Source organism: Coturnix japonica, chromosome 3 (assembly GCF_001577835.2).
Source record: "Coturnix japonica isolate 7356 chromosome 3, Coturnix japonica 2.1, whole genome shotgun sequence".
In the NCBI taxonomy this organism is placed as follows: Eukaryota; Metazoa; Chordata; class Aves; order Galliformes; family Phasianidae; genus Coturnix; species Coturnix japonica.
Genome location: NC_029518.1, coordinates 15,317,171 through 15,452,583, shown reverse-complemented (window position 1 = coordinate 15,452,583; position 135,413 = coordinate 15,317,171). Strand labels below are relative to the sequence as shown.

At 42.8% G+C, this 135,413-nt stretch overlaps 5 protein-coding genes across 6 annotated transcripts; 3 read left to right on the top strand and 2 right to left on the bottom strand.

Annotated features, from left to right (window-relative positions):
* Positions 1 to 20,134: 20,134 nt before the first annotated feature.
* On the bottom strand, positions 20,135 to 46,055 carry LOC107311055 (calpain-8). Of its 2 annotated transcripts, XM_015857281.2 has the most exons (21): positions 45,774 to 46,054; positions 45,202 to 45,271; positions 38,327 to 38,445; positions 37,392 to 37,525; positions 36,634 to 36,802; positions 35,727 to 35,810; positions 35,027 to 35,112; positions 33,644 to 33,718; positions 32,491 to 32,651; positions 31,601 to 31,776; positions 29,702 to 29,713; positions 27,781 to 27,992; positions 27,187 to 27,223; positions 26,643 to 26,708; positions 25,681 to 25,738; positions 25,019 to 25,083; positions 23,831 to 23,899; positions 22,769 to 22,847; positions 21,904 to 22,020; positions 21,259 to 21,317; positions 20,135 to 20,373 (listed from the first exon to the last, which is right to left on the bottom strand). In XM_015857281.2, the coding sequence occupies exons 1-21, from the start codon at positions 46,011 to 46,013 to the stop codon at positions 20,350 to 20,352; spliced, it is 2,112 nt and encodes a 703-aa protein (XP_015712767.1). In that variant the 5' UTR covers positions 46,014 to 46,054; the 3' UTR covers positions 20,135 to 20,349. The 2 variants fall into 2 exon arrangements, with proteins under 2 accessions (XP_015712767.1, XP_015712768.1); XM_015857282.2 differs by lacking the exon at positions 29,702 to 29,713 and having other exon boundaries at positions 45,774 to 46,055.
* Positions 46,056 to 50,082: 4,027 nt separating this feature from the next.
* CAPN2 (calpain 2) lies at positions 50,083 to 66,788 on the top strand. Its single transcript, XM_015857230.2, has 21 exons — positions 50,083 to 50,574; positions 50,692 to 50,761; positions 53,701 to 53,819; positions 54,063 to 54,196; positions 55,016 to 55,184; positions 56,575 to 56,658; positions 57,609 to 57,694; positions 58,337 to 58,411; positions 58,585 to 58,745; positions 59,133 to 59,302; positions 59,786 to 59,797; positions 60,497 to 60,708; positions 61,324 to 61,360; positions 61,659 to 61,724; positions 61,970 to 62,027; positions 63,048 to 63,112; positions 64,189 to 64,257; positions 64,890 to 64,968; positions 65,081 to 65,197; positions 65,537 to 65,595; positions 66,081 to 66,788. The coding sequence occupies exons 1-21, from the start codon at positions 50,179 to 50,181 to the stop codon at positions 66,102 to 66,104; spliced, it is 2,262 nt and encodes a 753-aa protein (XP_015712716.1). The 5' UTR covers positions 50,083 to 50,178; the 3' UTR covers positions 66,105 to 66,788.
* Positions 66,789 to 67,591: 803 nt separating this feature from the next.
* Positions 67,592 to 105,094, bottom strand: TP53BP2 (tumor protein p53 binding protein 2). The gene is made up of 18 exons (XM_015857229.2): positions 104,900 to 105,094; positions 88,641 to 88,788; positions 85,187 to 85,300; positions 84,536 to 84,615; positions 83,478 to 83,579; positions 80,892 to 81,066; positions 79,352 to 79,533; positions 78,776 to 78,940; positions 78,141 to 78,378; positions 77,204 to 77,329; positions 76,700 to 76,836; positions 75,488 to 75,971; positions 74,337 to 75,118; positions 72,408 to 72,545; positions 71,647 to 71,780; positions 70,953 to 71,119; positions 70,250 to 70,449; positions 67,592 to 68,384 (listed from the first exon to the last, which is right to left on the bottom strand). The coding sequence occupies exons 1-18, from the start codon at positions 104,924 to 104,926 to the stop codon at positions 68,343 to 68,345; spliced, it is 3,441 nt and encodes a 1,146-aa protein (XP_015712715.1). The 5' UTR covers positions 104,927 to 105,094; the 3' UTR covers positions 67,592 to 68,342.
* Positions 105,095 to 111,256: 6,162 nt separating this feature from the next.
* On the top strand, positions 111,257 to 123,252 carry FBXO28 (F-box protein 28). Its single transcript, XM_015857165.2, has 5 exons — positions 111,257 to 111,675; positions 115,933 to 116,042; positions 117,053 to 117,191; positions 119,526 to 119,721; positions 121,555 to 123,252. Exons 1-5 carry the CDS (start codon positions 111,463 to 111,465, stop codon positions 121,947 to 121,949), a joined length of 1,053 nt encoding a protein of 350 aa, XP_015712651.1. The 5' UTR covers positions 111,257 to 111,462; the 3' UTR covers positions 121,950 to 123,252.
* Positions 123,253 to 126,927: 3,675 nt separating this feature from the next.
* On the top strand, positions 126,928 to 131,749 carry DEGS1 (delta 4-desaturase, sphingolipid 1). The gene is made up of 3 exons (XM_015857166.2): positions 126,928 to 127,078; positions 127,726 to 128,468; positions 129,947 to 131,749. Exons 1-3 carry the CDS (start codon positions 126,997 to 126,999, stop codon positions 130,091 to 130,093), a joined length of 972 nt encoding a protein of 323 aa, XP_015712652.1. The 5' UTR covers positions 126,928 to 126,996; the 3' UTR covers positions 130,094 to 131,749.
* The last annotated feature ends 3,664 nt before the right edge of the window (positions 131,750 to 135,413 follow it).

Sequence of the window (135,413 nt, the reverse complement as noted above, 5' to 3'; positions counted from 1 at the left end):
CACTCCTTCAGCAGAGTTACACGGCTGAGAGTAATTCTACCACAGCTCAGTGCAATTTAGTACTTCTCACAATGCCTGAATACAGGGAGCCTGTGAATGCAAATAGGAAGAATAATTTCATTAAATTACTTTTACAACTGCATAATTTCAGTAATTAAAACTTTTACTTATACCGATCCAGAAGCCAGCAGAATATTTTACTAATGCACTGGCACTTATTAGATTTGTAAGGTTCACTAGTAAATTCGTGGGCGATGCGAGCTGCTGTTAAAAACCTTCAAGGAGGAAAATCATTGAAGAGCTTTTTGATTAGTATATATATATTTATGTGAATTACCTCCTCAAATTCAGCTTGGTGGGAACAGCTGGGCTTTTTGCACATACTTAATTCTGTGGCTATTTTGCTGCACTTCTGTTGTTTCTGAGACACACGTGTTTCTAGGCAACACTTACTGATTCCCTGAGGAAAAATATCAATATAGGAAAAGCAAAACTGAAAGCTGCCTGAGCCAGGAGGAGAAGAGCTGTGCTGAGGTAAGGCAACAGACTGGATCCTCAGTTATTCAAGGCCCATGAAATATTCTTATCTATTTCTTTGGGATTTGGGTCAAGCTTCTAGGATATGATCTGCAATGCCAGTGAGAAACCCAAACTAAGTGGAGCCCAAGAGAAATGTAAGGGAGTGCTGAAAATAAGTTATGCAGCAAATAACGATGATCACAGTCATTACAACCATGTCCAGAACATGGAAAACAAATGCAACAGAGTATGTCCATCAAACAGAAATCCTGATCATATGTATTGTATCTTACTCAAGAAAAAAAAAAAATCCTATGTATCCAACAAAAGCACGTGTCAGGGAGCAGGGCTCTGTACAGATGTAATCACAGTATCAAGGCATAGATTAGATTGAAGAAAGAAGAAATAAGTCATCTCAAAGTTCATGATTCATTAGAAATGCAGTTAGAAACTGTGGTAGACTCAGAGAAGTACATGATGTTTTTTTCTTCACCTTTCCTCTGTTTCTCTGCCAGAAAGCTCTTATATCTCAGCTTCTTACAAGATTGTTAAATTACTAGTCAAAAGAACAAACCTTTTAAAAGATTTAGAGGTTTTACCTTCTGGATTATATACAATGGTGATTTAATGCTAACTGACTGCCATGCTGACTAGAACAGTTTTAGTCATAACAATTTATGGGCTGCTCAGAGTATGTCCCAAAAAAACAATGGTGATGAATTTATGAGTTGTTCTGCAAGCAGGGGGCCGGTGTTGTGTCCATGTCCCTTAAGCCCCACTGCCAACCCAGGCACCTCTTTTGGCCATCCTGGATGTGCTGGGGCATGTAAACATAGAAAACTGCTATCTTTGACAGCTTCATTTCTTATTTACATTGTATTTTAAATTAGTCAGTATACTCAAAAGTTGCTAGGGAGGGGTAATTAAATAATGTAAGAGCAAAACAATGTTTTAGCCATTCTACATGTAAAAACAGCACACATGGAAGAAAAAATAATGGGTTAATTGTACTGGCATAGAAAGGCTCTCCTGTTCTTCAGAAATTTGGTTATTCTGGAGTATTCTGACTATCTTGGGGTCCCCATAGTGCAAGAAAGACATGGGCTGGTTAGAGCAAGTCCAGAGGAGGGCCACAAGACAGGCTGAGAGAGCTGGGTTTGTTCAGCCTAGTGAAAAGGCTCCAAGGAGACCTTATGGAGTTCTATAGTGGCACTCCAGTACTGAAAGGGAGCCTACAAGAAAGATGGGGAGGGACTCTTCATCAGAGAGCACAGTCACGGGACATGAGGTGTCTGCTTTAAACTGAAAGAAGATTGCCCAGAGAATCCATGGATGCTCCATCACTGGAAGTGTTCAAGACCAGACTGGATGGGGCTTTGTGCAGTCTGGTCTAGTGGGAGGAGCTCCTGCTCAAGGCAGAGGGCTTTGGACTACATGGTTTTTATAGTTTCTTCCAACCCAAATCATTCTAGGATTCCAAGTTTCCATGGTTCTCACTGTTATCCAAGCAAGGGCAGGTTTGCCATGACAGCTTTACTTACCTGCTAGAGACTTAAATCACAGGTCCTTTGAAATTCATGAGGATTTGCGTTTCCTCTCAGTAGTAAAAGGACTGCTACTGAAACCTTTAGGCTTTCCCATTTATACTCACACAAGTCCTGTTGATGATTATACCTGTTATACCTGATCACAGATACTGGTATTTCAAACAGCAAAGTCCTAGCTGAGGTTATACAATAACAGTTTCACCTTATCTGTACTGTGCTGTAACTACCAGGTAAAACTGTAAAGAAGACAACAAACAAGCAAAGAGTCAATGCATCTCTGGTTTGTTTTCTTGCACTGGAATCACTCTCTAGAGTTACATGGCTGAAGTAAGTAGATTTACACTTGAGAAGATTAGAGAAGATTTAGTTCTATGACTGTCACCCAGAAGTGCCTCTTATCACTGTCATCCTTGTACCACACTGTTTGAAACTGCTGAGGAATGTAACACCTAACAGTAACTCTGGGAAAGTTGATCTGTGAGATAATAAAAAGTCAATTTTCCATACCATAATCCTCATTTTATTTTCATTTATGAGGAAATACTTTATTTGAACAGACTAAAACTGAAGTTGTAAATTGTAGAGAAAAATCTTGCTCTGAAAGAAAATAATTATAAAGAACAGTGATGGTTTAGTGATAGTTTTCCATTGAAGTGACTTTATCTCTGTCAAGAGCAGCTCCTGATTTTCTCTTTAGAGAAAAGATCAGAAGGAAGCAACTTTGTATTTCATAGAACTGCTTAGTTTGGAAGGGACCTTAAAGACCAACCAGATCCAACTCCCTACCATGGGCAAGTGTGCCAACCACTAAATCAAGTGCTAGATCAGGCTGCCCAGGGCCTGATCCATCCTGGCCTTGAACACTTCCAGGCACGGGGCATCCACAACCTCCATGGGCAGCCTTCAAAGCTAAATAACAACAACAAAGAATTTCTATATTTAACTGAGAATTTGTTTAAAGCCTTATAAGCTGTCATATCCAGCAGTACTAAAATGCCTAAAGCAGAATACTCATAAAATAGAACTCGTAACTCATACCCAGTTGCAAAAATATGCCATTATGTACATAGTATTCACTAACTTCTACAAATAACTTCTGAAAGCACTTCCCCACATTCTCACGTTCTAATGTGAATCCCAATACAGACAGCAAAAAGATTACTTCATCTACATCTGAGTGGTCTCATTCCAGTTGAGCTTGAAAATAGTCAGATATTTTCTAGGCATCACAGATAGAATGACCAAAATTTAAAGACATGAAGGTTCACTCATGATGTTGGAAAACGTTACCTTTCCCACAATTCATATTTTCTATTTTGTCTGCAGTAACTAATGAAGAACGTATCCTCCCTGGCCATGAGATCCAGGCTTCTGCCCTGTAACTGATCTGCAGCTTTCCTAGGCTTGGAGCTAAGTCTCCAGGTCCTTGTGAAATACCAGATCCCACTGTTATGAAGATACTCAGTGCGTATGTGAACATTTTTCTTTGCTGCAGTAGAAGATTTTAATAGCTCAGTAGTCAGACCATTTATTTCCTTTCAAAAATTGTATGACTGAATTTTATGGCACAGAACAAGACTTTTATGTTTGAATAGAGTAAACAGGCAATTCCACACTGGTATGGTTAAATGAATTTGTTTTTACAACAGGAGTGTTTTTTTGTTGCAACCATTTAAGTACAAAGACAATTGGATGAGCCAGGAATTATTAATTCCTTTTTGTTGTACAAAAGGCTGCTGTATCAATTCATAATGCATTTTACTTTGCATTCATATAATGAGTTTTCTTTAGTTGAATCCCTAAACAGCAGGAGAACTCAGTTCAGCTGAACTGGCCACACTGAGTCATAACAATTCAGAAGTTGTGGGGGTGGAAATCTAATTATCCCCAAGTCCTCACTATAGATCAGTTTCTCTGGGCAAAGGTTGGTGGGTAAGACTAAATGGTTGGTGGGTAAGACTAAGTGGAAACCTTCTCCATTCAGATCCTTCTAGTTAATTACCGGTCTGGAGCTCAAGTAGTGATCCTGACTCTGCCTCCAGCTGTTTTATCAAATAGGCTAGATGTAATTGGTACAGGTGTCCATTATGTAAAGGCATAGAGAGAATGGCAAAATGCTATAAACATCTGCAGAAGAAAAGCTGAAGATGTTGCTTACTAGTAGTAGTTCAAAGTATTCTTATGCTCATAGCCAAGATTCACAGGCTTATGGAAACAGTAATGTTGGCAAGTTCATCGTTAAAACCTAACAATGAAGGTCAGTGAAGAATAACGACTTACATGACTGGACCTTTAGACCACACAATAGAAAGATGTGAGCAAGAAAAGAAAAACATACAATTAAAAATTCCCTTCCAATTAATTATCACCTCACATTTCTATCTGTTTAACCTTAATTAGTTGATTAGCTTCCCATGCATGTCCTGGGACAAGTAAATCTCAAGGACAGATTTAGAGACTATGATCAATCCAGACTTGAAAACCATCCAAGCATTATGGCATGATCTGCAAGAAGGTGCTAGGCTATCTAAGATAAATGCAGATAAACAGCATTTCAAATCTGAGGTAGACAGATGTAGATGCATTAGCAAATGTGCCCTATCTCTCTTTCCAACACTCCAGCCAGTGCCTGCAGTTTCCTGGGACATTTGTGGTATCTGGCACAGAACGTAGACTGATATGCTTAGCTCTTAAAGGTCAGTGACTATTAATTAAAATTACACTACACCCATCTCTTGAAGTACGTCTCCTTAGCTTGCCATCTGGAAGGTTAATAGTGGACAGATTTGCAGGCCATGCCGCAACACTCAGATCCAGAGACAAATTTCAGACTCAGGATTGCAGCAGCTGTTGAGATCTAAGTTTTGGAATGCTTTGCAAAGGGACCCTTTCTAAAAGTTTGGGTTTGGTGTCAGGGATTGAACAGAAACTGATTCCAGACCCAGTGACTCTAATGTTGAGGGCTTTGAGTTATTTATGTGCCTAGCGTAAGTGTAACACAAGGGATTCTCCACAACGAACTGGGCAGAGAGAGAAACTGAATCTCGTGAATGGATACCATCATTCCTTGACAAAGAAAAGACTTAAGAATAGTATTTCCTTGTACCTTCCCTATCATAATGCTGTATATCAGTCTTACAGTTGAAGTAATAACACAGGAGCAACGCAGCCTTTCTTTTAGGATCAGGTAGAGCAAGTCTACACAAGCTTTTCAGGCAGTCAACTTCTTCAGCTTCTCTGTGAGTCTTGAGTGTTTTGGGGAATCAAACACATTCACAACTGACTGGATACATGTAACTCCTGGGGTGCTATTCATAAACATGTTTAACCCAACCTCACTGGCTGGCTTTGGCTCTCTCTTTTGTGAAGAGCAGCCCACTTCGTTGTATCTTTTAGCACTAAATAGCTGATGATAGCTGGTGCCTGACATTTACAAAAGTATTGGAACCAACAGTTCCTGTGTTTTAATATTGTTCTCTGACTTGGATTCCTTCTTACAACCTCAATTACTTCAACCATTCCTTGCATTAGAACCGTTGCCTCAGAGGTTCAGAAAAGCACAATAATGTATAACCCAGTGGTTCTATTGGTGCTTGAAAAATTATGTTGCGTTCTACACCCTATGTAGTGCTGTAGTCTTTTACCACACACAGATCATCAGGAGCTGAAGGTCAAAGAGATTCAATCAAGCTGAGCTGTCCCACATGCATGGAGTCTTGTTTCCTGGTAACATTTTGCAGCCTGTATAATAGAAAAACATCATCCAGAATAGTAGGCAGCATTCCCCAGAGAGCAAAAATTTGCAGCTACAGAAAAGGCTGTTATTTGGTGCAGTGCTCCAGCACTGCTCAGCACTTTGCTCTGGTTCTGTTTTGGAAGACATCTCGTGAAGGAGGATGTCTCACATTATCAGTGATGGACAGCAGCTGCTGTACAGAGACAAGAGGTCTTTAGGTGATCAGCTGCACTGGGAATAATTTGAAAAGATGAGAGTTAATTAGCTCAGTGTAAACCAAGAAGGGATCTGATTAGCTGGAGTACTAAAAGCCAATTACTTCCAGAACACAGCTAAACAGCTTTACAAAGCTAAGAAAAGACAGCATCTGATAGCATTTCCAACACATGAGTTCCAAGCACCAATACAAGGACCTCTTCCAGCTCCCCCTCAGAACATATCATTCAGGTTTAGGAGAGTTTAACATACTTTCAAGAAATAATTTCCGCAAGGGTTTGTAAAATACTCATCTACTCATGAGCAGCTTTCATGTGGAGGAAAACCTCACCACCATGAGAACCACTGTTAGAAGCAAAAGGAGGATGTAAATCCTCCCTTCATCAGATGACTTGCTCTCAGGTCATCCAGCCACCCAGGGATCAGCATTTGTTCAACCTTCCACCAACTGCCCCCTGTTCTCTGATGAGAAGAAATTGTCCTAAAGGTTTTCTTTCCTGTGGTTTGCATGTTAGGGTATCTAAGAGCCCTACTTGTGGTCTTAACCCACATCTGAAATATTGATAAGAGTATTCCTGGACATTTAGGCATACTCTATAACTTACATAAAAATTACATGAAAACAAAAGGATAATTTAAGCAGGCAAAGCCAAGAATATGAGCAAAAAATGGACTATCTGTGGGCTGGTGTGTGGCTGCATCTGTAGCTACTATCACTCAATTCCAGCTGGAGCTGTCTGCTTCTTTCTTATAAGAACACTTTCAATGTAAATTGACAGGAATCCTCAAGATTGGAGCCTCAGAATGAATTCCCTTATGCAACACTAATTGTTCACAACAGGACAGATATCGTAGGAGAGGATGTTTGACTAATTGTATATCAAATTACACCCAAGTCAAAGAACACTCGCAGAAGAGGCAGCATGTAATTCCAGGTGGGGTGAAATGGGATCATATGAACCCATCAGCTCAACTGCTTAGGTTCTCCTTAAATTCTCGCTGTAAATATTCAGTAGAATCTGCAAGGCCAGAAGCCAGCACTCTGCATGGATGTGAACTGCATCCATAGCGTGTATGGGATTGGGTATTGTATAATTCATGAGGATAAGCCACACAGGGTCATAGCAAAGGCTTGTTTAGCTCAGCATCCTGTCTCTGAGTCTGAGTAATAAAAGATTTGTAGGAAAAGAGCATAAGGAACAGAATAAGCATAGCATGCTCCTTCCCTGCTGTCTCCTCACTCTACAGAGAGTCACTAATATAGGGATTTCTGGAGGCTGCTCCTGCTTGCCAGAGCTTAATAGCTCATGGGAGACCTTTCTCCCCTGATTCTGTCTAATTGCTTCTTCAGCCCATTTTTACTTATGATAACCAAAACATCCCGTGGCAAGGAGGTACAAAATTCAATTACATATTGTGTGCAGATGTTCTTCCATTCAATTATTTTCATTAATAATTTCATGTCTTTTCTGCTAATTCCTGTGTTATAAGAAAAAGCAAATCATCTTTCCTTACTTACCTCTGCAATTTTCACTTCCTCTTCTAGATTACTGTATATTATCTAGAGAAGATTAAACCTTGAATTGACTCATCCTGCATATTAAGGGATAAGAGATCACATCTGTCTGTTAACTTCCAAACACAACTTTTAGTAGGTCTGTTCAGAATTCCAGGTACAGGAAATGGTCTCTGTGTAGCATTCAGGTTTTGAATACAAATTGCAGCATGAATATGCCTCCAGCATTATTATCCAGTGGGCCACTGGGATTTAGAATCTCTCTGTATCTTATCTGGTTGCCATGGCCATTCTCATAGCCTGTTATTCCTATGCTTTGTACCAGAGCTGTAAATATAAGGCAGTGCTTAGGGTTTTCTTCAAAGCTATATTATATTTCAATGAAAATCTCCCTATGTTCAGAAGCAGAGCTTCAGCTGACCCCCTGCTGTGAAGACAGAAAACCTTAAACCAAACAGAAAGAGAGAATAAAACCCTGCCCCCCTTTCTCCTTGTCTTCACACTTAACACTTCACAAAACTCTGCTGTGAAGGTCTTTTCCCTTTGCAACAATTCCACCCATCACTGGTTACTCCATATTATTCAATTAACGACTCTCATACCCTTCATTTAATCCCATATACCCATCTTCAAATAATCTACTAGAAGAATAGTTTTGATTGCTTGCCATAAGCGACAGCCATTCCTTCTTCCTCAAGGCCATATTCACACACAAATTCTAAACATTCACAGAAGAAACTTCCATTCTTATTATTTTCAAAGCCTGCCTCTGCACCAGTAGCCAATGTAGCCTGGGCTCTCAAGGTTGCAGGGGCATTCCCTTTGTACTGCTTTTAAAGCAAGGCTTTTACTCAGGCCTTGGTGTCCCCCACCCAGTCCCTTAAATGAGGTCTGGGAAGGAGTGGATCCATTCACTCAGTAGCATTGCGTACACCTGGTGCTTCACTGAGTTGGCCTTGTATTACCACCAGGTGCTCCATCACTGGTTCAAGCCATAACTTAGTACTTCTGCTTCAGCCTTCAGGGGTCCTTTTCAATTCAAATGATTCTATGATTATAAGTGAGGAGTCAAGAGCTGGTCTTATTAGGATGCTATATAATTAATTTAAAATTAGTTATTTGGTGACATTGTAATAAACAGTATTATGTTATCTCTCCAGATGATAGGTTTATTAGCTTCAGGCTGCGCAAAGTTAGGTGGTAGAAAGAACCATGGTTAAATAGTGAGCACGTACATTTGGTAACACAGTAATACCCTCACTCTCTTTTCTCCCTGTGGTGTCTATTGATTATACCTCCATAGTCTTATATGACTCCTGGTATATACTGAAAAACTATCAACAATCAAAGGTCAGTACAATTACTTATTACTGAACTATATTAATCAGAATTTAACTTCAGCTGCCATGACACCAGATGAAATATAAACACTGTCATCAAATACTTCCTGATCTCATCTCCCAGCCTCCCACAGTTCATTAAATTTACCCAACCAAAATGTACCTTGTGCTGCTCAGGTCAGGTACACATGGTAGATGTTTATCAAATAAGCAAAATAAATAAAATGGGACTAAGAAGTGAATACATTATCAGTGTGAAATGTTGGCCTTGGGGCACTGCAAAGGCATAGGATTCAAGCTAGCAATAAAAAAGACTCTGTTTATGCTTCAAAATGTAAATGTTTTTCATTGTGACAGTCGGCTGCTTATAAAACACAGCACTATAATCTTAAAACAGCATAATAATGTTCCTTGATACCATGCCTCTGAATTTCTAGCAGCTTATCTGTCTGTCTTCATGTTCCGTGCTTACCCTGCCCTCAGGACCACAGGTCCTTCTGGAGAGGAGTCTTGCTGTTGGCTCTCCCACTCAGGCTCATTGCCATGGGGGTGCAAATCTGGAAGACTCAGCTGGAGATGCCTGTGTCACCCACACTGCAGGCAAGGAAGTGCCATGCACAGTCGCTGCTTGTTATCAGTGTTATGCTGTCACCTTCTGAAGAGTCTCTGCAAGAAAGCTCCAATGGGCAGCCATGGGTAGAAATCACTGGCAGCATGACTATATTGAACCCAAAGTCAAGGGCACCTCTTCTTCTTAGGTGAAAATAAAAGATACAACCTTCTGGAAAGCCAGGGGGAATTCCTTATTCTAAATGACATTTTAGGTATCTTTAGACTCCCTATCATTTTGCATGGTTTTTTTTTTCTAAAGAGAAAAATATACATATCCCTACTATATTCGAATTTGACTATCATAAGATTTATGCTATTTTATGAAAAGGTCCATACCTATTTGGTATGTTTTGATGGAGTTCTTCTTAAAAACAGATTCACAGAATTATCTACAAGTGCTTAGAAATTAGCTCTGATTTAAAGTTCATCATCAGTAAAATTAATACCGTGTAGCTTTTGCAAACTGCCCATGTCTGTTTAGAGAGAAAAAGCATTGCACTCAGGATAGGAAGGGACATAATACATTCCATATGTATGAAAGAAATTAGATAGTTAGAATATGAACAAACAGAGAACATTTCAGCAAGGATAAATCAGTCTGAGTCAGTCACTCTGGGTTAAGGAAGTTAACCCACATGGTGAGTTGTGATCCTCGTAGTTCAACTGATGTCCAAAGCTGAAAGGCATCGTTCTTATTTTTAGAGTTAGCCAAAGCATCCTAGTCTGAACTGGCAAGAATGAATATTTTATTAGCTGGTCTGACCTTTAGTATCAGACTTGTGACTTCAGTGATAACTCACATTTTATCACCTTTTATTCCTCTCACTCCTATTAACTCTGAAAAGTGTGATCCAGATTTTATTCCCCTCCTACATCACCAGGGGAATCATTTATCGAGTTCACAAACAACTTAATACTTAAATTCACTTAAAGCAAAGATGTCACTCAGGGTCCAGGTTGCAAAAAATTTCAGTGCCTATTTTATTTGGTGTAACCTGAATTCCATCCCTGCCAAAGAAGACTTGGGGGCATTGCTGGATGGCAAAGTGGACATGAGCCAGTAATGCCACCCTCATAGCCCTCTTCAAACTCAAATGATTCTATGATTCTATGATCAATTCATCATGATGATCTGGGTCATGTTACACCATCAGATAGAAGCATGTCAACACATCAACTGAACCTAGAGCAGAAATGCAGACTAAACAGTAGTTCAGATCTCAATTAAGTAGATGGGAGAGACAAGCCATAGAAGAAAGGACAATAGTTGGAAATAGATTATCTTTAATTTCCAACCTAAGCCGTTCTATGATTCTACAAGTCCAGGAAATGGAGACTCCAGGAGAGATGAAATGATTTTTTCCTCAAAATCATGCAAGTCTATTGCAACACAGAGAGCTGAACTTCCCAAGCTATGGCCTAACATCAGCCATCCTTTGCTTTTGCAGGCTGCTTTACTCCATTCACACTCCTAGAAATTACAATGGTTAGAAAGCCACTGGCAGTGCAAGCTGAAGTGCCCTGAGGCTTGGGCAGACCGTGCTGCTGCTCTATAGTAATGCTAATCAAGCAACGCTGAAAGGCAATTTTTGGATTTCATTGTTTGCGCGGTGCTCATGGATGCGGCACCTGGTACACGTCATATCCAATTTGAAAGCAGATCCGTCTCGCAGATCTCGGTCTCTCAAATGGGCAACAGAACAAAACTCAGGCTGAAGCAATGTGCTGCTGTGTTAAAACAGCCAGATGAAAAGGAAGCTGTAGGGCCTGCGTAATTATCCTCACTAAGAAACGTGCTTACAGATAAAAGTATTTGTCCCTTTGGACACCTAGATTCTTCCCTTTTGAGACTGGTCTTTATCAGGACATCTATTTAAAATTCTAAAGGGTTTTTATTCCATTCCCAAAGTAATTTTCTAGAGCCGCTAGGAGAGAGGACTTACAAAGGAGGTATTTTTTTCAGGTGATCTGGGAACCACGGTCACCATTATCACCAGATCTGAGGGTTAGAGCTGTGGGTTGTCTCAGTGCAGTGCTTTTTGAGGGATGGCTGGGGCAGAGCCTGAGATCCAGAGAGGTTTTTCACAATTGCTAAAGATGGAGATTATGCAAAATATTTTTATTGCGTATCTTGGAGTCTTCAAGCTGCCACTTTGTAATTTACTTTTATTTCATAGGAAAGGGCAATTTACCCTTTACAAGTTATCCTCTGCTTTCGGGTTATTTTTACTGGTTAAGCATTTTTTCAGCCAATTCAATAACTGGCCAAAACTGGGCACTGAGGGTGTGGTTCACAGTATTTGATCACTTGTCATGCCTTGCACAGCAACAGGATCTGGCAATAATAAATTCTACTGTTTAGTTGATATTCTGCAGAATATATTAACTTCGATCAGGTTTAAATTTGTTTCTTCGGTGCTATATTGAACACTGCTTCTCCTCAGGTGAAGCAGAGGATTTTAGGAGAGCTCCTAGTAAACCTGTTGGCTCAACAGTCAGGTGTTACAAAATGTGAAAATAAAGGAGGAAAAAATAATAAAATAGAATAGAAAATAATAGAACACTATTATGAAAAGCCGAGATGTTTTCGGTAAATGTGAGAATGGGGAAAAATAGAACCAGACTTCAGCTTCTTCTCAGAGGTGGAAATGTTGGAACACATTGGTACTGTTGAAAAACCTGGAGTTCACTATAAAATATAAAAATATTTATATAAACTATAAAATGTTACCCTCTGTCACATGCATATCTGGATGAAACAAAGCACGCTACTGCCCAGCCAAAATATTTGGCAGCACTGGGACATGCATTCCTACAGAAACAAAAGCAGATTCCTCGCTCCAGGATTTTGGATTGATGTCTTTTTACTGCTTGATTGTAATTACTTTTCTGTGCCTGTCTATACTGCTGTGTACGTCTGCCACAAAGGCTGGAGAGTTGCAGAGGTGTCTGGGGGTGTAGGGCTGTTCATTTCTGTCAGCATCATGTGGAAATGACTACTTTGGGTGCTGACTGCGCACCATGTTTCAGTAGTATGCCATCTGTTGATTAGGACTTACTTATGTCTCCAAATTAGGTAGCACTCAAGAACGCATAGTCTACCTCCTGGGTGTTGTAGGACCAATAAAACTGTGAATGTGCATTGTGAACTGCTTCCTCTGGCTGTTCTTTGTATGAGCTCTTCACAAAACCCTTACATCAAGCAGTAAGTGTCTCTGCAGTCATCCCATCGCTTTCAATGGCACTGCTCAAGTAGTATCTCAGTGTGAATAAGGGTATCCATCTGGTCCTTGGAGATGTAGCTGCATCAGCTGAAGGATCGGTCGAGCATTCCCCAAGCAGTCTGTGCTCACAGACATAAAGGCTGGCACAAAATTAGGCTGGGGAGTACGCTGATAAAGCAACAGCCGGAACAATCCAAGCAATAGATAAAGACCCTGTTACAATCCAAGACCAGTTCCCCAGGTGTAATTAGGAAGTGCACTGTTATGCAATTAAGAAAATTAATTAGAAGTAAATGTTCAGGGAGTGCAGGTTGAAAACGCTGTAGCAAAGTCTTGTCTAGGTTTTGTGGTACTTTAAAAGTCTGATCGTGTTTTAATTGGTTTTACATGACTCCAAATGAACTGTATTCCTAGACTTCTCTACTGACCACTCCAATGGCATGTAACATATTTTACTACACATATTAAAATATTCCAACTCACCAAAACCAATATCAAAAAACATAGTTCACTTTTTGCTCAATGCAGCAAACTTCCATGGTCTGATCAGGTTCTAACTGAACACCCTCAGACAGGCTTCCATTCTGATTTAGTTGTCTCCATCCATCCATGTAACAAACTTGAGTTCAGGGATGGAAAGATTTCCTCTCTAAGCATCCCTAAACCAATTACCATTATACTGCCATCTACTTCTAAATGAAATAAAGGCATCTGGGCAACGCTACCTTACACACACTTTTAAAATTATAGAAATCCCAAAGCTGTAGTGTTTGTTTGGATTAAGACAAAACCGAAATTGAAAAATAATACTCCTGACATCTGTAAAAATTTTGGCTCTTCAGTATATAGGAATTTGGAGAAGCAATGTCCTAATTTGGCAACTGCTTGACTTTTCAAGACATGTCCATGTGTGGCACTTAGAAAATGTATCTTGTCTTTAAACACATACCCCCCACTCCCACCCCCTACAACAGAACATCACCATTATGAAGTGCCATTACATTCCAAAATGGTATAGCCCTTATTTTGGGGTTCAGACCTCGGGCTACACAGCTCTATGGAGAGTCTTTACCACCTGCAGGGTGCCCTCTCGCTTTGGCTTTCTGTTTTTCTGCTACTGAGTATTTGCATTTATTTAGTGCAGTGGTGTAGCTTCTAGAGGAGGAGTGGAGAGGAGCATTCCCTACAAGACCACCACAGGGCAAGGTAGTAGAGCCTGTCCTGGGGAAAGGAGATGCTGATTTGAATCATCTGCAGAAAATAAAGGTTTGAAACAGAGCTTATTGCATCCTACTCAAGGGCTTAAACCACTGCATCACCAAGGGTAAAAAAAGATTGTGAGGTAGGGAAACAAGTTCCCCATAGACACATCTCAGGTGGAAGTGTTGCTATCACTTCATTTCAAAAAGAACAGTATCCTCCTGATGAGCTGCAGACATACTGTGATGTGTATCTGGGACTGAACATCTCAGAGGACTTCTTTCTAGAAACACACCTTGTACTTGGAACTTGGTTGTCCTTGATTCTGAGCTAGATGCCCCAAACTGTCAAATCTATAATATTTCTGCACATGTAAAGGAATGCAGCAGCTCCAGTCTGAGGCATCCCCACAGGCAGATGGCAAAAGGACACAGGCAAGTCTAAGCCCTGAGGTCCTCAGTCAGGTTCTAAACTCAGGTGGTGGCAGTCTGAGTGAGTACAGCAAGGATGCCCTGCCCTGGAAGCCACTAGCGAAAAGGAGAACAGAACATCAGACTACTCAGCCTGAAGGCTGAATCTGTCTGCTTATTGGCAGAACACAAGGAAATCACTAACCATGTTAGTGTTACTAACATGGTAACCCACACCACTATTGAAGTCCCAGTTTCCCCCTTTACTGGTGTTACCATATGAGGCAGGATGTGATCTGCAAAATTTATTGTCTCTCTACAAGAAGTTTGTTTATTGTTTGTGCACTTGTCAGCCTGGGCACTAAAATTCAGGTCAGATAATTCCTCCTTCAAGCTCTCATGCACCAGACCAGCATGTCTGAAATTCAAACATTATCAGTCCCTGTAAAAGCACTGTAAAAGAAAAATTCCAACCCAAAAGCAAGACGACTTACAGTTAAATTAACTTGCAGAAGGCTGGCACTCTGCTGGAATCAACTACATGCTCGTTATTATTAAGTTCACAACTGCTGCTTCAGAGAGTGCCTTCTCTCAGGACTTTCACTGAAGATGTTTTACAAATTAGAGACCAGATTGCTCCTTTGTCATTTCCTCATGTCACTTTAACCTCCTTTCTTCTGTTTCATTAATTCTTTCCTGATTTTTTCTGAAACTGAGCATATTTTCCTGGTTTTTTTTTGCATTTACATTTCCCATTTCCTAGCCAGGGCTTCCCCAGAAGCAGCTACACAACACAATGTCCTTCTACATGAGACAGGAGGTTCCCACCAGGGGCCAGAGAAGGAGAAGACCCAACAATATCTGAGCTGGTCCACTTAGCCTTGCACCACCACTGAAGGAGAACAGCTTTCTGTTGAATCAACGCTGCATTTCTTTATCCTGACTCACTAAATATTAATGAACAAGGATGGGGAACTTCTAAAATACAGTTTACTGTAAACTGCGTCAGACACAAAGCCTCTTAAAATACTGAGGATTCCTATCTGCTTTGGCACATGCACTGGCAAATTACACAGCAGTCCAAAGTTATGATTACAGCCCATGAAAACACACACAGCTTAGCAAATACATGCAAGCTAGTTAGCTTAGTGACTGTGCCAGGTGCCTTGCTGGTACCAAGTCTCAAAGAAAAGATTTTCTTTTCTGGTCAAGTCTACACTGATGGCATTAAAAATGGATCATCATGGAATCAGTAAAGCTGAAAAGACTTCTAAGATCATCACGTCCAACCATCAGCCCATTCCCACCATGCCCAATAAACCACGCCTCTCAGTACCACATCTGGCAATATAAATCAGCTGCTTTGCTTTTAAGTCTAAGTGGAGGCCCTCAGTGGAGCTGAAGCTGATTATTTTCTTTGCATAGTCTGTTGTGCCGTTGCCAAGGGAGGGCCATCCTTGGGGGAAGCTCAGGGGTGTCCCCATGGAGCTACAGGGCTGAGTAAAGAAACACAGAAAATAGGTGTGAATTTAGGTGAATTAGGTATGAATTAGGCAGCACAAGCGAAACTCTAGAAAAGATTACCATGTCCCACTCCACAACCCAACTGATAGCCCAGGCTGTCTGGAGCTCCTCCCCCCCCCCTCCTTGTTTTAATGAAAAGAGAGGAATGGTGGAATATTTTACCACATCAGCCAAACTAAAACATACAGTGGAGATACAAATGTGACCATCTCTGTAATTAGGAGAATAAGGGAGAGGATATAAAAAGCGGTGTGGAAAAGTCAGGACAACTGAAATGCTGTAAGATGAAATAAGAAGTCCCTCACTGTCGCCTTTACAGGAAGATCAAGACCAAGACAGCCCATTTAAACTAGTCTAGGCAACATAGGTTGCTTGAGGGATCATGGTGAGAAGTAGAGCAGCTAGTTTGGATTTCAAGAAAGCATTATTGGTTTTTTTTTCCTCCTTTGTATGAATAGGAACTGAATTAGAAGAAATACATGAATCATCCCTTGAGCGATGGAGTTTTCACACGGTTAGTGCTGAGTGAATAGATTAGAACAGTATTGTCTGCAGAGTTTTCCAAATAAGAGAAGAGCACTTGATTTTCTGAGTCAGCCCAGTGTATGATGAACAAAATGCACGTCTTCTTCCCTGAAAGAAGCAAGAACCAAAGAAGAAACGCTATTCTCCAGTTCCTGGCATCATCCTGCTCCTGTACGCTGAAGGCTGACTCATTCTGCCTCTTCCATCACTTGCTCAGGTGCTTCTTTCGTCCACCTCCAGGGACTGTTCCTACAGGTTATTTTCTGTGCCACCATCTTACCTTGGTATGCCCAGTCCCTGCCAGACACCACACCAGCCAGCCCTCCTGCCCTCAGCCACAGGTGGTTTGTGCCGATGGGATCCTGCATTTCAGGTGGGAGCTACAACAAGGCTTTCCAAGACAGAGGAAGGAGTTAATGAGTGGCCAATTCTAACAACTGGAGTAATTTGCTCTATTAAAGGAGGGGAGGATTTTATGCTGTACGTGCCAGTTATACAGAGAGAGACAGACACCATGGCAACAAGCTTGTCAGGCAGCAGCAGGGCACTACTTTAAGATTAACTATCACTGGGGACATCATTAGTGGTGGAGGAACTTCAAAAGCTTTGGAATGCGGGTTCCTTTTGCACCCACAATCTCACTCGCTTTTATGAACTTCATTTGAATTTTCAGCCCATAAGCTTAAGCTGGGATAACAACAACAGCAGGCTGGGATTTTGGATGCATCCTCAATAAGATGGAGAGGAAAAGCATGCTCACAGTATCTCAGCACTTCCAGGCCTGCCAGGTTGTCTGAGCTGTATGGAAATGAAGAACCACACAGCGTTGAGTCAGGTTCAGTGGGATTGTCTGAAGTGAAGGAATGAAAAGGAGCTTGAAGAGGAGCACACCTTCTGTGCCTACTCATGAGCCATGAATCTGATCATTAGCCTGCAGTGATGTGAAAGTAGAGATCTTTCTGCAAATCTCCCTTTCTGAGAGGATGAGCAGGAGGCAGAAAGCTGCATAGATGAGGTTGATTCTTTCTATACTTCTAGCTCAAAGGCAGAATCCCAAATCGCAGTGATTGCCTTGCACCTCATGCAGATATTTATGCTGGTGCAAAGCTGGTGTCAGAATCAGATGTAGTAGGAGTTATACTCGTGGGAAGTTCTCCTGTAAACAAGCACGAGACGATTAAAATCAGTCGAATGTGAATCACGTTTTAAAGAAACAATGCAGAGAACTCAAGTTTTCAACTCACTACGCTGCAGTGCAGCTGGAAACATTTCTACAGCAAAGTGGAGACAGACAGGAAAGCTTTGAGGAGCCATTGCAGAGTGTTTGTGGGAGTCTCCATTCCCCCACTTCATTTGTAAAGTGCTGATCATGCCATTTAGCAAGGTTTTCGTAGTGACAGGGAATTCATCAGAAATTCATGAGCCTTTGTGACTTGCCTGCATTGTAATTCCCCATGACAGACCCACTCAAATCTAGCAGGAGCCAGCGGTGCTTCACAGCTCTGATAAGGAAGCATGGCCAAGCAGCAAGGTACAAGAGTGCAGGGATTCTGGATGCCCCAGCTCTGACAGCCCACCAAACCCTACTGCTGTCACCAGAGCTGCTGTGGGCATTTCAGCCAGCAGCATTACGGCTCCATCAGGACTAACTTATAGAGCTGATGAGCACAGACATTTGTTCATCTTGCAGCATGAGGGAAATAATGGGACTGCAATCATCTTTCTGCAAATGCATTGGGTGAAAAACAGATGTGTTTGAGCCAAAGAAAAAAGGCTTATTTTTGAGCAGTTGGTGTCCGGGATTCAAGTCCTGTCCTCAAAGAACAAATGAAAGAGGATGTGGCTCTTCTGGAGCTGCCTGCTTTCCAAAGATAAAGGAAGATGGAATGCAGCACTCTGTCCATGCAGCACAGGGTGAGAGTCACTGAGATAACTGTGAGAATTACTGTGGTGAGGGCACCTTGTTTGATGTAAGGGGAGAAGAACTGGGAACATGCTGTGGATTTCTGTGTATGTATGAGTTTTCCCAGTTCCGTTGAGAGAAGCCTCTCTGCGATCGTAATTGGAATGAACTCATGAATAGTGCATGTGAGCAGAAAGCAAATCCAAAGCTGCAAGCTGTTAGCTCACTCTGCTGCATGGCGAGTAAGGAGACGTGTTGCATACTCAAGATATAGGGCAGGGAAAGACATGTTCATCTTACCAAACAGGCAGAACTAGAAAATTCCCAAGTTTTTTGAGACCCCACTTTCCCCAGGTAGCTCAGTCTTTCAGGCAGCTGGAGGTACCTACCTATTCATCGCTGGTTGGGAGGTAAATGTCTGCTGCAAGAAAGTGGTGGTGACCCATGGCAGCTATGTGCATGTCATTGTCAATGATATATGGACAGAGACAGCAGGGGAAAACTTACAGATCTCCACTGGCCTATTTTACTTTGTGTTCTGAACTGAAAGGAACTTATTACTCTTTAGCGAATACCATTTTTTAGGAAGGTAGAGTGATATACCACAAAAGGACATGTGGTTGCAGCCAGTACCAACAAGGGATGCTAGAAGATGTCAAAGTGATGTTCTGGGGCTGTCAAGAGGCATGTATTCCTGCTAGAAGAAGGAGGAACAAGTCAGTGTGAAAAGAGACCTCTCTCAAACACAGCTCTGGAGAGATGGAGGCAGAGCCTCGGTACCATGTCTGCCCTGGGGACACAGCCCTGCATGCCTGCAGCTCCCAGGGAGAGGTGTCAAACAGATGTCATTCTGTCAGATCATTACTGGAACTTACAGAAATATTTTCTATTTGCTATAAAGACTGCTAAGTTAACTTGTCTGCAATACCGTGCTATTACTTGCTCTTTGTAATACACCAAAATTAAACACAGAGGGATTTTTTTAAGGGATAAATGTTTTAGAAGATTTAATGAACTGGTTATCCAGTGACTGTGGGCTTCTTCTGTGAATCATGAGCCACATCAGCACATTCCTCATGCACCCAAGCTCCACAACCCCCTACATACACTTTATATTCTTCCCCTTGTGCTTGCCTTTATGAGCTTCCCTGCTACCATCACTCATCTCCTATAACTCCATACCCAAACTTTGGGCATTTAAATACACCTATGGACAAGAATTGATAGGAGACAACTTTACCTGAAGTAACTGCTCTAGCTCACCCATGACCTTCCACCCCTGCTCCTCTTCCTGTAAGACAGACATCAAGAAGAATCTTCCTCTCAGAAAGAGCAGTGCATTGGCATAGGCTGCTCAGGGAGGTGATGGGATCACCGCCCCTTACAGTGTGTAAGAACCATGGAGATGTGTCAGTTAGGGACATGGGTTAGTTGACATAGGGGCAATGGATCTACAGCTGACCTAGATGACCTTAGAAATCTTTTGCAATCTTAATAATTCCATGGAGACAAGAGTTGTGGAGGTATGTCATATTTGCCCTAATTTCCTGCTCATGCCTGAGGCTGTGTTCATGCCCCATTTTCCTGGTTTACAGCGGCTCATCTTCTGCTTCCAAGCTCTTAACCCCAGGTTCTGCAGGCAGTGGTCATAGTCAAAGTGGACAGTTGGCTGGGAACAGAGTTAGCCAAAGCAGAAACACAAATGTCAGCATGTCTATGAGTGTAGGCTTCTCTCTGTGGGCTCCTAACTCTGCTGAACTTTGATGCACAGCTACAAGTCAGACCTCCCCCAGCCCATCTGCACTAAATCAGAATTTGTGACAGTTCAGTATGACACACAGAAATACTCTTTGGGACGGAGATGTAACGAAAGGTAGGTCTGGCCTTGTTTGTTTTATTTCTTTGGGGTTTTGTTCAAGAATATATTTACCTTTTAACTGACAGGAAATCATTTGTTGTGGACTAAAATAACTTGCCAGTAATAAAAACAAGTTTCTTTCTCTGCTTTCTGTAGCAGGGAGAAGCTGAAGGAGTGATTCTGCATTTGGAGATCTCTGCTGAATTCATCGATCTCAGCTCAAACCAGTGTGCAGCACAGCCACTGTGAGAGAAGCAGAACAAGCAGTCAGACCATCTGTGAGGCTCACGGTGTGCCACCAGGGCACTGCACAACATCTCCAGAAGAGTAGGCTTGGAAAGGCCACAACTGCATCGTAATCTGCTCCATGTGAAGCATCCATCTGCTGTCAAACTTTGGGGAAATTCTTTGCCTGGATTGGCTTCAGACATTGCAAACAGGGCCTCTTTTGAGGCATGACCTATTCTCCAGGGTAAGCTGCATGGTCTTTGAAAAATAGTAGATTTAGCAATGTATGCTTTTAGCTAGATTTAACTATCTGTGACTGAAGGTCACAGGGGCTCCTAGCCATCTTCCTCCCTTTGAGCCAATCTTCAGCAGTAAGGACTAATTGGATGGACCTCCTGGGGCCCCTTCCAGCTCTGTTTCCTGAGATATATTTGTATCCTGTAAGGGGGAAGGCTCAAGCTGATTGCTTTTACTACAGTTTCAACTGGAGAAATTTGCATTAGAAACAATAGGAAAAAAAGAGACCTGGCATCTAGAAAGGTCTCTTCTAATTCTGGCATATTGTTCACTTCATTCTCTGCCAGAAAAAGAACATTTTCCTGCTGTGTGTTTTCTGATGAAATGACCACTGCCCTCCATAAGCAGGCAGTGAAACTCACTGCGTAAGCATCTCTCAAGAAATTATAATAAAATAGCTATTTTGAATCTATCTTTACTTTTTACTCATATTGGATAAATATTCATTCTAATGATTTGGACATGCCTTCTGAGCTGACAATCTTTGCTGCAAGAACGTTCCTTTGAACGTTTACTATTTGTAGGAGCCATTCTGAAGAAATATATTAGTGCAGTCCATTACTGTAGCTTAACCACATAGTACATTAATCTGACCAGCCTCACCTCTGCTAAAGAGAGCTGAACAACTCCACTCTTCTCTTTATCTAGGAGATGAAACACTTCTGAAAAGTAGAAAAGGTTAAAAAGAATAATTATATGTAAAGCAGAGAGATCAGCAAGTCAGACAAAATGTAGAGGACTGGCCTTTTGCCATGATCTACTGGAAATCTAGACTGGTTTTGTGAGAGCATACTACAGCTGTTCTTCTTTTCTCTTACAAGTGATCTGTATGTCACTTCATGGGGCAGAATAGTTACATCTATAGCAGCAAATTGAGAGTTGGCAGCAGGACAGCTACAGCATCCAATGCAATAGTATCTGATCTGATACGGCAACAAAGCTGTAAATCGGGCCTGAGTAAGGACTCTAAGTGATAAATGAAACCATTTAGATGGTACAGGTTGGTGGCCAGAGCACTGAACATAGAGTGAAGATAACTGTGAAGTAGAGGAGTACCCCCTCACTCAGTGGTCATTCAGACAGAAGACATTTGCTATTCCTCTTCTGGTTTCTCAAACAGACACATTTTTAATGACATTCTCCCATTTCCAAGCGAGCTGCTACATTCACAGTTAAAAGACACCGAATATTTAATGACACCCCAACATTTTCAGGAATTCTCCTTGATTCATAAACAAAGACACTTACTGAACAGGGTCTCTAAGCGGATCATGCAGGCCACAAATCCATCAAAGTCAATGGTCATCTTGCTGCAGGCGTAGCGGATGGCAATGCTCTGCTGCACCTGGTTGTTGAGCACAAAACCTGAAGGCATAGGAAGAACACAAATCATTGACGCAGCTGTTACTAAGCCAAGTTCTCCCACAGCATTTTGTCAGGCTGCATATTTCACATTGTTTCACAACATAAGCAATCCTATATTCCCCAGATAAATCCCTAATTAGCGAGTCTCAGTGCTGTAGCTGTAGAAATTGGCAGTAGAGCCAATTTCTCTCATAACATACTGGGCTGTATTCAGGCCTGTATCAGTGCTATTTCTGCCTCTGAATCATTCACATAGACTCCATCAAGAAGAAGAGAGATCAAAAAAACCCACAGTGCTCCTGTAGATAGGCCTGAGCTGGCAAGCACTGCTTCAAAAGTGAATAGCACACAGCAGAGAGGATCTGGCTGGGGAATGTCTGGATCAGTTTTGCTCTTTCTCCACTGTAGAGATCAGTGGTAGAAGGAAATGCAGGAAAAAGAAGGTTTGGACATAACTCTGAAGGGAACAATTAGATTAGGAAATAATGAGGACAGAAATGCAGCAAGTAATAATCGGAAAAATAAGAAATAACCACAACATGGACAAAAGTGTCAGTGGTTTTGAATGCAGAACAGATGAGTTTTGATGTGTATAACAGCATAAAGGACTGCCAGGGCAGGAGAACAGCACTTGCAATGCTCTGATTTAGGAGATGGGAGGGAAGCAAAGCCATGAAAAGTCCCTACTGCACTCCTGGTGCTTTTGAGTGGAGAACTGCACCAGTCCAATGGCAACCCTAAGTCTCACCTGCCTCGCTGAGAGCATTTCGCATCTCATGGGAGTCAATGGTACCCGAGTAGTCTCTGTCCACCTTCCTATAGATTACCTGCAGTAGAGGAAATTAGGAACATGGGAGCTCTTAAGTAACATGCACACAACCTACAACCTCAGGTTTCTGATGGCTGGGATACACTGCCTTTTCCAGCTGAAGCTCTTGAAACATTAATGAGTGAGGAAAGTGTTTCAAGTAGCTACTGGTAAGTAGGGTAAACTGGGATACACATTCCCGTGGGCTGGCAGCTTGCCTGCTTCTGTGTTATGTGATCACAGACAGGCCATTGAGGAAAATATCCTATCACTTGGCAAACACTGCAACAGATAAAGTCCATTTTTCTTAATATTTCAGATAAGATGACAGATGCTTCCTATTGCCAGCGGGTTTGTTATCCAGAATTAGAAATCACCCAGACCTACAGCACAGACTGAAATCGGCTCTCAGGGCTGCTCTGCCAACAGCAGCCCCAGCATGGAGGAGAGCTCTCCTTAAGGACCTCTGGGACAGATCCTCTGAGCTAACCAGCATCAATCAGAGTAGCAGCAGGTTCCAATTTGACCTTCCTTTAGACTGCTTGATTCTGGGTAAACTTCTTGGGATACTGTATCTTCTGTCAGGAAGAAAATAATTCAGCATGCGTATAGAACTTAAAAATACAAAGACAGGTTTTTGATAGGTCCTAAAAATACTTCTTCTGCATGCTGTTGCTCATAGTAAAGTAGCATACCTTAGTGGTGTGGAGACAAGCTCAAATGAGCTTTAATGCAGCAGGCAGCAGAGAGAGGTGCCTTTGCCAACAAGAAGACAGAGTTGATCTGGTTTTCCAGGTTTTGCAAATTATGGAGAATGGTGGGGCTAACGTGAAAGAGGATCTGCTTGTGCCCTTGTAAATCAGAGATATTTCTTTGGCCCCAGAACAAACTCCAACTATATGAGAAGGAAATCTTCCATGTATGTCTTAACCCCACCCATATTTCTGGATCTTTACTTTAGAGCTGTGGGAGAAGGAGAGACAGTCAGAAATATTACATTACCAAATACATCTGAATCTTCATCCAAAGCGTCTTGAATTCTGTAAGTCCCAAGGAGCCGGTCCCATTAGTCTTGGAATGTTAAGTAATGATTCAAAAATCAGGATTCCTCTATCCTCACCAAAACTGGAGAGTAACCAGTGATTAAAAATAGCTCACCCAACACAGTATGATCTTGATGCAATAGAAGTTCTCATTTATAATGCATCTCCATCTCACACAGACATGCCTACAGCTTTATATTTGCTTAGCTAAATGTATGCCAAGAATTTCCAGGATACCTGCATTCTTGAGGAATGGTATATGGGATTGCCAAATACACAAACACAGTTTTGTGCTGCTAAGAACAGGTTGAAGTCTTTTGGGAAACAAACAATTGGCCTCGTGGTGGACAAGTGGAAGGAACTGCAAGTGAACTGTAGCAGTAGGCTACAGAGCACTCATCTGTGCCCTTCAGGGTCCTGAACATCCCTTTCTATGGGAAATTATGGATAATAAGGAGTTGGTCCCTATGATGCTGAACTTACTGAGCTGCTCTTATGGCTTTAGGAGGTTGCAGAGTGTAGGGCAAAGGCATAAGTTCTCCTAAGAGCCAGTGCACCACATTTAATCCCTTCTGACCTCAGTGTGACCATGTCATGAGACCAGCGCTAGTGCAACCCTGTCAACATGGCTCTTGGCCCTACTACTTGGCCCTCGGCCATCAGGGCAGTGCTGGCCAGAAGAGCTGACTACTTTCCCTTGGCTGTGCAAAGCTCATCAGCTCCCACATGTCCTACAAATTATACAGAATTGGGAAGGCCCCCCAGTTTGTTTCTGCTGCTTTGGGCTCTGTGTTCTAGGAGCAGTACCTGATTTAGAGGTGGAAGCTGAGCTGTGCTTAAAATCTGCCTCCTGCCAAGCATGCTGTACATGCATCTGAGACTGCACTGGTGGTGTAACCAGGCAGAACGTTCCTGCTTCTCTTCCCTGCTGTTTTTAGGGAAAGGTTTAAGCAAGGAGAGATACCTAGCAGGTGAGAGAAGCAGCTGACTATGAGATGATTCAGGTTTCTGCCACTCTAAGCTGATAGAGCAGCTTGGCTGAACTTTATGTGCCAGGACAACAGAAACGTAACCTTAGCCTTATCTGATCAAGAAGTTTTGCAAAGGAGTTCCAGAAACTTTAAAGGCGATGACATCCAAAGGATACATCTAAAAGGCTGATCATCTCCCTGCAAGTGTTAATGTTGAATCCATCACTTCTTATATCCTTTCCTGTTGAAAAGAGAAGAAAAAGTCAAAGTCAGGAATACTTCTTAGGCAAAATTCTTTTCTGTAGACCATGCTGGAGTTGCTATTTGCCTTCAAATCTTGATAGCAAAGTGAATGTTCTGCAGTTTCTTCCACCATTTCCTTCCAGCTGATTAACATGACATTTTTAAAAGGGAATGCACTGGATTTTGGGACTGGTGAGCCTCTATCTGTCTACAGAAGATATACAGCAAAATAAAACTATTTTCCTACAGTGAAAGCAGATGAAGAGCTCCTGTGCTCAGGCTGAATACTGGTGGTACTTCTGAAAGGGCAGAAGGAACGTGGTGCCTCTGCAGGACAGTGGCAAGCAGCTCTTGGAAGTAGAGCACCAGGTGATGTTTTGCCCTTTGCTGTAGAGGTTCAACAAGCCAGGAGAAATTCAGCTGGGACGAAACTTCATTTTTCCATCACCCTTAGCTGACAGAGCTGGGTTTTGTCAGCACAGATCCTACTTGTGTGCTGAGAGATTGATGTGCAGGTGTCAGTTTGGACCAAAGGCAAACTTTGCAGCCCATACCTCTGAGCTGCATTCAGTGTGAATCAAATAATGGTACTTACTCTTCGCCAAGACCCTGTTTAGAATAGTTTGAAGTTCAGTTGCAGTCACTTCACAGTCCTGGACAGAAAACATGTTTAAAATGTTAAGATGAAAAGCATTTGAAGCAGACTATATTCATTCACTGTCACCCTACTCTAGGGCAAAATCTTTGATTTTTTCCTAAATCTGCATTTACCTGCTGACATCACATGAAGGAGATCCTCAGAAACCACAAATATTTCCTAGCATTTCAAGTGGGAAACAAGTGGTTTGTTGGGTGCCATGGGGACGTGGCCCAGTAAATGTTAACTTTTTATCAGATTTGACTGAGTGGGATCATTGCTCTTGATCCTTTCTCAGCTAAAAAGATTCTGGAGAGCATTTGATATTTTTTAGGCTTATGGATACTGCAGTCAAACAAGACTAAAATTGCCAACTCAAAACTCACAAATGCTTTTCTAACTAACAAGCTGTTTTCCCCCCCAGCTGCCACTGGCCACCTGTTCATTAAGAGCACATCTGAAGAGGCAGCCACAGGCTGGCACAGCAGGTTTTGTAGATACAAAAATACAATAACAGAGAGAAAGTTCAGCCATCAGCTCTCTGTTTCCTGGGGCTTCTAAACAAAAAGGAGGCAATTGAACAAATAGCCAATTGTTGGATTTATATGCTAACTCCGCAGGCAATTTATTTCACCATGGAATAATATTTTCATAGTCCTCACTCCCATCACCCATATTTTCAGTCATTCCATACCTAGTATTGCTGAGTGAACAAATCACATTTTGCACCAATAAGAGGAAAAAAGGTAGTAGAACTGTTCTATTGTAAAATAAATTGAATTGAAGCTGTGAGTTAATAAAAGGGGAGAACTGCCTGTTTTTTGAAGACCAGGCAGAAAGAGGAATTGGCAGGCCAAATATTTGCATAATCATAACAGCTAAAGGTCCCATTTTTTTTCCTTTCATTTTAATCCACTTACCTCTCCAGAGAGCTTTTGAAAGAGAGTCTTGAACTCATCATCTATATCTTTGTTATCAACGTGAGGCTAGAGGAAAGAGATGACCGAGTTTGTGGTTTACAACATGGTTCTTAAAAGGGAGATGTGGATATTATAAAGGAGCTTTACGATGGATTTGTTAGAGAAAGGGGAAAAGAGAGCTTGCTCTACATAAATATCAAGAGAGAAGCATTCCATAAATCCTTAGATCACTCAGTGCCCTCCCCATCTTCTGCCTGTACTGGATGAAAGATCAGTTTCACGTGTTTCAACCAAGCCTGGATGTATGCAGTTTTTGTGCCACATGAGCCCAGGTACATGAAAATGGATGTGAAGCTAAGCCATAGGGGCAAGTAAAGAATCTCTGTAACCAAACTCCATTTTTCCTGAGCACAAAGTACATAGTAGGTATTTACCTACCATGATCTCAGCTCAGGAGAGAAACAGAAATCTCACATCTGTTTTTCCCCACTACGTGGAAGCAAAGTCTATTACAAAAATAAGTCTGTCCAGTTGGGGTGTTTACCTCATATGGTTTTGCAGCCACCATGTCACCAATCATCCTAAGAAAAACAAACAAATAAATTAAATAACTAGAAATTATGACTCTACTTCTTCAAACTGTTAGCAAAATAGGATTTTTTAATACAAAGAATGTACTAAATGTACAGAACAAGCCTCTAGGTTCCCTGTTTCCTATGTTTGCGATCCCTCCTCTGTCTGTCCAACTTTGTCAATATTTTTCTTGGGAAATCCAGCCTTGTTCTTATCTTGTATCCAGACTCCCGGTTTTTCATTCAGTGGCTGCTGTTGATACCATCACTTTTAAAACCATCATTTTACTTTCAGAACATTAATCTGCAGTCTTTAATTGTGGGAACTTCTGCTACATCTCATGCACCTGGGGGATCTAGTTACTACTTTAGTGCTTGCCAGAGGCCACTTGAAGGGCTGTGTCTTTCTAACATGGATGTGCATGTCACATATGGTAGACTGTAGAAGAAAACAGGTCCTAGAAATCAGCCTATTTTGCTGATAAATTGCTTGTAGATAGAGCACAGAACTTTACCTGTATGGGTCTCACCAGCAGAAGAGAAAGCTTTACATAGAAGATACTCACTGAGTTTTAACCTTTTTCTCAGAAAAAACTCGAAGGCAGAACTCTCCATTTTTGTAAGGCTCAAATGTGGATGGCACAATGAGATACTCTCCTTTGGGCAATTTAATGCGGCTGGAGACTTCACGCAGGTTGATGTAAGTCTCAGATCGGGCTACTGGTTGGTTCCTTGTGAAGAAAGCACGGTTCAGATGAATGTCTCTGTTATTTTCCAGCTGTGGGAAACATGTTTTTGTTAGAAAACTTTTGACAATTCACTGGCAAGCCAGCACTTCTATTTAAATTTCAATGCTTAAAATCCATCTCAAGCTTTTCTTAGCATAAAATAATAAATGTGTGAGTGATGGCGTAAGAGGTAACCACCAGGGTCCTGTGATGTGAGACAGGAAGGCAGGTATTTAGAAGGGGAAAGTACCCTTTTCTATAAATATTTTTCACATGCCTCTTTACAGTGATATAGAATACAAGTTACAGTGGTATGGAATAACTAAAAGGAACATAATGCTCACTCAAATCTGGTCAAACTATTAACTACTTGAGTTGTCCGTGTGATGGGTAATTTTTGGTTTCATAGGCTGCTCTTGGACTAATTTAAATTTCAGAATGCCTTTCAGCATTTGATGGCATGAGATAGACCTCCTAATTACACAGGAGTTACAGTTTCTGATTTCTTTAGACAAGCAGAAAAGAACAGCAAACAGAACAAAGTGGTAGTAGACAGAAGGGTAAGGCTTATGGGGCCAAATTAGATGATTTAACCAATTTCTGTCAGTAATACTAAAGCCGTTCCTTTGGAATATGGCAAAAATTGTACTTAATTTTTCCATCATATCAGTATTTCATTAAATATGAAATGTTGTATAGCTCACAAAACATAATACTGATATAACAAGAAACAGCAGTGTATGAATAACGTCTCTTCTTTAAACCTCCTCTTTGTGACTTTTGCTTCACAGAAATATGTTTCAAAACATATGATTCAGTGATCCACAATAACTGCTAAATAGTTGTCACGAGGTGTGGAACATCAGATGCAGATAAGATTTCTGCCTAAGATCGGAACATAAAATGATGTTATCAAAAGCCTTAAAGTAATTCAGTATTTTTGTCATAAACTGTAGAATAAAATGCTTTTTTCCCCCTACTTTGTTCAAAAGATAAGATTGGATTTGTTATTTATTCAACAACGGTGTTCTTTCTCCCCATCTATCTTAAGCTAGGATTAGACTGCAAAGATTAAGAAGTCAGATCCCATATCTTTTTCAACATATAAAGCGCATTTTCCCTTTGCATCTGCAAGGCTGTTAAAAGAACACAGTTAATTGCTACACGACCACACATTCATTAACTGAGGAGGAAGAAAAGGGCTAAAAAGCCTAGGAAAAATTGGCAGTGCAGAGTGCTGGGCCTCAGTAATGAGTATAGGCTATTCCTGCTGCCAGACACCCCTGGGGTCTCTTTCTTTAAGAATGAAATTCTCTTTAACTTGTTATTGACATCTAGGAGGATTTGGGAAGGCTGAGCTGTGTTGTTGTTGTTGTTGTTTTTCATTACCAGAAGCTGTAGCTCAGAACTATAAAAGGAATGGATCCACAGAGTCTGGCATTTCTTCTAAAAAATATTAGCTACATTTTCTAAGTTTTAGAGTGCAGAGACTCTGCCTCCAGCTGTACTAAGCAGACAAATTCTGACCTCTGTTGTACAAAATAAGTGGGAATCAAATTTCAAGAGGTATAAATAGGATTCAAACATCTGTAGTAAAGCTTTGTGCCCCAGTCCCTTGGAACAGGTTGTTTAGAAGGTGAGATTGTTGTCCAGTGATAAAGAAGAACTGTCATTAGCAAGCAGCAAATCCTCCTGGTAGCTAGACTGGCACAAGAAGTGCCCATCTGGAAGGAAGAAGTCTTCAGCAGCAATTACATACCTCCTGTGGAATCTGAAAGCAAAAGAAAGAGCTGATGTCCAAGGATTGCTATGTAGGCATTTCTATCACTAGATAAAAAGAGTAAGATAACATCTTCTTTGGGCACTTAGTTTTCATTTCCACTTACTACCACACATTGTAGTATCAGTTACCATGAAGATCTAGCTTTTGCCAGAGCAGTACCAAAAGACAAATGGGACCTTCATCCAGAGGAATCAACACAATACAATTGCTTTTCTCCAGATATGGTGCTGTGAATGATACTATCAGTTGGAAACATTTCAGTAAGCTTTGAAATGTTCAGCCAGGAAAGTCAACGGGTTGGCCCTACTTTGCTAAGATGAAAATGAACAGACCTAAATCTACCAGCCTGCTGTTACAGGAATGCTGATGAAAGTGCAAGGCTGCTGTCACCAGCAAGAAGCCTGAGGATGACTAGGCTGTTGTAAGGCATGTAAAATAAGTAGCGAATTTCAGTGTTTGGCCTTTCCTATATAAACTAAACATGTGTACATTTGTACCTCTGAATATAAGGTAGGTTTTTCAAGATCAAATAGCAGTCTCAGGGGTACAGTTCCCAGCAAAAGCCAAAGAAACTGTGCTCGCAAAGCCAGGAAAAGCTGTTTAAAGTACCACCTATACAATGCTTCTGAACTGCCCGAGATGGCCCTTTGGGTCTTGTTTGTTTTATCCAACATACTGGAGGGTCAGAAGCTCAGTGACAAGCTACACAACATAAAAAAGCTTTGCAAGGCAGGTAGGGCTGGGCACACACATTTTTACCCCATATAATACAGACAACGGCTATGTCCTTGGCTGCAGCATCAACTGCAGTGATATAAATCTACAGCAGTTCATGACCTGAGAACTTGGATCATAGCTGTGTGCCTACATGAGATGATTTAGCATCCATTTCTTTTAAAAGAAAAGCCTCATCTTGCTAAAAGTCACCAAGCCTACTCTATGAAAAAGATCACATAGGAGGCAGATGGCATGAAATATATATAAAGCAAAAATGCATTGCTATCTTCTACGGGGCTGTTCTCAGAGATAAGAACAGACAAACACCCTTCATGTGGAAATCCTAGGATGCCAGTAGGCTAGGATACTTGACAATCAACAGCAACTCAAAAGTACAAGGTGAGACCAAATAATATATACAAACACTTCGGCCCTAGAGAATATCCTTCCTAGTTTTGAATCATCCCTTACCAAATATATTAACAAACATCAGTGACTCCCAGTCTGTGATGGCTAATAATCTTTATCCAGAGAAATCTATGGGACACTGAATTTCACCCAAATACAATGTTGGGAAGTATAACACTGGTTGGAAATTCTTGTATTTGCTTCTCTGCCCTTACACCACAAAAGTTAGAGACAGCACTACAGACTTTTTCCCTATGTTATATCTATGGAGACAGAAGCAATCCTGGGAGGAAAAAAAAAGACCAAAAAAAACCCCAAAGTTGAATCAGAACAATAACATTGTAGACAATGGATCAAAACAATTTTCAAATAAGAGGGCGAAAAATAAAGAAAATGATACTGAGAACTGGTGATAAGCTGTAATCAGAACCACTTATCTGGAACTGCCAGGCACCCTGATCCTGTCCCCATTCTGATTTTGAAAGAGAAGGCTCCCATTGAGCCTGTTGCTAAATTAATTGTCTCCGGTTTTACACCTTTTCCCTGTTAAAATAAGACAAATACTGAGCAATTTTTTTTTTCCTGAATCTTCCCATATTATGTTGGTCAGAAAGAGGAGAGAGAAGGTTTTCAGCCATCTTGCAAAATCTAGTTCTTACTGAAATGTAGTGTTGAATGTCAGGATGAGCACATGACTAATTTTTGCCAGGGTAACAGTGAATAAAACCTTCAATGAGGAACAAACTGTACCTGATAGAGTGAATAACCAATACTAAGCAGACCTTCTCCCATTCTCTTCTGTCTCCTGCGGTTCTTCTGCATCAAGCCCACCAATATAGTACAGCACGGCTCATTCAGACTCCCTTCATGATCATCATCCGGCTCATCCAGCTGGATTTTAAATTGGGGATTGATCCAGTATGTTGCTAAAAAGCCCCAAGGCAAAACAAAAAGGAGGAGATTTTGTTGTCATTGAAGCCAGAATGGTTGTCACTACAATTACAGAGAAAATCTCTTTGGATGGACAGTTGTCTGGAGTTTATCCAGACCTTTCCAGTACATTCCATGGTTTTTATGTGTTTCGTGGCAATGCTGTATATCAGTTGGAGCCACAGCAAATCAAAACACTGCGGTATTTCCTAGGGTGTAAGGACAAAGAGGGAGGAGCTGATACCATTCATTCCCGCTAGTCATTTATCTTCAGGAAACGTCCTTGGCTAAGGATAGTTTTGTTTCAAGAGGACCAAATATCAGGCATTCTCTCCAGAGGCCTAACCTGAAAATGAATGTGAGGCAGCGCTACTATTGATCTATGACACTTTCTGGCTTACCCAGCCCTTTGGGGAATTACTCCAGTAAGCAGCAAAAGCCATGTAAGTAGGGAAAGCACACAAAGGGAAAAAATATAAAAAGAATGTGGTCATGAATTAACTGCTCAATGGGCTGATAATCCCTGACAAGGAAATGAGTGTAAATTAGGTCTTGGTTTAGACTGCCAAACTTTGGTTTACTCTCTAAACCACACAGAGAAATCTGTACCTCCAAACCCTTCCCAATTATGGCCACCCCCAGTTAACAGGCAGTTATTTTTGTGGTTTTGTAGTTTATTTCACCAAATGGCCACTTGGCTGGGTCTCCACCTGGGTAGTTCTGGCAACCTCCAGCTGTTGAACCCCGTATCCACTGTCCATTGAACATGGTCAGGTCCCATTTGTTGACCTGGTTGCTTGTCAGTGTGTCAGGAGTCAGGTTGCAGATCTCCAAGCGGGTGAACTGTCTTTGAAAATCAGAAAATGCCATCCTGGAGCACAGAAAGACCATGGTTAGTTCGTCAGTCCATAACAATCAAAGCAACTGCATGTGGATGCCTCTCCCAATGAGGAAGTAAATGTTGGTACTAAAGAGATGCCCAAAGCTCCATTTAATCAAACTCTGAGTCTTAGGACTGGCTTTGGGGAAGCAAAATTTCCTGCTCCCTGAATGAATGCTATTTCATGAAGACAACTGTTCTCAAAAGCTGTTACATATTATGGGATCAGTGGTAACATTTTCTGTCATCTTCAGTTATGTTCAGCCCCTCATGGGTTGTGCTTTCTAAGTAAACTCAATAAAAATGCTGTACCAAAACATGCAGCAAAATGCTATTAAGTGGGAGCAAGAATTGATCCTTAGGAAAGAGTCACTCTGCAGAAAAATCATCTCAGTTTGGTATATTGATTTAAAACTTTTGTATATGTTTATTTTTACCATTTCTAGTAGGTGTGTGTGAGTAACAGACCTCCATCACTTCATGCTGCAAGCAGAGGTCTGTTCTCAGCCCTCATCACTTTATGTCCCACACAGCTGATTGTCCTGAAAGATGGCAGGCATTTTTCTTTCTGCTCTAGGAGAGTGATATGGCTTCAGCACTGATCCACAGAATCATCTGGCTAACACCGTATTTCCATCAGGTTTGGGTAAACAGATTCTTCCCCTGTTGACAATCTAAACCTTTTCATTAGTGAGTAGCATTCAGGCAAAAAACAAGACTCAAAATATAAAGTATATGAGGCTCGTTCCTGCCACATCATTAATTTTATTACCATCTGGTCTCTATATTTTGAGTAAGCACTGAGTTATTCAAGCTCTAATAAAAGGTAATATTTAAATGGGAAGGGAGATAAACAAGAGGCTAACCACCTACACGAGTTAACTCAGTGCTAGCAGTTTCTCTCCATCCAACTGAAAGGACTGCTTAAAAACCACATTTGCACATACAGCATCCAAACGATTGCACTAATTAATGATGCTCACCAAAATTCTCCATCATCTACTTGCTTATCCAGAGCCTGTTTTTGTTTGGGATCAATATAATTCCATTCAGGAGCACTGTAGACAAAGCACAAAAGCAACCTGCTCAGTTGTATTTCATTCTGCAATGAGGTCAGAGAGTGAGTTTCTGTCTTCAGTCACAGTTGGCAAACATCTATGTATTTCTACAACAGTTAGACCTTCTGCCCCTTCCAGCGGAGCTACACACTGCAACATAGCACATAGGGCTGGAATCAGACTGCAACCAAAACTGCAACAAATAAGCTTTGAACTGAGGTGGCAGAAAATGTAAATATTGCAGGCTGGCTGGACTGAGTAACATGCAGCCCAAAAAGCAGGGGAAGAACTTTACAGGTATAAGAACAATAGACATGCCTGATATTCTCGCTAGGGAAATGACATAAGCTCAGCTGCTGGGGTTATCAAAAATAAGAAAGCAATAAGGTGGAATTAGAACAAAATCCTGCAAAAAGCATCATTCCTTCATTCCCACTCCAGTGTCACTGTGCAGCAAGCCAGATTCTGACTTCATCTGCTCCCATGTGGCTGTGCAGTTCAGTACCTGTCTCAGTAGGATTGTCCCATAGTAAAGCAGGTGCAGCAAGACCAGGATATGGTGTGTGGGGACAGAGACACATTATCTTAGGGCTGAGCAAAGCAGCTCTGATAAAGATAGGAATAATTACAACGTTTAACCATATCTTCTATATCAGCACCAGTACTGCGGTCAAGCAAGGAACCTGAGAACTCAAAAAAGTGCTCACAAAAGATACATCGAGGCCCAAATAAAAGTAGAACACATACCATTATGAAAATAAAAATAAGTGATTTGTTGTTTTTGCCATTCCTGTGAGAATCCAAGCACTGACAGCTTCTGACAGCTATTCAAGCTTCTGGTCCTCAGTTGAGTCATCATCTTTTTTATTAGAATTCTCCAGTGTGAATCACATACTGGCCAAATATAGAACTCCAAAACCTCAAAGCTGACTTAGGGGCACAGCAGTGTAGCCTTGCTTTGTTTTCCAGCCATGGAATTGGTTTGCCTGTCCTGCTAAGGTCTTGGTAGCACCAGTGGGATCTTCTGAGAAAAGTCATCTTGAGAAATGGCATGAATAAAGCTTACTTTGGACTACCCATGGTTAAAACATGGCCTGTCCTCTCTTATTAGAAAGCTCCGCCTGAGGCAGGGAAGAATGTCCGCTGGGCAGAACAGATCAATATCTAGCCTTGCTAACGAATTAATAGTGCTTACCGTCTTTCCTAAATGTGCTTTGTGATTTGATTAAACTGCATAATCTCAATTTAATTTTCAAAGGATACTAAAATACATAGAAGAGGGAAAGGCAGGGGCACATAGACACCTACTTATCACTCCACGCTCCAGTCCATTCTACTTCACCCCAGGGATTCCTAAGCCTCACAAGTTTCTCTGGCCGTCCTCGGTAATAGACCTAAAAGATCGACAACAAACAGAACTTCAGCACTCCCATTACTCCAGTCATCATGGAGCAATTACTTTTCAGTTGAGGATAAAACACAATTTGTACTTGAGTGATGCAGTCCATTACAATTTCCAATAGTTAAAAGACATCTAGATGTCTTCCACTCTTATTTTTACATTATCCTGTGCCACCAAGTGAGCCATTAGCTGCAACACTCACCATTTCATATAATGAAAGCAACCTGCAAGGAAAAACATCAGCAATAGAACAGCAAAATATCTTCATCCTCAAAAGGCACTGCACTACACAGCAAGGTTGTAAAGAGATTATTTATCAGAGACATCTCTGTAATGATTCCAGTTCCAGAGAAGTATGAATATCTAGGGCAGGTTAGGCAGGTGAGACTGATGGAGCTGTTTACTAAAGAGGCTTTGAGTCCTTTTCCATTTGAGCTGATCAGCAAAGCACACACTCCCATCCCATGTGGCACAAGAATGTGCAACATTTTAGTTTGGTCAGTCACAGAAAGACATCAGAAATCTGAAGCGTTGCAGGTTGTTCTGTATAATGGCAGCTAGAAACTCTACAGACAAGCTAGATGAGCTGTGGAGAAGCTGGCTTACCTCTTCTGTCCCAGTCACAGAATAAGCATGTCCCTTCACCAGCTTCAGACTTGTGATTGCTTCTGTTTCAGATGCACGAGTTATCTGAGACAAGAAAAATATACTGACTTAAAGCTACATATTGTGTATAGACACGGCTTTCATGAGCAGATTAATATGGGAGTAGACACCTAAGGTGATAATGCACAATGAATATCAACATTCCCAATGCAAAGTATATAAAATAGAGGTAGGAATCATGGCAAGAGTTCACCTCAGAGATTCCTGCCTTGAACACACAGTCCTAGCACAGCAGAGACTCAAGGATGTACCATGAAACTTAAATCTAGAGCCAATTCCCAGCTTAGGTGACAGACCCAGTCACCTGCAGAGATGTGTTCACATCAACTCAGCTCCAACCTGCCTTGCTTGAACTGGGATTTGAAATGAGATTATAAAACAGGATATGAAAGTTATGGAGTTTCCAGAACATATACAGACTGGTCAGTAACATAGGAGATCTTGTATGATAGATGTCAGTGATAATTTTAATTGGAAAACAAAGCCAAAATCAGAGTACAGTGTACAACAAAGTATCTCAAAATGGTTTGTGTCTAACAGTTCAGCATCTGGAGCTGATGTTACACACCATTTGAATGAAGAAAGACACTGAGAGAGTGAGAATGGGGATCAGGAAGACCAGTCCCAAGCTCACGGCTCTAAGCATTTTAACAGGCAGTCTTGTAAAAAGAGAGCTGGTTATTTAGAGCCTTGTCCAACATTTTTGTAACTGAAATCAATAAAAGTCTCATACTGATCGTAGTTTGCTTTTAATCCAGACCTTCACACCTATGCCTACATGAATCCAAGTATGATGTGGACAAAACCCTGGAGGAGCAAGGAAAGTAAAGCAGTGGCAGCCTCTTACATCAATGGAACAGCCAAGCAGTGATCCAGCCCTCAGGGCCTTCTGGACAATTTGGTACAGGTTTGCTGGAGCTCTCCGCAGGTCATAGGATTCAGAGATGCCTCCAGTAAAATCCTCAAACCCCTCTATAGTGGACCCTCCAGCTAGAGCTTCATAAGAACCATTCAGCCTGCAGGAGAGATAACAGAGCTGTGTGAGGCCATTTCCACTTGCAAGGATAGAATCACAGAAGCCTTAGAGTTGGAAAGGACCCTTAAATGTCATCTAGTCCAACTCACCTGCAATGAACAGGGACACCTACAGCAGATCAGGCTGCTCAGAGCCCTGATCAGCCTGACCTTGAGTGTCTCCAGGAACAGGGCACCAACTACCTATCAGGGCAACCTGTGCCACTAATTTTGTTGTGAAAATTTTTCCTTATAGCCAACCTAATTTTACCCTCTTTAAGTTCAAAACCATTTTGCCTTATTACCACAAACTCTTGCATCTGTCCAGATCTTTCCTGTAGCAGCCCTTTAAATACTGAAAGGAAAACATGCATGCTGCAGAAATAAGGGCTTATAGTGTAATACCTATTGGTACATCTGATCAACATTGTGACCTGGGGCCCCTTGAAACAGAAGCTTGGCCATATCCTGTCTGAACCTAGAGGAAACTGTAAAAAAGGAATAGTGGAACAGGTAATGCTTTTAAGTGTTGTCTCTAATCCCATCCACTTCTGCACACTCAGGATGGCTGTCTCCCATCTAGCCACATACTTGGCATAGGCCTTCTCCAGCAGTGCACTCCAGAACTCATTGCCTTCCTCTGAATGTACAAAGAGCAGCTCTCCATTCTTGGTGGGCAGCCGGTCGTCTACCACAACATCCACCCACTCTCCATACTGCCAGAACTGATGAGAAGAGAGGAAGAGGTGGTCAGGGCTGGTATGCACATTGCTACTTCATGCTACTACCTTCCTCTGCTGTGTCATTGAGGCAAGTTCTTCCTAGTCCTGTGAAATGCTGAGTAGGCTCCTTAACACTGTGTCAAAGAGTTGATGATAGGTAACATCAACAGCAGCTTCTTGCACATAACATGTGTTCTGTTTTCCATGCATGGTTTACATGATGGAGGGACCAAAAAGCTAGCAAATAGACAGAAAACTTGAAAGTCTACTTCTCTTGTCTACTATCCACTGAAAAAAAAAGTCATGCCACTCTAAAAATGTTGCAAGGAGAAATCACCCAAAAGAGGAAGAACTTGGTACTGCTGGTCCCTTCTGAAAGTACTGGGAAATGTATGAAACACTGTTAATAGTCATTTTTGCCTGGGCATTTAAAGCATTTTCTCCAGAATTTGTTGCAGTCATGGAGGGAAAGGAAAGAGAATAATTTAGATGACATTCTCTCTGCCGAGGTGAGCACAAGAATGAGTGGGAAAATGCAGATCATGGCCTGAACAGGCAGCTAGTCTATGAGAAAGAGCCTGTGTTAGCCTGGGAAAACAGGGAAACTGCCTCTAGCTGCTGCATGTAGAAGAAACTTTTGTGAGAACATGCTGTATACTCTGTTCTGCTTTTCTCCCCTCCATCAATGTCATTTACATGTTGTAATTATTAATACTCAGCTTGTGGGGGGGTGGGGGTAGGGAGAGGAGGAGGGAATACTATGGCTTTCCTCTTTTATTCTCAATACCCTGACCAGACAGTTACCTGGAAATGAAAGATCCCAGCATAGTCCTCCTGGAAACTCTGAGCCTTAGGAACAACACGGTGCAGAACATCTGGATTCAAAGTCAGAGATGCAATGGCAGCCAGGAGCCAGCAGTCACCTGCAAACACACATGATCCACAGTGGAAAAGTTTATTAATGAATAGCATCTTGTTGAGCTATTCCCTACACCAGTATATCATGCTCCCACACAGATCAAAGCACCAGCATTAAGTGCTCTGCAAGGTCCTACCAGATTCAGCATTGGTTCAGCAATTCATTCTTGTTGTGTTGTTTCTCTTTTGCTCAGTTTCCACTCACCCAGACCACATAGGTATTGCAGGGCCTCTGACGGTGATCACAGTGGTAATTTTAGTGGTCTGAATTGAGCTTTGCTGTTTTGATTTTTTAATGAGCCTCTGAAAGCAGGCTCTTTTAGCTGAGATTTTTAATACCTTCAGGAGTCCAACAGCAGAGCCAAGACAAAGGAAATTTCAGTCTGTGGGTTGCAAAGCCTGGCTGAGAAGCACAGAGTTAATGACCTGTGCTACCTCAACTATCCCCAAGCCAATGCACCTGGGGGAAGCAGATGCACACACGTGTGTGTGTTAGCCCTTTTTCTGGACTTGAACCAGCTCTTAGGATTATTACTTCAACTCTACTTGTGAGTCAGATGGAAACAGAAGTGCAGTGGGAACTCTAGAAGCAGGTGAGCCCTCAATTTGGCTCACTGCTTATCCTGGAAAGTAGGGGCATGGGCCCTTACTGGAGACTGGCTGTCTTACAGCTGTTTGCTGTGTAGCTTGCTTGTTGTGTTGGGTAGGTGAAAGCCTTCACTTGCTACTGGGAAACTCAGAGACCTATGGATTTCTTAGTATATTTGCTTATCACAAAGAGCAGGAAGCACTTTTGTGGCTTCGGTGTTAATTTCTGAGGCCTGCTCAAAGCCTTGGAAAAAAATTGCTTGGAGGTTGATAAATCTGTCCTGATTCCCCACTGGTTATCTGTGCTAAGACACAGTTTCTTTGCATAGGTGCATAATATGCTGCAGAATGAACTGGCATAACAACTCTTACTTTATTGAAAGCAAACTAATAGAGAAACCAGAGAAAGTTTAATCTGTATAATGAATTAGTATCTTAAAGCAATAGTTAACTATTCATATTGACTTGGGTGTTTTGTTTCAATACGACAATTACTCTATATCCTAAGATGATATTCTAAAACTTACCCACTGCTGGATGGTTTCTGTTGCCTATGTACCCCACTGGGAGGTACACAGGTGCCTCCTATGAGCTGAACCAGAGGCAGCTGCTCCCAGTCAGACAGAGACTGGAGAAACACCCATGAAGAAGTTCCCTCCATCTGTAATGATCTGTAGCCACCTGAGCTGGCTAATTCAATAGAGGTGCAAAACCCTCATCCAACCAATATGTGTAGTACAGGCATTTCCAATGGGAAATGTAGCATTAGTAGGTAAAAACTCCACAGTCTTCCCTAGCACTGCCCTGTGCCATCCTGGCTACCACTCAGGCAATAACATTTAAGCTGGAAGGGGGTAGAAGATGGCTGGGCTACTTGCTTATCCTAACCACCTGCATTTCCTATCAGAAGAGGCTAGAAAACCTGTGCTACTCCTCTTATGCAAGCAAAGTTTGAAAAGGAACTGAGAGAAAGGATAAATGCACCTCTGGGGGTGGGGAGGGAAAGGTAGAAAAAAAGAGGAAGGCTAAATCAGAATAAAAGGATCATGGGATGTTTAAAGTGGAATTTGTAACATGTGGCTGCTGTGCATATAGAAAAGTCCAATAGCATCAGCCTCTAAAATGACCACAGCCAAAAAACTTTTGACATTCCTTTTCAACCCAATTATTTTGCTTTCTGTAGGAGAGGACTCAATTCACTAGCTTGGGAGGTTCCCCCATAGCCCTAGGTACCTTCATATGAAACAAATAAAACTGTTGCTGTTTTATTTTCTACATTTCCCTGTAAATGTAGAAATAGCATTGTAAGTCTGAGGAGTGGGTCATCAAAGAACGAAGATGAAAAGTCTTATAAGGTTAGGCCAGCAGACCTAATTTTTCCCGCTTCCTCAAGCTTCTTTTTCTGCACAGAAGGCTGCTACCAGGTAGAGTAGAGCAGGATTCCTGGTGTCCCCTGTTGTGTCCCTCTGCCCCATGTGAGACCAGAGGAGCTCTGTAGCAAGGAGTTGGTGCTTTCCCAAAATGTAACTGGAAGGCTTTCTTCTTCCTGGTTTCAATTTTTTTCCAGCTGGTGGAAAGGGAACTGCCGTGGGCTTTGCTGAAGAGGGTGTATGTTTGATGCATAATTAGAAGAGTCAGTGAAATGAGAGGGGTTTCCTTAAATGCGTTATTTACTTCCCTGACTCAGAACTGAACACTTTTAGAATCTCATTCCTGTGAGATGCCAAATACAGCATGAAATCCTTCACAGCTTTCTTACGGTATGAATTAACTTCCTAGCATCTGAGAGGTTGAAAGACATTGGCCTGCCACAAACACACCATGCAATCTGACTTCCTGGGAAGCATTAGGGGCAAGCTGGCTTGGGAAGAATTCTAAGTGGGAAACATGGCCTTAAAAATTGCTTTACCTGCCCTGAGCAATTCAAAGTCCTATCTCTAAGCCTTACTCAGGGTCCTAATACCTTTTGCTAAGGCTGTGGCAGAACAGCTATTAACTGTGTCCCCTGAAGGGAGTCAGCTGGGAATTAGCCGCTGTGCAGTAACTTGGTAAAACAGGAAGGGATGCTCCGATACAGATGGTTTGGAACCATTTTATACACAGGCAATGCATTACATTCAGGTTCCAGTGACGCTGGCTTTAACACAAATTAAAGAGGATAGAAGAAGCTGTCCATATTAAAGAGCAACCAAGATGAAATCTAAATTGCACAAACCGTTTCTTCTCATACACCTCAATGGGATTTGTCCTTATTAGTAAGTTTTCTCAGCCCTTCTCAATGACAAATCCACAGGTTTTTTGTTGTCTGGTGTTTTTTCATTGTTCTTGTTTTAAGTACAAGTTTCCATTAAGTGTTCCTTTTTTTTCCAAAGTTCAGCATTGTTTTGCTGACAGCAGCTTTAATAGTTCAGTTTGCAGCTGTGCCTGCAGTGTAGCATGGCAGTACGGTGTCCCCAGAAAGGCAGCTGATATAGGACAGCAAAAACCTGTCCTGGTAATAGCTACAGGTTATAAGTCATTTTATATAAGCCCAATTCCTGGATCCAAAGCCATCCGTAATGCTTGTGAAGTCCAATTTTATTTAATTTGAAACGAGCAATTATGACCTTGAATTTGTGGTGTAGAGGTTGAATTTGAAAACCAGCTGTGCATGCCTAAACATATACATTTATATACACACAAACACATGCATGTCCTGCTTTGAAACACCACTTTGACTATTGGGGTACTTGAACTAGAACCTCTCCTTACTCACACATGCACTGCTTTGCCTCTCTTCTCAGCACTGCAAATGTGCTTTGTGGTTTACAGACAACCAAATCACTGCAGTGGACATTGAATCCTTGCTGGCTTGGGAGCTGTGCAGCTCCTCTATGTTGATGTTTACCCAAGCACACTGCAAGCACAGGAGCCACAGAATTAATGAGGAATCTGATTAGTTTCAGTTGCTGCAGAGCAGCACTTGGTTTCTGTTTAGTTACTAACAAAGCATCCGCAATCAGAGCATTTGCACTCTTCATTTGAGTTACTGATAGAGTAAGTTAAGCCAAGAGTCTGGGTGCCTCCAAGATAAACTAGACAGCGTAGGAGTATTTCTGGGTTGAATCTATTCAGGCTTGTTGCTGATTCATCAGTTCCAGATTTCATATTGGTCTCCAGTCTACCTGTAACCTCCTCAATCTGCTTGTGAGATAAGACACGGACAAGGCTCCCATGGGGGATCCTCAGCTGGAGTGCCTTGGTGGCAGCCATATTGGCTCTGCAGGATCTGTACTGGCAGCCCAGACCTATTGAGCTGGTTCAAAGACTTCAGAACAAGAGCTGCTCCATGAATGTAACTGGTCCAGATCTGGAAAACTATATTTAATGAAGAAGCTTTTGAATAAGCTTTATGTTAATTTAAGTTTATGCCACTTCCTTCTCAAGGGCTTCTGCAAATAGATCTGTGGTTAACTTATCCACATAGCTGCAAGGAAACTTCATAAGTCACCTCTAACAATGAAGTCTATGAGTGCATTTCAAGTTATTACTAGGCTATCACAAAGCTATGGTTCAAAGTACGTTTAAAATATTTCAGGTCTTTCAAGTTCCCATCAAACTTCCCAAGCTGATATTCATCTAGCCTATGCTGTTGTCAAAGAAATAAGTTTAATGGAGTGAGACTGACTCTGGGTTTTCTTGTTCCTTTTGTTCGCATAAACCCAGACCTGCAGTGTTATTTTTAAAAGAAAAGGAACATGTCACAGAAAATTATTAAAAATAGGCTCTATTTCCCTAAAGGACTTGTTAACAGGTCACATACGAGGCTTATGTAAATATGTAATCAGGGTCTGTTTCAATAGAAGGGTTTCACATGACAGCTTTAATAACAAGCACTTTGATATTCGAGGTATTGGATCAAATTAAAAAAAAATAAAAAACCACAATGTGCCTCTGAGATGTAAAGCAAACACCTGGCACTGCATTCAGACTGAGTTAAGTCCCATGCCTCTGTTCTGAAGTTTATTTTTGTAAAGGGTCAGCAGGCAGAAGTGACTGTAAACTGCCTTTCAGAACCAAAGGGGGGTTATATTTGCCCCCTCATTGCTTTTTCTGCCTTCATGAGAATATTATCTCTTAAAATGGTTTTCAGAGTCAAAAGGAAGCTCATAACAAAAGCAGAATCAGATTATGGGTCTTTTTGTCCAGGCTTGGGAGGTACGTTTCAGGACACACACTTGGGGTCAGGCAGCCAGCTCCCTCCTCAGGGGCATAGGAGCCACTCTGTCCCAGACCCACCACCACCATTATTTGGTGAGTTTGGTACTGCCTTGTGAAATGAAAGTCCATTTAGCACAGAGGGCTGGGAATCCACAGAGTCATTCAGGAGATGATGGATAAAAGGGTCAGAAGATATTTGCATCCAGTTTCCAGGCTTAACACAAATACTCATAGACTCATTAAGGTTGGAAAAGTCCTCCAAGATTATATAGTCTAACTGCTGACCAATTGATCACCACAATGCCCATCAAAGCATGTCCCTAAACACCATGTCTACACACTCACCGAGCACCTCCAGGAACGACGACTCTACCACCTCCCTGGGCAGCCTGAGAGCAGGCAATGTTCTTCAGTCCTTTAGCTTGTAAGCTGTCAAGGTTTTATTTCAGGTGGATGGTTGTCGTGGAGATTTTTTCTGCTATTATAGGAACTTTCTAAATTAGAAGTGACACGAAATGTCACTTTTATTACTTATCTGAACAATTCCTCTAAAATACGGTGAGTGATTCCCTGTACTCTGCTCAGACATCCACCAAATAAATATCCTGAAGCACGTGTACAATTGGGCATCTTATTTCCAGCAGCTGGAATATAGACCAGGGAATTTCTTAGTGATCACTTTAATAGTGCTATGTTTACAGGACCAGCACTGGTATTATTTATTACCAGCAACTTGCAGAAATTGTTTGAATCTCATCTGCAAAGTGGATGGGATGGAAGAGCAGTGAGGTCAGGAGTGCTGCAGTAAGCAGCACAGAAGAGACACAAGCTGATTTTTCCATGTCTCATCTATCAAATTCTCATTACAAGAGTTTCAGCCTTTTTGCCTCTAGATGCAGTCAGGAGAGGCTGCTGCTGCTGCCTTCTGCAGCTGGATCTTATCAGCTGGGTGGACAGGGAAGAGGCCAATGCATCAGCTACCAGAGAGAGGACAAAAGATATTTGCATAGCAGCTTTGTTTAAATGATGGCAAGCACTAGAGAAAAATAGGTAGAAAGGAATATTCAGCAAGAAGGGCTTGGAGAAAGTTGCCTGTGATGGATTTTTTGCTATAAGTGTTGTGAGGTGCTGGCACAGTCTGCCCTGAACAGCTGTGGATGTCCTATCCACAATTGGTTCAAGGCCAGGTTGGACAAGGCCCTGGGCAGCCTGGTCTAGTGACTGATTTAGGGGCTGTCAAGCCTGCCTGCAGTGGGGGCTTGGAACTAGATGAACTCTGAAGTCCTTTCCCACACAAGCTGTTCTATGATCACACGAATGATGCACAAGTTTGTAGTATTTTTTTCATGTGTTCCTTACTCGTCTTGGCACAAATTGGCAAATCACAATCCCAGTCCCTGTGCCAAACCAGTTCCTACTCTGTTCCTTGGTATATGGCAAAAGATGATGATGACAGCTCCTCCAGATGGGACACAGGCACTACAGAGCAATAATAGGTAATAAAAAAGAAAAATTGACTCACCTCTTCCAACAATAACTTAAGAGGAGTGCAGTCTATCCAGAAAGATACTGCTCCCTTGGCTGCTAACCCTTAAATGAGGGTGAGGAGGGGTGGATCCAGGTTCTATCCATTCTGCTCACACAGGTGCACTGCTTGCACCTAACTTTCCTGTGTTAGGAATGCCTTCTCACCTGGTGCTCAACCACTGGCTCAGGCTGTGTGACCTGGCAATTGCTCTGCACTTGGGGACCAGGTATTTCTTTTGTGTGAAACTCAGTCTTGCTCAGCTTCCCAAGTAAAAGTCCTCTATGATCAGGTTAGAGGATAAAACTTTGCTCAGTGTCCCTTGACTCTTAGGAGAGACTCTTACTGGGATGAGGAATTTTTACATTAAGCTTCTCATCTTGGAGCAAAAATAAATAAATAAATAGATAAATAGATGAAAAACAAAATGCAGAAGTGTTGTACTTACCAAGCTCCCCTTGGCAAACATCTGTCCGAGTAGCTCCTCCGACTATGAACTGAGGATTGTCACATAACTCCTGAAAAGAAAAAGGAAGGCAAGTTATTTGTGTGTTTTCATCTTCTTTTCCTCCTTTTTTTCATTCCTCTTTAGAATCATTAAGTTTGGAAAAGACCTCTATGAAGTCCAACCACTGATCGATCACCACCTTGATGTTTCAGGGGGAGGTAAAATAATGGAGGAGGAGTAAAACACTTACAGAAATCAACGACTGAAAAATGAAAGGATAGAAAAACCTCTGAAGCTGTGATTGATTTACATATTCTGGTTTTAAGGCTTTCAATGCCCTTTTTATTTATTTTTTTTTCCCTGATGAAAATGATTATTTTCAATGAAAGGCCATTTGTGCGATGTGTATATTTGAGCTTTAAGAAGAGCTTAGGTAAGGCAGGATAGACTCAAAAGTGAACCAGACATAAAGGAATAGCAGGCATTCAGCACCGCCTTTTTAGCATGGATGTGCTCAGGTGAATGCTAACAACCCAGACCCAGCCAAGCATGCCATGACACAGTGTTCTTACCGTGGGCCTCTTCCAGACTACTCCCTGGGTTTTGAAGGAGTAAGGTCCCAGGTCCTGGTATCCCAGTGCAGATGGGCAGGCAGGGAACTCTTCATCCTTGAACAGAGTCCCAGCCTGAAGGCACTTCTGCCTCAGTGTCTCATAGTCCTGGCCCAAGTAGCTGAGGGCCTTCCTGCAGGAACCCAGCCCCTCAGCAGCAGCCGCTCGCTCTTGGCACAGTCTGGTTGCCAGCCCAGCCATACTGCCTCTGTCTGTGGGGCTGAAAGAGGTGTATGGAGCAGGTAACCAGGGTGGGGCACGATGGGAGGAGGCTCAACAAGTGCAAATATGTACCTGGGACAGCAGGAGGCCAGTGAGTGTGGGCACTGGATTATGCCACTGCCGTCTTATTTGCTCAAAAGCTTGTGGACTCCAAGCTCATTTCTAAAGCACATTTCTAATGGGGATGAGGGAAAGCGGTGGCTTTACAGCCACACCTGTTTGCACGTGGAAACCCATTCCGTGCTGGGAGTCAGAATCAGGGGCCAGCTCCAAGTGACCAGGTAAAGATGCTTCAGACTTTTCCTTCCTTCCAAAATCCATCTTGACACTGCTGGAGGGCAGAGCATCCACAAAACCTAGAGATGATATCAGCTACATGATAAGGGAGTGCCAAAGGCGGGGAAAAGTTGAGCAGTATCAGCACTAGGAACTGGCATCTGGCCTTGAGGATCTCCCTGGGGAAATTAATAATAATAACTATATAAATATATATTTAAACAGAAGTTGTCTTTGATACTCTGAAAACAGTGCATGCAAATGAATTAATTCATCAGCAACAAAGGGTGTGAAGCTGATAGAACTAGAGATAGTTGTTTGGCCAAACAACCTGCAGAGGGCAAGGATCCCATCCAGTTCATGCCCTTGGCCAAAAGTGGACAACTGTGTGGCACCATGCATCACCAAATGGAGGCAAGCTGGTGTCTTTCTCAGCAATAAAAAAATTGGGTCTTCTCTACTGTACTTCCAAACTTTTGGTGCTTCCTTGATATAAAATGTTTAGAACAATAAATGAAAAAGCCTCAGGTGCAGAAGGCTTTTTGGACATTAAAAAGCAGTGATTTCTGTTCTCACTGTTCATCTTGTGCTGACACGTGTGTACACACCTCCCTGGTGCAGTGGCTGCAGAAGTTTGTAGGCTGGAGAAGAGAAGCAGGAGCAGCTTTGTGCAGAGCAGAGCCCAGCTGCTTTCCAGCTCAATAATCAGGTTTCCCAAGGAAGGGCCACTGCTTGCTTACCCAGAGCTGGGCAAACAGTTGCTTTGTTTGCAAGAGGACATGGCTGATGACTACACCTTGGTACATTTAGACAGAAGGTGTGGGGAAGGGAAGAGAGAATTTCTAAGGAAAGAAGGCAGTTGAGATAAAGAACCCAAACAGAGGCTAGCCGGATTACTTGTCTGCAAATATTTGAAAAGCAAGAATGTAAAAGAGGAAATGAAATTACCCGGTCAGTCCCAGGTGGGTGCTGGTAGGGAAAGCTGAGCTGTGGGGATTAATATACTCTGTCTATACAAAAATGAAATTAGATACTGTTGTAATTGAGTAAAGAAGAGTGGTCAGAATTTCATCTCTGTGTATTGAATCAGAATGAAGGTTTGAATAATAAGGGGCTGAAGGGAGGGGTTTTTGCTTTCCAGAATGTCTTTTTTTTCCCTTAAAAATAGACCCATTCGGATGTACCCTCTTTCTCTGATGGTAGGGCAGAATACTTGTTTCATTCTCTCTGCAACATTCTTATGCAACATTCTTACCCCCTGTTCCTTTGGCCCTGAGCTTCTCTTTCTCAGTGACTGCCATAAGCTTTGGCAATGTTGTTCCTGAAAAGCAAGGTGCTTTGGCATTTGGGAGTTCCCAATTTGATCCAGAATCCTTTGTTTCCCGTGCATGGTTTTGGATGTACCTTTGATATGCTGTGTGCTCTATAACTCCAGTTGCCACTGGACATGAGCAGGCACAGAAGGGGTGAAACCTTGCGCATCCCCAGCATGCTGTAGTATGAAGTGGAGGAAATATGGTAACATTTTATCTCTGTAAATTGCAGTAAAATGTGCTGTAGGATTTTTTCCTGTCCTTTGTCTTACATTTGGGAAGAGGCTGAGGACATTTTCTCTGATGGAGGCCTGGACCAGGTAACCACCCAGTGTGCCCGCCACAAATCACTGCTCCCACTGATCTGTAGGAGAGCACTTGAAATCCATTTCCAAGCTTGATTAGCCTCAGCATGACCTGTTTTGTGTAGAAAGTGATGCTCAAGCACCACCTAGAGGATATAAAGAAGAGGCTGTACAGTTCACTACACTGACATAATGCTATGGGGGGAAAGGGAGGCTAGGTTTTTCATAGCCTTCAAAATTGCTACTAGAGTGGTGTTATCCCCTAAGGGAAATACAAATAAGAAAAAAAAAAAGAAAGATAAAACTGAATCTGATTTCTGTTGCTTCTGAGGATTACATATTTTTCTTCATCTCTTCATGATTTCTTCTGTCTTTCTTGATGATGGCAAGAGGTTGAGATAAATGGAAAAGAATAGAACCAACCTGGAAAAGGCATCGTCTTGGTTGAAAGGAAGAATCTTCCTATTATATGAAATCATAACTGTTCCATGTCTGTGGGAATCCTTAGAAGAAAACTGCCAGTAATCTAATGGCTCTGGCCATTTTTGCTGTGCTGCATTAGAAGGAAATGGAATAGCCCTCCTGCACTGCAGCACTCTGCTAATGAGAATTAAAGCTGCTTATCTGTATTGTAGACCGTAAGCTGTGAAAAGGGATTAGCTTGACTTAAAGAGAGCTCGCATTTTTTGCTGTTCTGGATGTACAGGCTTCTAGGCACCCTATTATTCTGAAAATTGAGGGGCTATTACTATGCAGACCAGTGTGAGCTGTGACATGCCTTCAGTGTCTGTCCATAACATTATTCTTTAGAAGTCACTGCTCCAAATATGAAGCCTCACAATACAGTGGGGCTGGCCCAGGGGATGAGGAGCTGGGAAGAGCATTTCACAAGATGGCTGAGACCTTGCCAATACCCCTCACTGCCTTGGCTGGGCTTCGTGCTGGTGAGGAAACCTCCAGCCCCAAAGGGGAAAGCAAATCCCTTTGTTGTGTAACACCACCAGTGCTGCCAGCCTTCTCCTTTAGGAAGCCATCTCCATCTGGGGATGCTCTTGGGGAGGAGAGCAGCACGGCCCCCTGCTCCACTCCCTGGACCATTGGGCAGACTTTATCTTCCATCCCCACAATATCTGTGTGTTGTGTAGGGCAGAAAGAGTATCAGGAAGGCAAATGAAAAGAGAATCATGGAATCATTTGGGTTGGAAGGGACCCCAAAGTTCATCTGGTCCAACTGCCCTGCAATGAATGGCAACAGCTACAGCTCAGTCAGGTTCTCAGAGCCCTGTCCAGCCTGACCTAGAGTGTTTCCAGGGATGGGGCACCCACCATCTCTCTGGGCAACTTGTGTCAGTGCCTCACCACTCTCATTTGTTAAGAACTTCTTCCTTATACCAAATCTAAATCTCCCATCTTTTGGTTTGAAACCATTTCCCCTTGTCCTATCACAACAGTCCCTGCTAATGAGTCTGTCTCCTTCTATCTTATAGCCCCCCTTTAGAAGGGAGACAGATGCTGTGAGGTGTGTGGAGAGGCCCTCTTTTCTAGGCTAGTGAAAACCACTGCTTTAAACTGACATTAGTTTCCTTCTGTTGTGGCTGTTGAAAATGAGGTTAGTCTGATCTGTGGCGGCTGTACAGCTCTGATCCACTGTGTGGAGCCAAACCAGTGCCTTTGGAGCAGCTCTGTGGTTACGTGGCTCCCCGCAGCTTACATTACAGGGCTAAGACGGTGTTAATGAAAGGTTTCTCCCACTGATCAGCTGAAAATGTTTTTATTGCTTTTATTGCACCCAGTGCTGCTCACACACGTTGTCTGCAGACCCTTCACCGTCTTTGTTGCTCACTTTTGGATGCCCTATGACACAGTGATGTCTGTCTTATGTTGTGGCATAAGACCCAGTGCAGGAGGAGAGGCCGTGCAGCTCAGAGCAGTGGGACAAGCCCTCCCCTCCATCCAGCTGGAGGCATCCAGGCTGTGACTGGCCTCTGGGGGCTCCAGGGCACACTAGGAGTTCAGTCTAAACTAGGAGTTCAGTCCAACAGGACGGCTCCAAACGAGCCCTACGTGCTCTCAGAGCCCGGGATCCGCTGCCCCAAAAGCGGTGCCTCCCCGTTCCGCCGTGCAGTGCAGTGAGTCAGCCACGAAGCACGGCACCAACAGCCCGAGCTCTCGCAGTGCGGACAGCCCTCCCGTAGCGATGCCAGCGGCGCCGGGGCAGGATAGGCGGCACGGGGGGCTCCGCACGGACAGATGCCATCCTCGGACACGTGCGGGGCTTTGCTTCCCTGCAACCCCACGAGGGATTTTTGGTCGGGATGGGCCTCGCCGTTCCCCTCCCACGACCCGCGGGGTGCGACACGCCCGGGGCGGCCCCGTGACGGAGAGGCGTGTCTGCGGGGCGGCGGGGCGATGGCGGGGATGGCGGCGGCGCTGGCGAAGGAGCGAGCGGCGGCGGCGGGTGCGGGGCGGCACGAGCAGGCGGTGCCGTACCTGGGGCAGAACTTCGGGGCGCTGCGCAGGGAGTGCCTGCAGGACGGCCGCCTCTTCCAGGACCCCTCCTTCCCCGCCTGCCCCGCCGCTCTCGGTTATCGCGAGCTGGGGCCCAACTCGTACAAAACGAAGGGCGTCGTCTGGCTTAGACCTACGGTAGGTGCCCAGCTCGGGGTGCCCGAGATGCGCGGTGCACTCCGGCTCCATCCCCGCCGTTGTGTCTCTCTCGGCTCCCTCCTCCTCCTCTCGTAACTCGGGCTCGTTCTGTTCCAGGAGCTGTGTTCCTCCCCCCGGTTCATCTCCGGCGGAGCCACGCGCACCGACATCTGCCAAGGAGCGCTGGGTAAGCGCTGCGCCGTGCGGGTTCGCACTGTGCTGTACCCTCCCTTTCCCATCGTTTCGCCCCGTGTCATGTTGGAGCAGGAAGGATGCGGGCAGGTTTTCCATTTCCCGATTGCTGCCTGCCTTTGTGCGCTCCTCAGCCTGACTCACGGTTGCCGTTAGCAGCACGGCAGCGCATAAAGGATGTGCATGTTTTGGAGCGGGCCCAGAGGAGGATGCTCAGAGAACTGGAGCCCCGTTGCCATAGCTGAGCAGTCAGATGTTCTCCTCAGGTTATGTGGTACCTCCAAAGAGTATGAACTGAGTCACAGCCTGTATTCCTTTCCCTACCGAAACAATATTTGAATAGGAGGCTGTTAGCATTCAGGTTTGTTCTCAGCATGACTAACTGCTGCTGTGACTGGCCTCCCTATCTTCTTACCAATCTGTGTGAGGGAGTTGTCTTCTCTGTATCTTACTGATGAACTAATTCAATGCTATGGGGTTTTCCTCTGTAGCCGCTGAGTTACTAAGACCCTGCTTTGAATCTATGTTCTTTCTCACAGATGTTCTATGTAAATGCTTCTTTTCTTTGCTTTTGCCTCTTCTGACACTCAGCTTTGCACTGAGAGATTTACCTAAGCTTCCATTTACTTGAACTTCACTTGCTAACACTGATGTCACATCATGTTTTGTGAGGTTCCAAAGAACATTGCACTAGAATACATCAGGTGCTCTTGGAAATCTGCATTTTATATTACTGTATTGCTGTTTGTCCATAGAAAACTAGTGGCCTATTTATCACCCAAAAAGCTTGATCAGAAAGCAACAGGCCTGTGCCCACGCAGAGTTTTACAACTGGTGCTCACCCATTTGGAGTATCTTAGAGTACGTATCCAAAGCACATGCACCTGTCACTGCTGGGACACACTTCTTGGCATGAATCTCTAGCACAGAAAAGCTCACTGGGTTCTCAGGACAACAAAGCTCTTCCCTTTTGGCTTTGGGTTAGCCATTATTCTGCTTTACAATTGTTATTCAGAAGCTTTTTAGGACAAGTATTCAGAATCAATTTTGCAGTATCAGGTCTGCAGTTAATTATGGGCTTTGGTCCAGAGCTGCAGCAAATGGGATGTGGTGATTCATCACAGCAGAAGAACCAAAGCAAATACAGAGGAAGTTATTCACCCTTAACCACATTCTTTGGAGGGATGTCACCATGGTATCACAACACTGAGGTGTACAGGGCGCAGTATCTTTTATACGCTGTTTAATCACAGATGTATCCTCCTTGAATACAGAGTTGTGGAAAAGTGATAAAGTGAGTAGGATGAATGTAGAAAATGAGATGCATGGTTTTCCCACGCTGAAAACCACTCTGTTATGAGTGAGTTGGCACAGCCTCTTGTCTCCAACCAGAAAATTTCTGGGGGGGTCCCACATTATTAATATAAATACATTCAGCCACTGACATAGTTGGTTAGCCCAGCCTGGCTGTCAGCCCTTTCAAATATTCCCTATACAGAACCTATACAAGCCTGAGATGCCAGACCTGCTTTGTGCACATCTGCAAAGCCTTGCAGGGAGGGGGGATGTGTGTCAGCACTGCTCAGATGGGCAGGCTGTGGGCAGTCCAGCAGGGATGGAAAGGGAAGGGTGGGTGCTCTGTGGGACAGCGAGCTTCCTGCACACCCCTGCCACCATGACCAGCTTCTGAGAGAGAATCTTTGTTTTACTGTGTTGGTTTAGTTGGCTGCTTATAAAGTCTGGAAATGAAAGCTCACATACGGCCAAACCAAATGTACAGTCCTACAGATAAACTCAGTCTTTTGACTCTGTGATCAATGATAGGTTATTTGGCCTATGTGCTGATGCCTGATAACCCACCAGCCTGTGATTTTTGCACGTCTCATGCCTGATGCTAGTGTTAAGGGTGCTTTGAGATTGTTTGTTAGAAATTAAACATGACCCTAGTGGTCTTTTCCTACCATAATGATTCTATGATTCTCCTAAGGAGGAGTTCTGAAATGCCATTTCTTCCTATGGGTTGCAGGAGTCAGGGGGTCGCTGGGTCCTTACATCTGTAACCACTTAGTTAATGAGCTTAACTGGAAAGTGACCACTCTGTTAAAACAACATTTGTTTCTGAAAATAAATGCAATAGTTGCAGTCTTGGAGAAGGATGGTGTGGAAAAGTACTGTCCAAACAGCCTGGACCCAGCCTGGCATGGTGTGTGTTGGCTCCATCTCAGGAAGAGTGAAGAGGTATGTAGGCCTGAAAAACAGTGCCTGCCTTCAGGTCTTTTCTGCCTTTCTGGTGACCAGCTCCAGACGGGATGTTGCACAGGACAAAGAGGCCTCTAACAAGCCTCCAGAGGTGTATAAGGTCAAAGGAACTCTTGTTTGGCAGGAGATTGCAAGGGAACTTTAACAGGAACTCAGCCCTAGGTTAGACGTCTGGGTGGCAAGTCAATAAGCATTGGTGAAATGCAGAAGAGAAAAAAGAAAGCAGCCTATTCTTGAGAAACGTGAGCCCTTTGAGGAGAAATTGCACCCCAGGGAACCTATACTCTCTTTGACTTTTCCCCATGCTGTTTTCTAACCTCTGCTACATACTCAATTGAGTATTAATTTCTTCTTCAAATAGTCCCAGCATGGGTGATAATTATTGCTTTTACTTTTTTTTTTTTTTCCACTTCTTCTATTTTTTTTTTTTTAATGTTGGGAAAACACCACATCTGCTTGGAAATGGCATATGTTTGTGTACATACATTTGATGTGTCCTGGAGGTAAAGTGATGAGTGGCATCTTCTCATCACAGCTGAGGTGATTCATTTCTGAGCCGTGAGCTATCACCTCAGCAGGCACAGTGATCCCCATGCTGGTTATAATGCACAGTCCTTATTCAGTACAAAAGTTAAAGAATAACTCTGAGGAATGAGTGCTGCCTTCTTTTTACAGGGGACTGCTGGCTCTTGGCAGCTATTGCCTCCCTCACTCTGAATGAAGAAATTCTGGCCCGTGTTGTTCCCAGAGACCAGAGCTTCCAGGATGAATATGCAGGAATCTTCCACTTCCAGGTATGTGGAAATCTGGCTCTTGCCTTCTCCTGAGTGTTGTTTGCCAGGAAATCTGTGTGGTTGGCCATGTCTATGTGCGAGATGTCTCTTGGAACATCTTGGGGGACACCAAAAAAACAGGCTGAAATCCAAGGAGAGTGATGGCGATGGAGGGAAGAAGGCCAATGACCAAAGAGCCAGGAGCAGGGGCTCTCTTTGCTGGTGGACAAGGGCCAATGATGAGATATTTGTGTTCTCTCCCAGATCTGGCAGTTTGGTGAGTGGGTGGACGTGGTGGTGGACGACCTGCTGCCTACCAAGGATGGGGAGCTGCTCTTCGTGCACTCAGCAGAGGGCACCGAGTTCTGGAGTGCACTGCTAGAGAAGGCCTACGCCAAGTGAGTACAGGCCTGGGTGGCCACCTGGGGCAAGAGAATTCTTGTTCTCTCTTTTTGCCTCTGTTTCCCCATAGCACCCCCCACAGTGCAGATACACATTAGAAATGTCAGTCTCATTATCACAGTGGCTGCCTTAGTGAAACTGTGCTGACAGGTGCTACTGACAGCAGCCAAAAGTATTGTTTTTGCTGCTAGCCAAGAAAAACATCCCCTGGCAAGCCTGTTCTTCAAGTGTCATCTCCTGTTACTAGGGTCTGGGAGCTCCATTTCATGTGCTCAGAGCACCTGTGAGGGTTTACAGCTGCAGTGCTGTGGTATGCGAAGCATGCCAGTCCACCTGCCTGGATCTGTCTTAAGGGTGAAGATGCTCAAAGGTGAATTTCCAGTTTGGGAGGGCATCAGAGAGGAATTCTGCCATATAACATTACCATTTTTAAATTGACTTAAGAAACTGAGCTATTTTAGAGCAGCTGAAAATCAGTCCCATGATTGTTCAAGGGAGTGAAAGACTATGGAGAACAAGTATGTTGTTGGTTCTTGGGGGTTGTTTTTTTTTTTGTTTGAATAATGTCCAAGTTTTTTGGTGGTTTTTTTTTTTTTTTTTTGTCATTGATATGACTGAACTTGCAAATGATCACATTCATCCTTACTCTAAAGAGGTGTAAGAAGGAAAGCTGAAGGAAGGAGTTTGCCCTTGTAGCTGCCATGGTGCTGTTGAAAGCAGAAGTGCTGTGACAGTTTGCACAACCGAGTGCCAGTCTTCAGGAGAAGAGGAGAATAGGGAACCTGATGGTTGTGTGGGTGTGTGCTTTCATGCAGGCTGAATGGATCATACGAGGCTCTCTCCGGTGGCACCACCACTGAAGGCTTTGAGGACTTCACTGGTGGGATTGCAGAATGGTATGAGCTGCAGAAGGCACCACCCAACCTCTTCAAAATCATTCAGAAAGCCCTGCAGAAAGGCTCTCTTCTTGGCTGCTCCATTGATGTGAGTTGGTGCTTGCTGCTGGATGCTTGGCTCTTGCTCTGCATGTGGGCACATAGGAAGCGGACCTGTGTTCAGAGGATGCTTCCCTCTGCCTCTTAAAGATCAGAAGGCAGTTCCTTCTGCCTGGAGAATCTGACCCAGGAGTGTGACACAGCAATAGAGAATAGGTTGAAACATAGATCTAATTCATTCATGTGTTAAAGTTCATTGCCTCAGTTGTTTTTCTTCCTTGAGACCCAGGAGTTGGACTCGATGATCCTTGTTAGTCCCCTCCAATTCAGTTCATAGGCTCATGGTGAAGAATCATATGGGTAACTTGTTAGAGATCCCAGTGTACATCTTTGTTCTTCAGAAAGTCTGCGGCTTTGCAGCAGATTGTCACAGGCTTTGGGCAGAGAGCTGCTGCTAATGGCTCCTCCATTGTGTGCTCTCCATCCTGTTTGTTGTACAGGTCGTACCAAGAGGTTCAAAAAAAACCCCAACCAAACAAAACCCAGAAGCAAAAAGAACTGGAATACACTGTCCAATCAGGGAGGCTGCTATTGGTCATTTTAAAGGCTTTATCAAACAACACATTGCCAAAATCTATATCTGTGCTATAAAAAACAACGAGGAGTTTATTGTCTCTGACTACAATTCAGCATTGCTTTTAGCCTCACTGAAATGAATCTGAGTATCATTACTACAGTAACCAACGTACTCCCAAAGGAGGTAGTTGTGTCTAAACAGAAGGTAAATTGTTGTTAAGAACTGCAAATGTAATTTAAACTTGAGTGTTTCCTCCCATTTTTTTGTTTTAAATCCTAGTCACAAGAGAGGGAAGTTTCACAGCAGGAAGAATACTTTGTTAATGTTAATGTGCAGCTCCACAGCACTTTCCAGGCTTGTTCTAGTCTACATTTAGATAAGAATCTAACATTTGGATTTTTGCTCCGGAATGATACAAACCTCATGTTTGGGGTGGGGGGAAAAACATATATTCCTTTGTTGATGAGTGCTTTATACATTATAAAGTAGTTATTAGTGAGTTTGTTCTTTGAAAAATCCTGTAAACTCTTTTCTTCTGGTCTGTCAGAGATAAAATGGAACAGAAGTTAAGCAATATAATGCCCTGTAGTAACAACAGGGCATGAAACGGCAACAGGAATTCTGTCTGCTTGATCCCACCCCCTTCCTCTTTATTTTTCTATCTCTAAGCTTCAAGTATCCTTGTTTGAAGACCACATACCTTCTGAAAAGGAGGAAGGAGAGTGACAAACATGTTTAATGGAGGTTGAAGAAGCTCTAAATCAGGATGTCAAGCAGCCACTTTCTTGCGAGAAGTGATTTTCTTTGCAGTGTTCATAGGTCAGACTACTCAAGTGTTGTAACAGCTTCTTTGCTCTTACAGATCACCAGTGCAGCTGAGACGGAGGCAGTCACATCGCAGAAGCTGGTGAAGGGACACGCGTACTCCGTCACTGGGGCAGAGGAGGTAGGTGCTGTGCCCCAACACATACTAATGCAGACAGCCCCATATGTGGTCTTCCCTGAGCTGTGGCAGCAACAGATTGGTCTTCATAGCCAAAAATTCTTCAGTCTCTGCAGAGCCAGCTTTTTGAGTCACTTCTGCCTGAAGAAATAGCGAGTTAATCTTTCTGTTTTGGGTAAACACAAACTTAACTTCTTGGGAAAGCTCTCTGCAGAGGGCACACTGTCCTCTGGTGGATAGCACCTTGAGTGCATGGCAAGATGTGTGAGACACACCAGGCAAAAAAATATATATTATTACGTATTAAATAACAGCAATCAGCATCTTTCAGTAGAGCACCATGTGTGAAAGCCAGGTGCTTAGCCAAGAGTAGGTGATAACAAAGGCAAGGTGAGCAAAACCAAAAGGAAGCAGACAGGTCATGGTGTCCTTCATATGTGTAAAGGACATTTGTTGACTCCAGCAGTTATTTCTGAAGTATCTCTAGAATGGCAGAGTAAGGCGTGGTGAGTCCCCAGCCATAGGCATGTTGCAGGGAGGTGAGCAGTGCTTGCAGGCAGGTTGGGGTGCATGCACTTGGTCCTCCTCTCATAGAAGAAGAATCAGGAGGGATTTGACCTTAATTCACAAAAAGACATAGGCAAGCTTCTCCTTCAGAGATGTTTGCAGGCTTTGTATGAAGAGTTCATTGCAGAACCCCATCCTTGAACTTTGGTGCTCTGCTCTGCCCGCTCTCCTCTGTTTCCTTGGCTGTGGGCTCTAGTAATGCCCCAGCTCCTGCCTCCAGATCTGTGTGTTCCTCATAAACAATGGCTGTTCCCTCTGGCTGTCATAGAGCTTTGTTTGTGTCAGGTTCTATGTGCACAGCAATGGGCAAATTAAAAAAAAAAAAATGGAAGAGAACACAGAGCTGAGTCCTTGGGTGACTTTCCATGCTCTTCTGATCCCACCAGGTGAACTTCCGTGGAAGCATCCAGAAGCTCATCAGAATCCGAAATCCCTGGGGAGAAGTGGAGTGGACAGGGAGATGGAATGACAAGTGAGTCAACGGTTTGCATGTTGCCTATAGGTGTTGACTGCAGGGAAATGGTTGCGTTCCCGTTTTCCTCTGAGGTCTCCCTATTTCCAGCTTCACTTCATGTAATGTCTGCATGTGATGTTCTCTCTGAGCTGGTTAAAAGAGGCATCCCACCACTGTGTCTCCCATGCTTGTAGTGCCCTCTGCACAAACACCTGCTTTTGGGCTAGATGAAGTGATTTGGTTTGTGATTCCTGCAAGTCTTTTTGTAGTTTCTGCTTTTTTAACAGCCCAGATTCAGTGGTGAGCTTCTGAAAACCTACTTTATATAAAGGCCATAAAAATGCATTTCTGTTGTTAGCAGTGGAAGCTGGAGTTTATGTACTATATTTACTCTGGGTCTTCCTGCTCTGTTTCAGTCGAGGCATCAGTACTTTGTGAAAATAAAACTTCTGCCTTGCATTTTAAGAGGCCAGGTACCTAATGTCTGAATGTCCCCAGATTTCAATTCTGCTGTTGTTTGAGAGCCCTAGAGCTGCTTCTAGCTGGGTGTCATGGAGTTATTGCAATTGTGTAGAGCTGGGTGAAAAACTGAGTCCTGCCAGACCAGCTACATTAAGATTTAGCTTTTTAAACTGCAGTTAATGTGGTTTTGTCTTTCAGCTGCCCAAATTGGAATGGTGTTGACCCAGATGTGCGGGAGCGGCTGACAAGGAGACATGAAGATGGGGAGTTCTGGTAAGCGAATGAGCCTCTTTCCCACACAAAGTACCCTCTCCCACCGCACTCTCCAAGATGAGTGAGCAAATTCACCCCAAATCCCAGTGCTAAGTTGCTGCAGTAGAGGGATTAGACAGACAATGGCTGTCTGGAAACTGTGCATCATAAAGAGATGGCATTGCTTCTCCCAGGATGGCCTTCAATGACTTCCTGAGGCACTACTCCCGCCTGGAAATCTGCAATCTGACTCCAGACACTCTGGCAAGTGACAGGTACAAGAAGTGGAGCCTGCTGAAGCTGGATGGGAACTGGCGACGAGGAGCTACTGCAGGGGGCTGCAGGAATTACCCAAGTAAGAGTGTGCTCATCCACTTGTTGCTCTGGATATTCTGCAGTGTAAAGGATTGGGTTGAAGCCACAGCCCCAGTGGCACAGTGGTGAGAAACATTTCTGAGTCTGGTGTTACATTGACTTCAGTGTTGGCTTTGGTCAGCCCTGCATGCCTTGTCCTTGATGTTTACTGGTCTGGGGTGGCTTATGACTTTCTGGAAGTATCAGGGACTGATATCCAGGAAGTGTAAGTGCATGGAAGACAAGGCTCTATAATGAGGGTCTACTTGTGGATGTGAGGCTGGGAGGGAAGCAGTGGTCACAGCTTAATTTGGAAGCTGTGTCTGTCCTAGTTGGCATGTGTTTATCAAAGAAGGCTCTGAGCAGTTTTCATAAATCCCTTTTGCAGACACTTTCTGGATGAATCCACAGTATTTAATCAAGCTGGAGGAAGAAGATGAGGATCCTGACGATCCTGAGGGGGGCTGCACATTTCTCATTGGCCTAATTCAGAAGCATCGGAGGAAGCAGAGGAAGATGGGAGAGGACATGCATACCATTGGCTTTGCAATTTATGAGGCAAGTAAGATAAATGGAAGGAAAAGGAAAGATCTCTCGCTCTATTAACCCAGCAAAGTACCAGTTCCTTCTGTGCCCTACCTGAGTAGAGTTGGGCTTCCAACCCAAACTCATCAGAGCTGAATCAGATACCAGTAGCCTGAGTGAAAATTCCATTCAGGTGTTTAGAAAATTGTCCTCTATCAAAGCAGTGGTCAAGCACATGGACAGCCATCCAGAGAGATTACAGAAGCCATGTTCTTGGAGACATTCACACCCAGACAGGACAAGGTTCCAAGCAGCCCCATCTAACTTCAGTACTGGCCTTGATTTGAGTGGGGGGTCTGGACCCAATGACCCATAGGGGCTTCTACCAGCTATAGTATTCTATGGTTCTACATGGAACCAAAAAAAGCTGCAAAGATGGGGACTCAGGTCAGGACTGTAGCTGCAGCCAGTGAGCAGCACTGCAGCACACAACTAAATGTGCTTTTCTCCCTGCAGGTGCCCCCAGAGGTACGTAGCATGCGGTGGCATTGAAGGGTTCAAGGTGCAGCTCTGAGGCTGAGCTCTGTGGGCAGAAACAGTTGAGAGGATCCTCCTTCCCTGAAGGACCATTTGGGCTATGCAGAATCTGAAGTTAGTGGCTGTTTATTCTGAGGTGGGCTTGAGCCTGTATTGCATTTTCAAAACATCCTGGGTTCGGGTAAGAGCTCGCAGTACAGCAGAAACTCATAAGGGCAGTTCCTTCATGGCTCTTCTCCCAGCACAGGCCCACACCTGCTCCTGGCCTGCAGAGGTCATGCCTGACACCATTAATACTCCACAGAGGTGTCCATTCTCATACCACAGCTTCTCTGGGCATTGCCCGTGCCTTACCACCCTCTTTGTGAAAGATTTCCCCGTAACATGTAACTTCTTTCAGATTCTGCCTTGTCCTGTCACTATCAGATAATGTTGGTCTCCAAAAAGTTGTCAGAGTTCTTCAGTCTGCTGAACATAAGCATTAGCTAAATGCTGAAGTGAGATGGTCTGTAACACAGGAGTACTGCGGTGTGAGACACTCACTCCCTTTCTCTTTTCTCTTTCATTCTGATGGAACATACATTTTTCTCTTCACACCTCACTAATTGCCATCTCTATTGTGTCTGTAACTTAAAAGAGAACAAATACATGCAAATGATGGGTTTTCTCTGTTTTCTTGCTTTCCATAAGTTTTCTGGCCAGACGAATATTCATCTGAGCAAAAATTTTTTCCTGACTAACAAAGCGAGAGAAAAATCCAACACCTTCATCAACCTCCGGGAAGTGCTGAACCGGTTCAAGCTCCCCGCAGGAGAATACATCGTTGTGCCCTCTACCTTTGAACCCAACTTGAATGGAGACTTCTGCCTCCGAGTCTTCTCAGAAAAGAATGCAAACTCAAAGTATGTAGCTTTGTACCACAGAGGATTGACTGGGAATGGGATGGTTTGTTACCATTGTTGTTTATTTTACAGCAGTTTCTGTCTGGATAGATGCTTTTAGTCTTTGGACTGTAGCCAGCTGGGTCCTGCAGCCCAAGCTGATCCATGGAAACTAGAAAGTCACATAAAGACGTGCTTTGCATTGGTGGTGAGCGCACCGACTATGAGAAAGAGCCCACACCTCTGAAATCATGCTGGGAAATAAGCCAAGAAAATTGTTCAGTCAGCGGCTGCCTCTAAGAACACTGAGCTGGGTTTTAGTAGAGCTGGCTCAAAGCACACCATTGGCTGCAGATGTGGCTTATCCTATACAGCACATGGGCTGGGGCCTTGGGAAGGGGTGGGAGATCTTTCACAGCAACTTGCCTCCTTCACTGCAAGCACTAACCTTCCTCCCCTTGCGTATTCTTTACACCAATGAGAATACTGCTATGTCAGTCTGTGGTTCACTCCACCAACCTGTCAGATTTGAACATGCGTTGTTACTTCTGTAATTCAAAGAATCTGGATCTTAATGTAACTGAATCAGAGAAGTGGCTTATTTTGTTTTTAATATCAACTTCCTTATCTCTCTAGGGTTATAGATGATGAAATAGAGGCCAATTTTGAAGAGGTATGTTTTAAATATTTTAAATCGAGATAACTTTGTCATAAATAAATGGGATTGGACCATCTTTCTCCCCGTGCATCCCAAGCAGATGACATTTTGCTGCAGGCATTACCAAAAACGTATCCCAATTTGGATAATTTTGGATATACATAATTTAATGTCCAGAAATGTGAGCAGAAACGTTATAAGCAATAATGGAAACAAACGTTGCCTCTTTTCTGAGGTGGGATCTTGGGCACTCCAGGTACCCAGGATCAGGTGCTTTCTTCCCATATTCTGTATTTCTCTCTCTCTCTTCTAGACTGAGATCAGTGAAGATGACATTGAACCAAGCTTCAAAAAGCTTTTTGGGCAGCTGGCAGGAAATGTGAGTATTTCATGGTTAAGTCTTACAGGGGTGGCAGGGGTGAGTGTGCAAGAGGGACTGCTCCCAGTCACTGGTGCCAGTGGATCCAGACTTCCCAAATGGGTCTCATGGTGAGGGCACACCCACATCAGACAGAAACACTGAGGGATGCTGATCTTGACCATCAATCCCAAAAGATGAGGAGGCTGCTTATGAGACAGTGCCTGTGTCTCCCACTGAAGAACTTATTTTCCTCTTTTCTGCAGGATGCAGAGATCTCTGCCTTCGAGCTGCGCAACATCCTGAATAAAATCTTGGCTAAACGTAAGTACCTGCCCCCAGCAGTGCTTCAGGACACAGACAGGCTCCCAGAGAGGCTGTGAGAGATTCTCTCTTCACATGGCCAGGGCCACATGCCCTGCAGGCTCAGAGAGCTGCAGAAACACTTGGGCTGTGCCCACATATCACAGGGTGCATTCTCTTGTGGGGTATGTTTGCATGCCTGCTGCATACAGGTGCCTTTTATTCCAGCGTTTGAGCCTGGAGAAAAAATCCTACTTAATTTCCAAAGTGAAATCTCAGCTAGGAAGCCAGGGCTGTGCTACATGCATCAGCCAGTTAGCAATGGTGTGTTACTGGTTACCAAGCTTGATAGGATGAACGAGGCTACCCAGTGTTGACCTCCACAAGTCAAAAGTCCATGTTGTCCACTATCTTTGTAAGCAGACAAGTTCAGGAAGGCTTTATCTTTGTCTCTTGTTTCTGCAGCATACCTACAAACCAGTCTAACTGGACTGTTTGCTTGAGGAAATATCACAGCAAACCTTCACCCTAAAGTCTCTCTGTCAGGAAAAAGAGGGCTGTTCATTAGCATCCATTTGCCTGCTTCAGTGCCATGTCCGTCTCTTGTACAACACCAGAACTATCTCTAAGGACTAGCTTACCTTAGAAGGGGTACCAGTGCAATTGCTAGATCCCAAAGGCTGAGGATGCTGTTAATAAGTCTCAGAGCAGCAGGCAGGCATTCCTGTGCTGCTTTGGCCCAGACCATGGCAGCCATATGATAGAACTCCTCTTCACAAGGGCAGATTTGAAGGAGATGCCAGATTACCACTGAGTAACCAACCTGCCACAGACAAGGCAAAGTGCTAAGCACAAATTATGGAGAAACAAAAAATGCACTGAAAAGAAAAGGTCATTTTGCCAGTTTCAAAGGAAGTCCCTAAAGAGACATGTAGTTAAGGATGGAGGTGTGTACGCTGGTTACAGAGCTCCCAGGCAATGGAGGAAAGTCCTGTGGTACAGCGTGCAGCCTTAATCCCATCTCTTGCTCTTTCTTTACAGGTCAAGATATTAAATCTGATGGCTTTAGCATCGAGACATGCAAAATAATGGTTGATCTGCTAGATGTATCCTTTAGAGCTGTTTCAGGATGCTATTTTTCTGCCTGAAGTAGGTGAGCTGCTGCCTTTGTGAGCTCAATGCCTCCTGAGGCAGATCAGTTGTTTTTTGCACTGGTCCCCCCATATAAAACTGCAGTTCTTGCTTTGGTCACTGACCATGGCACACACATTCTCTCAGGCAGTGGGGAACTCCTTTTCCAGACAGGCCCATCTGTTTATTATGGTTTAGCTGATGCCAAAGTAAGGTTTGCTGGCAACAGGGTGTGGACAGCCTTGGCTGGTAGTTAAGATGCACACAGCTGGCTGTACTTTCACACTTTGCTATCTGGCTCGTGCTGCGGAAGGCATTGTAAAGCCATAAAGACTTAGTAAACAAGAAATGAAGCAAGCAAATAACGGGAACCAGGCTGAGTTTTAGGAGTGTCTACATCCAAGAATAAGCACAAAAGTGTAGGATGAAGGACTCGGGTCTAAGAATAGTCACATCCAGCTTCTCTGTTCAGTGGGAGTCGAACTGTGTACTCAGAAACAAATGGAAAATTACCAAACAAAATGATTATCTGCTCAAATTTTGTGTTAGCAGTCCATACTACTTAGTGGTTTTGGGGAGGGAAGCAATGAATGGCCAGGTACTTTTGTTAGCTGTTTGTGCAAGAGTTCTCTAAATAGCAGGCTTGGTTGTGTCTTTTCTTGTTTATAACCTAGACTTAAACACTCCTGCAACTGCAGGTGTTGAACCTATGGAGAGCAAAATGGCATCACATCTGCTGCTTTATGCATGTATTGAAAAGGCAGAGGAGAAGCAAGAAGGGCTTGTGAGCTGATCACAGTTTAAACAAATCAGCCACTTTATTGATTAGAAAGACAAGAAGCCCTGGAGAATAGTTTGTGTATCCAACAGGATGGGCTTGTTTAAGCAAAGGAAACAAACAGAAACATAAACTCTAGAGAGGACTTATATCCTTTTCTTAATACTTATCAAAAAATGAAATTAAGTCACAAGTGCTCGTGTTAATTAGCCCAGCACAGAGAGGGAAAAACCTTTTTCTGACTTCCAAAGAAATTACCTTGACTCCAACAAGAACGATGGGAGTGGAAAGCTGGGGCTGAAGGAGTTCCACACACTCTGGACAAAGATTCAGAAATATCAGGTAAGACATAACTTTTTTGGGGAGGACATATAATAAAATATGGATTGTTTTGCCTCATACAATATACAGCTATTAGAGATTTTAATTGTAAATTTTGACATGCAGCTCCTTTGTGCATGATCACTGTTTCCACTCTGAGGGAGGTGAAGCCTCTTCCCTGCTGGTGATCCTCTTAGTTTCAGAGAATCAGAACAGACTGGAAAGGGAAACCCAAGAACTGCAGCTGAACATATGTACTAGGCCCAGTTACTTAATGCCCACATCAGCACTAATTGAAGCTGGTCAACTGCCTGGCAAACCCAGAGAGCAACCAAACCCCCCCCCTCTAGAGTTCTACAGAACACAAAGTAGCAGGAAAACAATCTAGTTGGCTTGAAGTGTTTTGCTTGGAAGCCCTGTGCTGTCTGCTTGAGGCCACCAGGAGTTGGGTGACAGCCATGCATCCCAGTGCTGCGACACCAGTAGAAAGGTGCACGATGTGTCTCCTGCAGCCTCTGTACATCCTCAGTTCCCCAGTTTTAGTCCTCAGCATCCACAGCTGCCAGCTTCTCTTTACTCTCTTTCGGCTGTCCAAAGCCAAAAAGCACTCTGAACTGTTGACAAGTTTTGACTTTGGGTTTTGTGTCCTGTAGAAAATTTACAGGGAAATTGACGTGGATCGATCTGGAACTATGAATTCATATGAGATGAGGAGAGCGCTGGAAGCTGCAGGTATTTGTCCTTTAAGTATTATAGCACTTCCAAGCTGGGGTGGCAGATACTCACCACACTCCAGTACATGATTTCTAAGCTCTTTTTTCACCCAATCCTTGGTGTTATATAGGGTTCAAGTTGAACTGCCAGTTACATCAAATCATTGTGGCTCGGTTTGCTGATGAAGACCTCATCATTGACTTTGATAACTTTGTCCGGTGCTTGATTCGGCTGGAAACCTTGTTCAGTGAGTACAGGTTTAAAAACCAAACTCTGTTGCTTTGCCTTTTCACTATGAGGCCACTGGATGCTGAAAGCTGTTTTAAATTAACGTTTGTCAATATTACAGATAGAACCACTACAACTGTCCGGTCTCTTTTTCTGCCTATTTGGCAAGTAGTTCTTGTTGTATCTGTAAAGCCAGTGTCCATTTCTGTCTTTAGTGGGATGGTTTCACAGTGGTACTTTTCAACTTGGGGGTGAAGTCTGTTGTCATAAACTCATCTCTGAGCTGAAGCATGGGGAAGAGGAAATCTTTCCAGCTGGTCCCTATATTCATTCTTTTCTATCATCTGTCATTCCACAGAAATGTTTAGAAAACTGGATACTGAGAAAACTGGAACAATAGAACTGAACCTCATTAACGTAAGTGCATTCAGCTCTGGAAGATTCTTTTATTTAGAAGGTGGAGGGAGTTCACAGCAAAGAGCATTCCACTCTATTCTGACTAGTTATGGCTGGGTATCTGTTCTCATATATGTTAGATTTATATCGCTCGTGTAATTGTTTTGAGAAACATCCTTTTCTAAGCTGTACCTATAGCCAGTCCCAAATAAGATGTAATTTTTTAACCAAAAGTCGCACATTTACCAGAAGTAATTCTGGCTGAAACTTGTGTAGGTCTCTTCCCTGCCTCTTCTATCAATAACAGAATCAAATATAGGCTTATGAGTACTCACAGGATGGATTACACATGCTTTCTCCACCATTATGTGTGTCCTGTAGAGAACTAGGAGAAAACAAACTATCTAAAGTGTCTTCTATTTACACTCCTCACAGTGGAAATAGAAACACACATACTTTCTCTGGGTATTTTTCATTAAACTTCAGGCCATCTTTGTTTCTCATAGTGGCTCCTCTTCACTGTCATTTGAACTACTGCCATCAGTCCAAGATGCTTCAAAAAGATGAAGATCAGGTGAAGATAAACAGAATACAAAGCAAAAAATACATATATGCTAAATGACACGTGCCTTAACTTGCAAATGGGAACTTTGCACATGCTTACAAGGAGGAAAGAGCTAATTCCACAGCAGAAGAATCTGCAACCTTGTTTAATAGGTTTAACAGTCTTTATATAATCCTATATACCCTCTGTACAGCTTTATTACTGTATAAATCCTAAGTGCAACTTTTGAAAATATTTCTTTACCAATATCTTCCTATATAGTGTGGGAAGAAAGATTATTTTGCTTGATTAAGGGCTTCTGTAATATGCGGGACCTTGTGGTGCTGCTATCTGAAAGGGGATGGTATTGCAGCCCCTCAGAACACAGGTGTTCAGGTAAGACCTGGGGCCCCGCATGCTTCCTGTTAAGCTATGGTATTATTCATTCAGGTTAAATAATTTTTGAAGGACTCGAGTAGCAAGTAACACGTTTAAACAATCTGAAGACTCTGCATCTTGACCATTGATATCCCTGGAGCAGGAAAAGGCTGTTGGTAACTCAGCTCTCACCAGATAAAGCACATGCTCCCAGCTCTTGAGTTCCTGTATCTTTTTAAATCTTCCTTTGAAATACAAGTATTTAAATAAAAAGATAACAGAGAAAACAAGGCTTGCAAGATCCTTATTGTTTCTGAAAACGAGCAACATTTCTTTTCTGGGAGAGAGTCTTGCAGAATACATGCAGAGCTTCAGTTGTCCAGAACAGAACCAGCTGCCTTTTAATATGGAAAAAAAAAACACAAACCACATTCTGGAGCTGATTAGGCACTAACAGACATTGAATGTCTCTCTCTTAATGCAGTATTAGATAGCCTGACACTTTAAAAGATTAATTCTTGAAAAACTATGGTTTCAAGAAAGATGATCACTCCTATATATACCCCATACCTGACCTATTAAAACAACAAGGCTGTGAATGCAAGCAGAGTTCTCACCACAGCTGACATAACTTCATCCACTTGAGAATCTGTTTCCTTTTTACAGCTTCTTTCTCAAGTAAAAGAAACAAGAACTTACCCTTAAGAAAGCACAAGCCTGAAGGTGAGGCAGAGGTACATCACTAATGTGTTACCTTTGAGGAAAGACTTGGTACTTCCTACTACATAGCATTTATTACCAAACGATTATTCCTGAACTGATAAGCTATAAACAATATTTCCACTGGAAATTTGTATTTGGGAAATATTTTGTTCAAGGATTTTTTTTCTTAAACATGTCCCTTACAAGGGTTGTATGCAACTATCAGTTAAGGCTTAAATACAGAAAGGCAATCTTTGATTGACTGGTGAGGGTGTGTGTGAATAGAGAAAGTAGGTGAATGTGACCACAACGTAGAACAGCAGTGCGTCTTATTGTCAAGCATTTTCAGATGGTCCAATAGAAGCTTTACAGGAAAGCACCCAGAGGTAAAGCTTAAGAGGAGACAAAAGTTTAATGGTATCACAGTCAAATAAAAACAAGTTATCAAGGACTACAGAAAGTTTCTACATTTAGTTTTAAAAGTAAAAAAAAAAAAAAAGGCAATAAATACATGAGACTCTTTGCAAAAAGAGGAATCTAAAACTACAGTCTGTAATAGCACATAATATTTTGAATACATAGAATTGCTAAGATGCTACAGCATTTTAGAAGTTATTGCTTACTGGATTGGTCACATTTTCCACTGCTCAGATGCACTTCAATTTCCACTTCTTCAGCAAATGTTATGCTTCCAACGATAAGCATTTGGGTGCTGCACACGTACTTTACTAATTTCTCCCATCTGGAAAAAGCCTCAGGACAGATTTAGACAAAGCTGGTTGTCTGCCTCACCATGATTCCTTCAATGGTAAACTGAAAAGGTTCTTGCACTTAGCACAGAAAAGTGTTAAGTCTTTTCTGCCATATTTGGAGACATCACTTGGTACCTCAACACTAGGCTTGCTTAGACCACAGGCAGAATAATTCTGTTTGCTCGCAAGCATTATTTCAGCTTGTAGAATGCCCTAGTCCATTTGCTAATGTATCAATCCTTCATTTGTTTTCAAAGCACATTCTTCATCATTTCAAATTACATTGTCATTGAAATAAGTCTCATGATACTGGAACCAACACAGAATGAATTTTTTCTTTGTAAGTCATCCACGATTAGCGAGTACTTCAAGAATCTGCCATCCCTTCTACTTCATGCCAAGCTTCTTTGTCTGGGCTTAATCCTCGGGTACAGCTGAGGGTAAAACAGAAATGGGATTTAAAATTTTAGTGCTTAGAAAGGTTACTTTCTTTTTTTAATCTCTCTTTGGTAATACAATTCCAATATAATCCTGAGTAGGAAAAGCACACTTACAGAAAACACTCAAAGCACTAATAAAAGTTAATTCAGCATCCTCGGGCAAGCTTAAAAACTAGTAACCTTGTCAGTATAAAAGAAAAGCATTGAAAAGCACAGACCAGCTCTGCCCAGGTGGGTGGGCAAGGAGAACTGTGCGGTTTGTAAGTCAAGAGACATTTTTGCTCAGTGTATTATTGGATTTGTTTGTCTGTTTTATAAAGGGAAATAGGGAGGTACTGAAGTGTTTTGTTTTCAGTCTCTTTATGCATATCAGCCTCTACAGGCCTACAGCTTTGGGCCATCCGGAAGCGTCTGGCTGCATAAGGACCTCAGAAATGTAAAAGCTACAAGTTAGCTAGAAGACATTGAGTAGCCACTTAAATTCACCCAATTGCCTCGCTGTTAATCAGTGTCTGCCACCCCACAGCCCTTCAGCAACATGCCATTTGCCTGTTCTGGGTACACAAATGGAATACAGAGGTTGCTCCAGTCTCAGCTACAGCATAATGATGGATGGAATGCAGTACACAGAAGAGCTGAGTGTTTGGGAAGCTTTTAGACCTCACTTGAAAAGGGCTTTGGAACAACTCCTGCTCTGCAAAGCATGACTACTGGTGTACAGAAATAGAAGGATGCACTTTGTTCAGTTAGGAAGGATGCATCCTTCATGCTCTAAGCTGTGACACATCTACATTACTGCTGTTCAAGTAAAGTTCTTGAAGATCCTCTTTTCCCCATTCAGAGGAAGACTCCAGCTTTCTTCTTGCTCTTAATTGAGCAAAAAGCTCAATAAGCAAATAATTGATTAATGGAAGACCAGCAAATTCACCCAAAAGATTTGTTTCAGCCTGATAACTGTGGTTTTACCCCAGTAGAAATGAAGTCAGTCTTCAAAAGATTTTATTTGGTATTAAGCAGTCGGTGTTTTGACAGTATCACCCTATTCTAATTCCATTTTAGAGCTCTTGCACAGCTTAGGAAGCTACTGAGTCACTAAGGAGGGCAGGGTACTGAGGCAGATTAATTCATCCTAGCTTTTCTTCAGTGCACCCAACTGGAAAAGGATGAAGAAGCTGTGATAAAAGTACAGCTTAATATAGTGAACTACCAAACACTTTTATCTAGGCTTAACAGCTTAGCCTGGATTTCAGCTGCAATATTAAGAGTCCAGGAGATGTTTCTTTGAGAGTAACAAAAAGAATACTCAGGTGGTGATACTAAAACAACTGAACAGGGTAGTTATTCCAAAGGTTTTGCTGGGATTGTGCTGTATGAAGAAGGGAGGAGCAATCCCCAGTCTGAGTTATGCTGCCTTTTACTTGTCATATTTTTCATCACAGAAGCACAGGTGTTCTCATTCTTAATCCAAGTGTCTGTTCTGCAGGTCTATTGTGCCTACTCATGTATCACTTCTGAAAAGAGAGGAAGCCCTGTTCACATACTTAACAAAACCTTATGTGCACATCATGTTCAGATAAAAGTTATTTCTCTTTCCTTTCAGATAATGAGATAAGGTTAGTATTACAACCTGATATGTATAGCAGGGCAGTGATGTGTGTTCTGTGTACCCATTAATATCATATAGTGGGTATCTAAACAAAGAGTGTGACTTCACTCTCCTATGGAATAAATGGGGAACTTCAACCTTTACACTTTTTAAACCACACATAACTTAGACGTGTGAGAAGAAAGTTGTGAAAATCCCACATAATGTTTTGTTGTTAGTTTTAAATGGACTCCAAAAAATAATGAGGACTCACCCCAAGCAGATTGCGGGGAACGTAGCCTTCCTTGTCATTCAGCCGTGCCCACCACCACTCAATCTCATCTTCATCCTCCCGGCGCAGGATTGTCATGCAGTCTCCTTCTTTCATTGAGAGCTCATCATCATTCTGAGCCTCATAATCCCACAGTCCATAAATCACTCCTTTGTTCATTATTCCCATTTTCTCCTGGACTCCTGCAATATGAAAAATACACAGCAGCTCAACATAAAAGATATCAAAAGGCAGCTGGAAAGACTGCTGTGCTCTTATTGCAGCTTTGGGCTTCCTCAGAGGCCTCGTTGGTACAGTTCCATGAGATAAACCCTCGGATGGAAGAGGGGCCTGAGAAAGCTGGTTTATATTTAAGAATCACCTCCTGCAAGCTCATAAGCAACACATCCCAAAAGAGGAAGCCAGGTAAAAATGTCAGGAGGTCTACACAGATAACAAGGACAAACTCAAACACTGGAAGGAAGCCTGTGGAGGATGGAAGCCTGGGGCAATACAGAGAAACTGTCCAAGCAGATAGAGATCGGGTGAGGAAAGCCAAATCCCAGACAGAACCAAATCTGGCTAGAGACATCAAGGGCAACCAGAAAAGCTTCCATAAGTACATCAGGAATAAAAGGAAGACGAGGGAATCCTCTATGGAAAAAAGCTGGAGACCCAGTTACCTGGTATGGTAGTCATCACCTACCGTATAGGAACTGGGAACACTGTGTGTAGCCGTCTTCCATTTCCTCACACTTGTCTGCAGCTGTCTGCATGTCACTGTAGGTCGTAGCAAATACAGCCGCGCCAGACTCCACCAGGAACTTGCACACCTGCACATTATTGCAAGATGCTGCACAGTGCAATGGGGTCCTGTAAGCCAAGATGAGAAAATTATTGTTCATAACAGTGCTTTCAGGTTCCTTGCAGTAAATCACCTTCATGCGTGACTGCCAGCAATCAGTACTATATATCACTAAAGACTTCCTACCCAAAGCACTTAACCCAGGGTGGCAAGAACAATTGCTTTTCACAGTTCAGGGGTTACCACCAGGAGCTGCCCGAGCCCTAAAGGTGCATATGAATCTCTACAGTTACATTACGCTTTTCTAATCCATCAACATTTTAAGGATGGTCACCAAGGCAATAAGAAAGCAAGAAAAACAACAAAAAAGGAATGACCCACACTCAGAAACACTCCTGAAATCACAGCCTATTAGAAAATTCACCATGACTTCAAAACACGCTCTGGTGACAAGTACAGGTAACCGGAATAACTGATGAGGCCAAGGGACAACAAGCACCTCTTTTTCAGTCTTGGGCATTAGACACTTCTGTTACATAGTCAGCTGTGGGCCTGCCGACAGAACCCATTAGGTACCACTTAAAGAATGCCTTACCATCCATCACTGTCTGCAGCATTCACGTTTACTCCAAACTCAAGCAGGAACTTCACAATTTCTGTGTGCCCAGCACACACAGCGTTGTGCAGTGCAGTAATCCCTTCATCATTGGGCATGCTTGGATCTTCAACCTAGCCAGTTAGAAAAAGGAAACATTCAGATTCTCTCTATATAATAAATGCCTGTGCGTGTACTAAAGTGAGCGATCCTCTTCTGAAACAGGATGTTGAGCCACAATTCTACAGAGGATATCAGCAACAGGAAGAAAACTACAGCAGTAACCCATCTCACTAGAAGATTCACATTTAAGTTTTCAGCCTCCATTTAACAGTGAGAACCTAAACTGGTTCAGAGAAACAGTAAAGAGATAACACAGTAAAAGGTTTTATTATAAATTTCAAAGCCTTGCCTATTTGACTATAAGCACAATTTATCTGAATAGGAGGCAAAAATACTATGTAAGAAAATAGGTGATAAATCCTCTCCTGCACATTTACAGTCTTGGTGCTAAATACCCAACACGGATTTAACACAGACAAACCAGCCTCCAAGTGGCCATTTCCTGCTAGAACTGCTTTTAATCCTCTCAAGGGCAGATCTCTGTTTTGCACTATCTTAGCTTCTCAACCCCATCCGGAAAAGCAGTGACATCCCAATTTGAACTGGGATTGCTATTCTTTCCATTAGAAGGCTGCACTTGAGTTGGACTAGATGACTTCAGGAGTCCTTTCCAACTCCAACAAGTCTATGATTTGTACCTCATAAATGATCCTCTGCACGAGGTCAAACTCCCCCTCCAACGATGAATCCAGCAGCAATGCAAGGGGGTTGAACTTCACTCTCATTCCATGAGCAATTCTGTCAGAGCCAGCCTTACGCAAGTTTGTCCTCTTCCCCTGTGAGAAATTAACACAGTTATGGGACATTTTTACTGGAAGAACAAGAATACAAAATCACACACTTGAGAACAACAGCAGAAATAAACAATTAAGGCAGCACTCAATGTGAAATAGGCTTTTTTCTACCAGCAACCCAATACATAATGAACATAGCAGGTTATGACAGATCTCTGCCTTTACGTCCAGTTAAAGTTCCTATGTTCAACTCAAAAGACATCTCGATAAAACTCCAAGTCCCAAAACTTTCAGATCCCTAAAAATCAGGGGGGATTAACCAACCTGTTCTCAGATAATGTTAGCATTAACTCTCAGGGCTGTTACACAAAGCTAGGAACTTCTTTAAAGACTTTATGAAGTAGCACAGAGTCTCTTTGGGTTTTGCTTTTTTTAAGCCGAGATGTTAAGTTAAACAGAGGTTAACAGGAATGGAAACAGTTAAGGAAAATGATACTGGAAAGACTGTAGAACCAAATGTAGAAGAGCTATAGAGGCTCCCAATGATACTGGAAAGCAAGTATTTCTATAGCTTAATTTGTACTCTTTCCCATAGAGAATATGCATACATTAGATCAGCGTTCTCCCCAGCTGGCTGTGCAGCAGCAATAAAAACTATTCATAAGGCCATGCAAATTTCCAACAGATGTCCAAGCAAAGATGAATAGAAATGACTCATGTTTTGCAAGAGTAAACATGCGAAGATGAAAGTTTTATAAGAAGAGATTCCCAGAAAATACTTGTGTGTATATCAAAAGCACAGGCTTTTTAAAGCAAGACATAGTCAGCACAAACCAGATCTTAAATACGAAGCTGAGAAGTTGGGCTGGTTTCTTCTCATCATAGCAGAATTATTACAAAGCCAACCAGAACAGAGTCTGTATGATTTAGGAAATCTACTGCTCAAGTTCCCTTGCTAAAGGGAGGAAGGATGCAGTCTCAAAGGCATGAAAACTTGCAATGACTATTCCAAGGCTAAAAAAGCATGCTAAAGCTTTTAACTCCTCAGCATTGAAGTGACAGAGGAAAAAAATGCTTTCATGTACACGGTTACTAAAATTCGATTCATAATAAATTGGAAAGAAACTCTTTAAGGAAAAGTATTAAAAATTCCTGTTCTACAAGGGTGAGATAACACCACACTACACACACAAACATATTTCCCAAACAAATGAGACTGTAAAATGCTGCCTAACCTTAGCCCAAAGGGGCTGCATTTAACTTGAGATCTAACTGATGTCAAATTAAAGTTCCTAAATAAATTAATTGGACAACATTTCAGTAGAAGAAATGCAAGCAGCTGCCTCCAAATGAGTTACTAAAGCAGAAACTAAAAGGAGTCCATTTCCCCATTTCAAGCAATGCACTTAAAATAAACAAATGCAATCCAGGATTAGGGGAATTAGTTTCCATCCCATATGAGCAATAGTGGAAAATGCTCTGAAATACATATTGCCCCAAAACCAGTTCAATTTCTATATGAAGGAAGTATAGTTTGGATGTAAATAGCAGACTTCTATAAGGAATATTTTAGAAAGCTCAGAAGAGTTCTATTTGTGTAATCAATTTCCATTTAAACTTCATCATGTCACTCATTTCAGAGGTTACAGAGGCTTTTCATTACTCTCATTCAATTTGGAGATAAAAAAACTAATACCCATAGAAAGACTTTTAGCCTGTTTGCACAACAGTTCTCCTACATCCACTTAATGTCTACAGTAGGAAAGACAGAATTTACAGCAGAGCTTAGGGTAATTTACAGAGCACTCAAGTTATAGGCTAGCCAACACTTACAGGAGGCAAGGAGAACTGCCCTGTAACTTCAGGAGGGCGCATGTTGAATGAGTCCTCTCCCAAACTTTCTGGCTCCCCTGATGGATATGGAGGTGGTGGATATGGAGGATACTCCTCCATGTATACTTCCAGTGGTAGTGGAGCCTCATGGCTTGGTTCTTCCATTTTTGGCTGCATGGATTCATCACTATCTGATACCCCTTCAGGTACCGGGTCTAAAACAGTGGAGGGAAGAACAGCTTCGCTCTGATCTGCTGGTATGTTTTCTGCTTCCTCAGCAATGGTTGGTTCAGGCATAGAAGAAACAGTCTCTTTCTCTGATTCTGCACTTGCATAAGGATTTGGGATTTCCACTGGGCTTTCAGGACTGACAGCTGATGCTGTCTGTTTGGAGGGATGCGATGGAGCTGAGATAGTCTCCATAGCAGCCAGAGTCGTCCTCTGATACAGAAGCTTTTGAATATTGGGGCCGTTAGGTCCTTCTGGCTCAGTAATGGAGCTACGTTTCTTCAATGGTCTGGGCGCGTTGGACAGCTTCTTCCGTAGCGCTTCCAGATCAGCATCACTCTGGTTGCGGTACGGATTAGACAGAAAAGGCAGCAACTTGGTTGGACTGAGGGGACGGGGAATTCTCTCTGTTTCATGACTCTCATGAGCAGAGGCTGTTGTTTCCATCTCAGGCTCTGGACTGCCTGGCTTGCCTTGCAGGTTTGAGTAGATGTTCTCTGTCTGCGGCAGCTGATTCTGTACACCTGCTCCTGCCATCACAGGCTTGCCATACACTAGAGAGCAGTTAGAGAATGGTAGGGAGAAAACAACTGTCAAAACCTGATCAATAAGCATATCAAGAACATGCAACTCAATTCATCTGCCCAAGGCAGAGAAGCACAACAGTAGAATCAACCAAACAGAACTCAACCAGGCTTACCATTATCATTTAATTAACTTAAATGATGGAAGACAGATACTTTGCACTCTTTGAAAATATTTATTTACACCACGCAAGACCCACCTGAGACTCTTGCAGCTGCACTAACTTGCTGAACTGCCCCCCAAAAACAGCTCTGTATTCACTACCCACAGATTAAGTGGAAAATAGCTCTCTCTGAGGTTTATGAGAACAGAAGAGAGGTAAAGAGCTACAGGCTTACCACTAGGGAAGTGTGGTGCTCTGGTCTGTGCCCTTGTCAAAGCACTCTGCACTGCTTGCTGGAAGTTCTTCCCAGGAGTCTGCTGTTGTGTGTACATACTATAAATTGAACTTGCAGCCACAGTTTGAGGCTTTCGAAACGGAGGCAGTGAGGTCTCTTTGGATGGCTGAGGGGTAAAAGGTCTTACAGCAGCTGCTGGAGGACTCTCTTGTTTGGAGGATGGAAGAATCTGGTCCTGGCTAGAGGAAGGACCTACAGGGGGTACAGAAATCCGTTGTATCTGCTGAGAATGGGAGGGCTGCTGTGCCACTGGTTTTTGTTTGCTCCCCATAGATGCGACAGCCAAAGGCAGCTTCTGTAGGTTTCCATCCAGCTTCGGGTCAGAAAGTTGCTGGTGATTGGCTTGACCAAAATAAGGCAAGTTAATCTGTTTTGGTTTTGTGGGGACAGGAGGTGGTACCTTTGTTACATTTTTATTGGCTGTCTGAAAGGGAAAAAAAAAAGCACATTAAGAAATCTGCTCAAGAACCAAAAAACCCCAAAAACAACATAACATTGAGCATTTATACACTGCAAAACTGTTTGCAACCTTATTAGAAACACATAAAGACTTCTCCAAGCACTACGTCATCTTAGTTATAGAAAGGAGACCCTGTTCTCCTTAATTTCTCCTGTAGCAGTCATATTCAAAACTTCAAGTAATGACTGGGCACAGTAATTACTCTAAAAGTAGCAGAGAACTTATTAGAATCTGTAGGAAAGAAGTTGTTTCCAATGGAGCACCTGACATTCTCAGTTCCTTCATGTTACTCCGCACCTACACAATCAGATCATTTCCTTGTGCCAAGATTTAGGTGGGAAACCTTGCTGCAACCAACCACCCGAAGGATGTTGATGAAACGAACAATGGAATATGTATGTAAATGATTTTAAAAGCCTCTGTAATACTTCTGAAAATGCCTTTGTACACACATTCAGTCTTCGGAAAAAATACCCACATACACATTAACACAAGTAACACTGCTATCTTATGTCATAAATCAAAACGTAGGAGAAATTTTTCTTCTTAGAAGTTTTTTTTTCCAAAGAAGACTTTTCAAAGAGCTTCCTGATAGCAGTTTTCATAAAGCTGTGCAGTAATCTCCATCTGATGAAATGCAGAAAACCTTGGCAAAGTTTAGACCTGCACAGCAGTTTGTGTCCCCTGCATACCTGAGCTTCTCGCAGAAGATCTTCACTGCTCTGGTTCTTCCTTAGCATGCCCAGCCCAGCAGACTGATCCACAGAATCAAACATTGAGAACGGACGTACTTTCTTCTCTTTGTCTCGTAAATAAGCGTCTCCTTCCGCTGTTGTTAAAGAGATTTATTTTTCTTAAATGGCAACACAACTGTAGGAGTAAGAAACCTGTTCTGTGCAAAATTCAAGACCACATATGCAAGGGATCCTTTTCTGCATCCAGCTTTCTTCTGTACTAAGGTCTCAAGGGCATGCCAGCTGCAGTCTTGCTAATCAAAAAGAAGCATTTCTGAGGTGTTAATATCTATTGCACAACCTGAAATAAGATATTTTTAATAAATCCCTGCAGTCTGTATGGCAACATTCTTCGACTTTGTGCTCTCAATTGTACCACTAAGTGAGGCATGTTTAGGGAAAACAGATACCATTAACTGGAGTATCCATATTTTAAGATTAGCCAAGCACATGAGAACCTACCTTGACCTTCACCAGCCATGGTTCCCTTTCCTGAAGTCAAAGCAGATCCTTGACTTAAATGGTTGTCTGTATTTAAGCTACTCCACTCAGCAGACGGGGAAGGTTTTGAACTGGGGACCACAGAACCTAGGAGGAAACAAATGAAATAGTTTAAGCTATATTTTGTTTTATTATTTATTGCAGAGTTGAGTTTGGGTTTCTTTGTTTGTTTTTAGGAGACAGTAAACAAGCATCATACACAGACTAACTGCTGTGGAAAACCATCTCTTTGGGTTCTAGTTCATAGAGCTATTTAAGTTACATATCTTGTTTTCTAGTCCCTTCACCAGCTTCATTGTTCCTCTGAACACGTTCCAGTAACTCAACATCTTCTTGAAATGAAAGGCCCAAAAGTAAACACAGTACTCAAGGCACAGTTTCACCAGAGCCAAGTACAGGGAGAAAATCACTTCCCTTGTCCCGTCCCACCTGGGCACGCTGCTGGCTCACATTCAGCTGATTGCTGACCAGCACCCCCAGTAGGGGTGGAAAAGATCATGCAAAGAAAAAGCACAATACATTAAAGCAGAAATAAATCCTGGTAGTGATTCAGCCTAAGCAACAGGTTATCTGTGTGCATGCTAAAACGGCCTCTAAAACTTGAGCAAGTGTTTTTGTATATTTAAGAGATAATCAGGATAACAAGAAAAACACATAAGATGAATCCTCCTACGTTCTATGCTGTATAACATCTCAAGATTATTCACTAAGAGGATTACTTCATATTCAACACTTTTAATCCTACAGCCTCAGTGCTCGTAAGACTCATCCACTGGGTCAGGATAACTCCAAGAAGACTTCCAGATCAAATAATACTTCATTTAAAAAGCAAAAAGTCAGGGCTGTTAAATTAGCGTAAAACAGTTCTAGAGAATAAATACTGATTGCAAGCTATTACCTGCAGGAACTTTAGCTTGTGAACTGCTCCCAGCTCGCATGTTTGGCAAAGTTTGTGTTTTCAGTGGACCATCAGATGCCTGCAAAGCTTGGGTCCCATCTGAAAATGCTGGCTTCACCAACAGTTCAGGTCTGGAAGCAATACGTGGCATAGTAGAGGACTGGATATAAGGACCTACTGCTGCCACTCGGCTTGGAGCAGAACCCACTGCCTGTGGTAAATTCCCATCAGAAGAAACCTTAAAAACAATTAAGGAAAAATGTAATGAATCGTATGCTGCACAAAGAGTCTGAATTGGAAGCCAAAGTACAAAACAAATGAAAAGTTATATTCAAGGACTGAAACAGAAGCTTTCTTAGAAGCCTTAATTGATATAAATGATGCAGTAATAACAAAACCTGAAAAAAGACATTCCAAGACAGCATAAGATATCCTCCTGTTCATAAACAGTAAGTAGGTTAACATCAACATACCATGAGAAGTACTTTAATAATACAAGACTTCCACCATGAATGGATAAATACTACACATCTAGCATCTGAACAGACCTCCCCAAGCAAGTTTTTACTTCAGACCATATGTGCCACAAATAAAAGCTATTTTATTTTGTTGTGATTGAAGCATTCACCACTTACTGGTACATTCTCTTTCTGTTGCAGAGCTGCCTTTTTCTTCCACAGGCGCTCCCTCAGCTCATTAACACGCTTGTCCATGACTGCCACCTCCGAGTTGCGCTTGTTCAAACACTCCCTCTGTTGCTGCAGTTTGGCATTCTGCTCCTGGTTCAGTTTGTTCCTCAGCTGAATAAATTCACAAGGGGAGGGGAGGCAGGAAGGGGGGTTGGGGGGGGAAAGAAAGCAACAACAACATCAAAACAAATTAACTTTCAGGATAGGGATAGGGGACAGAAAACCACTACAAAGAGAGAAACTTTCTGAAAAGTCTTGCTTGACTCCCAAGACCATATGCTAAAACAGACTATATTCTCCTGAGATTATATTCTGAAAAAAAATGCTGGGTCATGTGCAAACTGCCCTCAAGGACAAGGCATAGGCTGAGTGTTCTGCCTCTTCTCTGCCTTGAGCCCAACACATCCAGCCCTGCACTCACAACACTTGGAAACTATAGAGCTCTGCCTGGAGCAAGGGCACAGGGTTTCCTCCCCATTAGGCAAGAATCCACCCAGCCAATTTTCCCTCCCTTCACACTACCTGCAGCTCCTTGTACAGGCGATCAAGCTCAGCTACGGCTGACTGGTTGTCGTGGTAGCCATCAATCCGGCCGTTCTTCAGCATCTCCAGCTGCCTGGTGAGTTCTTCTACCTTTGAGACCGCCAGCACCAGCTCACGCTGCTTTTGCTGGAACAGGCTGTTCATCTGTTCAATCTCCTCCACTGAAGAGGGCGAGAGAGCACAATAGCTGCCCTGAGAAACTGCCCAGCGTGGGCTGCTTCCAAGGCAGCATGATGAGGGCACAGAGCAGCCTGCTGCTGCAAGCCTGTGGCCCTTAGAAAAACAGCTCTTTCTTGAGGGAGCTGAACAAGCAAACTCAACAGCAGAGCAGAGGAAAGTGTCTGCTCAGAGCACACGGGCAGAGCTGCTAAATTCACATAATGCTAGAATTCCACAGGGGGATGCTCACTCAAACAAGGCAAATATATGATGCTCAAAACTCCTGAGTTTACGTCAGAGGAATGACAGATGACAACGACAAAACACTCTGTTACACTAAACAAAGCCTTTTTAGGGTTTACTACACGTGGTCATCAACAGCTGTTCTCATTATTCAGAACTGTAGTATTTTAGAACAAAACCTAAAGAACAGGGAATTGTTCAGCAAGTGCCAAGAGCAGACCTGCTGGGGGTGGTACAGGGAAGCAGATACACATGCTATGTAATCTCAACTCTCATTCCTTTGTGTTACTTTGCTGTTTTTCCTTTTCCTTTAAACTGAATTGCATTATATAAAATAAATATTGAACAGAACATGTATTTTTCCCCATAGAAAATCTTTTGCTTTCTTCCATAAAGAATTATGCTTTTTTTTTCCCCTAAAAAAAATTTAAAAAAACCAAACTAACAGCAACTCTAATAAAGCAAAATGTTGTTTCTGTGTGCATTCAATGAAAACAAGTTCTACATGACATGAATATAGAGGAAAGAAAAGAGGGGCAGAATGTGTATTGACATGAAGTCTGAAACAAAACATTTAATACTACAGTTCAGTGAGTTGATGCAAACACTCAGTGCCATAGAAAGCCAGACATTAGCCTGATTTTTCTGATTGAAAGTATACAGCCACTTTGGCCATTAGGTTACCTCCTCCATAAGAGGAAATGTAGGTAACAAGCCAAGCAGCTCACAGTTTTGCTGGGGGGCAAGAGGAAAGTCACAGCCTAAACATGTGGGGTTTAAACATAAAGGATTGAAAAACTTACTGTGGTACACAGAAGTATTCAAAGTAAGGAAACAATCTACACTGAAATTGAAGAACAGAAATGCGAAGCTTAAAACTGAATGGAAATAAGCTTACATGACATTTTGAAATACAAGATGAAAAATACTTTTATTTTTTCCCCTGGGTCATTCAGGAATTCATTTGGTAAATAAGAGATGTGAGAATTAAGATTAACTTCTTGGAATACTGCAAGTACATCTTCTGAATCACTCAAATCCCCACAGATTTCAAAGTTCCAAGAACTATGGTCTACAAAAAAAAACCACAGGCTACCTTCCACAAGCAACAACTCACCTAACTTCCCATTGCTGAGTCTCTTTTGCTCCACATGGCCTTTCAAAGCTCTTACTTTCTTAAGTTTGGCTTCCTGATTCTCAGCAATTTCCTTTAATCGCTTCAGTTTTTCCTGTTCAGCAGCCTGCTGCTGCTGTCGCTGATCTTGCTGCTTCAGGAATTTCAGGCGCTGTTCCTGTAGGGAAGACAAGGAATTTATTTATTTAAAAAATGAACTAACAGTGAAATAATGACAGGAACAGTCTTAAAACTAACGTACAATTGCCACTGTATCTCTGGTGATCAGTTACTTCAGCTGAGCATTTCGACTTCTCAGAGCATTGAGAAAAGTTTTTGAGTCCAAGACCTCCCAGTGCCCAGTACATGTGAGCCCCAGTACAGGCACCATTACAATGTAGTGCGAGAGCACTGAAACACGGGCAGTATCCACATCTAACAGCACATTTTTCTGATATGAAATTGCTTAAAAGCCTTCTAAGAAAAAATTCAGCATTCCCATGCTGTTTGCTAATTTCTGTTAGTGACTACCTGTTCTTCAGTTGCTATAAATAAGGATTATTTCCTCTCTACCTTCTATATTCTGTTTGTACTTTACAATCTCTACCATATGACACCCTTAAATATTTTCCAGCGTGATATCTTGTCAATTAGACATTGTTTCTATATAAGGTATTTCATAAATTATAGATCATGTTTGTCACTCTTGTACTTCTCGTTCCATTAGAACCTCCTCAAGAACAGCAATCACAGAGCAGCAAAGCTTTGAAATCTTACCCTTTCTAGGCAACAATCAACATCACAACTCAAAATAATTCAAGACATAGGAAAACTTTTATATTGACCTGGCTCCAGTCATACAATGGACAGTTTCACTGGAGAGAATACTTTCACTTCTCCAAGTCCATAAGAGTAGGGTGGTGTACCAACAGTTTCCATACACAGATAACCAAAGTTTAGAGCTAAAATAAACCACTACACAGAGACTTGCTTTAAGTCAGCAGCCATTACATACAGCTTTCAGTTCTTGAGATGATATGTTATTTCAGTGTTAGGAAAGCTGCTAAGACTTTCCCAAGCATCCAAAGCCAACCTGCATGACTACTAGTGGCTACTAACATTAGAATGCAACATTTTCTCCAAAGGAAAATATACATTAAAATTAGAAAATAAAAATAAAAAAAATCCCCAGTCATATTTAGAAACATGGACTCCTGTGTATTTTGACTATAAAAAGAAAGAGGAAAAAAGTGAGCTTGTTTTTCAGAGAAAAACCAGGCAACACCTGCAATACATACACTAGTTTAGAGACAGTTCCATAAAGGGAAATGTTAAAAAAAAAAAAAAAAAAAAAATTAAAAAAACCAACCACAGGTATTACAAGCTGTGACTAAAAAGAAAAATGTCCTCTTCCCTTCCAAATCTATTTTTAATACTGCGCTTGATTTCAGAAGGCAAGAAAAGAGGCAACAGCCTCTCTTCAGAACAAAGACAGCTTTCTAAACACCTTTTTAGGGAGGGCATCTTAGATGACAAATCAGGATACAACAGGATACCCACAAGGTTACTCTGCCACCAACCACAGCAAGACACCTACCTGATGAGTGGGATGCAGACAAACTCCTAATTTTGTAAGTCTTATATGACTCCCCTTACAGTAAATACATGAATCTTTCCTATCCGGGGCTCTCTGTAGATAGTCACCACAGTGTCAATGCTATTTATAAGACCAACATCTATTACCATTACTTGTTAGTGAGTCAGTCAAGTGAGGGAAGGCTCCTGATAGAGGAAGAGTAGTAAGACAGGAGACTGAGAGCAGCCTCTCTCCTCAGCAAAGCACACTCTACAAGGCCCAGGAACTAATCCACTTAGATAGTCAAACCCTCCTCAGATTGGATTCACGCACAAAGATTCTCTGCCAACAGCAGTGTTGTCAGTGGTATTTTCAAGAGCTGTGCGTAACAACAATGCTAAAGTCAAACAAAAAAAATCCATGCTGCCATTCTGCAGATGTATCCAGAATACTTTTTCCCTAAACAACTCACAAGCACCCAGTGTGCCATCATTAGCTTTTCTGTACTGTTGAGCAAACATTTTATAAATCACTGTCCTAGTTATTTTATCACATGAAGGCAATCTTTTTCAGACATCTGCCCCAGGAAGCCAGGCACACTGAACAGTATCAGTAGAAAGCAAGATATCATTACAGGACAGCATTATGTCTAGAGACAAAAGCATTGTTCACTGATCAAACCGGTGAATGGCTGGTCACCACATGGAGCATAAAGAGGGCTGGCACAGATGCCAGGATAAATGACAACATTAACACTATATGCTCTATCCTTACAGTAAGCTACAGGGTCACTGCAACCACTGGTATTATTTTAGTGTTTTACTATTAGAAATGTGTATAGGCAGACTTCACATTTAAGAAGTGGCAGCTGAAGAAAGAGAGTTCTCTGTTTATGAGATGAGGAATGAAATAAATAAAAGAAGAAAAACACACAAATCCTTATCACTTCTTCCACCACGTATAACTCCTACCATCTATGTTTGCAACCATAAACAGCCTTCTTCCAAGCTCACCTTGTTAGCCAGCATTTGCTGTTGAGCCTCAATTTGTTGCTGCTGACGTGATGCCATTTCCTGAAGTTCAGCCAGTGTCATATCCATCCTTGGAGCACTGACCTGCCAATGAAAATCCAAAGCATTAGCATACTAGAATTTCTAATTTGGCTAGTGTGCTATTCAACAGAGCTACTGCAGAAAACTGGGATTAAAATCTTTAAAATTGATGAAAACAGAATATTCAATAAAATAACTAGGAAGAAATAACATTTTTCTGTGATAAAGGAAATAATTACTTGGAAGTCTGTACAGAAGCCTACCCCAACACAGCAACACGTGCAACTAACATTTCTTGAGAAATTAATATTTCTAGCATAGATCACAGTGGCATTTTAAAGTGACATTTCAGATCTCTTAATTATTAAGCTCAGCATGGTTCAGCTTGGACTGACTGAGCCCAGAATGCCCAGCACATGTCAAAGTAGATCAGTGGTTGTGAGTATGTCATTGCTACTCAAAGTATTTCAACATAAACTGAAGAAAATAGAAAGTTTAAAGAAAGAAGAAGACCAAAGGAAGCACTATTTAGTTAACTGTTTGCACCTTTCCTGAATCTAGACTTAATCCTATATTAATATTTACATCTTCTGAAGCAAGAAGACATGGCAGGCAATGGATTATATTCTGAGACATTAACTGGTCTCAACTTGAAAACTGGAACTAAAAGCAGGCTACTACTCTGACATCAAACTGAATGTGGAAAGGATTGATCAATGAGCTGAAGAAAAAGGAGAGAAAGTTTAGGATGGGAGCAGAGGAAGGAAAGTAACACTGATTTTTTTTCCTCTCTCTGTGATCCTTGGTACAAACACATATATGGCAAATAACAGGTCTTGTTGAAAACTTAGGAACTGAAACTAAGAGTGATAATTGTTAGAGGCTTTGTGTCTATTTTAGAGCAGTCATGAGAAATTTCTCCAAAAATCATCTCTTTGCTTCCAAGGTAGGGTTTGCACAAGCTTCTCAGAAGGGAAGCCTCTGTTTCTGCTACACTGGCCGATACACCAAGAACTTACTCCATTCTCCATTCTTCGATCACCGGGCATTTTCACACCATTTCTTTTTAAGACTGGATCTTGAGACCTTGGTCCAGTCCCTAGACAGAAATACAGGATAATACAGACGGTAAGATATATGGGGATTTTTCTTACATCTTCAGACATAACATCCAATACTAAACAAGAAATATAATTTTTGTTAATAACCTGAATGAATTCTACCTTTTCCAAAGTACTGCCCAGATGAAACATGCTAATCTCACATAATAAAAGGCGTCACCAGACAGCAATTTGGTTACTAAATGCAAAGGAAAAGATCACGGTCTCTGCCTTTTAGGAAACTAATCACACATCCCTAGATATTAAACTCTGGCTAATACATTTAGCACAGGATGCTCTTAGATGTTGTGGTCATGCTGATTTAATATTTTCACATCAGATACCACACCAGGAAGATAAAGTCTTCACTAAAAGAGAAAAATGAGAGAGAGTAGCAAGTGCAGTTTTCTGTTATTAGCATTCCCTCCACATAAGAAAGCAGAGATCAGACCAGAAAGATTTGCAACACCATACTGGTTACCAGAGGTAATATATAACATATGCATGTTGTTTCCTTAAACTTGAGGAATTAAAGAAAACCTCATTTTAGCAGCTCAAACCAACACCTACCTGATTCCCGGCAGGGAGAGCGTTCATGTCTAAGAAAGAAACGAACTTCACCTCTCTGCATCCCAAAGCGCTGCAAAATATCCAGCATCCGTTCATTATCAGCTATAGGACGTTCTGAAAAGTAAAAAGCCAGTTTACAGTCACATCACTATATAGCTCAGAGATGTAACAAAACTACTTAACCAGCATCTTTCAAATGCTGTTATCATTAAGGTACAGCATGCAGACGTAACCCTCGCCCTCATCCAATGCCTTTCCACATTTTCCTTAAGCTCTGCACCACCCCTTGCTTCTGAATGTGAGCCAACACCTCAGAAAAGCTGACAGAGCCCTTCAGAAGTCAAACAGAAGGAAAAGCTGAGCCCAAGGAAACACAGTCAGTTTAGAGCTTTTAGCTGGAGCATCTTAGCTTTTTGTGTGCAAATCACTGTACCAACTTGCCATCACAGGAACAGAACTGCTGGATCTGTTCACCACTGCTGTGGTACCTCAGTATAACTCACTGACCTATCATTCCCACCCCTCAAAGCCTCTTTACCCCAATTCCTACAAGGATCCCTTCAGCTTACAAGAAAGTGAACACCAGCTCCAGTCAGAACCTGCTACTTGTTTTCAGACAGTCCAGATGAAGTTTCTTAAGAAGAAAAATGCACGTGTTCAACTGAATTGCTTTTCCTGCACCTGTTCCCATGTTCAGGATTCAGTCTTGTCTCTGATTTTTAACATTTATTCTTTGCCTTTTGATATTACAAAAGCCCACTGGAAGCCTAAGCCTGCCGCCTTATTTAGTTGCTTTTCCTTATCACTGTTCTTACAAATTCCACACACTTCATAGGTAGGCCTTCACAGGCTGAATATAATCAGAATTGCTCATTGTCCTCAATCTTTGCAGTAAAGCAGTTCATTTTGTTAATCTTGACACATTAATGTACATTTTTATGCTTCAGTTAAAAGTGATTGCAGCTGTGCAGTTAATAGATTGTAATCAGTCAATTCTATGTGGTTAGGACACGACCACAGTATCTTATGACAACATCTGAGGCTCACAATCAGGTTAGATCCATTTGCATGCGGTGCCAGATGAACAAGAAGCATTGAGCATTGTACGCGTACAGAGGAAGGAGGCAAGCAGACAAAGACTGAAATTAAACACCATCAGTTTGGTTTATCCCAGCAATGGTTTTGTTGGGTATTTCCTTTCATTGTTTAGACAAGGAAGGAAAAGAAAGAAGTCAGTAGTTCATTCACATTCACTGTAAAGTCTTTCAAAGTAACTGTTTTAATATGGAACAATCATTTTGGCAACAAAATTGATGGTGTTAAGAAAAAATGTTTTCAGATTGAGAAGAAGAGGAGCTACTAAAAATGTTCTCAGCACGTGAAAAGCCTTTTTCCAGTATGAAAGGGTTTCTTTAAAACGTGAATAATGCAGCTGTGCTCAAGCAATCTAGGAAGGAAAATTTCTGGAGTCACTGTCAAAAGAGATTAACTTTAGAGAATAAGCAAGTAGGTCACTGTTACAGAAAAAGCAGCCTCTTAGCAGTTACTTGTCTAGACAGCTAAAAAAGCTCTTCATCTGCTAAACCTTTATTCCAAAAAAAAACAACAACAGACCAAAACAGTATGACTGACAAATTTCCATCTTACAGAATATAACAGTCTTATGAGGCAGCTTCGTAGCAGCAAAGCAGTACTTTAACTGAAACTACCATCAAGGGAGATGCACTCTACCCAAGGATTCAGTACCACTCAGTGACTTCAAAGGAAGGTCAACGAGATCTCCAAACATCAAACAGAACTACATTTGAAAAGCTCAAGAAGTAAAAACAAACTATCAGACCTCAGTTTTTATTCTTTCCACTTTAGAAGATGGGGAAGAAAAAAGGGGGGGAAGAAATTAAAAGACAGCCTTTACAAATACACTCACATTTTTGGCTGCTTTCTGTGCTCAAGGTAGCCATCTAACAGAATTTTGACAATAACAGAAAGATCAAGGAAGCTTGCCCTGATACTCATCAAATTTCAAGCAAAACTGAGAGGACAGGGAGAGCAGTAAGCTTGCCCCTATTCAGGGAGCAGAGTGCCTCAAGCTCACTTGCGGCAATGTTTCAAAGTATGTTTAATATGGTCTGACAACAGAGGCTTAAATTCCTGAGCAAGCGTCAGGAAGGGAAAGAGAGACAAGCTATCTCAGAAGAATCTTAGTAACTGAAGTCCAAGCACTCATTTTCAACATCCATCTTCTGTTTCTACCTCAGAAGGATGGCTGGCATGTGCCATGTTTATTTTAAAATCAAGTTTAACTTGCCTGGTGTAATAGAAACCATGGGGTATCTTGGAAAACAAGACAGTGAACTTTACATTCTTTTGTTTTAGATGTTAGCAAAGTTAAGAGCACCCCAATCCCCTTAAAAAAAAAAATCCAAACTATACATGAAAACATTATTTTGTAAAGGGTCACTACTGGATGGTATACAAATGCTTAAAAGAAGGATATACTTTCATTAAAACAACATGCATTTACTTCTCCCAGTACTCCAGTCACTGAATAGCACATGATTCAAGACAACTGCATATTTTGTTTAAAAGTACAATTTGAAACTGTAGGGTTTTGTGTGCACACACACACCAGTGCTTGTATATATTAGAATATAATTAGTAACCATGACAAGGTCCACGAAGGGAACAATTTAGTTTCTCAAATGATTGCCAATATTTTTACCTTACCAACAAATAATAGGGTTTTTGGTCTTCTGACAGTAACTGCCACTAACCATGAGAATAAGCCCTGCAAATACTAATCTCAGAAGAAAATGGAAACAGGAGAAAAGAGCTGCTTCCCATTTATGCTCTCAAAAGTTAGCCATATTTTAGCTTTTGATCTGTTTGTTGACATGTTCTCCAGTCCCAACACAGTACTGGAAGGTTATGGAGATTTGAACTTTTCCCTGTCCCACCTCATTCCTCTCACCCACCATATACCTTTATTTAGAAGCATCTAGTATCAGATGGCTCCTGCTACTTCTGGTAACATTCCATGCCTCCCAGACTCAATGAATGACAAAGGCAATATCCAAACAAGAATTGGTCACTGCAACTGAAATTAACTAAGGGATTTAGAAGATTGTTCCTTAGAATTACTGATACTTATCACTTCAAAAACCCAATATAAACCACTTGGAGGAGAAGGAATAAAAAGCAACTTCCCTATGACCTTCCAAGGCTCATTTGAGTTGGAGAAGAGCTACAGATTCATAAGAAAACTTCCATGCTTTACTCTCCTTTCTTTTTTTTTCCCCTCCCACACTTTTAATCATTTGTTGAATGTATGCACCTTCCTATTGATGCATTTTTGTACAGTAATTCTGAATAAGAGACTTAACAAAAATGTAAGGCAGAAATTCCCAGGGGGAGGACTGCATCCGTCATGTCTTTGTGCTGAAGTTTAACCTACCTGAGCCACACCACACTTCAGCCAGGTGGCACTCACTCTCACCAGGCTCCTTGCACAGCTCCACCACATCTCTGCATGTTGTCTCAGGGGTGACCGGCACCTCGGTGAAGTGCTGTTCATTGTTACTGAGGTACACTGTCAGAAACATCTGGAAAAGACAAAGACAACAGGACACACTTTAGATCACAAAAGCAGACTGTACACAGGGGGCACAAATCTCATTCATCACATTATTTTTAACATAATAGCACCATTCGTCATTAACTACTGTGTTTATTGACTTTCAAAACAAACACGGATTTCTTTTAAAGGTATAAGCCAGCAAGATGCTACAGAAGTAATCCTCTGAATTCTATTACTGGAGGATTGTTTTTCAAATCTGGACATACAGATCCTTCCTTCTCTCCTCAGGTGATGTGCCAGAACTCCTTACATCTTACCATACTTACACAGTGCACTCAGCTGACACAGCAAAACAGCCACCTAGAATTCACAGATATTCTCTATCATGGAAAAACAAGGGAAGAAACAAACGTTTCTGAAATTTACTACAAAGGAAGCAGAACATTTGCACACCCATCATACTTAACACTGTGGTTTCCCACACCATACAAGCTGACTTGCCATTGTGCAACTAGGATGCATGGATGAATGTAAGGTTCCAACCCCCACAGAACACCATCAGGAGGAAAGAAAAGCTATTTACTCTGCTTTTTTGTCACAGCTATAGATGGATCTTTTATTATCACTGCATGAAAACACCACACAGCTGTGCTGTCTCTCTAAAGCTATCTATGTTGGAACAGGCTGTCCAGAGAACATTTGGATGGCCCATCCCTGGAGGCATTCAAGCCTAGGTTGAATGGGGTCCTGGGCAGCCCAAGCTGGTGTGGGGCAGCTCTGCCCACAGAGCAGTCTGGGACTAGATGATCTTTAAGGTCCCCTCCATCCTAAGCCATTCTATGATGCCATGTTGTGCATAGGCCAGAGCCACGCTGCAGGCCTGTAGGTAGGATCAGCTTACCACACGTGCCTATTACATGGAGAAGGCTGACACAACTGCTGCGCTGTAAACAGCACAGCATGCTGAAGTACTGACCTAAATTAGGAGACAAAGCTTTCCAAACAGCACCTCCATATGCTGCTTAAGTCTTTCATCATTGCACTCTTAGGTTTTACATGAAGCATTTCTCAAGGCTGACAGTGAGGGATGTCATACGCAACCAGGTAAAAATACTATTTAATCACAAAAACTGGGGCAGAAAAGTGTAAATAAAAAACAGGCTCTCAAATAGCTTTAGACCAAGGTTACACAGGAACACAAGACACAAATTACTCTTCACATTTAATGCTGCATAATCTTATATTCATAGAATTAAATTGCACAGGTGGTGTGTCAGCAGTAAGATTTGTTAGTTTTAAAAGATGAGATCATAGATGGGAATTAAGAGCAAGTGACACAAAAACATGGTATTGCACACAAAGCAGACCTAATTTGACCCTAGCAGGGCTGTTCACTCTTCAGCGTGCCTGTTTATCTCCAGTCGTTAATCCTCCGGATTTACAGACACAGACAGCTACACAGGAAGGATCACGAGTTGTGGTCTCTATCCACAATGCTCAAGATAATTACTAACACATTAGGCTGAGAGCACTCGAACCAGTTGTGCAGGGGTCATTTCTGAGGGTTAGTGGTATGTGCATTAACTCTGTCCCCTGTGTTTTAGGCACTGGGGATGGAGGGGAAACTTCACTCCCTGCAAATTACCTAAAAACATGTCCATGCAACTGAGGTGACCTTCACAGTTACCTCCCTCCTCTTTCCCAAAGCTCCAAGGACAATTTCAAGACCACTTGGAAGTCCTCCAAGCACCAGCACATGTTGCCCAGAGAAGCTGTGAAGTCTCCTTTCCTTGGAGAACTCCAGAAGCTGCCCAGATTTGGGCCTGGGCAGCCTGCACCTTGCCTGCTTGAGCAAGGGTTGGACCCGATAGACCCAAAGGTCCCCACCAGCCTCAACCATCCTGTGCTAAAAGATGTCCTAAAATAAAGGGAATAAAAAAACCTCTGATCTTATACTTTCTGTTACAGACAGCATCCAGAGAGTGAAATACCTGACAATTCCATATAGCCTTGGATTATGTCTGCTAAATATTGAAGGATTGAGTTTTAGGAATGCTCAGCATATATAGCTGAGAACTTTTAGTTAGAGACCTTACTCTGGCTAAAATTCTGAACTAAGAATCCCCCCAACCCACTCTCCCCCTCAAGTCATACTCACTGTTTGTATGTGCTGAAAAGCTTTACAATGCAGAAACATCCCAGTACTGCAGCATACTTGCAGGGACCAGAGGTGTGTTGCAAAGGAACAAAGCAGTTCCTTTTAAAGTCACATCACAGATTTCAGCTGACTCTGCTGCAGCTTAGAAAATAAAATTTTGCAGTTACAGAGCCACCAAATGAGGCAGTTCGATCGGGTGCACCAAGGGCACAGCCATGACCAAGGGCACACAAACTAAAGCAGGGGATCATTTTTGCAAGGAATGGCTGTGATGAATGACTTACAAAGTACCGAGCATAAAGGAGGTCTTAAAAAAAAAAACTGTCAGACAAATCTAAGAAAATCCAAAGCGGTATGAACTCAAACTTGCATCCTCCCAGCATGAAATATGTCATTTTGTTCCAACCTGTATTATCTGTGCATCACTCCAAATATAACCACTAAGCCTGGACTGTAACACACCCAGGAAGAGGAAAAGAAAAGCAACCAAAATAAAGGAGGACATAAGAAGGCATCAATTAAAGCAAGTCACACCCCACCCTACTCCTCCTCTCCTGTATGTCAGTTCCAAATAGCTTTACAGCTGCCTGCACACCTGACCCACATGCTGCTAAACTCATCAAGAGGATCATCTCGTATAATTACGCCAACATCACATACAGCCTTATTTATTTGCAGGTGTTGAGGTCTGTTTTCAACCCGAACCAAAATACTTGATAGCTCTACAGAAACACTGGACTGTATTCTGGCTCCTACTTGGTCACATTAAAAACAACAAAGAAAAACAAGTTTCAAAACTATTTGGAATAACAAGTCAGAACAAACACAGTAGAATTTACAACGGCCTAAAAAGACACCATTTTATATCAGCATCCACCTTTAGGCAGAAGAGCTCAACTATTGATTAAAATGGGGGAGAAACAGAAATATTACTTTTCAGCTTTGACAGTGCTTCTGTAAGGAGCAGAGATCTCCTACAATAAAACTGATATCATTACATCTCGGGCTGTTAAACTGTACCCTCCCTAATTAATACAATAATAATAATCAATTATACTAACAAGTTTTAGCCTCAGAAGTAAATCACAGGATGCATTCAGTGGAAAACTGGATTATTCTGCATGGCATAGTTTAAAACACTGTGAGTTCCTGAAGCTACCTTAGGTTTAAGATTGAGAGGATAAGCACAATTTTTCTTTCAACCCCCCCACCCTCAGCAGTTTCTAGTTGAAGATCTAATTCACATCACTAAACTTCAACAACAGACAACAAACTTGCAAGGAAAGTAACTTACGAAATATTACATCCAAGTAGGGAGTTTCTTAAGAATAGTAACTTACCCCTATTTTTCACTATTACCTCAACTCCTAACCTCATGCAGTCCTTTCCTGCAGACCACACAACACACAATACGAACTGCAGCATCTATTCATGAACTACTTTTCATCTTCAAAGCATCCTACAACCAGGAAGTCCTGACAAAAGCAAGCAGTTTCCGACTTTACAGACCAGGAGACTGAAGCAAAGCAGGCAGTGATAGAAACAACACTACTCACCCGCCAAACAAGCACAGAGCCTCCTGAAATCATGATTCATTACCTTACATTAGAACTAATAATATAATCCTGTGCCACATTCTGTATTCTGTGTGCTTTAAAGTGAATGCTACTGTTCTCGGATCACACAATACTCTTGTCCTCGGCTGTTTGGTTTGCTTCAAAAAGCACAGCTAAATAATGGTTTTGGCTTGCATAACAAATTTGCTCAGGTGCCATTTTTAAGGAAGTGTTTAAAGTCACCGTTAAGGTTAACAAAGCAATGCTTCGCAATCATATTCCCTCTCTTGTTACTCAGTTACACCTACTGAATTAGGCCGCAAATGGTTCAAGATAGGCAATGTATTCTCCTGCCACACAGGCAGCACACACACCTGATCTGCTGTATCAACAAGCCTCCAAGAAGGAGCTCGCTGCACGCCCTTCAATGACTGCTCCCCAGCACAGTTACACAGCAGCAGTAGGGTTCTGTTCCAAAAAGCCATTGTTTCAAATGAGAAATGGCCTTTTTTCGGAACAGTGCGTGGGACAGAGAATTACAACAACACAGTTTAGATCCCAAACTAAAGCATATTTTTAGATCATCTACTCTTCACAAAAATCACGCAGTGCTAAAATTAACTCTCAAATTTTAAGTACAGATGAAAGAAATGAGAAATAACTGATTCCACCCACGGACTCGATATCTAAAGTTTTAACAATGAGTGATTTTTCTCTGGATAAGTACAAAAAGCCCTCAAACAAAGAGTTCTGAAAGGAAGCAGCTTACCTAGTGGGAGCACTGACGCTGCAGCTTCCTAGGCAGACACGAAGAAATCAGACACTAAAATAGATATTTTTGCTGACTTGATGCAACTCCTTAAACAACAGAAGACAGTCTGCGCGATGGCAGATTTTCATCTTCTAATAAACAGCATTCAAAACCGCTACACAGTTACAATAAAAAATTAAGACCTGTAAAGTATACCTCAATAAAGTCAATTAGCGAGCCTGTCACATGAAGTCCCTCAGAACCTTAAAACAGTCCTTCCGTAGGCAACACATTCACTTATTGTACCTGCAGATTAAGGTAAGCAAAAGATTAAGGGAAGCAAAAGATTATATAATAGACTTACTGGGAGACAGGCGCACAGGACGATTACTAACCCTGATTTTCCTCATAACCAGCTGCTCAATAAAGCTGCATCCAACAGAAACACAGAGTGAAGTTTAATATTTACCTATAGCCACACCCAAATACACGGAGTTAGGTTCCTTCTGTCTCATCTGCAGAGCACACTACTCCGTTTATATTGTACTGGCTCTCGGCCATAAGTGTGAGAAAGGAAGTTATGATGCAAGGTAGGTGGAGTACTGTAGGAAGCACTGTAGAATTGTTCAAATTATTCCCAGTCTACATAAAGAACGGCCCTTTTTCCTTTCAATTGTATCACATGAGTAAACAGCACTTGGCCTCTACTCTCAAAGGCACGGCAGTTTCTCCCCGCATAGATCACTTTTAAATACACAATAAACTTATCTTTAGTAAAGATGTCAGTTTTTCCAGCATTTAAAACATCTGTAAGCACTTTTGGCCAGGAAAATGAGAATGGGAAACAGCAAAGAAGAAGCTTCTCCCCTCCCCCCCTTTTTTTTAATCCTCAACAGAATGAAAGCCATCTGCTTTTGGAATACAATAAATAGTACACTGGATAACAGCTATAGCACAAACCTCAGACTCTGCCATATTTCAGCTTCCCATAGACACACATCTGAATCATCATTATGGGAATTTGAAGACTTGAAAGGAAAATAGACAGTTCTGGCCAAGCACTGCCACCATCTGCAGTTAATGGATGGTTTGCGATCCACCTACTTCACAGACAGCAGCGCCAAAGACAAAACTCAATGTTCTGGATCAGGCCTACGGATGAGGAAGGTGCAATTTCAACCTTCCTGCCAAACTTCACAGACTATCATCATCACCATCCTAGCTTAGCTGTATCGTTTTTGAAGAACCCATCAGACATAACTCATGACTGGTAAACAGAAGGTTCCCAGTCTACATCCTCCTCCCTCTGCAGGGTATTATACACAAGGTCGTTAAGAAAACATCTGTCTCAGCTAAGACTTCTACTCTGCATCCAAGGTACATTTTCCTGACTCTTTTTCCCCTGTCATCCTTGGACATGAGAACAGAGCAATAGGCCCCACACAGGCCAGACAGCCTAAAGGTTCTGGGCAAACAATTCCAATTGTATATTTCAGATGAACACCAAAACTCAGGAGGGTCAAGACACAACATATCACTGAAGGCAAAGAGCATCTCAGCTCAAAGGGAACTTTTAAAGCCACATTGACAGTGCAGGTATTTATCCCAACACCAGCATTCCGTAGAAGGAAATGTTCTAACAAACTGGCCCATATGTTTTAAGAGAGAAGCAAAACTGCTTTCAATAAACTTACACAGGAAACCACAGCCTTTCACTGAGCACCCTCATTAACTAACACATCGTGTATAGCTGATTCTGTTCAGACCTGAATCCACACTTGGATTTACACCAGTTTAGTCAAACAACTCTAGGAATTCAGTGTAAACAAATCCCGACAATGTTCTTCACATTGTACCACACAGCAGCATGTTCACAGGCCTCTTCCCATTACTATCGAAGCTTTCAAGTTCCTCTCCCTCCTACATTCCCCTCAAGTATTCTTCCCCTTTCCCCACTCAAAGCTTTCTCCCTACACCCCATCCCCACAGCACCAGTCCCACACTGTTAGATACTTCACAAAATCCATGTGTAAGCTGATTGAAGAGCCAGCCCCTCACAGCGATTCCATGGCCAGGTCCTGCTTGAAGCTGCTTCTCCTTCTGGAGTCAATGACAGGAGGATCAGGTCTTTGGAGATTTGCCCCTTCAGTCAGGCTCTCTCTGAACTATTCAACACTGATACGAACACTTGGGACACATAAAGAGTATCATTTCCAGGCACACACTACCACCTAATTGCTACAAAAGCTCATACATTCTGCCTGATCCCGGAATCACCACTGGCTTTACAGTCCAGCCCATTCTTCAGTGTCACGACACGTGCTACACCTCGCAGAAGAGCCTAAAGACAACATCCAAGCATTACGAGTGGGGTTATGAACTCAAGACTTAAGCCTGAATCATCTCAATTTTCTGTACTTGCGTCAAACCCCAGAGGCAGTCTTTGTACTAAATAAATAAATAAAAAGAAAAAGAAACTAAGCTGCTCTTGTTGCTCTAGATATGCCCGTGCTGGGAATAAGCAACCCTGTTCTCTGAGGCTCCTGGACAGCTAAAGACCCATGAGAAGCCATACCAAGTGCTACCTGTTGGGATACTTGAGAGCTGCCCCTATCAAAACAGACCTTTAAAGAGCGAGTACATCCTTATGATGAAAAAAGCAAGCCTAGTTCTGCTGGTAGCCACAGAAGCGAGCTTTGTACAAACACAGAGATAAACAAAGTTGCACCTGCACCAGGGATGAAAGCATATTAAACAACCTACACCACAGCAGCCCAGGCTGTCACAGCAACCTGGCAGCTCTACCACCCACACCACACTGCCTGCAGGGTAAGGCACCAATGTGTGTTCTCGCACTTATAAATACCAGTTTTTGATTCTTTTAGCCAACACGTAATGATCTTGCTGATGAAAAGACACTCAGCGTTCACACCCAGGAGCACTGTGTCTCAGCCCACCAGGGCACACAGGTCAAACTTGATGTTTGTCACACAACACGTGCCCGACCCACACACCAAGCTCAGTTATTACCTCCTGCTTACCAGCAGCTCCGGGAGCACCCACGAGGGAGGCACGGTATCAAAGTAGAAAGGAGGAACATTTTTTTTAATGAGATTTTATCTCAAGTAGTTTAAAAACAAACAAAAAAAGAGCGAGAAATTGAGCAAGAGAACTGAAGTGCTGTGATTTCCTGTTAAAGCAAATTACGTAGCAAGTTGAGAAAAAGGCATGGAATACCAGTTTACTTCAACTTCATCGAGATGAGTGCCAAACACTTTTGAAAACACCACTCCTTCCATCGCGTTAGTCATTCCTCTAAGAGAACAGCTGCCAACACCCGAGTCCTCCCTCCATGAAAGGTGCCTGACAAACCACGCCATGGCTCGCAGAGGTGGCTCAGCAGCCACACTGTTTCAGGCAACTGAAACAATGACACACGTTTAAGCACCTGGTAAACATCGCCTTTATGCTGCTGCTCCAGTCCAGGCTGTTCAGCCATCTACCTCCAGGACAAGCAAAAAGGGAAACAAAGAAACTTCAGGCCCCACAGCACAGTAGTCTGCATGTTTTACTGCTTTGAGAGTGAACTCTGGCTCCCTGCATACATACCTCCAGGAAGCAAAGGCTTCCTGCTGCATGAATTTCTCACTCATCAGAAAAAAATACATCTGCATTAGTCCAACTTCATCCTTGCAGTGAGTGAGGATACCTAAAAATGGTGGAGAAATCCTCCCAAGACAATGTGGAACTCAAGGAAAGCACGCGGCATCATCTGACTGCTACAGCTCAGCCCACCTAAATGGTGAATCTCCACAGACAACAGTCGTGCCCTTCCCCACCAGCTCAGATGACATACACAAGCGGCAAATCACCACCATTGCACGAGCTTTCTTGTTCCTTTTTTGCCTGTAGAGTAGGTGGTTATTCCTCCAATCAGTCATCACCCAACTCCTTGCTAAATTCATTGGGAAGCTATAAGGGCACGTGGCTTTGGGTGGAGGTGGGAATCAAAAGAACAAAGGCATCCATCTGAGCAGCATCCTACTATTAAATTAATTAGGTGTAACATCACACCATATCCTTACAGTAGGGCAGCCCTTTCCAATTTACCACCAGTTCTGGGTGTGAATGTGTTTCTGTTATGATGGAAGTGTGCTCTGAAGTTCACGTGTCCAACTCAGATGACTGACAGTGCACTGAAAACAACCTGCCCACGGTAATGGAGGCTGACAACACAGCCACCAGCAGTGTCAGAGACAACCACCAGGAAATGTCCATGCTTGGTGATCAGATCTGTTTGACAACAACTGAAGATACTGTTTAAAGCCAAAAAGAACTTTTGTCCTACCACTTCTGGGCTGCAAACACACAGGAAGTCATTAGGAATCGCACAGATACTGAATAACGTTGCACTACAGTGGCATACATTCAACTGGCACAGAAGACACACTGAACTCTTGCACCACAACAGATGGATTGCTCTTACTTTGCAAGCAAAAAGAGAATGATTGGGGCTATTCCAGTATGGGAAACAATGGCTGGTCAGATGGTCTAGTCAATCACGTTGTAAGAGGATATGTGCAACTTCCCCACTACAGTAGAAACAGAAGTAGAAACCCAGCCCTGCCAATTCAACACCAAGTATCCTGCTTGAACTAACCCTTGTTCCTGTAAAAGCTTGACATGCTTTAACTTCCCTCAGCAACACTCAGTTCCTGTACCAGGAGCTGCAGAAGGCTGGCAGACTGTGCAGCTGATCACTGTCTGACAGGTTTTATTTGAGTACCACCTGCTCCCAGGGGCACTTCCTAGGCAGTACCAAGCTCTATAAAGACACCAGCTGAGAAGCCAAGGAAGGGAGTTCATCAGAGCAAAGCAGCTGGCCTGCTGAGTGGCTCTGCATGCTGCCATAACCAAAGTCACGACAGAGATCCGCACAGATGGCTGCATGTAAAATGGTAGTCACCAAGGTGATGTCACAGCTACTGGTACTGATATAAACAAAGGAAAGAGAAGCTTCATTAAAATCAACATTTGTATTAGGCAACAGGTTTCTTTTGCCTGAAGAATTCCACAAAATGCTCCTCTCAGCCCAGTTCTATTTGGTCAGTCACTCAGCTTCCCTGGAGGTAGAATACATTTTCTCTTTCCCAACATCACTATTGGCTGCTTGCAAGAGAAGCACCCTAAGTAATGCTGGTTTTGTGCAATAATAGGAAACCACACTGTAGAAAGGCCTCGTGGGCAGGACCTATGTATGATAGCACAGGAACAATGCTGCTGAGGCAGTAGGCATGCAGTGCTGTTTCCATAGCTTCCCTGCACAAACCTTACATGTAGCAAGATCTTTCCTCAGAAAGCTGCAAGACACACCATAGAGCCACACGTGAGAGAGGGAAGAGATGCAGGCCAGGCAGATAGTGCTCACAAATCAGACAAAACTAGAGCCCAAAGGAGAGCTATGAAGATGGGGAAGGGTCTGTAGGGCAAGGTGTGTGAGGGGTGGCTGAGGTCCCTGGGTTTGCTCAGCCCAGAGCAGGAGTTGAGTCAGTGCTGCTTTGCCATTTTTGGCATCTCACAAGAAGCTTCGTGGCATTCTCCAAGAGGCCTGGAGTGTTTCACCTGGCCCCTGTACAACCTGCCTTTCACCACTTAGGAACAGCTCTTTCTCCACCCAAGCTCTTCTTTTGCAAGCAGAAATCAGCCACGTTCCCTGCTAATTCAGACAGGCTCTCCTGCAACACTTAATGATGCTGAGAGGCAAGCTGTGGGAATCCCATCCCTGTAAGGATTTTCCCAGCCTTTAAATGCTCCAAGACTTCCCCAGAGAAGGCAGGGCAGGAGCTACGGATCACTGCATTGCATGACCCTGATACCAGTCTGGGTAAGGCTCTGCATATGGGGGAGTACACTCACGTGGGATGAGAGCAGAGTGAAGAGAGGTCTGGACACAGACAAGTCACCACTTCGAAGCAGCAAGGAAATTATCACTAATATATAACTATACACAGATATACTAGGAGCAGCCTAAGAACAGTCCCAGCTACAAGTATTAAGATCCTTTTTTTGGATGTTTTTGTATGGTTTATTGGCCCAACCAGTTTGCTCAACTTCAGCTTTTGCAAGAGGGATGCTCTGCATCAGTAGCTGTGTGTGGCCTCCCAGCTCCTGATTCACCCTGCAGCACATTCAGTGCAGTGTAAGACTCAGACGGGATAACAACAACAGAATTATGAAAACCTCTCTGAGAAAGATTTAAGAAAACATAATTTCCCTCTTTTATAGAGCAGAAGGAAACTCAAGAAAAATACACAACTCCTGAGAATGTGCCTTAGCTTTCAGTTTTAAGGAACAGTGGGATTCAGCGCCTCATTACAATTGAGGGAAACCGGTAATCTAAGCCAAGATCTAAATTGCTCCTTAAGCAGTTAAACCTCACAAAATAAAAGTATAAAAAGACAAGGGTAGCCTCTTAGCTTGAGAAAAAAACACCAAAAGAAAAAACAAGTATAATTCCTTACACCCAAGATAGGTCTTAATCAGTGAACAGCAAATACCCACTTCATACACACACAAAAGATGTGTGAACAACCTTCTATTTTAGAGTCTCTTCTCAACGAACCACCCTCAGGCTCTTTGACTTTACAGAACCACAGCACAGGAGATGAAGGTGCTGGGGAGACACAGTTACCCTACATTAGCTCATTTAACTCTTAAACTGGGTGTGACAGGACTGTAGTGCAGCTGGAATACCACACCACAGCATACCAGTGGGTTTGACCCTACGGGAATCCCATCTCCCAGATCCCAGGTTGAATTCACTGAATGACCTTTAACAAGCTGCTTAACCTCCCTGCAGCTCTGGTTCCCTTCAATAAATGCTCTGATCTGGCATTTTAGAGACCAGATTTCGATATTAAACAACTCAAAATAGTTACATCAGAAACTCTTAGGTGAGCCTGGGGACTATAAACAGAGAACAATGCAGAAACATGGATAACTGCAGCATGTTCGATACTGACATTCATATGCTTTATTTTGCAAAAGTATGATAAATATAAAGAATCTAAAAGTAGGATTTACGTAAAGGTGAAGAAGTACAGAGGAGTTCCCCTCATCTCCCTTTTGCTTTTAAATAGATGCCCACGCAAGCTGGAGTGCCATATACAGCCATGCAAAAGCTCAGGAGGAAGGAAGACATGGAAGCATCGCTGCAGTAAAGAAGGAACTACTACCAAAATAATGTTACCATCTCACCATTGAAATTCTTGGCATAGATGTCACAGCACTGAAACACAAAGGGCTCATCATTTATACGTAACAGAGATTGGCTTAAACACACACATAATGGTGTGTGAACTGTGGTGAAACTGGTGAGGATGCAGGCGTGACCAATTCTAAGCACTCAAAGCAGAATATTAATGATTAACAAAAAGCAAATAGAAAAAAGCAAGTGAGAAACCACTTTTTGCATGGCCGGCATTGTGATGGTATCATGATTATCGCTCTTTCCCCAGTTCACTTAACGTGCAATCTCCATGTCCCCGAACTACAGCAAAGAGTTACCTAACAATGCTTTAAACAGCCTCTCAGGCATTTCTGGGGAATGTGAAACTTCTGAGACAGTTGAGCAACGGTGACTAAGGTAATTAGGTGCACTTCCAGTGATATCCAGGATTTCTGGTGAACTTTATACACACTATCATCTGACTCTTTAAGAATCAGAGATCAAAAAAAGACAGTTGTCTGACTCAGAAGTGACTAAGCCAGGAGAAAGCAGGCCTGGAGATAATAAAACTGAGAGCAAGGAGAGGTTTCTTTGCTCATTCCCTTGTGAGCAGGATCAGCGTTCTTAACTCCCAGAGCACTCAAGAGGAAAGAAGCCTCCCCACACCCACCATCCCAGCCACAACAGCACATGCTGGCCCTTAAAGCAGTAAAAGCAAGAGTCCCACTCACACTCCGCTCTGTTGAGCAGATCAGAAGCAGCTGAATGAACCACCTCCCCCAGCCCCACTGCTGGTAAGAGTTTGTAATGCTGCCCTTCCTTCCATTTCCGATAAAAGCCTCACCCAGAAACAGAGGTAGCCAGCACCACTTGGCACTCACATTTTAGACGGAAGGCCACCTCAGAAAACAACAGCTTTTTATACTGCTCGTGGAAAAGATCGTGCTGTAACAACATGAAAGGAAAAAAATCTGCACGGCAGAGAACTCGAGATAATGTTTTCCTATCAGGAATAACAATTAAGGTCACAAGGCGTAAGAGAACTGCAAAGTGAAAGAAGCACAGAGGTCAGAAAGCTGCCCCAAACTGCCTTTTTCAGCATTCCAGACAACATACTTTGAACACTGAATGCCACACTAAATCATTTAAACACGGTCACAATGCTGGAACTTCTAAAACATTAACTAGGAAATCCTTTAGAATGATACACAGCCACTACTAAATACTTCATTTAAATGAGGAGGTAAGACATGCTCAGAAGCACCCAGCCTGAAGTCCCGTCCGTGCACTAAATCCATGCAGGCAGATGAGAAAAGCAGTGCTATATGGCTGATAAACCTGATCAGAGCTTCAGTAATTAACAGGCTACAAGAAACAGGGCTGAGATGCCACAGATCACTATACTGCCACCATAACAAGCCACTAAAACTCCACATGTGCTCTGCAAAGCTTTGCCCCGCTGCAAACTCCATAGAGCTCTCATTGCACCCCACAGACCCCACTGCAAACCCCTTTGCATCCATCACACCGTTATAAAGCAGTGCAACCCCCACAGCTCCCATAAGAACTACTGTAAATCCCACTGTATCCATCGCAGCATTATAACCCCAATTGCAAACTCCATTTCCTCACAGCCCCCTCTACACAATTGCAATGGATTACAGACCCCTTACAAAGGCCATAGCACCATCACACACATACACGCACACACACAGCACACATTACCTTACTCAGAAAATAACACATGGTTATTGGGAAATTTCAGTTTCAGAAATTCTCCTTATTTGCAATGACGGATGGCAAAACTAATGTAGGAATGTAAGAACTCTTTGTTTTCCCAGTTTCTCCCTAACAACGTATCTGCTTGAACTCACCATCCTGATATCAAGGCACTGAGACAAACTGTAACATGGAGCCTTGCCCAGATCATTGTGGGGGGAGGGGGTGATCTAAAAACTTCACTGGACACTAAAAGGTAACTCCATTTGTGCTACCTCCCACTAAATATATCCAGTATGCATAATGACACAAATTATTTCCCAATGCATGCTCATCTTTAGGGTAATAGTGTAAAATTAGGAGAGAGACCAATTATGCTGCAGAAAAATAGGCTATTTTTGAAGGTGTTTCCAGCTCCTGTTCACCGCTTAACAGAACCAGTCACACTCCCACAAGCCTATGGCAGATGAAAGGTGAGAACTTCTCCCAGCACATCAGCGTTAACCCTGTTATTACCTTCATCAGCACAGCTACAAGCAAGTTGTCTCTTATTACGTTCCTATGCACACTTCTAATCACATTGTCTTGACATATGGTTAGAGCAGCAGTTTTTAGTGCCTAGCTGCTATTACCAGCACAAAAACACTCCAATTTCAGGGAAGTCTCCAAAGAGTGTGAGCTGTTGTGCTGTTTCAGCAGTTTCCAAGCTTTTCATTGGCAACCAGTCCAAAGGTGAATTCCTGCTGGGCTCACAACACTTGTGTTTCCTATCTGGGGTCACCAGCCCCACAAGTCCCATCTCAAAACTCAGTTTGAGTGGGTCTGTGTTTTCATTTTAAAGGTGGTAAGTAGTAAGATTTGTAATGCTTGTATTTTTAGTTCTTCTTACCAACATTCAGCTCTCACTGATCTTCCATTACTCGCAGTAAGTGTGATGTGAAAAGGCTGCAGCCACCCCCTTGTTTATGAGTTAGAAAACAGATTTGTTACTAAGATCAGTCATCAAACAAAGGAAAGCCTAAGCCAGCAAGCAGAGTGCTCCTGCCACCTGCATGGCCCATGAGACATGGCTGCTCCCCCCTCCATTTGAGCTCAGTGACGTGGAACAGACCAGCAATAGCACCTCTGGGAGATTTTACTGCTAATTAAAATTTACTGCTCATTAAAATTGGAAAAGATCACTAAGATCATCATGGCCAACTCATCCCCACTAACCCACATCTCTCAGTGCCACATCTCCATGGTTCTTGAACACCTCCAGGGATGGTGACTCCACAGCCTCCCTGGGCAGCCTGTGCCACTGCACCCTTCCTAATATCCAACCTGAACCTCCTTTAGTGCAACTTAAGGCCATTACCTCTCAGCCTGGTGCTATTACCTGGGAGCAAGAGACTCCTACCTCAACACAACTCCTCAGGCAGTTATAGAGAGCAGTAGGGTCTCCCCTGAGACTTCTCCATACTGAATGAGCCCAAACACCTGGGTGTTACTTGGCTCAGTTAAGTAATGGATTGATCTATTTTCCACTTCTTTCTGTTTTCACATGTAGACAGTACCACAATTGCACAACACGTTGGCTGTTCCATCCGTAGTTAAACTTGCACGTTGCCCATTCCTCCATCATTAGTTACAGTAATAAAGTCAACCAGCCCTCGCTAACATTGGGTGAGATTAAATTATTGCTCATTACTTCCTTCTAATTTCAGGGAAGAGCCTCACGCTGATAGAAAACAAGGCAGTCACAGCACACTCCAGCACCATCAGCCTTCCAGCACAGATCCATCCCTGCTGCCTACCAGAGCTCAGCTGGAAACGCCCCTTAAGAATCACAGAATCGTTCAGGTTGGAAAAGACCACTAAGATCATAATGGCCAACCATTGACCCACCCCCACCACACCCAGAAATCACATCCTTCAGTGCCACATCTCCACAGTCCCTGATCATCTTTAGGGACGGCGATTCCACCACCTCCCTGGGCAGCCTGTCCCAATGCATCACTACTCTTTTGTGCCTAGTAACCAACCTGAACCCTTTCTGGCACGACTTGTGGCCATTCTATCTTGTCTTAAACTGTGCTCCGCAGGGGTTCCCCATGCCCACAATAGTCTGTGCGCAGTGGGACCATGTGGAAGCTCCCTCATTAAGGAATAAGCAGGCGCTAAACTTGCTGAGTCCCCGGCCCGAAGCGGTAGGGGCCCGGCCCTAAGACACCATTTTATCCCACAGCTCCGAACAAAACCACCCCCCGCACACACGCGGCGCGTTTCGAGCCAACTTAAGAGAACTTTAAAGCCATAAATCGTCACAAAAGACACGTAAAGCGGGGAGCGGAGAGGGCGGCTCGCGGGGCGGCCCCAAAGGGGCGGGGGGACGTTCGGTGGCGGTGTGGGGCCCGATCCCCCCCCGGCGCTGGCTGAGATCCAGAGAGCCCGTCTGACGGGTTGGGCCCGAAGTGAGCGAGGGAAAGCTGGGAAAGGGAAGAAAAGAAAGGAAAAGGAAAGGAAAGAATTAAGAAAGGGAAAAGCAAGACTAAAAGGGAAAAGCAAGACTAAAAGGGAAAAGCAAGAAAAAGTAGAAGGAGTGAAGGGGGATGGGAAGCCCCCACCCGCAGCCCCGTGGCCAGAAGAGGGCAGAGGAAGGCAGGCTCGCCCCCCACCCCCTCCTCGGCTCCATTTTCTCTCCCTCCCGCTGCCCCGCTCCAACTTTCCTTCCCCGGCGCTCACCGGCATCATCTTGGAGCCGAACCGCATGGGGACGGTCAGTAGCGGCCCCGCCGCCCGCAGCGGCAGCGTGCCGGGCCGGGACCTGTTGCGGAAGCTCCCGACTCAGCCCAACCTCCTCCGCTTTGTCCCCGCCGGGCGCCGCTCTCCCGCCGACTCCGCTCCGAAAGCGGCCCCGGGTCGGCGGGGAGGAGCCGCCCCGCCCCGCCCCGCTCCGCCCCCCACCCCCGGGAGGGGCCGGCGCAGCTCCCCGGGCCTGGAGCGGGGTGCGGGGTTCGGTGGGGCCGGGTCGGGCTTTGCGCTGCTCTGAAGGCGTGACGGGGCTCGAGGGGAGCGGCCCCGGTGATGAAACGGGATGGAAGGGGATGAGGAGCTCCCGGCCGAAGGGAGAACGGAACCCCGGAGCTAATTTGGACGAACGCCTCTTTGCTAAAGGGGTGAAATAAAAGTTCAGCGGCGTGGTTGAAAAGCTAGATAACTTCCTTGGGAGATCATCGAGTCGGGGTTGACGCTACGGCAGTCGGGGGGAAATAAAAGAAAGAATATGATGGTATTTAAAGAGCTGGGCAGAGCTCCTAAAGCCGTTTTTTCCAGCAAAACAAAAGGCACGTTTCTCTGCCCGGTATGACATCACCGGCCCCGACGAGCATTGCATCCCGTGACGTCACAGCCCCTCCCAGGGTGACGTCATGATGCAAGTCCCACAGCGGACCCCCCGCTGTACCCTCCGCTGTCCCGGCTCGTGTCCCCATCCAGGAACGAAGAAGCACAACATCTCAGTCCTAAGAGAGAAAGGGGTTTGCCACGCACGGCAAAGGGCGTGATGCAGTGGTGTTAATGAAGGGCGAAGTGCCCTATGAGGGAGCTTTGAGTTCATCGTGGGCTGTTAAGGTGAGATCTCTTAATGCATTTCCCCAAATAATGACTGGTACAAACCATTTATAGGCTTCTAAAAAAAACACGGAAACTGATAGAGAAAAATTAAGTAGAGAACAGCTTTCTGACACGTGCATAATGACATTTTGCTATCACACGCTCCTTGCAGGTCAACCCGCAGGATTCTCCATCGGCACAGCTTCTCGGAGCTCCATTTCGCACACAAAGCTGCCACCCCATCCCTGCTAAGGAAATGAAGCTTCAGGGGGTGCCCGCATTGTCCCCGTGTCAGTGCCAGGCTCTGTGCTCCCCGTGCCAGCTGGCAGCAGGTTCGGAGCAGCCTCCCTCCCTCCACCTGGTCTGTGGGTGAAGCGGAGCCACTGCTGCCCGCACCTGTGCATCCATTAGCACCATTACTTGCCTCCTTGTGATGGCAGGATTTTCCCGTGCCAGTTTCTTAATCGTAGGAGAGTGTTATGATGATGAACAGCATTCGTTAAAGCTCTGGTTCCCCCCAGTGGGAAGAAGCATAAGAGTTTCTGCTCGCAGGTTCAGTCTCCGGGGTTCCAACAGTTGGTGATAATAACGTAACCCACAGAAGAACTGGCCGAGGCAATGGTTCCTACTCCTGCACACGCAGAGATATCACAGAAAAGGAAAGATGAGATCACAGGAATGGGAGCCAACAGCACAAAGAGCTGAAGCTCTGTACATCTCTTCTGCTTCTTGGGGGTCAAGACCATGTGCCCATGTGCAGTGCCTGCAAATCTGTCACAGCAAGGGGCCAGCTGAAAGTTAATATTCATGGAACTGCTTGAAAAGCATCTGAGGGAAGGAGGGGAAAAAAAAGACAAAAATGTACCAGAATGATTCTTCTTCTCTCCCTGCGAGAGAAATCTACTTGATCTAAACTGCAACAAGTCAAGAGAATTGTTCACCTAAACTCAGTGGGTTGGGGCTTCGGATCTCTAACATTAACCCTAAACCAAACCCTAATCCTCACCCTAAACATAGCCCTAATGCTATCACTAACCCTAAACCCTAATGCTAGCTAGAACCAGAACTCCTATCCTCTAAAACCTGACACTGGCAAGGTCAATCCTAACACTCCAGCCCTAACACTTAACCTTAATGACCCTAATCCCAACTCTAAACCTAACCCACTCACTCTAATTCTAACACTAAACCCTAACCTTAAAACTAGCATTAACTCATAACTCTATCTGGACACTGACTAGCCCTAACCCTAATGCAAAAAATAATCCTAATACTAACCTTAACCTTAGCCATAACTCCTAACCCAAACCCTAATTCTGACCCAAACGCTTTCTGACCTGTAACACTAACTTTGGGCAAGAGCTTGGCAAGTCAAACACTTCTTTACAGAAAGGGTAGTTAAGTACTGGAATAGGCTCCCCAGGGAGGTGGTTGAGTTGCTGTTCCTGGATGTGTTTAAGAGCTGTTTGGATGTGGTGCTCGGGGATATGGTTTAGCAGAGGGTTGTTAGAGTTAGGGTACTATGGTTGTGGTTGGACTTGATGATCTTCGAGGTTTTTTTCCAACCTGGGTAATTCTATGATTCTATGAAAAGTATCCTATCTCCAGTACTTCATCAGTGCTGGGAACGATGCCATGGACAAGGTTCAGCAAACTCAGCCACAGGTCCCATACCAGACAGTTAGCCCAGGAGAATGCCCAAGCTGTGCTGCTGAGTATGGAATGGATAATACATGGTACCTGGCTGCCCTCAAGGCAGACCCCTCTGTTTGCTATGGGCAAGCTGTGCACTGCCAGGCTGTCCAATTAATATCTCCACACATAAGCATCACTCACAGTAAACAAAAGTCTTCCATTCTTTCCATATCAGCCAGGAATTATTTAACTGTGGTCAACTAAAGGCTCTTCAAGTTATTTGCTAGAAGAAAATTCTAATTTCCACTCTAAATTATTTTCCGTGTAATATAAATTCTGATTTTTTTCTTTTCCCCCTCAACAGAAGGGTAACCAGCCATCTAAAGCAACCCTGGAATGTGCCTCAGAGACAGGAGAAATAAGCTTCCTCTTCTGTTAGTCTCCAGCATCTCTGAAACAGGGGTAGGCTGGCAGAAATCAGAGTTTTGCATGCATCGTGCACAGTTGCTATTCTCCATAATTAAATCATATTCATCAGACTCACTCTGGATCTCTGTCAGTTTATCTCAGCACAAATCCTGACTGAAGACCCTCTGCAGCAGAATGTCTGCTTAAGGCAATTGCTGCAATGCAAGAAAGTTGAGTCTGCCTCAAGCTGCCCCATAAGGGAGCTGGTCAATAATGAGGAGTGGGAAAGGAATTAAACAGTATGCTAATTAAGCACATACATATTCAGCTTTTGCAAACAGGAATTTTATGATTAAAATCCCATTCCTTGCCAGCAGCCTTGGGACACTGCTTGGCCATACAGTGGAGCTGGAGCTACATTCCAGCAGGAGGTTAAGAGCATGTGGAGAGTGAAATGAATGCTTCCATTTTATTGCTCCCTTGTCCCTGTTTCTCAGCTGCCAAGAAGCCAGCCTTAGCTTGTGCTAGCAGTTCCTCTGGAGTCAAGAGAGAATGAAATCAGAAAGGTTTCAGAAAACACAAAACGATTTCAAGATCAGGCCCAACACTTTCTTTTTTGTAAGGGGACTACAGGACTGAGGAGGCTGCATCGTTGTTACCTCTCCTGGTCACTGTACACATTTTCTTTGCACGTTCTCACACGAAGCTGTGCATCAGCAGTTCTAACCCTGCCTTAGATAACACCAGACAGAGCTGTATGGTCTACAAAGGACAGCTGACACTTTAGAAGCTCTCATTTTCTTCCACATCAGCACTACTGGTGTCGTGCCAGCAATGTTTCACTGAGCTGAAATGATGAGACACTGAGGGACACTACTGATGTCTCCACCAAATTCTCTTATCTAATCGTAGTTAAAGTGTATGATAACATGCAAAAATTCAAGCAAGTTCCTTGGAACTTAAACCAAGGAGAGCAGCAGAAAAACAGAGTGCCTTCTGAATCCCTGCCCTTGGGCTTCTGAAGAAGAAAATGTAATACAGAACAATAGCAAAAGTCATGTAATTAAAACTTCCTTACTTTCAATATAGGTTTTTCCACTGAGCTTACGCCTGAGTACAGCTGTGTGAGGACATGTAACGTGGCCAAGGCAATGTGCTAGCCAATACATGATTCCACAGCTTACCTAATCAACATATTACTTGTCCACAAACCCTCAGTCACTTCTGGATTTGAAAACACTTACTTAAACCTTTATATATATATATATTTTAATTTAAAAACAAAAATCCTATTTAATGAGAAGCTGACTGTGCAACATGCCCAGCCTACCAAAACTACTCAATGTTAGTTTGCTCCCTGCACTTCAGCTGAGAAAATCTGCAGAGAATGTTTTCTTTTATCCTCACTGTTCTGCCTCTGAGCTTCAGTTAAAGGTTACTATCAGATACCTTACGTAGGATAATCCATATAAATTAAAAGGTAGATGGAGGTTGTAGAGGTGATTTCTCACTTGTGTGGATGTGGACTTGCACCGAGCTTTTGCAATAGCTTTAAGCCTTAGACTTTACTCTGCCTCAGCATCCAGCAGCCTGTATGAAAATACGGCTACTCAAATACAACTGTCTGCTTTCAAATTTAGCACCTTTATTTAGCATCTATATATAAAATTCATAAAGTGAGCAAACCGCCACCACCCCAGCAAAGAAAACCTGCCTTGTGGGAAGGTATTTTCTATTTTTCTCTTGATTATACTAACTTAATAAAACAAATCTGTTCTCCTCCCACCCAGCTTCTGTTCTTATCTTGAATTTCTCAGCACGTTATTCCTCTTTGCTGCTATATTCCCCACTAACCTCACAGTTCTTGGCCTAGTTACACACCTTCCTTCAGCTTCAGCTGCTGGATTTCTTTCTTTTGCTCCTGTCTTTCCAGATGTCCACTTGTCAACTCCTACACTTGTCAGTTCCTATGTAAGCACAGTTACACTATACTACTAATGTAATAGACATATAGAAAATGCAGCTTATATATTATTGGGCATAAAGGTGTGTCTTAAAACATAAAGCAGTACCTTAAAACCTCAAACTTCAAATTACATGACAAAACAGAAAGCATTCTTGAAACTATTTTAAATTATATATATTTAGAGGGGAAAAAAAAACCCACCACTTGCTTTTACAACATTAGTGGACTATCAGCACAGACTTCCCATGCCAAGTCACAGGTTTATAAAGAGTTCTCCCAAGTGTGTTTTAAACTGCTGAGAGTGCATCTGAAAGGAGATCAGCTCCTAAAACCATACCCATAAAAAACCCCTTGTTCTCTAAGACAGCCGGATCATTTTACAGCAGCACTGATGAAATGGGATGGGGAGGAGGGGAAATACACAATGTGCTCTGCTCCTAAAAAGGAAATATTAATTTCAGTGCACATTTTTGGAGTGCCATTAGGATGACACACATAAAGTCTCACCCTTACATTTTCCATCTCTTTCCTTTACCATAGAGGTTCCAGGCGGGTTTCCAAGGGAGAAGCTGTACATTAAAAAGGTCATGATAAACCTTCAAAGATAAGAAGTTTAGCTGAAAAAAAAAATTGTACCAAGGTGCTGCAGGCAGCTACTGCTTTAGTCCTATAGTAATTAAAGCTGTACTACCTTGGCACAGGTACTATAATGAGCAGTCCCATTCTCCCCAAACGTTTTATGACTTTTTCCCATAGGCTTTGTTGCTGTCATTTCTCACGTTCACTGCCTTCAGTAAGGCAGTTATAAGCAGCACCATTCCCTAAGATTATAAGCACACTCAACACTACTAGCTTTCAACAATTGTGCCCACTCCTATCAGAGAAAAATGGCTGTGAAGCTACAGTGCAAGTGCCAGTGACCACACTCAGAAGCATCAGGAACGTTCTAGAAACAGTTTGTTGGTCCCATTGCTCTGCACTCCCACACCAGATACAGCTACCGTGACCAAGAAACATTACAAATGTATAAGCAAATAAAAGGGCAGAATTTGATTTATTGTTCATTTTGTCTCCTCAGTTATGCCTGGCTGTGCTGGGGGATCACTGCAGCTTTGTGGCACAGCAGCTATAGGGTGGTGAGGTACTGGAACAGGTTCCCTAGGGACATGATTGATGGCCCTTCCCTGGAGACTTTCAAGGTGAGGCTGGGCAACCTGATCTAGCTGTGGTGTCCCTGTTCATTGCAGGGGAGTTGAACTAGATGGCTGTCAGAGGTCTCTTTCAACACCAGGGATTCTATGATTCTGTGGTTGTATGTTCTGAGGATCTGTCCTGTGGTGGTTGAGGACATATCTCCTACTAGAGATACTCAAGCCTTGTCTGGATGCCTAGCTGTGCAACTTGCAGCGGGGAGTAAAGAACAGAATAAAGAACACGCCGGATCTAGAACGCACCGTGGAATTTCTCTGTTTCCAAGCAGCCGTCGAACCAACTGTCGTTCAAAAGCCCACTTACGCTTTTATCCTGCTCTAAACTCCCTGACAGCACCACTTCTGCCTCTCCCCCTGACCCCACATGGACCTGTGGGACCCAGGGCAGACCCCGCCCGCCTCGCAGCACAGCGGAAGTGCCGTCAGAGGAAGGCCGGCCGCCCGCCCTCAGCGGAGGAAGGCCGGGCTGTAAGATGGCGGCGGCGGAGGAGCGGCTCCTGTCGGAGGGGGAAGGCGGCGCCCCGGGCTCGGCGCGGCTCTCCCCGCCCCCGCTCTCGCAGTCTCCCGAGGCCCCGGCGCCCTTGGAGCAGCCGCCTCAGAGCAACACGCTGATGGGGCTGCCCATCGTGGCCATCGAGAGCATCCTCAGCTTCCTGTCCTACGACGAGACGAGCCAGCTCCGCCTGGTAGGGGCTGGGGAGGGGAGGGAAAGTGGGCGAGGGGCCGTGCCGCGGCCAGCACGGGGCCGCTGGAGCGGGAACGGCGCCGGGGAGGAGGAGGTGGGAAGGCGGTTGGGCCGGGCCGGGGCTTCTCCCTTGTGCCCGCCCCACGCCTCCCGTACGGGCGTGCAGGTGTGCGCCGTGCCCGCCGTCCTAGCGGAGCCCTGCCGCCTCTTAACGCCCTTCATCCCATTTGTACACTGTGGGGCTGCTGGACACGTAAGACCCCGAGTAAAGAGGGCGGCGAGGCCGCTGCTCCGAGGCCAGAATCACACAGAATGACCCGGGTTGGAAGGGACCTCAAGGATCATGTAGTTCCAACCCCCCTGCCTGGCAGGGCCACCAAACATACACCTTTACTAGATCAGGTTGCCCAGGGCCCTGTTTTTCCATTAGAAATAATGAAATAATGAAAGGAAGACTAAAGCCCTCTCTGCCTGAGAGGCTGCCTGCCGGGCTAACGGATCTAATAAAAGATACGAGCTCCACCTGCGAACTTCATTGTGCCCAAAAAAGCTCAAAGGTCAGCAAGGAGATCAGAATTTATCAGTCTTCAACTGCCTGTCACAGGAGCCTCGTGTAAACTGTGCCATAATATGACAGGCTGCGATCTTGCTCAATTTTGTATGAGATCACGTATGGAATAATAGTGAGGGAATTAATATGCAGCTTATGTAAACCTCAGTCAACTTCCCTGTGCTGTTTCTAGTTTAAGAGCTCATTAGCTTAAACCAGATAGTATTACACGTGTATTTCTGCAGAGAATTGGACTGCATTTGTCCCAGATCAGCAACCTGATTCTAAACTGGCAGCGCTTGAAGCAGAAGCTCTGCTTTTATTCATACTGCACAAAACACACCGTGCAGTCTTTTAACTCAAGAGGCAGCGAGGCCCTGGCTCTGCCCAGAGAAGCTGTGGTGCCCCATCCATGGAGGGACTCCAGGCCAGGTTGGATGAGACCCTTATCAGCCTGTATTGGGGGTGGGGGCAGCCCTGCCCACGGCTGGGGGTTGGAACTGGGAGGGCTCCAAAGTCCCATCCAACCCAAGCTGTTTTCTGATATGATACTTAATATTTCTAGCATGCTGTCAGACCTGCAAAACAGACCAGCAAAAACAAAGTGGATAAATATCAGTAGAGATGCACGTATGAGGAATAGTACTAGATGTAAAATGATCTTCTCAATTGCTATGCAAAACTAAAGGTGTTATTTTGGGAATTCACTGGAGACTGAAACAGAGGTGAGGAGACTGGATGTAACAATATGGATGGAGAATGATGGTAGCCTTTCAAAATAACGTGGTTTAGACACAAGTTCATAACGGAAATTCATCACTGTCAGGTTTTTAAGGGCACATAACTTCAGGATTACAGAATCACACACAGAATCACAGAATGACCCGGGTTGGAAGGGACCTCAAGGAGTCAAGGAGACTACTCAAGGAGTAGTTCCAACCCCCCTGCCTGGCAGGGCCACCAAACATACACCTTTACTAGATCAGGTTGCCCAGGGCCCCGTCCAACCTGGTCTTGAACACCTCCAAGGACGGGGCATCCACAACCTCCCTGGGCAGCCTGTTCCAGGGCCTAACCACTCTCCTAGTGAAGAACTTCCCTCTAACATCCAACCTAAATCTTCCCTCTTTTAACTTAAACCATTTCCCCGTGTCCTGCTATTGTCAGCCCTTTCGAAGAGTTTACTCCCTCCTGGGAGTAAGTTCCCTTCAGGTATTGAAAGGCTGCAATGAGGTCACCCGCAACAACCTTCTCTTCTCCAGGCTGAACAAACCCAACTCCCTCAGCCTGTCCTCATAGGGGAGGTGCTCCAGCCCCCTGATCATCTTTGTGGCCCTCCTCTGGACCCTTTCCAAAATCTCCATGTCTTTAGACTTCTCTTTGAGAACTTACTTGAGCTGCTTCTCATAATGCATTTCATAATGAGTAACGTTCTGCTAAGGATACGTTGTGGGACCAAATTAATTGAATGGCGGTGATTAAATTCCTCAGGTCTCATGCTCATTAAAAGTGTGCTCTTAAACAGCCTCATTATCCCATGGAATGCCACATTGTAAGGATTAAAGCACCTTGGGGAAGGCAGGACATCAATTGGCCTAAACAAAGCTTAAACGCACTGTACACACACTGACAAAAAGCACGGATTCCCTAAACTGATAGGTTTGAATGCTGCTGGAGGGGGAGGGAACAATATTTTTCTCCCTTCTCTAAGAAGCTTTAAATTGTGAATAGGAAAATGGCAAAGCAGGAATGAAAACCTAGGGCCATTTCCCAGGAACAAGTCATTTCACTTAATTATGCCTTATTTGTATGATGCTGTACTCACTTAATTGGAGCCTGCACTTTCCTGAATAAAATGGAGTAAAATTGAGCTAATATTGCTTTCTGAAATCACTTTGAATTTTACCGCTAAATATATATGTGTACCATCTATTAAACGTGGTGACATCCACATCTGGAAGAAACAAGTCTTCATTTTGGGATGCATTGATGTGACATTTGGAATGGTGAGTAGTGCTCCTAGTGAAGGGTGGTTAGTTTAGAGCATGGATGTTACATAACAGTTTACAAAAGCGGTGTCACAGTTACAAACTTTAGTCAGTTGTCCTAAAACAGTAGGATGGGCTCGTGCTGCTCTAAGTTCTCTTCCCAGATGCGGTCAGCCAAGATGGGAGCTGAACACTTCTGATTTGGGATAACATTGACATTAGTCTAAGCTTGGAAATCCATTTCCATTCAGGCTATTGCCACAGCAAACATGACTGCAAACAAACAATCCCGCAATGAAAAGCAATCAGTTAATAAATGCCTTCCATGAAGACTCTGAAGATAAGATTACCTTGGAATCAGTTACACATCAGAAGTGTCTGCAGTAACTTTGCACCAGTGCAGAGCGCAAATAAGGACAGCTCAGCTTTAATCTTCCCACAGTTTCAATAAATCTGTATTTACAGGCATTTCTATTTTAAGGCTCGCTGAAGTCATCAGCATTTTGTCACTTATTCTTCAACCTAGAAAGGCATTATGAAATACTGTGTCCGTGGAGCCTCTATTGATCTTAAAAAAGAACTCACAATGAATCTAAACACTTGGAATATATTTTTACCTCCAGTTTTGATACTAGTCATCTGATAGTGAAGTTGGGAATAATTATGTGGGCTCAGAACAACTTTCTAACACTGAAATTTGCACACAGACTTGTAGTTGGGCTGGCATTTGAGTGAACTTGGGCTGATGTAGCTTTATGATTAGAGTAAGGTAATAGCCACAAAACTTGGCAGATACGAGCAGGTTTGAACTTCTGGCTGTTACAGTCTGTTGAGATAGGAAGTATCAGGAACTGTCATGGACCAATATGAGCACTGAAAATGGTGATAGTGCAATCTATAAGAGACATATTGTTGTAACTTCAGGTGCCATGTTTTTAAATGCTATCATCAGGAACCAGCTGAGAACTAAGAGGTGACTGCTTAAATAAACTGCAGACAAACACTTTTGGTTTCTAATGGTATCAAATTAGTGTTTGGTTCTAGGCTGCTTGTTGTCACATACATGGACAATGTCCAGAAACCAGGGCAAATGAGTAAGATTAGAAAATCTTGATGCTTAAAAATCCAATGCAGTTCTTTTTAGCTGTTACAGCTTGCTGCCGTTCGGATATGGGAGGTATTTTCTGCCACCAGATGTCAGTATAAACATGATGAAAATTTCTCTTTGTGCTTCTCCACTGGTTTTCCCTAACAGTGTATCCAGGATTTTGGAGTTCTTTGCTTGTTTGCTTTTCTCCTGCTGAATAAGTGTATAGTTAAAGTTAACATAGCCCTTGTGCAAGTGTGACTTTCTAGATCAGGGGTTTGGTAGCATTAGAGCAGGTATTAATGTCATTATTACCTACCACTGTGAAAGAAAACAGCTTCTGGTATCCAGTGCAACCAGCAAATGAATCTGTTAAGCAGATAATACTTTTATATGAAAAGGAATCTTGCTTCTTGTGCACTATAGTGCATAATTCTTTAATTTGAATGGCCTGTTTTCCAAAAGAACTGTATGCATTGAAGGAAAAACATCATTTCTTGTTTCTGAGGCATCTTTCTGAGACAATCTGAGGGAATCTTGTGCTACTCAGCAAGTATGTGTAAGATGACAGTAAAAGTGTCTTGTGACATTTTTTGATACTCAAGAGATTTGTTTTGTTTTACTTAAATACAGGTTTGTAAACGAATGGACTTGGTTTGTCAACGAATGTTAAATCAGGGATTTCTAAAAGTGGAAAGATACCACAACTTGTGTCAAAAGCAAGTTAAAGCTCAGCTGCCAAGGTATGTACCAGCTAAAATTGGAGTTCAACTTCAGTGTGCTAGATTTTTTTCAGCAATATATGGAAAGGGAGATTCTTGCTGCCTAATTTGGTTTACATATCTTGAAATTGGAATATCTTTGGCTTGGTTTGGTTTTGTTTTTTCCCAAAAAAGCATTATAATCTAAGATCTAATTACAAAAGAATTGTGTAGATGAATGTATTTTGTGTTATATTGTACTAGGAGCTGGAATATTGGAAATTGCCACTGGTGTTCTGAACAGATTAAAGAAGAGTCCTGTGTTCTTCAGCCTTTCTGGCAAATCCAGAAGGGGCTCTTAGGAATGAATAAATGCCATTGCTCTTCTAGGCAAACTGATGATTTGTCTATGGCTCTGCTTGGTTCCTCTGTGCCAAGGATTAAATTAGGAAAGGGTGGAGGCTTGACATGTGAGCTCTCATTACTGGGAGCTTAAGGTTCTCTTTAAAGCAATGTCTTTTCTCCTCTTTCCAGTCTTATAAGTGCAGTTGCTGCTGCCATATCCTATCAGATTTCCCATTCAGAGTGAAGAAACTAAATGCTACTTACTGCTGAGATCATTTGTCAGAAGGTTGTACCTCAGCTTGAACTTTGTAGCAAGCAATAATGCTATAATAAATCCGCGTGTCGCATTGAAATACTAAATGCAGGAATATGGGAGGATAAAAATAACCACCTTGACTCATTGTCTGCTACTAGTTAGTACTGAAAGCCTGTTTTTAGAGTCCCAAATGACATACAGAGTTTATGGGTAACAAAAGATGTAATTATTTAGAGAAAAAAATTGTCTTGAGAAATTGTGCTATGCTATTGTGAGCCCATATGTAATTTCTGCCATTTTTTGTCCATAAACAGAACAAATGTGGTGGTTCTGTTTTCAAACCTTTAAATTGTTTTAAGGATTATATTAACTTGAGTGATAGTTACAGTTTTGTTTTGTGGGCTCGTTGTTAAATTACTGTATGTAAATCACTTAATGATCTGTCTCCTAGACGAGAGTCCGAAAGAAGAAACCATTCGTTAGCCCGTCATGCAGACATCCTTGCTGCTGTAGAAACGAGACTCTCTTTGTTAAATATGACTTTCATGAAGTACGTGGATTCCAATCTCTGTTGCTTCATACCTGGAAAGGTAAAATGTAGGCTCATTTATGTCAGTGTGTATGTTGTAAAAAAAAACATGACTGTGTAACATCAAGTACATTTGTCTCAGCTGCCCCAGATTATGTAATGTATACACATACTGATGGAGATACTTTGAACACGCAAGTTAATGCTCCTCTGTAACAGGCAGTGTGAAATGAAAGAACCAGAATATATCTAAATACTATTTAAAATTTAATATCTACTTTCCGTCAGGATTTTTACAGCACAGGATGTGTAGGGTTTAACTCTGACTTGTAACTGTACGAAATAGCTGGAGTCCAGGTCCTCAGAAGATACAGCAGAAGACTTCAAGTTCTTTTTGTACGGGTTTGAATGCTTCAAGTTAATTGAAGTGAGATGTATATAGTATGTGGGAACAGCTTTCAGTGTTACTACGGATGCAGTATTTCTGTATACTAGGTGGAGTAAGCTTTACATTGTAGGCAAACTTTGTTCATTATTATTGCTACTAAACAGTTCTGGTATTTCAGACTGCTACCCCAGCATAAGGTATAAATTAAGCCAGTGAGATGTATGTCAGAGATGGAACTGTTTTATAAGCTGTGAAAACAGAGGTATAGAGGGAATGGACAAAATCACCATCTGAGGAAGTGACCCAGATATAGTTTAGAATCAAAACAAGGTCTGTGACCATTAGCCTAACGTTCTGCTGCTCATGGGCAGATAACTGGGTTGCTCTAGGACGAAGCATGGCAGGCATTTCTGCATTCAGTTGAGCAGGGTAGGCTGTCAGCATGAAATAGTTTTTATCTTGAAGAAGTAATTTGATTTCCATATACTTTTATTGCCTTGATACTAAATTAATCTAAATTATTATAGTTTAATATACTTAGGTTTATTAAATTTATATTGTTTTTATATTTATATCTAATTTAAAATACAGTGTAATGTAACAAAGTCAAATGCATGTAATGCTGTGATACTCATGTACTGAATAGAATACCTAAAAGCAATGTTGCCTTATTTTCCTGAGGTGTAGGTGAAAAGGCAGTGCTGAAGCTAGACCTGGGGTGTGTAGGAGTTGTGCAAACAAGTTTGGCAGCCGTTTTCCTTCTGGGCAATGGGTCATAAAGATGTTATTTGTATTCTTGTGTAACAGCTAGAAAAGATTTTATTTACCTGCTTACTTGGTATATGAGCTTGATAAGCACTGCTGCTCTCTCACAGCGGTCATCAGTTCACCAGAAAGTCAGGCTTTGGTCAAAGCCTATTCAAGGCTCAGCCTGTGGTTTCTCCCCACCTGCCCTGTTTCAACAGAACTTTTTTGTCTGAATGAAGCTGCTGCAGAACTTTCAGGAAATACATATGTTCAAATATGTGAATCCGGGTTTGAGGTTGAGTGTATTGTGTTAAGGGTTCTTAACGCTGCAGAGTGAAGTGCCGCTGCAAGATTTATGTTGAGGATAGCAAAAGAATGCTTTGTGGATGTTGTTGCTGATGGGATATAATGAGGATAAAATTAGAGAAAGAAGCCTTTGGGAGCTTGCTGTGAGCTGGGATGCTTTGGTGACATCCAGCTTTTGCAGCTTTTTAGCTAAGCTTCCTTTATGAAAACACAAGACTCAGCCCTGTTGATTCTAAGCTCTTAAGGCCCATATCCTTCAGTAGAGTCTGGAGCCATTCTTAGGCATGTGCAAAATACCTGGCTTGGTAGTTTCTATAGTAAGAAACTGAAATTGGCCTGCTCGGACTTTAATTCTTAGATTAGTGAGGTGTCTTTCATCTCCGTAGTCCTGCTAAACAAAAGGCTGCTTTTCAAGCCTGTTAAGAGGGTGCTTATGCTCTCTGCCAGTCCTGGATTGGTATTTCATAAATTAATACATTTTGGGTGTAATCCAAATTTGTAATATTTTGAGTGGGAGCAAGCGAATTCATCTAAATATTTACAGCTCTTCAGACTGACATAACAGTAATTCTTGTTATTCCATTCCTATGCTGCGTGTGTCTCGTGACTGGCTGTTGGAATGACTGCTTAGCTATATGGCTTCCATCTTGGTTCTCCAAAAAGAAATGATGGTACTTACTGAGCGCATTAAATGCCAGTGTGGATGCAGTAAAACAATCTCACAAAGATGTTATTTCATGAGTTTCAATAGAACTGTGATCCATCAAGTGAATGGGTTGTCTGGTATATCGCAAACTACTCCATTTCCAAATGCCAATAAAGAACTAACACACGTAGTGATATGCAAGAGTAATAGCTGTGTAGTGAAAGCCTCTGATGTGCCGATGCTTTTAGAATGATCTGAAATAATCTTGTCTTTATCAGAAAAATCCTAATTCTTCTTAAATGTTTTAGGTAATAGATGAAATTTACCGTGTTCTAAGGTATGTAAACTCTACAAGAGCTCCTCAGAGAGCTCATGAAGTTCTTCAAGAACTAAGGGACATTTCTTCCATGGCTATGGAATATTTTGATGAGAAGATTGTTCCAATTCTGAAAAGGAAGCTTCCTGGGTCAGATGTATCAGGACGCCTGATAGGAGCTGCCCCAGGTATTAATTCCAATGTATAGTTAAGTGGTTTTTTTTATTGTTGTTGAATTTAATTATTTTATTTTTTAAAAACTCAGAGCACTTTATTTTAAAGCTCCCTCCCTTCAATAAGTGAGCTTTATCACATAAGAATTAATGATACTTGTTTCTTAAGAATGCCAACCATGAAATTCATTTGCTTTGTAAGTTAAGGAGGCTTTGTATCGGCAAAAGAACGGTCACTTGAATGTATGTTATAATTATGCATAGTGTGTATTCATTAAACAAACACTTTTGTGCCACCAATGAATGAGACTTTATCGTTGCATTTGGTTGAAGTTTGGCACATGAGATGACAACTCAAGACGCCTTTTATATTTAGTAAGAATCAGCAGATGAATTGGCCTGAGCTTCTGTAGTACGTAGAGAGCTAGAACACACAAGTATGTGCTTCCTTCACATTCCCAGAGCACTAAGGTATATGTTAACAATCAAAAACTTGAGGTTAACACTGAAAAGGCAGCTAAAATAATAGTCTGTAAATAAACAAACCGGTGTTTTGCATAGCCTCTCAGGTCTTCCGTAATTCATTTGAGCCAAAGTGTTAAGGTAGTTGCCTCATAGAGTGGCCAGAAGCATAGGGTTAGTAGAACTATAGTGTTTTCCCTGTACTGAACACCACTGGAGAATTAGGGATTGCAAAATATACTCTCTGAAGGGGTAACTCAAAAGAAGTGTTACAGCTTAACTAAAAATGATAGGCTGAACCGAAGGAGCTGCTTGTGGTTTGTTGCATGTCCTGTCCATCCCTTTAACTGTAAGTCTGTATTCCACCTCTTAATTATATTTGGATATTATTCTATATTATTATATATTATACTTACTATTATATATTATATATACAGTTCTACTGAGTCTGTCAGCTGAGGAAGCATTGCCCAAAACCATAGTGGATGTCAATGTGCTCATCAAAGCCGAGGCTTAATGTGATGTGAATGTACCTACCCTGTGTTGAGGGAATAGTATATCCAGTGGCAACCCTTTAGTGTCAAATAACTGGATCTTAAAGAAAAAAAGAAGAGAAATGTTCAAGGCTGTTCCAGATTGTTCTGTCTTTATAGTGCTTAAAAGTTGCATTTTACTTGCACTGCGTTGCTAGAAGAGTACAATGGTAGAAAAAGTGGTGGCTACCTTTTTTTGTTAGAAAAAGTGAAAGAAATTATACAGTAGCTGTTAGTCTCCTTGATTTGCAGGAATTTTAATAAAAACAACATTCCCAAGCTCAAACTCCAGTATGATTTTAGGACTTAGGAAGAATGAGTATACATCATCATGGAAAATAAATCCCCTTCTTCTAAAAAGTAAGGTAAACTGAAATATCTTGTTAAGCCCTGAATGAAAAACAGAATTGTAGCTGTCTATAACTGTGACAGCAGAATAAGAGCGTCCTATTGAAATACATTTAGTCTAGCTGTCATGTAATACATCTAATTTATAGCTGCAGGTTTTTGACTTCACATGTGTCACTAAGTCTAGCTGATCACATGTTATCTCTGTAATTGTTGATCTGGCTGAACGAGGGGGGCTCGTACATGGAAAATGAGGAACGAGCAGTTTTCCATGCTACTGGAAATCCAAGCCTTTAAAATTGAACAGCTACGCCCTGAAACACCACGTGCTTGTTAGATACTTAAAAGAACTGTAAGTCTGTTTCCATGTTCACATAACCTGCAGCCAGTACTCAGTACTCAGATTTGTGTTTGGGGTGTAGGGCTAAGCAAAGCAGGAGAACCGGGACATGATTTTTGCTTTTGTTGAAAAGGTGCGGAGTACTAACCAGTGTTTTCTCTGAAGTTCCAGGGCCTTCTGCAGCACTAACAACAATGCAGCTGTTCTCCAAGCAGAATCCTTCGAGACAGGAAGTCACCAAACTCCAGCAGCAAGTGAAAGCAAACGGTGCGGGTGTGACAGTGCTAAAGCGGGAAATCTCAGAGCTCCGCACCAAAGTGCAAGAGCAACAGAAACAGCTCCAAGATCAAGATCAGAAACTGCTAGAGCAAACCCAAATCATAGGTGAACAGAACGCCCGGTTGGCTGAGCTCGAACGCAAGCTGCGAGAGGTGATGGAGAGCGCGGTAGGAAGTTCTTCGGGTACTGGTTCAAATGAACAATCTCCTCGAAAACGGAGGAAGGCGGTTGAATCCACAGACTGTCCTAGGAAATCTAAACGCCTTCGAAACAGAAAATAACTTGGGGAGTCACCGACGCCTTCAGGAGGATACACTGCTTTAGTAGCCCAAGCAGGTCTGCTCATTTGGATACTGTGATTCGCTTCATGGTGTCCCGTAGGCTGCTGGCTCTTCAACACATCACTTAGACTTGAACATGAATTTTCTTTCATTGAGACTTTTCCCCTGCTTTCTGGATGGGTGGGCCTAATGCACAGGATCTTTAAGATTTGCAATAGATACATACTAACCAGTCCTGCTCTGTTACCATTTTGAAACAATAACCTATTTTTTTTTTGTTTTTTTGTTTTTTTTTTCCTCCGTGCAAATGTGTTGAAAGTAAACTTATTTGTGTTTCTGCGTATGTTCACATGAAATCTGAAATAAATTCAGTCTTAACTGACTAAAAAGTTGAGCTTAAAAACAGCTGTCCTGTTCACTTGAAGAAAAGACACGCTTTTAAAATCATGTTTTAGAAAACCTGACTTTGTTTTTTTGTTACAAGTGACCTTGTCTGGAATGTCTGAAAAGCAGTGAATAATTTTTTGGGATCTCTGTAACAAGTAAAACTGACTTCTTAAGCTACGCTATTGCCTATATATTTTTGTAAACTTACAAGGAAAGGCCTTCTGTCCAGTTGTCACACGCCCTAGTTCTAGGTCTTGGGAGCCATATTTGCATGGATAGATGCACGTAGAGCTTAGCCTGCTAAAAGCACTCATCTCAAGTTGTCCTTCACTCTGAGTACAGACCTGTAGAGCGATGCCTTCATTCCTCAGCCATAGCTCCACACCTGCTTTCAGCACAGCTGCTTTCTTACAGCAAGGTGGTCTTGCAGAGCTAGCGGCAAGAGCTTGGGAGCCAGGCTACCTGCAGGTATTGTTGGCCAAAGCTGGAGAGCTGAGAAGCTGCCTATGCATCACTTGATACATAGGCAAACATGAGAATCAGACAACCTGTCCCTGTGGTAACCAAACTCATGGGGACACCATTTGAATGAAATGCTGTATCACAAAAAAATGTAAGCTATTCTGTGTGTGTGTGTTGGGGTGGAGATTTCTCTGTAATGCTGAGGCCGATATTCCAGACTTCTTTGTCCTGACAGGTAAATCACTTCAGATGAAGTTTTAACTTCTTTTGCACTTCTGTTTTGAGCTTGTAACTGGAAAAGCATGTCCCGCACTGTTCAATCTCCCTGCTCGCTTTAACAACCTCGGAGCTGTATACAATGACTTTCTCATCTGTATATTTTTGGAACCTTATACAAATACCATTGTCCTTGGTTTTGTTTTAATGTACTAAACTACGTAGCTTTATTGTTTGACTTATGGTTTCCTTTTTTTTTATTATTATTTTTTGGGGGCTTTTGGCTTAGGTGGCACCCAGTTCAACTTGGCATGGCACTGAAAATGCAAGTCTGAAAAGGCCAGTTTGCCATTACTGGTCTTCCGCTGCTCATAAGCATAAACTCGTGAATTGCATTTATTGAAAAGGCTCGTTAGTCCATCTCTTAATATCTCTTAATATCTTTCACCTTAGTTTCTTTGTTTGCTTCTCCAAGATGCAAAAGGCCACTCCTCACATCACACGAGGACATTCCAGTTGATCAGCAGTGCCATTTTTTAATATGCTGGTGAACCTGTAGCCACGTGTAAAGTGAGATTCAAAGAACAACAGTGTATTGTTACGTGAAATATTGTCCATGAGTGGTGCCAAGTCGGAACCTCCAGCTCAAGGAAGTATCACATGCTGCAGGCCAGCAGGTGCATCCTGAGCCTCGGCACGCCGCCAAGCACGCTACAATTGAACCAAGGCCACTCAGCTGCGTGGGTAGAGGGGGGCAGTACAAGCAAGCTCTGAGAAACGCCACCAAGGACACAAGAAAAGCACCCAGCCTATTTTCTTCCCACTTCCTGGGGAGGGAGAGATCGGCACTGGATGGTCCCAAAAGGACTTGAATCCTTTTCAGTGGCACAGAATGTAGAAAACAGAGTGAATTAATAGCTTAGAGAAAATAGCTGGACGTTAACTTCTGGCCCTTATTAAATAAAAAAGGATGTGTTCTGCAATACACAAGTTGATACCTAGGCTGAAGTAAAACGAAATTAATTTTCACTTCATAGATTTCTGCGCAAGTTTACAAGGCTTACTGTGTCAACATGGTAAAGTACAGCAATTGTTGCAGTCTGCGACCGTATCATCTGTGCAAGGGAGAACCTCAAACCAGTCAGACTAAGGTGTTGTTTATGATGTAACGTGCATTTGATTTGCAGGCAGCTATCAGACTGTAGCTTTATGACTTGTAGTAAGGGCTGGTACTGAGCAGCTCAGGGTGGAAGGAAAGTGACAATATAGATTGCTCAGATTCAAGCACTAGTAAATTCTTACATTCCAAACACCCCTTTCATTAATCACAGAAGTGACTGATGTTTATGAGGATGTCTTTACATAGTTTCTTCACATAAAAGTTAAGGCTGTTTGGAAACAGAAATCCAGTTGCTCTTCTAACAGTTAACTATGGGAAGTGCTAAGACTGCCCAGGGAATTTTCAGCATCGTCAGCCTCTTGGAAATAGGATGGCACAGCATGCATTTAAATCAGCCTTCAGGTAGGACTACCCAATCTCTTGGTATTCCTCGTGGTTTGAAGAATGTAACTGGAAAACTGCAGCATCAGGCCATTCTTATGTTAATCAGTAATTTCACGTTGGAGTTCACTAGCTGTGAACTATTCTAAAGCAATCCAGTTCCATGCCTGTGGCACTTTGCACTGTATCTGGAGCAGCCTGCATGTCCTCTGCTGTGGTGGAGCTGTGCTCACTGCATCACACCTTCCTGCTTGGGCAGGGATGTGCTGCCTGCTTTGGTTTATGTGTAACCAAACAGTGCAGGATTTTTGTCCTACCCTTGTGCCATCTGACGACACGCTACGTGCTGCATTTCTTTGTCTCCTAAAAGAGAAACTGTCATGTAGGAAACTTGTTAACTTGCCAAAAACCTAATAAATCTGGATTTGTTCCATGGACTGCTTAAACCAGGAAGACTCAGTGATTAAACAGAATAATAATAATAACAATACTTTCCTATTTAATATCTTTCTCATCTGCTTAAGCTTTGTTTGGCTGACATGGACTGTTCAGTTTATGAATCTTTATGGAATCCTGTATTAATTTTCCCACTGAAACTTGTGGCTTTACAAACCTTCAGTGCAAGCACTCTGCCTCTGTGTACTGAGCTCTAGTACTCCTTGAGTGCTCACAGCAACCAACAGAAACCTTTCTTATCAGCAGACCCATTCGTTCTTTGGCAGGATCATTCCAATGGATGAGGAGGCCTTTAGTGCCACGATGGATCGCGGTGCTAATATTTGAACTGCAGCCCTAAGGGGAAATCTTCAGAAACATTATGTACAAGGCTTAGAGTGCAGGTGAGCAGCAGCTTGTGTGTACTAACCTTGATTCATTATTATTAATACACCTTAAGTGAGTCACTATGAGCCCTTAGATATTCATGTGACACTGATAGATAAGGTCTTGCTTTCTTTGTGATGATGTTTTCCTGTTGTTTTTATGGATTTTTTATGTTTGTATGTTTTTATGTTATGGATTATTTTAATTTCAGTGGGTTTGAGGACAACAGAAATTCCAGGCTTAAGCTTAAAAGTCATCCTGGTAAGCAAACTGTTCATAGTATTGTACGAAACAGAGATGCAGAAGCAGATTAAATTGAGTTTGGTTCATAGAGAGGAATTTGCCAAAACTGTTCCTAAAATAATAGAAAACATGAAGAAATCAGAGACCCTGGTTCAGGCATTTCCGATCACAGTTAGATATCTTTAAACACCTTTAGCAACATCTATTTTGGCCAGACAATGGCAAGTCCTTACAGCCACACACCCCTTACCTCTGGAGCAGAACATGTTTTGTTTACAGAACTGCTAGACTTTCTCATTATGTCTTTAATTCTCATTGTATTATTTTATCATCCTATTTACTTCAGTATTTTAATGATCTAAAAATACATCACCTCTTTATTTATATCCTGAGTACAGCAACCAACAGCTGCTGTAACACACTGTTATTTCCACTCTCACTGCCTAAGAACATGAGTCACAGGGAAGAGCATTGTCTGCCCTGTACCTCTGACTGCTTTTGGACACGCTGTTCAAACAGTCACAGAATCATACGGGTTGGAATGGAGCTCTGGAGATCATCCTGTCCAACCATTCCCTGCAGTAGGTCACACAGGAAAGTGGGTCTTGAATTTCATCTCCAAGAAGGAGACTCTACAACACCTCTGGGAGCGTGTTCCAGTGCTCCCTTGCACTCAGATGGATGCCCCGTCCTTGGAGGTGTTCAAGAGCAGGTTGGACGGGGCCCTGGGCAACCTGATCTAGTAAAGGTGTATGTTTGGTGGCCTTGCCAGGCAGGGGGGTTGGAACTACATGATCCTTGAGGTCCCTTCCAACCCGGGTCATTCTGTGATTCTGTGATTTCTGCCATTTTGAGTTATGGGCTGGGGTCAGAGGGACCTTCGGTTTCTGTGACACTGCGGTTCCAGAGGGCTCCCAGAGGTAAAGCGAGAATTACAAGCCAAGGAGCGTCCTTAACTCCTAATTAATTACGCATACAGCATTATTATAAACTAATAACGCAGACAACGCTATTACCAGTTCGAAACGCCGGCTCCTTCCCGGCGTCCCGCTTCATGCTCCGGCCTCGTGACGTTACACAGCCCTCCCGACAGCGGGGCTGAGCTCAGACGAGGCCGAGGAGAGCTGACCGGGCTATGGCGAAGGGGCGGCTTCTCCTCACGGCTCGACCGCGGCTCCGTTACCCTGAGGGCAGCGCCCGCCCCGCCCTGCGCGGCTGAGGCGCCGGCAGCCAAGTGAGCCCTGAGGGCTGAGCGAGGAGCGCGGGAGGCAGAGCCCGCCGCCCTGACAGCTGGAATAGCCAATCAGGGGAGATAACGATGCCGGGGGGGCGGGGACTCCTCAGCCTTATAAAGGAGCCGTGCCGGTGGGCGCCCGCAGTCAGGCGGTTGAGGTTTGGGGCTGTCTTTTTATCGCCATGGGTAACACCGTCGCCAGGGAGGACTTCGAGTGGGTGTACACGGACCAGCCTCACGCCGACCGCCGCAAGGAGATCCTGGGTGAGGGGAGGAGGAGGAGGCGCTCCTTGGGACGGGCTGCGTGGCGAGGGGGCTCCCCGCAAAATGGCTGCCGGCCTCGCCGTCAAGGAGCCTTGGAGGCGGCTGGGCCGCTGGGACTGGGGTGGTGGGCGCGGAGATGGGGCTTAAAGCCGGGCCTTAAAGCCGGGCCTGAGGATGGGGGGGTGGCGGCCCCAGCCTTGAGCGGGTGGGGCGGGGGGCGGAAGGAAGGAGGGACGGAGAGAGAGAGGGCAGACAGCGACGGTGTCGGATGGTGACCGGAAAGCTCGTAGCAGGGCTGTGCGTGCTGTGTGGGTTGTCGGCTCCACGCCATTTCCTTCCCTGATAGACTGAGGGAACGTTAGTACTTGCCACGTTACTGGCAAGCTGCTGAGCAACGGGAAAATGTAGAAATGGCTGAATTTTGGAAGACTTCCTATTGGTGTTATTAAGAATGTGGTTTTGTTCCCTTGGTTGGTGGGTCCCAGCTGAATGGAGGGTGAAGGATATATGTTTCTGTGGCTTTCTTAGGCTGGTTTTCTGTGAGGAGAGGTTTGTGGTGGTGCCCTGATGGTTGGATGCAATGATCTCATGTTCTGAGCTCAGTGGTTCTGTGATATCTGTATTCTATGTAACTCTTTCCCCTGTAGCCAAACACCCGGAGATCAAAGCGCTGATGAAGCCGGACTACAACCTGATCTGGGTGGTGCTGCTGATGGTGGCGGCGCAGCTGACTGCCTTCTATCTGGTTAGAGACCTGGACTGGAAGTGGGTGGTCTTCTGGGCCTACGTGTTTGGGAGCTGCATCAGCCACTCCATGACTCTGGCCATTCACGAGATCTCTCACAACAGTGCATTTGGCAACGGCAGAGCCATGTGGAATCGATGGTATGGAATATTTGCCAACCTTCCCCTCGGTCTGCCCTATTCGATATCCTTCAAGAGATACCACATGGATCATCATCGATATCTGGGAGGCGATGGGATTGATGTGGACATTCCTACCAACTTTGAAGGCTGGTTTTTCTGCACTCGCTTTAGGAAGTTCATCTGGATTGTTCTTCAGCCATTTTTCTATGCCATTAGACCCCTCTGCATTAACCCCAAGCCAATTACTCGACTTGAAATCATCAACTTGTTGGCTCAACTTTCCTTTGATATTGTGATCTATTATCTGTGGGGAGCCAAATCTCTTTTTTACATGCTTGCTGGCTCAGTACTTGGGCTTGGGTTGCACCCGATTTCAGGACACTTCATAGCTGAACATTACATGTTTTTAAAGGGACACGAGACTTACTCCTATTATGGGCCACTTAATCTGCTCACTTTTAATGTTGGCTATCACAACGAGCACCACGACTTCCCCAATATTCCTGGCAAGAGCCTTCCACTGGTAAGTTTACTTCTGAGGCAGCTATTAAGCTCAAGAGTTGAATGAGGGGAGGAAAGCTGAACAGATTCCAAGATGCTGTTTCTTTAAAGGAGGGGAAAGTCCTGTCCTCATGCTGTCTTGGCTTTATGTCTTGCCTGTCTCCTAGGTTTCCATGATTACAGCAGGCCTCTGGAGTTCTTTTTCAATTTGAAAGTATGCAGAAATCTAGTAGGAAGTTGGAGGCACCTCCAAAACTTTGTCAGCTCTGTTCCTGGTATCTTAAGTAAAATAATGTGTGTTTGTCCTTCGATCTCCTTTAGCAATGACATTCTCTTTTAAGGAAAAGATAAGGCTGGAGATACTGCTAATGTGTGTTGTAATTCTACAAATGTTCAATAGCTTTCTGTTCCGGAGCAGTTTCAGTTTTGTCTAGTGAGAACCTTTGAACCCCTTGATAAGTGTCAGCTGTACACTGACAGTTAAGGCTTCAAAGCTGAGAATTAGACCTGTGGCGTTTGCACAAGTGGCAGATTCAGACTTTCAGATTAGGTTCCCTCCCCCTTCCAGCTCAAGATGCTGGGGCTTGCAGACTTGCTGTTCATACCTAGGTTTGTGCTGGTGAACCAGATTTCAGTTAATGCACAGATATCTAAGTTCTAAATAGGGAAATAGTTATTGCTTTAATAAGAAAATGAGGATTGTTTTTAAAGGAAGTGTAGTCAATTGGTATCTGCTATTTGGTGAGCTGAAGATAGCTGAAGTAATGGGGTACTGCTGAGCTGCAGCTGCTTAGATGACCTATTTCATAGGTGTGCTGATAAATCAGAAATATCCCCAGCTCTGAGCCAAACGTGTAAACAATTTGGTTCTGTTTGTTGCTTATAGAGATTAACAATAATCCTCTGCCACTAAACTCTGTGGAATTCAGTGAAAGCTCAGTTTTGTTGTGTTCAAGCTTTTAAGGCTTCAGATGTTTAACCAGAAGTAAATGTTAAGGATATCTGACTGAAACTCCAGTATTTCTAGGCCTCTAGCTTAGAAAAGTGGCCTGGTCAGCCTCTACGTTGAAGAGTAAAATCTTCAGACGCTGCTTATATTCATTCTTAGAAACAAGATGTTCCTCAGAAATACAGTGTTTAGAGTGAGGTTTGAAACTCCACATTAAAACAGCTGTTAACTCTTCCAATTTCGCAACGTCCATTTTGCAGTGAGACTTGTACATACACGAGGCAGCTCTGAACTGAGTCACTTCAGCCAGCAAACCAACAGCTTCTGTGCTTTCTTGGGGTTGGTTCTGTTGGCAGCACAGCAAACAGGCCTCAGGGGTAGGCTCAGCTTGTTCTGATCTCCTCTCCTTGTATGAGCTTTTCAAAGGACTGAGTTGTTTCAAGACATTGCTACATTGACACTAATAGCTGTCCTTCTAGAGTCTAACTTCTAAACTGGTGCTTGTGGAAACAATAATGTAAATAGTAAATGAACCTTGTATCTCTCCTCAGGTGAAGAAAATAGCAGCTGAATACTATGACAACCTGCCACAGTATAACTCTTGGATAAAAGTGCTTTATGACTTCGTGATGGATGATACAATCAGCCCTTACTCTCGCATGAAAAGGCAATTGAAGGGTGAAGTGCATCAAGAATAAATTTCTGGCAACCAAAAAAAAACTTTGCTTGCTTTAAAGTGACCGATACAAGGTCTCTTGCTAAAGATGTTAACTAGTGTCCTGAGTTAAGATCCACAGCAACGCAGCAGTGCATTCTTAAGGTTATTTTGTAGGAGGCTACTACCAGCTCTATAACATTCCTAGCAGTACTCAGAATCACTGGTTAAATGTGTTTGTTTGCCTAAGGATCAGTGTTATATGTATAATGCTAAATCACTTTGTTATAGGATTTACTTTGGCAGGTGTTAAATCTGTATGAAACATGTTTGGCTCTTGTATTTTAAAAGTTCTCAATGTAGTACACCGCCCCTACCATGCAGTTTAGATGATGGTAGTATATTAAGATGCTGTACTTATCTGTTAATTCCAAACTAACATATTTGGTCAACTTAAATCTTCTGTTATTCCCTGATTCGTGGGTAGAAGAACTGAATATCTGCTCTTGGTTGAAGTAGGTAGTGTTATTTGAAGCATTGCTCAAAGTAAGCTACCTGCTGGACAGAAAGTACTCTGAAGGAGCAACCTGTCACTTAGAATGAAATAGCCATGTTCTAGATGGCGTCTGTGGTGGCCTTGTTAAAAGGTGGGGATTTTGATGGTATCACTGTTTGAGTGTCCCCACCTACTCCTTGAGTAACTTGTGCTAGTACGTAGCTTGAGCAGCCAGTGCCTGAAGTTGTACATGCTGTGAGGGAACTCAGCGTAATCAAAGTTCCTCATACTGCAAAAATCTTGCTATGGTTTGGAATTCTTCTCATCTGCAAAGGAAAATGAGAAGGTAGAACCTGGTTGGTTCTGCTGTTACCATAGATTTAAATGCTGGCTCTAATATTTACACTTGCTTGGAAAATTGGCTGGTATGAACAACGAAATCAGTTGAACCAGATACCATTCTGGCAAACAATGCTGGCTACAGCAACTGGCAACTTGACCTTTTCAGTGTGTTAGTCTTTTACGTGTGCGGAAAGCTGTTGCTAAACGTTCTTCCTATTTTTTTTAAACCTACCCTACATAAACACTGGTCTTACTTATATAATAAAATGTGGTGAGAACACAGGTGATGCTATTGAGTTACTTGAAGCATTTAAAGTGGGAAGGCAGAATGGATTTACTGAGACTATATATATACCTCAACACAGTGTATTTCTTTTGTATCATTTAATTTGTTTGTGATGGTCTTCAGCTGTGGAAGATTGATATTTGGGAGCAGTTTGTATCCGATGGCGATTCTATGACATGTTCTTATTTAAAAGATGGAATCTGATGAAGGCAGAAGGCTCAGGCTGCTGTCCATGCTGGTCTGCTAGAATTTCATGTTTAGATGCCTCTAATTCCTGCATATTTTTAGATGGAGAACCTGAGAACTATACATCCTTATATCTTAACCTTCACTTGATTGCAGTTGTGTTTCTGATAGATCTTTGCTTTTTTTTTTTTAATGTTAGCCTGAGCCCTTATCTGCAATTAAGTAATAGAAGTCATATGAAGGTGTGCCAACCAACCATTTACAACAAGACTTCACTGTGATGCTAATGATGTAATAGTTAGCCAGCATATTGCTCAGGGTACAGTGTAATGTCCAAATATACCCTATTCAGTATTTTTACATGTAATTAAAAAGCAAAGATTAAAGTATTATTGGGTGAGTTTTTAACTGATCCCCTAACACTGAAGTTCTAGATCAAGCTAGTATTCAAATGGTTGCTGCAAGAGGAGCTGACCTACTGGGTGCTGTTGTGGAATGAACCGTGCAGGACAGTGGAGAGTTCTGAGTAAGTTCCCTATGCCTGCCATAATCTTTGTGAAACATCTAGCATGATATGAGGAACTCTTACTGGCTCAGATTAGCCTAGTACAAGACTTGATGTCTGGATCTGAACTCATTAGATTTTTGCCAGCATGGTTAACTACCCTTCTGAGGTGTCTAACCTGCACTGCATAAGGGTTACCTGCATCTAACTTCATTAGCAGATGTTGAGCTAGAAGCAGATCATCTCAGAGCTGACTTGTATTGCAGCACTGCTCTATTCTTAAAAAGGAGTGCTGCACCTTTCTGAACAATTGTTCAGAACCTTTCTGAACAATTGTGAGAAGAAATTAAGATCATCTGAGAGTACTGCATTTGTATTGGATATGTTCTTAGTAACTATTATATTTCTTCAGTCCAAAGGTGCAACACAAGAAATATTAACCAACTTCTTATTCACATGAGCAGTGTAGTTATTGTTAAGGAATTAAACAGCCTTCATTAATGCTATTAAAATATATCTTGCAGAAACAGCTTGGTATACTCCTTGAAAGACATAACCTGAAAGTTGGGGGCAGCATCAACTAGCCAGTGAAGATGAAAGTCAACCATAAAGAGCACCAAGGACCATGATAGTTAGTTTTAATTCTATTCAGATAGAATTAATGAATTGTTTGAGTTTATTCTGTCCTGTATAACTGCAGCATTTTACTAGGTTGTCACTTAAACTATTCCTTTATATGAAATCAGCCTGGAGTTTAACTATCAAACACAGCTGGCCAAGGGTCAACTTTAAATGTCATCAAAGTATTGTAGCTGCAGTGAAATAGTGCAGAGCTCTGAATGCCCCTCAGGGCTTTCTGAGTGTCTTGCAGTTTTCAGAGTAAATTGCCTTTCGTGGTTCTCCACACTTCCTTCCCCTGCCCCCTTTTTCAAGTTGCTTAAGTGGTGCAAGTAATGCATCCTGGAGTCTGATTGAAGGCAGTTTTCCCACAGGACAGGCGTGGATATATTCCTCTTTCGAAATGCCTTTTGCCTTTGGCGTTCTAGTTTTGCTGTGGAACCTGTCTGTTCCAGGATAGTAGCCAAATTATCCCAGATTGAATGGCTGCACCCTTCTGTCTGCATAACTCCATACTTTCAGATCCATGCAAGGCTTTACTTACAGCCACATGTCAGTTCAAAAGTAGTTACGGTTTCTGGTTCTGTATCTATACTAAAACTTTTCTGTTAAGGCTTTAAACATAGCTTGTTAGTACATAATACATGCTTTAAATTCTATAAATGCAAGAAATGATCTCTTCTAGGTTAACAGGCACTGTTACATAATGAGCTCAGCAGTGTCTCCACCCCCTTGTCCTTTGTTCTCACACCAGATGAAGTGCAATGCTGCAGCGGAACTTTAATCTGTTCTCCAATGTATAACCAAGTTCCACAACCAGTAAGGTGGCCTTATGCTATTTACTCGTTTGGTCACTGGCACTTCTCCTTTGCTTAAAGTGCCAATGACTCTGGGTGACTCTGCAGGCTGCCATACCCAGGTTTCAGATTGTATCCTTGCCTGCATGTGTTGTTCAAGACACAGCTTTAGGAAAGTGCATTCTTTTGTAACTTGAGTTTCAAGGCTTAGGGCAAAATAACTTCTGTTGTACTTTGCACAAAGCAAAGGTATTTCTACCATGTCGATATGTCTTTAATGTAGGAATCTGCAACTGTACTGTGATGTGTGATTCTGTTGAATTCTGTATTTCAATCAAGCCTGCAATGATTGACAAAGCTTTACAAGGACAAAAATGTTCAAAATTTTCCAATTGATCCTATACCAGCAAGTTTTGTGTTGAGGCTTCTCTGAACCACCTCTGCTCACTATCACCATACATGCTTAAGCTACCACCTAATATGCCCTGGTGGAGAGTCATTGTGATTTAGATATGTGGCTAGCCTCAGGAAAAGGGAGGGAAGGATGGCACGATAAACTTTTTCTTGATCTTGTCCCAACAGAAATAAGATGACTAGAGGGAAAACTTCCTCTAGGTACATCTGCTATTAAGCGAGCAGCTGCATATGCAGAACAAAGTAGTGGTCTCTGTGCTGTAAGAACAGGCTTGTTCTTGAAGCGATGCCTATTTCTTATGTATGGGCACAAGCAATCCTGCATTTTCTCTTATCAACAGTGTTTCAGTGATGAATGCTGTAGCTTAAGCAGAACTTCTAACAAGAAGCAGCAATGTATGCGTACCACTTTCTTGTGTGAGCAGTCAAATAAAGTAGAGCTGAATGCTTTCCTGTTCCTTGACTAACAGGCAGCCCAGACATGGTAAGCAACTTCAGATTTTTGGTAACTTCAAATCTTCCTGCACTGAGTTTACTTTGCAAATGCCACACTTCAAGAGGAATGATCATCAGACACCTTGAGCATTACATGCACTTCAGCAAGACAACCTATATCTACTACTTATATAGTATTTTTCTTGATCTTGTTTCCTACCCTGCTTTCTTGTTTTGTGTATACACATAGGAATGGTATCACGGTAAGAGAAAAGGAGGAAAAAATTCTTACTGTATATGCCAAGGCTTGAGGATCAGACTCATTCATAAGCTTGTTAACTATAGTTATACTTAAGTCTGGTAAGCAGGGTTTGCTTTTATGGCTTTATGGAGGAAAACATCCATGGTGGTTATTTTCAGTTGTGAAAGAGTGGCTTGCTTGCCACACCTTTTTCCAGGAAAGGACGCCAGGTATTTCAGAATTGTATCACTGAAGTTCCATCACAAACTTTTCTTCTAAATTTCATACGTAGTTTGTTTCTAGTTTGAAATTGATGTGTGTTACCAGTGAGTTAAAAAATAATGCTGGCTAGAATTATCATTCCTTAAAGCAGAACTGCTTGCAGTTTCAAAATTGCTGTTGGATTCAGCACATGCTCTTGAAACACAGGTTTCATTGTGAGCTTTCTGTGAAGTCTGCTAGCAGAAACATTTCCTTTTCTGATGCTTGACTGATAGTCAGACTGCTTTTAGGAAGAGTAAGATGGATTACAGGTAGCTAATGAGATTAATGTTCCTTTCATTACCTCCTTAAGGTTCCCTTAAGGAACTTTGTACAGTGATGGCAGCAGTGGGTTTTAGAACTCAGTTGCCTCACTTCCATGTTTTTTAACTTGGATACTTCCCAGCTGGCTGGTGCTGAAAGTTACAGCCATCTTTCCAAGCTGAAATTTTCTCATCACAAAAGATATGACTTTGTGTTAAGACCCTGCTGTGAGAACAGATGAAAGAGTCTGATGAAGAACACGCTGAAAAATGCCATTAAACTGGATTTCCAGCATTTTTAGCTGGAAGAATGAAACTGATAAGCAGAAGTCTCTTTTACATCATGTAAAAGAAAGATCTTTTAAGTGTGTTTCTGCTGACTAAGGCTGTTTCTCAGCTGTGAACTAACACTCATTTAAGTTAAAGTAAAAAATGCAGTTTGAGGCTCTTCCTTGGCCTGTTTCTTACAACAGCAATATCTTCTAGAGGGTATCAGAATGCTGAATGAAGAAAATCAGA

Coding starts and splice junctions, on each gene's coding strand:
- CAPN2 (XM_015857230.2), top strand. CDS start 50,179: ATGCCATCCTCGGACACGTGCGGGGCTTTGCTTCCCTGCAACCCCACG. Junction 50,762..53,700: donor CATCTGCCAAGGAGCGCTGG/GTAAGCGCTGCG, acceptor TTCTTTTTACAG/GGGACTGCTGGCTCTTGGCA. Junction 61,725..61,969: donor TTGGGCAGCTGGCAGGAAAT/GTGAGTATTTCA, acceptor TCTTTTCTGCAG/GATGCAGAGATCTCTGCCTT.
- TP53BP2 (XM_015857229.2), bottom strand. CDS start 104,926: ATGCGGTTCGGCTCCAAGATGATGCCG. Junction 81,067..83,477: donor AGCAAATGCTGGCTAACAAG/GTGAGCTTGGAA, acceptor TCTTCCCTACAG/GAACAGCGCCTGAAATTCCT. Junction 68,385..70,249: donor TTCCCCGCAATCTGCTTGGG/GTGAGTCCTCAT, acceptor TTTTACCCTCAG/CTGTACCCGAGGATTAAGCC.
- FBXO28 (XM_015857165.2), top strand. CDS start 111,463: ATGGCGGCGGCGGAGGAGCGGCTCCTGTCGGAGGGGGAAGGCGGCGCC. Junction 111,676..115,932: donor AGACGAGCCAGCTCCGCCTG/GTAGGGGCTGGG, acceptor ACTTAAATACAG/GTTTGTAAACGAATGGACTT. Junction 116,043..117,052: donor GTTAAAGCTCAGCTGCCAAG/GTATGTACCAGC, acceptor TCTGTCTCCTAG/ACGAGAGTCCGAAAGAAGAA.
- DEGS1 (XM_015857166.2), top strand. CDS start 126,997: ATGGGTAACACCGTCGCCAGGGAGGACTTCGAGTGGGTGTACACGGAC. Junction 127,079..127,725: donor CCGCCGCAAGGAGATCCTGG/GTGAGGGGAGGA, acceptor TTTCCCCTGTAG/CCAAACACCCGGAGATCAAA. Junction 128,469..129,946: donor CTGGCAAGAGCCTTCCACTG/GTAAGTTTACTT, acceptor ATCTCTCCTCAG/GTGAAGAAAATAGCAGCTGA.
- LOC107311055 (XM_015857281.2), bottom strand. CDS start 46,013: ATGGCTGGGCTGGCAACCAGACTGTGCCAAGAGCGAGCGGCTGCTGCT. Junction 32,652..33,643: donor GTAGATGATGGAGAATTTTG/GTGAGCATCATT, acceptor TCTGTGCTCCAG/GATGGCATTTTCTGATTTTC. Junction 23,900..25,018: donor AGATGATCAGCCTTTTAGAT/GTATCCTTTGGA, acceptor TAACATTCCAAG/ACTAATGGGACCGGCTCCTT.